Below are 129,832 nucleotides of genomic sequence, written 5' to 3'. Positions count from 1 at the left end.
GCAGTTCACAGGACCTCACCTTATTTGGTGTATCTGTATTCCTACCTCAGCACTGCCTGCCTCAGAAGGATGAACTAAATCTACAGTATCAGAACAGCAATTTAACAGTTGTTAATCAGTATGTGGTAGAGCTGAAGTCTTTTTTTTTTCCCCTCCCACTTGAATAATGAATTTTGTTTATAAGATTTGCAGAATTGGGTCCTTAGCTTAAAGTCAACACATACTGCAAGCAGACAAACCATGTCAACTTTTTCTAGCCCCAGTTATGTCCCTGGTCCATGCATGGGCAAGAGACTAACCACTATGTGGATAAGACTGCCCTGAGAACAAACTCTTGCATGTAAAGTAAATGATGTCCAAAGACAGACTTAGTTACCCAGAGAATAACAGATTTCAACTGAAAATAAAACTGAAGTTCAGGGCTATATCTGAAATGTGAGATAATGGACATGAAACTGTATTCTGTCATACATGTCAATACAGGTAATTTCTGAAGCAAAAATTCTGTACTTTTAAGAATGAGGAAAACTTTCCGATAGTACTATGCATACACTTCTTTAAAGGGATGTACCCTACCTCACTAGACAGCAAAGAAATAGTTACGTATTTTGGCTGTTCAAGTTTACGCCTGCCCAATCTTACAAGCTTTCCTTTAATGCCTTTGAATAATGAATATTTGTATTGCACTACTGAGGAAAAAATAACAATTACCTTATTTGGAGGATAACACTCACAGACTTTGAGTACTCCTTATGAAAATCCAAGACACAAAGTATTCAGGTTGGTAAAAGGGTAACAGGAAACATAAAAATTATCTTGATGTACCACTGTGCTATTCCTGAGGGCAGTACAGAAATGACTTAACTTAGCCACCATCCCATTCATTACAGACTGGTGGAGGAGTCTCTAGCCCATCTAGACTAGCAGGTCAGAATTTGCTCAGACAAAATAAAACCTGAAGGTAAAACAAACAATAAAAAGCCACATAACTATTACAGACATTTACATGAAATGATAAACAATCCATATTCAATATTAGCATGATGCACCTATCTAAAACACCCCCAGTGAGTTCAACAAAGCATTCAGTAACTTTCTGCTATTTGCTACCTGCATACAGTAAATCCAAGACATGGCTTAGATTAAAAAAATAAATAATCAACTATGAAAAGGCTGTTAGAAAAACAACCATTTTATAGAAGCTTTCAGTAAATATCCTGGCAAAAAGATACAGGCTGATTGAATCACAGTCCTTCATTCCCTTACATGAGGCTGGCTTTCTGCTACCAAGCTAAGAGAAATACACAGGGCTGCCCAGTTGCTCATAGACTTGGGTGGCTTTTTACAGGCTACTTTCTTTACATAGGAAAATCCATGCATGGCACAGTTGAGAGGTGCTTTAAACTAACAAATCACCTCCGAAAAACAAATTCATGTCATTTAAAAAAAGCAAGTAATTCTCATGCATAAATAAATATGTATACAAATGTCATGACACTCTTCTAAAGCCACCCTGTACAAATCCAGTTAAAGAAAGAGCACATTATGTAAGAGATGCTTTTCACAGAGACACTGTAACCTATGCAGAAATATCAAAATGTATAGACACAAGCAAAGTTGAACACTTAATATTAAATTAACCTCTGAATGAATACAGGAGATTGCACAATTCCTTCTAACTATACTACTAATAATTCACTTGGGGAGGGGGAGGGAAAGAAATCCCCAAAAGTCACTCTATCAGTAAATATCTGCTAAAATACCAAAAGCAAAACCAATATCACAACCACTGAATCCTATAAAACCTGGTCTATATAAGACCTTAAACCAAACACTCTAATTTTCATACATGGTATTTTCAGGCTGGGTTAGGGAATTTGATGCACAGGTGATACACATTTCAACCTGAAAGGCTATGACTCAACATAAACACAGACTCTGCACCGAGCAGGACTACAAGGAGGAACCCACATAAGAACCCCAGCACAAAGCACTAAACTTAACTAGTACCACCTTAATGATGGGTAAATTCTTTCTTGGGCTTTTTAGACCAGACTAAGTCTCACAGGCTTTTTGGAAACAGCATCGTGTCTCATTCTTCTAAATGAAAAATAGTGAGTAGAAAGATAACGTTAATCAAACTCTGACAATAAAATAGCCAGCCTTAAAAAAAAACCCAGTATATACTCTACCAAAGGCATATTAGTAAAGCAGGGGAAAAGGCTGCAAATTTAATCTATCCCACTGCCAAGTCATGGACTAGGCTGAAAACACACACTGATGGGAGTGGATCCTCAACACAGGCTTGAACTGCATTAATCAAGTTTAAACCACAGTAAAAGTAGAAGGAAAGAGAGAGAGAGACCCTTAAGGTTTGGGGTTTTTTCTCTAGGAAAACAAACTGACTAGAAGTGGTCACATTGAGAATAAGAACAGTTAGCTTACAGCACAAGTGGTTCTGGCCAGGTGTACCACTACATGCATTTTCTTAATAGCCTCAGTAGTACTTGCAGCTCCTAGATCTGAGCCCTGTGAAGAAGCCCAGGCCATTGATCAAATACGTACCTACACAAAGCAGTTCTGATTTATAAGCTCTCTGGTTATACCTGAAGATTAAAGAGTACCATTTACAATCCAATTCACCAGGAAGTTTCAGATTGTTATTTTCTAGAAAAGGAAAGGTAACCAGAAAAATTCCAAACAGTTTGGTCTAAGTCCTAATACACTGTATTTGAAACCACTATTTCACTTAGAAGGCTAATAACTTTGGTCCTGGCTTCAATATCAAAACCCACCAGCAAAATCTCAAAATCCCTACAGATTCAGCACTCAAAAGAAGCCAAGAGCTTGTTTATGACCCCCAAACTCTGAAACAAACAGCTTCACATTTTCCTCAAGAGCACCTTTATGATCTGGCATCCATATTCCTCTTTCAGCCAAATTCGCACACACAAATCATTCGTTCTCACACACTTTCAGTCACAACTCTGCAGAAACAGAATACATATAAATTGCTATCCAGAAACATCTTTAAGCCATCACATCTGATAACTACAGAACACCAGGACTCTACAAAAGAATTACTCTGGAAGGACAAATGCTGAACAAACCAATTAAAGGTTTCACAGACGTATCTCCTACAACATACTTAAAAGGATTCTGGATGAATGTGTTAACTGCAGTTACACATGACATGATGCCATTTATACTTCTAGACTGACAGCAGCCTATTAATGCTTGCAAGTCTCAGCCAATAGACATGAAAAGGAAAAAAACCAACAAAACTGCCTCCTGCACAGTAGAATAGTCTTCCTGATCTTGCCTGTTACGAAAGTTTTCCTCTTTCTGATGCAACATCAGCTTTAACTATACACTGTAAAGAACATCAGTTCAAAACGGGTGTTTGATGGATCCCACAATTGAGAACAAATCCTCTTCCAGACACAGTTGTGTCAAGAGGTTAACTTAGCCCATCCCTAGTTCCTCATTCTCCACTCACTGCTGTTACCACCCACATCAACATGACAGCTGAGAAAAAAAACACTCTCCAATTTATTTGAGGCTTTATCAGCCAAGCCAGCTTAAAATAGTTTGCTATAGCTCTTTGTTAATCTAGGTCATGTTGATGGAAAGGTACAGTTCCAGAAAAGCTCAGGGAAATTTAAGTCTGAGCTACTACGGTCTCACTTCCCACCTCCTATCTCATTCACTTCAACAGGAAGTCCCATTCCCACCCCCTGACCTGGATGATCAGCCAGTTCAGAAGTATGATCCAGCCAAAATCCAACGAAACAAAAAAGCAATTCATTACCAGTCTGATGAACTCCCTGACTTTACTTAACTCACAGCCACAAAGGCTTCCTTGCCAGCAGGGAAAGATGCAGTCAAGAAGGAGGCAGGACCACCACAGCCCCAGTTTAAGCTGCCAAGCTTCTTGACAAGCTTAGGCAAAACTAAAATAGAGCTGCTTCAGAAAAGAGAGGCCACAGCCTCCTCCTATGCAAGCAATAACATTTGCATAGCCATGAAGTCAGCCAGTTCAGGCAGTTGATCCAACCGAAGCTCAACATTTTTCTGCACCACCAGTTTGCAGCTGGATCAGCAAAGAAAGACTAACATGGAAAAATAGCTCCTTTTGGTGAAATCATCGCCAGAGAAATCAAAGCTGCTTTGATGATAATGCAATAACATGACTGTAGAGGACGTGTTAAGTCTTAGCCTAATCAAGTTTATGCTGCAGAAAAAGAAAAGCAACATACTCTAGTGTCATTTACTAAAATTTGAGATCCCTGGACTGAACAAGTAATCTTTAACTCTAACATACGTTCACTGATGAATATAAACTCCAAAAGCAAGACTAAAAGGCCATGATTTCACATTAGTTTAAACCAAGATTGCTCAATATGCTGGCAAAATAAAGAATATAAATAACTTTTGACCCCTCCCCCACAAAAAAATAACAAGGCCAGTAGAGTGTCAGATGAGTGCATTAAGTAGGATAGGACCCCAAAGTCAGCAATTACACCACCTTAGGCTGCCATTTGAATCCCTTACCTGAGAGGTTCTGTAAAACATCTTTTCTAGAGTGCAGAAGATATAATTTCTATAGCATTACAGCAATTTTCTTTGTCGTAATGTTATGCAGCTCCACCAACATTACTAGTGGAATAAAAACAGTGATAGATAGAATTCAAGAATCCTGTATGGCGCTGTTACAAGTTCTTACAAACACACAGTAAAAAATCTACTCAAATATGTCTTGCTGATAGCCCCTATTCCTGGGGAAGCAAGCACTTTTGCAAGGATTTTCACCGTGAGTTCAGAAAGTTTTAATCCCACCATGCTCATTATGGTAGGAAAGAAAGGTACTTACAGATGTTGGAAAGGTACCAAGCAGCTGTATCAAACTACAAAATGTAATACCTTGAAGTCTTGCAAATTTTAAGAGCCCAGCATAGCTTGTTGGGTTTTTTTCTTCCTAAACACATAATGCTGTCAGCTACTAATACAAAATCAGAGGGTTTCACAACGCCAGAGTGAGAAGATAAAAAAACTCGTCTACTCTGCCTAGTTTACATGCACGTTCAGTCTCCACACGTTTAAGAGAAGTAATAAATGCAGGAAAGTAATTCCCAGGCTGAAAAATAAATTTTCTGCTAATAAGGATTTAAATAGCTGATTTGAATTGCATTTCATATGTACACTTCCAGAAAAAAATTCTTTGATGTGTTATGTTTAGAGTTCTGTAAATCAAGAGTTTTCACCGAGTCTTAAAACCAACACCTTACTCAATTACAGACTGAGAAGAGTTTACTGTAGGATAACTCAGGTTATCAAAAGAGTTTACGAATCACAGGCAAGGATGAACACATCTCAAATTCATTTTTTTTGGACTTCATTCACATTATTTTTTATTTCTTCTGGAAGATTTCTGCTAAGGGAAAAAAAGCTGTGTTTCCACAGAGAATTGCCAAGAGATGAAGAAATGGAAAACACACACTGATGAGCAGAGAAACAATACTGTTTCTCTATGGTAACTATTAACTTCTCCATAATCATAAAGACCGTTTTAGCAGTAACCATAGATCAATAAGTCAAATAGAACTGATGAGTCAGAAATCCATTTAAATATTTACACTTTTTGCTACAAGCCATACCTAGAGTTATATTGTAGCCAAACAGAATGACTGTGCCTTCCATTTTACCCACTCTCCTCACTCAGGAGCAGGTCTGGAGAGGCAGGCAGATTAAAAAAACAACAAACATTACCACAATAAGGCAAAGCAAAACCCCTTAAACGGTACAATCATTGGTAACAGTTCTAAGTATCTCCCACTCCGGACAGCTGAATTAAGAAACCTTGACAACAACCTTGAAAACACTGTTGGCACACAGAAATCAACTCAAAAGCTCCCTTATAATTTCATAAACCATTAATGAGTAGGTTACATAAACGTACTGGATGGAAGGAGTTGCAGACCGGAGCTGCTGCAAGACATTAACTCCCCTCCGAGGGATGCATCATTTCATTCTTGAAGACTCTTCATCTCCGTGAGTGCAATAAAAGGAGTTAAGCGCATTCCAAACAGAAGCTGCCTTTTAACCCTTCATTACCAACTGAAAACCGAGCGAGACGACGCTGGGGCGGCCCGCGCTCACCCGGGCACACCGCAGCCCCCCGCCTCGCACGCTGTTGCTCATCAATCCCCCCTGCGTGCCGCAGGACGAGCTGAGCCCGGCCGTCTGTTCCTTTGTGCAGCCTGGCGGGCTGCTGCACACGCAGAAAGGGACCGGCCAAGCCACGAACCGGGTGAAAAGCGACGCGTTTGGCTGCTGACGGGGGCCCTTTTCCTTGCAGCTCCCGCTGCGAGACTGGGTCGTCAGCGCCCCCGCCTCGGCGCCTCGTCCCGACACCTCCCAAACTTCACAGCGCCCCAGCCCCGGCGGAGACAAGGCGGAGGACTTCGGGGAAGCCCAAACTTCCCGGAGCCCCGACTCGCCCCCGCGGCCGCACGCAGGGGCGGCAGGCGATACAAAGCGCCGCGCACGGCGACAGGCAGCCCGGGAGCGGCCGCGCTGGAGGGATCCTCTGACGGAAACCTGGCCGGGATTCAAGGCCTAAGAGAGACCGCAGGCACAGGCAGCCCCAGGAGAGAGAGACCAGGAAGCGGCAGCGCCCCGGGGGTCGCTCCCCCGGGCCTGAGGCTCGGTGCTCCCCGCAGGGCCTTGCCCCCCGCCCCCGGCAGGCTCCACCTGCGACCGGGCCCCCGCCCCAGCCCAGGGATCGCGCCGGGGCCCACCCCACTGGCCCCCCTCCCCCGGGGCGGAGACCGGAGGGCGCCCCCGCCTCTCCCCCAGCCCCCGCACACACTTCCCCGGGGCACCACCGCCCCCCCCCACCGCCCCCCGCCTCAGGCGTCCCCCGCCCCTCCGCGCCCGGACTCCCCCTCACCCCGCGGGGCTCGCACGACCCCGCCACACCCGCCCACCTCCGGCCCCCCTGCCGCGGCGAAGGCTCTAGCCTGGCCTAGCCTAGCTTAACCTAGCCCGGCTCGGCCCGGCCGCGCTCACCTGCTGCCCGCAGCCTCCTCCCTCCAGCGCCTCCTCAGCCGCCCCTCGCCACCGAGCAGCGCCGCCGCCGCCGCCGCTTCCCCCCCGCCCCCCCGCAACTGCTCCCGCCCCCGCCACGCCCATCCCGGCGGCCCATTGGCCACCCTCCCCGCCGCCCGGCCTTTGGATTGCTGCGAGGAGCTGCTCGTCAAAGCCCCGACCCCGCCTCTCTCCGCCCACGGGTCCCGAGTGTTTTATTCACGCCGGGGTTTTGGCTCTTTTGCTTCCGCTCCCGATTGGCTGAAGCAGTGGGAGCAGAGTGCCAGGATAGGTTGTCAGAGGTGCCAGCTCCGGCAACGGGCCCGCCTCCCTACTCGGGTTAGGCTGCGTTGGCGCGGCGAAGAGTTGGGTTGCGCGGTGGGAAGGCGGGCGGCTGTTACCTGGGCCGCGGCCGCTGGCCCTCCCTGAGGGGTCAGGGCAGAAACTCGCCCGTCGCCCGGCTCCCGGGGCCCCTCGGCCGCCATCCCGCTGACGCGCTAAGTGGGGACATGCCTTCCACAGAGCGGTTCGCCGCCAGCCTCCGGCTTGACTCTGCCGTGGGTCTGGTCCCCTCACAGCAGCGAGGCAGCTTCTGGGCAGGCGAGGCCGCAGGGCAGAGCCCCCTGCCCTGGAGGTTCCCTTCTCCGAAGCTCTGGAGCGCGGGGCGCTGGGTAGTCGGGCTCCTTGGGTGTGAAATCGGGCCCCAGGGCACCGCTGGCCGTGAGGGAGAGCTCAGGGGCAGGCACCTGCCCAAAACCTGTCACTGGCACTGCCGCTGTGGGGACATTCCCCCAGGCGGGGAGACTCCCTGGCAGCTCCTGGAGAGCCCCTCGCAGGAGAGGAGCTGCCCTGGTGTGGGCTGGTGTGTGGTGGTGTGGGTGGCATGAGGAGGCAGCTGAGGAGGATGGCTCCTACGGGCCCAGCTGTGGGGCCCAGTGACATCTTGGTTTCCCCACAATAAACCACATGTGGTAACTGACACCTTCCCCAGGGGCTGCAGTGAAATGTGCTGCTAATGCCAGCTCTCCAGAAATTGCACATGTAATGTCCTCCCTCAGCTACAGGCCAGGTTTGCAGGGAAAATGCAAGCAGGCTCCTCTCTGTCGCTTAACCTCCATGGCTGGGACCTTCTAAGATCCAAAATGTTCTCACGTTTCTTGTTTTCAGCCCAAGAAACACAAAGGTGCTTCCATTTGCAAAGCAGAGGCAGTACCAGGTGCTGAATTCAGCAGGGGTGCTACGCTTCAAAGGGAAGTTACCCAGGGGAATCCTCTGCGCGCAGCACCCATGTGACTGTGCATACGGGGCTTGGCCTGAACGCATTATCCAGAATGCATATTTCCAACAGCTGTCTCCTCTCACCAGACTTTCAAGCAGCTACTTCATCCAAAATGCAAGCCAGAACTGTTCCCAGAACATTCAGCTGGAAAAAAAAACAAAACCAAAAACGCAAACCCTTAGGAAATTGAAATGCAAAGATTACACGAGGTTTCTCTGCATCATTATCTTCTCCCTGCATGTACCATCCTCCTTATTCTTCTTTGTTTCTGAATCAAGCAAAGAGGCACAGCCACAAAAAACATGGGCCTTAATGTTAACTGGCAAACATCCAGAAAATAAAGCAACTGAAATCAGTGGGAATTTCAAAATACTGCGTGCAAAAATCGTTTCCCAGGTTCACATAGGAGGTGCTTGGGCAGAAGTATGAGCATGGCACTGACTCTGAGTTTCAGGCTGATGCCCTGACCCCCAAATCATCTCCTGTTCACAAATTAAACTAAGAAGAAGATACCATGGGGTTTTTTTCCTTACATCTTTTTGCATATCCCTCTGCTTGGAAAGCAAAACCAAAGCAGAAAGCTGCCTTCCCTCTCACAGTTGCTTCTCAATTACTTTCAGACTGCTGCTCTCAGCCAGCAGCACAACACAGTGATGTTTGAGCCAAACATGTTCCAAAATGACTAGACAGACAAGACATTTCTACCAGTCCCAAGTTTTCTGCTGATTTTATGAAAACATTCCTGACCTGGCATAGCTCTTAAAATACTGTATTCCCAGTAGCCTTGGTGTAACTCTTAATCTTATTCAGATTCTCTGGATTTCTGACAAAAAATTTTGCAAAACGTGGTGCCCTAAACCTTAATTTCTAAGGAACAATTCCTGGTTTATAATATGCTCTACTTCCAAATGGAAAGTATTTGAGGGCTAGCAAGGAAAAGGTCAGGACACACTATTGTAAATAAAGTTCTAATGTATGCTTCAGCTATGTATAACTTTTACAAATATTTCTTAGGTAATTAAATTGATTTGTTGCCATTACTGCTGCTCTGCTTGGCTGCTAACTTGGCCTCACCATATAGTCACTGGTGACCAAAGGGAAAGGGGGATGTGGTGGGAAAGGAAAAGAAGATGACCCTAGAGATCACCTAGCTGGACAAGCTGAGCATCTAGCATGGCGAACTGCACATCCACAGGGCTGTGCTGTGGGTCTGGGTCACGTTCTGTGCAGCCAATCTTCCCACAGTTTCCATGTAAGGGGAAAAATTAGTTCTCCAGGGCCTTATACTGGAAGTAAAGCTTCAAGGTGCTTTAATCCTCATGGACAACAAAGAATTGGGAGAAACTTCATAGCATTCCTAAGAAATCCAACCCAATTTCCTCCTTTCCACCTTTTCTTGGAGACTGAGAACAGGGCTCTGTGGGTAATATGCAGGATTAACGGCCATGGGTGTTCTGTTCCTGTCATGCCCACTTACTCCTGTCAGCAGTGCCTTTCTAACCAAGATCCTTCCTGTCTCAGCAGGATGGCGGGATACTACGCTATTCCCTAAGGACCTGAGAGTGTATTACACACACACTCCTGATAATGCAAACTCATTATCCTCATTGCAGATACCTGGAGGCTTAACAGTGTTCTCCCCTACTGGCTATCTAAAACAATGTCAGTGATTAAATCTCCCTTCTCTAATCACACCATAATAATATCCCTTCTAGGAACAAGCCATACTAGTATAAACACTACAACACAAGCATTTTTATGCTGCTGTAACTGTGCTTACCCAAGAGGAATTCCATCTTTTTGACAATACAGGCAAAACAGTGGGAGTTCGTGTGCGTGGATGAGCACTGAAAATGTTCAAAATTACTTCCAGAAGGTGCCATATTGTCTAGTAGTGATACAAATCTACTACGGGAAGCAAATCAGCAAATACCACACAGGCTTTCTCCTATCATGCTCTGAGCAGACCTGAACAATATGCTTGCTAAACCAAGACATCCTGTTTGCCTGATATTTCCATCTTGGTAGTGCTGCATCAGAGATGAGCAAGCAGTTTCAGAGTACTTCAGAGAACTTCAGTATAGGCAACTTTTATAGGAAATAAAAAGGTCTTTTGCAAGGCTCCTGAAAAGAAGAAACAAGAAGGAAATGTTGAATGGTGATGCTATATGTTAGCACAGCTAGGTGTTCATTTTGAAATAGTGGGCATAAATATATTTAATAAGCAAAGCTATGCAGTTGCCATCATTAATACAGAAAGGATGCAAATAGCAAGAATGCTTTAAAATCTTTCTTCCATGGAAAAGCATCACGCAAACAGCTTGTCAAGAGCCATGGGCTGTGCAGAGCAGAAGAATATTCTCTAGCACAAGACACACATACTTCTTAGGGAACCATGTTTTACAGCTTGACTATACCTTCTATCTCAACTGTCTAGATATGGTTAATCCTACAGGGCAAATACTTAATTCAGGTTCTCTTTGCTTCCATTTTAGAATGGGGATTTCCCCCACATGGCCATTTACTTCTCCTGCTGAAACGCAAGGAGACTGGAGCCTTGGAGTCTGCAGCTTTGTGTTTAGTCACTGCCTACAGAGTCACTGCAGATGGTATCTGCTCAATGTTACCAAATGCTAGATGTGTCTATTAAGAGCACAAAACCCCTCGTAAAAGTATTTCAAAATGCTTTCAAAGTACGCATGCCTCTTCAAGGGGGTGAGTAAGTTCAGTCAAGGGTCCTACTCAAACACATTCTGTAAATTCAGCTTTAACTTATGAAGTATGTATTTTAGTGTCATACAGGACAAAAGAAAATGTCTGTGCTTCCAAATCCCTCCAAAAAGATAATTGCATAGGGAGGACTGGATCTTGTAATTATTATTTTTATAAATTTGTTTCAGTTGGACTGTTCCATGGCAGGGAAGGCTTCTTTTCTCAGTGGGGCTCTGTGTACAAGATAACCAGGATTAAAGACCACAACCATTCAGTGAATAAGAAAATCCCTCAGAAGAGAGAAACAGCTGGAGAGAAGCCAAAATCTCTGCCAAGAGATGCTTCAGTGAGTGAGTGTATTCACTCTGATTAGGAGGGGCAGAGGATGGCTCTTGAGAAACAGTTCCTGAATTAGCTTTCAGTCTTGTTATCTGGCAGTGAACTTTATAGCTTTCACAACGAGGAGTAGGCTTCACAATCCAGCCCAGTGTCCTTCCAGCGATGACATACTGGATGTCACTAGACTGTAGGAGAAAGACTGTCAGCTAAGGCAACCTGTTAACAAAGGGTTGAAATGTTCTTTTTCCTTACTGTGTATTGCTTTTGGCTCAAGAACAAAACTGACAGTGCAAAAGGAAGGTTGCCAGCAAAGTAATAAAGAGGAAAGGGATTAAACCGAGTTTAACTTTCTAAAAGTGACTGGTTTACATTAATGGTTTGCCAGGAACACAGAGAAAGTACTGGGCAGTTTGCATGGTGGTGAACAACTGAGTATCCAATACGCAGATAATCGCAAAGGATTTTGCCCTTTCCATTCATTAGTGAAGACTGCTTGTAGCTTTGCAGGATCAGGCCTTACCCAAACTGCTCCTTAAACTTGAGATTTCCATTATTTGAACAGGGAACAGCAGAAGGTTAAAATATCAAATGAACCCTACATCTCTTTGAGGTGCCATTTACTTCTTTCTTTTGAAGTCACTTGTGGCTCTTTAATAAGTTGTACTCACCGCATTTTATATGTCCTCTTAAATAAAACACGTGTGGCTTTTGGCAATGCAGCTTATATGCTCATAAAATCTGAGTAACTGTGCTAAATTCTAATTAAGAAATTTAATTGAGCCTCCAGTTGCTACTCTGCCTATGTAAGCAGCAGCTGGGGACCACCTAATCATTCAGAGATCTGTGCTACTTATTTAAAGAACTGTACATGACACTGTTCTTTCTTTACAACAAATTCCCTTGAAATATTGGACAATGAATGAAAACAGCGTGTGTAGGCCTTGTGGCTATTCCTAGACAACCATCTGAGTACTCTGTAACTGATACTGAAGCTCTCTCTTTTTGCCTTAGGTCAAAACCCTTTCTTGAGTGGTGCAGAAAAATAGAAACATTCTTCATTCTTGAAAGCATTTACTATTAGAGAGGCTAAATTGTCAAAAGAAACATTTTTTTGTTATAGAGATTTCACTGCAATTATTTTCCACTGTGTTCTTCACTCTGAGACTTTGTTACACATCAAAAAAAGAAAAAAAAATTATCCAGTGTCAATCATCTGTCTATTGGTGGTAGAAAGTGACATCCATATGAAGATCAGAAAATGAGACTTTGAGTTTGCCGTACTGGTAAATATCCAGAATAGCTTTGCTGCAGTCATTACAGATATTCTGATGTAACTCAGGTCAGGCTCTGTGTACAGTGGCCAGCTTCCTCTGAGAAAGATCAGTTGCACTCCAGTAAATTAAACAGTAACACAAATAACAGCCCAGACACCCAGATTTTTCAAAGGTCTTACCCCTCCCAAGCCTATTTAGCCACGCTTATGTATAATTAAAGCATACAATAGCCTAACTGCTACCATATTTCAAAGCGCCTGCATCTCGGTTTTGTTAAGGGCCCAGTTCCGTTGAAACGGTTTCAGCTGATAAGATTATTCTGGTAAGCAGGGTTTAACCTTGGGAAAACAAAGAATGGATTAAAATAGAGAGTTCACCCTTCCCTTCTCTTCCAGTCTGCACATGCACGCACAGGCTACTTGCACTTCCCTCTTTTTAAACCCCATCCACACCAATCATCTTGCCAGAATGTCATACCCCTTCCACGCGTTTCCCACCGCAGAGCGCTGATCGGCCTCTGCCACCTGCTGGCAAAGCCAAAAACGTTCAAGACGTTAAATCGGAGGCTAAAGCGTTGCCTACGCACGTCTAAAATCGGCTCCTTTAGCTAAAAACCATCACGGTACAAACAGGACAATTTGCTGGTGCTGTTGCATTTCCCACAGCTTTGGCTGCAAAGCCTGTGCCGCCAGAAGTCTGTCAGGAAAATACCTCCAAAATGAAAATAGTTGTTACTACATACATACAAAATAGGTCTTGCCTGCTTATAGCACAGTGACAGGATGTGAGGCTGATAATGTGTTTTTAAGGCAATCAAAAAACCTTAAACTTCTATGATATCTGCATCTGTTCCAGAATTAAGACTGAACAGCTGAACTCATCCTCATTAGGCCTAATGATTTCTGCTCCTGAATGCTGGTAAAAACTGACATGTAGGTCTGGGTTGAAACCTTGGCAATGGCAAAGTTAAAAGAGGTGAAAATCTGCTTTTCAGTGTCGTGTCTTAGGCGCGGTATGCAAAGTGCCCCCCCCCCCCCCGCCCCCCCCAATGCATCTGCATAGGCCTGGTGCGTGTTAGCTGCTTATTTAACATACTGCATGAAGCCGACAGACGTTGGTGAGAGGCTAGTAACACCCGCGTGAACCAGGGCACACCTGGGTAATTGCTCCAGTTAAATGCTTTAGACCCACAGCAGTCTCCAGAGATTAAATTCTCATGCAAAATCCATTCCCATGAATTACGAGAGTCCATCAGAGATTCTTCTCACAGGAGTATTGCATAGTGAATTTCTCGTACTGAAGCTTGGTTTTGATCAGAAAAAGCATCAACACAGCCTGGCAATACAAACCCCTGAAGTTTTTCATGTGTGCCGTCAAGCTGTCTTGCTGGTCTGTCCTCCTACCCTCCGGCAAAGCTTCCTCTGGGAAGGACACTGTCCTTCTGAGAAGCTTCAGGCTTAGGAGAGAGATGGAGAGAGAATAAAGGTCTGCCCCGGTTATTAGGCTGTTAGTGGATTTGGCAAAAAACACCCGTGCTACAGGCCAGGCCTGCCTCTTGTTTTGGGGCTCGTTTGCAAGGATGTGGCCTTTGACCTGGCAAGGAAGAGGGGTGGCACAGCAGCGCTGCCTCCGTCCGGCCTGGAATTCTCTTCCTTGCACAAGAGAACCTTACGAAATAGGTTTTACCTCATCTCGCCTCACTAGGCTGCAGAGCCGTTGCGCGCTGCCCAGCAGCACGCCCGCGGGGGGCGGCTCTGAACGGACCCTCTCTGCACGTGCCGAGCGCCCTTCCAGCAGGAAGCTTTCCGGGCGGGGAACGGAGCCGCGCACATCAGTTCCTAGCGGAACCGCCTCGCCTGTACTTTTTCGTGGCGCGGGAAGGAAATAAGCCCGGCCCGTTTTAATCGCACATGGTGGCAAAATGTAAGACTTTCTGTCTTATACGGCGTCACAGCTACACACGCAGAACTCCCTTCCGCGGGCAGACGCGCGGGGCCCGTCTCCACGGAAATCCCGCGTCCGGGACGCTCCCGGGCGCACCCGCACGCACAGGCCCCGGCGGAAGCGGGGCGGCGCGAGCGGCCATGGCGGCGGGCGGCGCGGAGGAGCTGCGGCGGCGGCTGGGGCGGCTCTCGGCGCTCTCGGTGTACCGGCGGGTGGCGGGCGCCGGGCGGCTGGAGCGGCGCGGCCGCGGGAAGCCGCCGCCCGCGGGCGGCAGGCGGGCCAAGGCGCGGCCGAGGCGCGGCGAGGCGGGAGGCAGCGGCCCGCAGCCGGAGCCTCCGCCACCGCCGCAGCCACAGCCGCCGCCGAGCGCTGCCGCGCCCCCCAGCCAGGCGGAGGCGGAGGCAGAGCCGGCCAAGGCGGCGGGCGGCGGACCTGAAGCGAAGCGGAGGCGCGGCCCCGCGGCGAGCGGCTGCGGCCCGCGGCCCACGGGGGAGGGCGGCGTGGTGGGGCTGCTGCGGCGGCTGGGGCGGCTGGAGGACAGCCGGCAGCGGGCGGGCGAGCTGTTCCGCTGGCTGGTGGCCCCGGTGGCGCCGGCAGAGTTCCTGGGGCGGCACTGGGAGCAGGCGCCGCTGCTGGTGCGGCGGGGCGACCCCGGCTACTACACGGGGCTCTTCTCCACGGCCGAGTTCGACGCCGCCCTGCGAAGCGGCCGGGTGCACTTTGGGACCCACCTGGACGTGACCAGCTATGCCGACGGCGTGCGGGAGACGCACAACCCGGCCGGCCCGGCCCTGCCTGCCGTCGTCTGGGACTTCTACCAGAACGGCTGCTCCCTGCGGCTCCTCAGCCCCCAGGCCTTCTCCTCCACTGTCTGGCAGTTCCTCTCCATCCTGCAGGAGCACTTCGGCAGCATGGCGGGGGCCAACACGTACCTGACGCCGCCGGGGACACAGGGCTTTGCACCCCACTACGATGACATCGAGGCCTTTGTGCTGCAGCTGGAGGGGAAGAAGCACTGGCGTGTCTACAGCCCCCGGAAAGATGCCGAGGTGCTGCCTCGCTTCTCCAGCACAAACTTGACGCAGGCTGAGCTCGGCAAGCCCGTGCTGGAGACTGTGCTGGAGGCTGGGGACATGCTGTACTTCCCTCGTGGCTTTATCCACCAGGGTGACTGTCTCCCTGATGCACACTCGCTCCACATCACTGTGTCCTCCTACCAGAGGAACACCTGGGGGGACCTCCTGGAGAAGCTCCTCCCAGCTGCTCTGCAGATGGCTCTGGAAGAGGACGTGGAGTACCGGCAAGGGCTTCCCATGGACTACCTGGGCTACATGGGGGTTGCCAACTCAGATGTAGCTGACGCTCGCCGAACTGCCTTTATGGAGAAGGTGCAGAGCCTGATAAAGAAACTCGTGGACTATGCACCCATTGATGCAGCTGTGGATCAGAGAGCCAAGTCATTTCTTCATGACTCTCTCCCGCCGGTGCTTACGCAAAGTGAAAAGGTGCAGAGTGTGTACGGCTTCCCAGCCCGGTGGCAAGATGGAGGCCCCTGCAATGTTGATATACTTATAACAAAAGATACAGAAGTACGTCTCCTCCGCCATGGCATCATTAGATTGTGTAATGAAGAAGCAGGTGTGATGCTATATTATACGACAGAAAACTCAAGAGTGTATCACAAGGAAGAACCAAAGTTCCTCGAGCTAGATCCAGAGTATACAGATAGTATTGAATTTCTCCTGTCTTCCTATCCAAACCATGTCAGCGTGGATACCCTTCCATGTGAAACCTTGGAGGACAAGATTTCTCTAGCCACGCTCCTGTTTGAGAAGGGCATTCTGACTACAAAGAAACCTCTGGTGCAAGTGTAACTTTTATTTTTTAACAAAATAAACATACATTTGTTCTAGGAAGTGTTCTGTCTTATTCTCACCTTACACCTGTCAGGTGTGAATCAGCAGTCTGGATCACACTGCGTCTTCTAGGGGCAGAAGCACTTCGGCATGGGTGGAGAAATCAAATGTTCTGATTACAACAGGTGTCACTCTAGAAGCAATACTGCATGGCTGAGTGGCTAGAGAAGGGAAGTGCATAATTTGTTATTTTTTCCTTTCACCAACCATATTACTACACGCTAAGTAACTTCAGGAAGTTAGTGAACTTTTTTTGCAGTTTGTAATGTGTTTATAGTGTTTTAAAGCAGCCTACCCTACTACAAGAAGTACTCTCATTACTTGCAGGCAAATCCGCTGATGGTCACCATTCTGTGTGCCTGTGCTGTGGCACACTGTACATGCAGTGTGGCCCTCAGGTCTGTGCTCTGTTGCAAAGATCCCTGGGCCACGTGAAAAGCTTGGCCAACTCTTCCTAGAAGTGGAGCCCACATGCAGCTCCCACTCAGTGCCAGCGATTATGCCACATGCGTGGCTCTGCCTTTACTGAACAGTGCTGCAAGATTTTCTCATGTGAACATGAGCTACTGCATTTGAAATGCTCTGTCTCCTCTTTTTCATTCTGCTAATTTCAAGCTGTCTTAGTGATAGAATAACGTTCCCCACTAGTCTTACCACAGAAGCCCCTAGCAAGGAAATTGCTGGTCCTTTCAAGGCAAATGGGGCACTCTTAATATGGGAGTTTTCAGGCTGGGTGCAAAAAGTTTCGTATTGGGACCTAACAAGTTACATGAATACATGCCTGGCTGTGTGGGCAGTTCCCGTAAATACTGACAAGCATCAGATACACTTTTGTGCAATACTGTTTTATCATTGCAGTCAGCAGGTGACAAATATTCTGTCTTTAAAGCCTCCTGAAGCCATACCCACAAGGAGCGGGCTGTGTTATCCTGTGCTCCTCTGAGCTGCTGGGTCATCAGGGTTTTGCAAGATGGTACCAACACACACTCTTAAATTGTTTAGGATTCAAGTGCACACTATATCCTCCAAAGCCCCATACTTGCACCAGCCAGTGCACCAGCCTTCCTTTTCCGCTTCTGCCTGTATGCTTTTGATAAATCTTGGGCTGTGTAAAACTGCACATCACAAGAGCGTGCTGAGGTGCACCTGGGGCGGGGGAGGGGGGGGGGGGGGCTTTGTTTTGTGAATCAATAGTGGCTGGACAGAAATGCTATTGCCACATACATCCTCTGACCCCTCTGTCTGCTTATCCTCACCAGAGGATCAATGGTCCTCATCCCGCCTTTCATGCCGCTGGCAAATAGCTCGTGCTTCAGTGGTGTGCTTCCTGGGCTGTTCCATGTGCCCACCTTGCAAGAAGTGGCACCTGCACCACAGCTGCCTGTGCCACAAGCACTTGCAATGCATTTGGCTGCATAAAGGGCAGCTGTATGGCAGGCACCTGCACCACAGCTTGCTGCATCAGTAGCTCACGCAGCTCCTTCTGCGCTGGCTGTAAGCACTGCCACGTCGTTTCAAGCATGTTAATCATATTAGTAACAAAAGACAGCACAAATTCTTAGCTTTTCCTTTCCCTGGCCCCTCTTTTCTAAGACAGCATAATACTTAAGCTGGTCTGGGGCATTCTGATAATTCCTCCTTAGTTTCTAAATCTACTGGGGAAACTGCCTGGGCTAAACACCTTGCAAATACTGCTCTTGGATTTGTGTGGGGCCAGCCAGGCACAGAGTTTCTCTTGTTCTTTCTCCAGAAAGGCATTTCTTACTGAGACCTGCTGACTGCACCAAATGTTCTGCACTAGGAGGTGCTGATACATTATGGTCTTGGTAAGAAAGGCACTCACATTCTGTAAGGAATCATTAAAAATGCTATGTATTAGAGCTAACAGTCTAAGAAGAGAATAGTATAGTGTATTGGCTCTGGCTGAGCCCCACAGCAGCCCTCCCAGTGCTGTGCTTGTACTGGTAGCCAGAAGGGTGCTGCTAACACACCGGTGTTTGGCTGCTGCTGAGCAGCGCTCGCACAGCACCAAGGCTGGCTCTCCAACATCCCCCCATCACCAGCAGGCTGGGGGTGGGCAGGGTCTTGGGAGGGGACAGAGCCAGGACAGCTGACCCAAACTGACCCAAGGGATATTCCATACCATACGACGTCTGCTCAGATACAAAAGCCAATGGAAAGGAGGAGGAAGCATTTGTTACTTATATTTGTCTTGTGGATCAACTGCTATACACACACAGAAGCCCTGCTTCCTGGGAAGTGGCCGAACGTTGCCAGCTGATGGGAAGTGGAGAATAACATCTTTTGTTTTTCCTTTGCTTTGGTGCACACAAATTTTGCTGTTGCTTCATTAAACTGTCTTTATCTAGACTCACAAGTTTGGGGTTTTTTCCATCTTATTTTCTCCCTCCCTGTTCTGCTGAGGAGGGGCGAGAGAGAGCAGCTTGGTGGGCACCTGGCATCCAGCCAAGGTCAACCCACCACACACAGGTAATCTTACATGCCTTTAGATGCTGGGAATCCTGAGCAGTGTAGCATGTAACAGGAATCCAACCCACATACATCACACCATGCAGATATGGTCCATAGCAGACAATCTTACCTTTTGGTCTTTCAAGGTATTGTAAGATATTTATATAAGGAAACAGCTCTATTTATCATGTCTACTGTCAAACATAAACAATGTTCACATGAAACATCTTGCTGCACGGTTTGATATAGGCAAGGCCATACAGGTAGTACAATCACAGGCACTGGGTGGGAGTGCCTGTGGGCTCCTCTTCCTGTAAGGAAGAGCTGGCAGTGTTCCTCCTGTGGCCTCTCAAGAAGTAGAAGCTCCAGAGGGTTGATGACCAGCCCATGTTGCTCCATCACAGCACGTGCACAAGCTGTGATAGCCTTGAGCCTATTGATAATGTGTATGCTTGTGAGAGCCCTCGTTAAATGTTCTGATGTCACACTTTATCACTGGTGATCTGGTACTGGAGAGGAAAATGTGTTCAGACAACTGGCATCGCAATCTTCTCTATACTTCTTACATATAGAAGATCTCCCTGGGATATATTCAACAGGAAAACAGAGGAGGCTTTCATCACTCCCACAGCTGCCCTTTGTTTCCCGTTTCCCTGCTCTAGAGATGGCATTTCCATGCGACCTAAAGCAGTTCAGTCAGAAATGGGCTTCCAAAATGACCTCATGGTGGTGAAGAGATTTGCAGAATGTGAGTGGAACTGTGAAGCTGCCATGCCCACAACAGGAAATTCCTGGAATTTCAGCTTAAACCTCCTCATCCAAAGGCTAGCTATAACTATTCTCAGAGTTTACTGTTGATATTCCTTTACTGGGAGGAAATGGGAAAAGTGCAAGAATACACTTGTATTATAGTCTATCTATGGGTAAAACAGTTCTGCTCCTCTAAGCGATCATACATTATCTGCCACAGGGCACTTCCTCTGCGCAGTTTTCCTGTCATCACATCTTGGACCTCACCCCTCATGATAACCCTACACAACAATCTGATCAATGGTCTGAGGATGGCTGCCAGAAGGAAAGGCACAGCTGATGCATCAGACTCAGTCCTTGACCAGTCTGTCTGTCAGAAACCTGGGTGTACCCTTGGTACTCCTACAGCTGAGTACTAGTACTTAGATCTCCTAGTGTCTGGATTCATCCTATTCACCACACATAGGTGATCTCCAGTATACTTTTTTGAGCACCCAAACTGTTGTTGTTAATTCCCTACATACATGAATTCGGCAAAGGGGCAACCCTTTCCAAAGGAGGCCTGCGGCTTTGCCGAGCTTGGGAGAGAAGTCTGGGTATGGGGCTGCACCTGTACCTTCCCCTGGGTCCATTCCTGCAAAGATAATAACCAACAGGCCTGAAGGCAGATTGCTCCCAAGAACCTGCCCTGTGTTTGCACATGCCATTTGGAAACTGCCCCCATGGCAGATGGATGAGGTCTTTGTCTTCTGTGCCTTGGGTTTGTCTCCCCCTCAGAAATACGTGCTCTGACTGGAGCCACCTTCTTTTTAACCACAATGCCTTGGTCATCCTGCAAGCTCCTCTGTCTGATTTATATTCAGTACAATCTTCTTTCAGAAGAACGCAGTATCCTTTTTGCTTTGGAATAATGGAGAAAAAATGGGATCAGAATTCCTTGAATTAATTAGCTGAGCTTTCATGGGAGCAGGGCATTTTTCTTTGGACCACATGAGGTGAAATCACTTTATGATTTCATATGAGGGAGTATGGATGCCAGACTGCACATATAAAGCCCAGATAAGAAAGCACATGACACTTACAGAGGGAGAGAAAAAGCAATTTTCTTGGACAAGGAAAATCTCTGGGGAGTCTACCCAGTGCCTCTGACTACTTGGTATTACAAAACGGGACCATGTAAGGGTTCCCTCACATGTCTCCAAGCAGTGCAGAAACAAAAATGTAGCTACAGGGAGCAGATCCACCATTTTTTCCAAGAGGAGCTGTGCAGGACAGGAGAGCTATGAGAAAGCAGGGCTTTATTTGCTGTCATAATCAGCCCCTCTGGGGCTTTTACAGCATCTTTTTGAAGCATACAAGGACTACTGGCTTCACAACAGCCACATGGGGCAGGGAGAGAGGGGAAGGGAGCCGGCAGTCCTACCCCTGCCAGCGCAAGAGGAGGAGGAGGCAGCTCTCCATGACAGGCTGCCCAGGCACAGGAGCCAGGACATACGACTTAAATACAATCATGATGCAGTTGAGTGGATCACAGGAGCAGCAGCAGATTGCTCCCATCTTTCGTTGCTGAGCACGGCTGTGGTCATAGCAGACAAGGTTTCTCTTGTCTAGCATTTCCACATCACTCATCCCCAATGGTGGTCCTGACCATTGACCCCTTGCCTGCTGCCCACAGCCCCTGCCCTCTTCTCACAGAAGCCATCCTTATAGCTCCCCACTACCAAAACTTTTCCACGCTAGCTCTGAATAGTTTTACTTTTCTCCTGCAACTGGTGCTCAAATGCTGTCAGTGTGTTTGCTGTGTCTTGGCTGTTGTCATAGCACTAGGGAACGTTTTTCATGGGAGTGGAAGAAATTTGTGCGTAGGAGGTGCTTGGCACTTGTCCAGAAGAAAAACCGATCATTGCCATTGCCTTCTCCATAGTGTTTTGCAAACTCCCGGCGCTACGCAGTATCCCTCTCCAGGAACCAGCTGTCGTGTTTCTCAGCTCAGTACTGATGGGGATTTCCTCCTGTCCTCCAGGTGAAGGGACCAGGGGTTGGCCTGCTCGGTTGCTCCAAAGGTGCTGATCTGTGTCTCGCCATGGCCGCCTTCCTGAAGAACATCACGGCCGTTGTTTCCCTCAACGGCCCTGTGGCCGTTACAATTTACCCTCTCTGTTACAAGGATAAAACCATCCCCGCTTTGCCCATCGATGAACAACAGGTCAAAATCATTGACTCCAATCTTCTTGATTATTCCGACATCCCTGCTGATGCCTTCCAAGCCCCTGGCAACCAAAGCCTGATCCCACTAGAGAAAACTGAGGCACAGTTACTGTTCATTGTTGGGCAAGATGACCATGTTGTTAAAAGTGAGTATTACGCTACTGAAGCCTGCAAGCTTTTGCAGGCTCAAGGGAAGGAAAATTTTCAGATTCTCTCCTACCCTGGAACAGGGCACTGCTTTGACCCTCCCTTTTTCCCTTTGTACTCCATAGGAAGCCATCCCATTTTTCACAAGCGGGCAGTCCTGGGTGGGGAGCTCAGGGCTTATTCTAAAGCTCAGGCTCATTCTTGGCCACGGATCCAGGCTTTTTTCAACAGGTATTTAAATGACAACTAATGTGCAAGAAAGACGCAGCTCTTAATGACCTAACCTGGCAGATGCTTTCAGGCTTGCCAGGTCAAAACTTGTTCACAGTTGCACCAGTACAACTGCAGTATCTTCCACCGCTTTGCACATCTGTAACTCAGAAAAGAGCTGCGTTTGCCTTTTCTGGTTTTCCCTGAACTTGCTTGGGTAAGTGTCAAGAAAAGGAATGGCAAACAGGTTTGCATTAGCCATTGATAAAACTGGTCACGTGCAAAATGCACAGTTACATTTCTTAGGTGGCTTCTATTCTTCCAAATGCCTGGCAGTACTTCACATATCACTGTGGTCTCTACATGCATACCTCATCCTCAGCTTTAAAGCAATCTACTGTAAAGCAACGCCTCTCAAATGCTGATTTTGGACCAGGGTTTTCACCACTCTTGTGGTGAAAGCCTCATCGTAAACGGAAATGTCTCTGATCTCTGTGCTGCTGGAAGTGTGCAGGAATGGATGTTACAGCCAGGATGCTGGGGTGACTCCGGTTAAGCCTCAGGAAGGGTTGCTGGCCCTCTGTGCCACCTCTCTGTCCTCTCCTCAGAGGAAGTGCTCTGGCTCGTCGATACTTCTGGCCCCAAGATGTCACGCAAAAAGCCATTCTGCTAAATGTACAGCCATTGTGATCTTCTCCCACATGATGTGGAACTTTTTCAGCTTTGTTATTAGGGTGAGAATTGTAATAAAGAGACTGAGATTTGAAAGCCATGGAGTCATTTGCCAGGCTTGGGTTAGAAGCAGGGATCTTTGCATCTTGAACACTCTCACCTCAGGGTGGAGCAGGGGGCCTATGGGTGGAAGGCCCTGAGGACCTCCTGCCCCACCTTGGCAGAACAGCCACACTCACCCCAGCACACTGGCATGTGATGAACTGCCACCAGCATCCCTGTTTTGTCCCCCTCTAGCGTGCCAGTAGCCATCAACCTTTTGGTTTCTGGAGACTTTCCACCTCCCTTGTGAATGCCAGCTCCCCCCACCCTGCTGAAGCAGCTGTCCTGGGTGTCCCCAGGCTGTGGGTGTCCTCCTGGCCAGCCTGGAACTCTGGGACAGAACTTAGAGCTGTCAGCTGCCTCTCAGCCCTGTCCTGTTTTCTGCACCTGGGTGTCCTCACTGTGGCACCACAGCCTTTCCCTGCCTGGCAGGTTTTGTAATGGATGGTATCCGCATGCTGGCTGATGCCTGCGGGCCTGCCCTAGCGTGGGTAAAGCACTCTATCTGGGCATGGGCAAGAAGAGCAGGTGACAGAGCAGGAGAGATGGGGTGACAGGAGCCTTGGGGCAGGCTGTGGTCATGCCAGCTGCTGTCATCTGGTAACAGGTGCAAGACTGCAAGTCCCAGGGGATGCCAGGAGAGCGGCGCTAGGATCATGGGGTTGTCTCTGCCCTGAGATGCTCCGCGGCCACAGCCCCCTGCACCCACACTAGCACAGGGCCACACCAGCCCCTTTGGAAAGTCCCCACCAGTAAGGTGGGCTCCCATCCCATATGAGCTTCTGCAGAACATCTTTCCTCGGGGGGGTAGGTGGGGCCTGGGCCCTGAATGAGCTCCCTTTGTGCCCTGTCTCGCTGGCTTGGAGCCCCCCAGAGGCTGAGCACGAGATCCCCCTGGGACGACTCCTAGCAGTTCCTGCTGCTGCAGAACATCTCTCTCCACATGCATTGGCATGGGACAGGAGCTGGGACAGAGGGGAGTGGAAAGGAGCTCTGTGCCAGAGCCTGCCATGCTGCCTTACCCCTGTCCCCGTGCCGGCAGCTGGTCACACATGACAACGCCCTGCTGGGTTCAGGATCATGTCACAGGGGTGGCCTTTCTCGGGGTAGCAGCCCACACTGGTGGCAGGAGCAAGCTGCCAAAATGCTGCCAGGCTGTGGTGCCAATTGCCTGCAAGTCTGCAGGCAGCACAGCTGTAGCCTTTTCCAAAGGGAGCCTGGAGCCTGACCGAGTTCAGGAGGTGAAAGACAAGAGCCTGTGAGAGAAGCCCAGGGCGGAGAGCTGCACCTGCACCTGGCCTGGGTCCAGTCCTGCAAAGTAACCAGCAGGCCTGGTTCGGAGAACTGCCCCCGCAGCAGATAAGCACGCTGCCTGTCAGCAAGTGTCTGCGCAGAGCTGCCACCCTTCACAGATACCCCACAGTGCCACGCTGCCAGCTGTGCCGATCCCGCCCTGCCGTGGGTGCTGACAGGGCTGCAGCAACGACTCCAGGCAGCCTGGATGTCTCCCAGCATGGTGCGGGCCCACACAGCTCCTGCCGCAATTCCCCTCCCCTCGCCTGTGTGTGGGAGGCAGGAAGCAGCATTTGAAGACGAAGCCTCAGCCTGAATGCAGACACAGTGAAGGCAGCAACCAGGGGCCATGTGGCACGTCGCCGCCCGCTCCCTGTCCCGGGCCAGCTCCCGCGCCTGGCAGAAGCAGCTGCCCCGGCCCAGCCCCGCGCCCGCAGCCCCGCAGCACCGCGGCCCTGCATGGACGCCCGGGATGGCCTCCGCCCGCAGCCTCTCCGCCATGGCCCCCGCCATCCGCCTCTCGCCCGCCGCCCGCAGCCTCTTCGACGAGCCGCTGGCCATCGCCGTGCAGGGCCTGGGCCCGCGGCAGCAGGTCACGCTGCGGGCGTCCTTGCGGGACGAGGCGGGTGAGCTCTTCCAGGCCCGCGCCCGCTACCAGGCGGGGGACGACGGGGAGCTGGACCTGGCCCGCTGCCCCGCGCTGCCGGGCGGCAGCTTCTCCGGCCTGGAGCCCATGGGGCTGCTCTGGGCTTTGCAGCCCCAGAAGCCTTTCCGGTATATGCTGAAGAAGGATGTGCAGAGCCCCTTCGTCGTGCAGCTGGAGGTGTTCGAGGGCCACGGGGAGCCCCCCGGGCGGCTCCTGGCGCAGGCACAGCATGAGCGGGCGTTCCTGCGGGATGGCGTGCGGAGAGTCCCGGTGCGAGAGGGGAGGATCCGGGCGACGCTTTTCGTGCCCCCCGGTGAGTACTGGCTGCAGCCATCCTGTTTTCCCTAAACCAATGTTCTGTCAGTGCAAACTGTTCCATGACTTCTGTAAAGAGGAGTCTGTGAAAGCCCCTGTCCTTGCCTCCCTGCCTCCCTCCCCGTACCACCAACCAACCTGACCTGATTGTTCCCAATTCACCTGCCCGTGCGGGCACCAGGACATGGTTGCAGAAGCAGGCAGAATAACCCTTCTTGCCCGGAGCTTGAGATTACAAATGTGGAGAAAAGCACAGCAAGTGCGGAGTGAGTGTGCCTGCAGGGCCACTGGAGATGAGAAGCTGCAGAAGAAAGTGGTGGAGAGGGGCTCTGTGCCAGTCCTTGACAGTCCTCCTCACTGAGAGGGTCTGGGGGATCCTCCCTCTCCCCCCAGCACAGTAACAAGTAACTATATGGTGACCATGGTCCACCATGTTGGGGGTCCTCTGGGCATCATCAATTCATGAAAGGGGGAAGAGGGGGGACTCAAGAACACTTACAGGGATGAAACCTTTCCAGCAGGAAAAGGCAGTCATTTAATTGCTCTGCAAAAGGTGCAAGTACCTTTCTGAGGTGTAAGAGTTGCCCAAGACAATCCCAGGCTGCAGCATCTTCTCGGCACCTACACGGAGATTTCGCTGCCAGAGTCCATGGTGACGAGGGCTGAGGTTCAGCATCCCAAGAGCAGCAAGGTCAGGGCTCCCTCGCTTGCCTCACCTCTATGCCTACCTGCTGACTGGGAGACAGAAGCAGCCAGCTGCATACATTTTGTATCTAAAATGTCCTGCTTTCCCTGAGATGAGGCACTTACAGTAAGCTAAATATTGCTGCGTTTCCCCCGTGTCCCCTGACCCGCTCCTTTTGTGTGTGTTTTAAAATGATAGGCCCTTGCTGTACTCCCTGGTGCTTTGAATTGTTTCCTAGGCACAGGACAGAAGGCATTCATTCTCATCCTGCTCTCACCACAGCTGATGGTCAGCTTAGAAAAGACTGTAGGCTTGCTCTGTAGTCAGTATTTCTGCTACACGGAGAGATGTTTTGCCACCATGATTTCACCACACTCAAATTGTCCTGCACTGAGATACCCCCATTGTGATTTTCTGTTCTTGGGAGTGCTCTCTTACAGTACATCTCCACATGTGGATTCAGGAGCTGGATACTCTGAAACAAACAACCTAAGGCCATGTAAACTCTACAGCTCAAAGGGCTTTTGCTATAGTACTGTCCCACATCCCCTGTGCACCACCGCAGCCTTATTCACTGTTACCACCTTTTCTGTGCATGTTCAGTGCAAGCCCACAGAGACCTGTGACACTCAGCTGAGCCATGGGCCACAGATAACTGCACTCCTGGCCTCTGAGGTACACAGCCACTGCTCTGAATGCTCACCTTCTATGGAGAGCCAGTAGATGTGCTGTTGCATGCATGCTGACAGTGGCAAAAGGAAGAGCACAGTATCATTGTGGATGGTAAGGCTCTCCTTGTCCCAGGGTAGAGGGTGAGCAGATGCTATGCGCTTCATTCTCCTCCATGACCCCCAGCAGCATGTTCCCACCTTCCACAGGATGCACAGGCCACCATGGTGGAGGGTGTGAGACCATGGCAGGAGACATCCCTGAAGAGTGGGAGGCATGAGCACACTCAGGCCTGTGGCTCTCCTGAAGCCAAGAGCAGGGGTAAGCTGGGTGGGCATCCACTCCTCAACATGGCCAGGGGCACCTTCTTTGGCCTGGGGCCTGTGGAGCTTCCCTGGACCCTGTGGTCCCAAACCCCACCAGGCTGTAGGAATGCAACATGCAGAACACCCTCTATCCTTGCACTGGGTGGACAGGAGCAGGATTTTCACAGGATGAGGAAAAGAGGATCCTGAGGCAAGAAGGGGAGATCCAAACAACGATCTTCCAATCACCCAGTGAGATACCCATGGCATCCTACGCCGAATTTGATACTGATCACAGTCAGAGACATGATTCCCAAAGATGAAGTGCTGGCTGGGTGGATCCCACTTTTCAAGGGATCCCAAACATTCAAAAGACACAATACAAACACAAATGCTTACCGTTTCTAGTTTAATAATATTACATCTATCAAATCATGATATCTTGAGGATTTTTACAGTGCCAGGTAAAGTGGGCATTGTTACAGGGCTGCTTACAGGGAGAAGAGAAGCTGGGACAAGACACCTTCTCCGAACAGTCCCTGCCTGTTGGCCCTAAGGACAAATAGAAATACTGCCAATACTTAAAACAAATAAGGGTTTGCACCTTACCTAAGATGTTCTGCTCCTCAGCTTTTTTTATCTCTGCAAGACACTCTAGGGTTTTTTTCAGCTGCTGACACCACACAGCTGAGTGATTAATCATGTCCTTTCCCCAAAAGATGCCTTTCTGCAGTTCCTGTTGTGTACCTGGTTTGGTGCTTTCTAAACCAGAAAAACATTTAAATGAGTAATTTCAGGCAATACTGCTCTTCATCTTGTTTGCTCCAGGAGAAGATGCCTTTCCAGGGGTCATTGACATACATGGACTTGGAGGAGGTCTTTTTGAGCAGAGAGCCAGCCTGCTGGCCAATCATGGGTTTGCCACACTGGCTCTGGCTTATTATCAATATGAGGACCTGCCCCAGCAGCCAACTGAACTCCACCTGGAATATTTTGAAGAGGCAGTGAACTATATGCTGCAGCACCCACAGGTAGGAGCACCCTCCCTGTCCCTCTGGGTTCCCCTGGGAGTGCTTCTTCTGTAAAGTGCCTGTCACTTTGCCTGAGTTAGCGCTGGAGGAAGCTGCTGAAATACTCACCTGGCTCCAACTGCCAGGAATTTGGGTGCCTGAGCTCTAGGAAAGAGGAAGGGTCAAGCACATATGCACTAGAAAAGCAGAAGATGGGTACCATTCATGTACCATTATCTGGAGTGACAGAGATGGTGTCTGAGACATAACAAGGTAGTGAGGTTGTGGAAGAGAGAGACATGCATTTTTCAAAGCAGCATTCATGAATTGTCACCACATGCCCCCATATGAACCCTTAGTCTAAATAATACAAAGTAAAAAAAAATTGCTGGTATCTAGCTGTGGTGGATTGATCTTGGCTAGCTGTCAGATACCCACCAAGCTGCCCTCTCACTCCCCTTCATCAACAGGAGAGGTAGAGAAATTAAGATAAAAAATCTCATGGGTCAAGGTAAGGACAGGGAGAAAACTCACCAATTATCATCACGGGCAAAACAGACTGACTTAGGGAAGATTAATTTCATTTATTGCCAGTAAATAACAGAGTAGCATAATGAGAAATAACAACAAAACTAAAACCACCTTCTGTTCCCCATCCTGTCCCTCCTCCATCTCTGGGCAGCAGTGGGTCTGTTTTGGAGCTGGCTGAAACTGCCTCTGTCCAACATGGGGGCAACCCCTGCCCTCTTCTCACAGAAGCCATCCTTATAGCTCCCCACTACCAAAACTTTTCCACGCTAGCTCTGAATAGTTTTACTTTTCTCCTGCAACTGGTGCTCAAATGCTGTCAGTGTGTTTGCTGTGTCTTGGCTGTTGTCATAGCACTAGGGAACGTTTTTCATGGGAGTGGAAGAAATTTGTGCGTAGGAGGTGCTTGGCACTTGTCCAGAAGAAAAACCGATCATTGCCATTGCCTTCTCCATGGTGTTTTGCAAACTCCCGGCGCTACGCAGTGTCCCTCTCCAGGAACCAGCTGTCGTGTTTCTCAGCTCAGTACTGATGGGGATTTCCTCCTGTCCTCCAGGTGAAGGGACCAGGGGTTGGCCTGCTCGGTTGCTCCAAAGGTGCTGATCTGTGTCTCGCCATGGCCGCCTTCCTGAAGAACATCACGGCCGTTGTTTCCCTCAACGGCCCTGTGGCCGTTACGATTTACCCTCTCTGTTACAAGGATAAAACCATCCCCGCTTTGCCCATCGATGAACAACAGGTCAAAATCATTGACTCCAATCTTCTTGATTATTCCGACATCCCTGCTGATGCCTTCCAAGCCCCTGGCAACCAAAGCCTGATCCCACTAGAGAAAACTGAGGCACAGTTACTGTTCATTGTTGGGCAAGATGACCATGTTGTTAAAAGTGAGTATTACGCTACTGAAGCCTGCAAGCTTTTGCAGGCTCAAGGGAAGGAAAATTTTCAGATTCTCTCCTACCCTGGAACAGGGCACTGCTTTGACCCTCCCTTTTTCCCTTTGTACTCCATAGGAAGCCATCCCATTTTTCACAAGCGGGCAGTCCTGGGTGGGGAGCTCAGGGCTTATTCTAAAGCTCAGGCTCATTCTTGGCCACGGATCCAGGCTTTTTTCAACAGGTATTTAAATGACAACTAATGTGCAAGAAAGACGCAGCTCTTAATGACCTAACCTGGCAGATGCTTTCAGGCTTGCCAGGTCAAAACTTGTTCACAGTTGCACCCGTACAACTGCAGTATCTTCCACCGCTTTGCACATCTGTAACTCAGAAAAGAGCTGCGTTTGCCTTTTCTGGTTTTCCCTGAACTTGCTTGGGTAAGTGTCAAGAAAAGGAATGGCAAACAGGTTTGCATTAGCCATTGATAAAACTGGTCACGTGCAAAATGCACAGTTACATTTCTTAGGTGGCTTCTATTCTTCCAAATGCCTGGCAGTACTTCACATATCACTGTGGTCTCTACATGCATACCTCATCCTCAGCTTTAAAGCAATCTACTGTAAAGCAACGCCTCTCAAATGCTGATTTTGGACCAGGGTTTTCACCACTCTTGTGGTGAAAGCCTCATCGTAAACGGAAATGTCTCTGATCTCTGTGCTGCTGGAAGTGTGCAGGAATGGATGTTACAGCCAGGATGCTGGGGTGACTCCGGTTAAGCCTCAGGAAGGGTTGCTGGCCCTCTGTGCCACCTCTCTGTCCTCTCCTCAGAGGAAGTGCTCTGGCTCGTCGATACTTCTGGCCCCAAGATGTCACGCAAAAAGCCATTCTGCTAAATGTACAGCCATTGTGATCTTCTCCCACATGATGTGGAACTTTTTCAGCTTTGTTATTAGGGTGAGAATTGTAATAAAGAGACTGAGATTTGAAAGCCATGGAGTCATTTGCCGGGCTTGGGTTAGAAGCAGGGATCTTTGCATCTTGAACACTCTCACCTCAGGGTGGAACTTGTACCAGCTTGGGAACAGGGGCTGCCCAGGTGGTGCGAGGATACTAGAGAAGACTAACACACAGTTCCCTTACCTTCACCCTTCCATTGCTCTTGGGGCACCAAGCCTCCTGGGCCCCTTCCCTTAGCATCTGATCCAACATATGGTCAAGGTGGTGCTCAAATCTAGCACCGCAAGGCAACGAGTGTTGCTCTCAACACCATAAATTGCCACACATTTAGAGCTGGGTGCCAGACGACATGCCCTAATGCAAGATGACAAAGCATCTCACCTGTTCAGGAGAGACGGAGAGACAGAGCAATCTCCAGGTGGGACAGAAGACTACTGAGGCTCTGCCCAATACTTTTAAACACTTAGTATTTGAAAATAGGACAATGCTGAGGATTCCCTCAGATGTTTCCACTTATTTCACACCACTAAGTCAGGCATGTGAAGCTCTGAGCAAGAGACATCTCTACCTGCATCTCCCAGGAAGATTTGGTGTGCCTGAGGAAGCGACTCTGCCTTTGCAATTCCCTTTAGAGCAAAAGATCCAGCTCTGGGTAAGACAGACAGAATGGCCTTAGTAAAGCCTTGTGCAACCCATTAGTGGGAGAACCAGATGTTTCTTAACCTGCTTAAAGAATCTGTGACAGCACCCCTCCCTCATGCCTCCCACACCCCGTACCACCCTCCCAATCCATCCGTCTGGGCAGGTGCCAGGGCTGGGCAGAGCCTGATGGAGACATAACCTGCCTTGCCCAGGCCTTGGGGCAACCAGCGCGGAGGAAGAGGCTGCAAGAAGACATGTAGCAGTGCTGGGCTGGCGCTGGGTTGGCTTCTCCCCACCGTGGCTGGGGCTGGGGCTGGCTCCGGCCCCTCGGCTGGGCGGCACAGCACGGCACGGCCCTGCATGCAGGGCTGCTGCTGGCGGGCTGGGAGCCCTGCCTGCCTGGGCCACCATGGTGTCGTGGTGTAACCTTGGCCAGCAGCAAAGCACCATGCAGCCGCTTGCTCACCCCCCCCCCCCCAACCCAGAGGGATGGGGAGGAGAATCGGAAGGGGATGTAAAACTCAGGGGTTGAGATAAGAACAGTTGAACAGGTAAAGCAAAAGCCGCGCACGCAGAGCAGCAAAGCAAAGCAAGGAATTCATTCACCACTTCCCATGGGCAGGCAGGTGTTCGGCCACCCCCGGGGAAGCCGGGCTGTGCCATGTGTAATGGTTACTTAGGAAGACAAATGCCATAATGCCAGATGTCCCCCCCTTCCTTCTTCTTCCCCCAGTTCATATACTCAGCATGATGCCGTATGGAATATCCCTGTGGCTAGCTTGGGCCACCTGTCCTGGCTGTGTCCCCTCCCAATCTCCTCCGACCCTCCAGCTCTCTCACTGGCAGGGCCCGAGAAACTGGAAAGTCCTTGATTTAGCATAAACATCACCCAGCAACAGCTAAAGACATCAGTGTGCTATCAACCCTGTTCTCACATCAGAGCCAAAACACAGCACTGTACTAACGACTAAGAAGAAAATTAACTCTGTCCCTGCTGAAAGCAGGACACCTGTCCCTGCGCGGGCAGCTGCGCACCGCCCTTCCCTGTCCTGGCAGCGAACCTGACCGCGATGCTGCCCGGCGGCACCTCTGCCCGCCCTGCCCCGCACGTCGACCACTGCAACCGCCTGGCGCTGGGGAGCCCGGGGGGACACCGAGGAGGAGCCCCCGGGCGCTGGGCAGGTCTCAGGCCACGCAGCCCGTAGCCGGGATCCCCCGCAGCCGGGGCGGGGGAGGAGGCGGGCGGGCAGGCGGGGCGAGGGAGGTGCCGTCTTGCTCCTGACAGGCCCTTTGAACCCGCCCCAGAGTCGGAAGCGTCCCGCGGCCATGTGGCACGTCGCCGCCCGCTCCCTGTCCCGGGCCAGCTCCCGCGCCTGGCAGAAGCAGCTGCCCCGGCCCAGCCCCGCGCCCGCAGCCCCGCAGCGCCGCGGCCCTGCATGGACGCCCGGGATGGTCTCCGCCCGCAGCCTCTCCGCCATGGCCCCCGCCATCCGCCTCTCGCCCGCCGCCCGCAGCCTCTTCGACGAGCCGCTGGCCATCGCTGTGCAGGGCCTGGGCCCGCGGCAGCAGGTCACGCTGCGGGCATCCTTGCGGGACGAGGCGGGTGAGCTCTTCCAGGCCCGCGCCCGCTACCAGGCGGGGGACGACGGGGAGCTGGACCTGGCCCGCTGCCCCGCGCTGCCGGGCGGCAGCTTCTCCGGCCTGGAGCCCATGGGGCTGCTCTGGGCTTTGCAGCCCCAGAAGCCCTTCAGGCGCCTGATGAAGAAGGATGTGCAGAGCCCCTTCGTCGTGCAGCTGGAGGTGTTCGAGGGCCACGGGGAGCCCCCCGGGCGGCTCCTGGCGCAGGCACAGCATGAGCGGGCGTTCCTGCGGGATGGCGTGCGGAGAGTCCCGGTGCGAGAGGGGAGGGTCCGGGCGACGCTTTTCGTGCCCCCCGGTGAGTACCAGCCGTGCGGGCTCCTTCCCTGGCGGGTGCTGCCTCCCCCCAGCCGGGGCCAGGCTGCCTCTAGATGCCCCTTGAGCCTGGCACCAGGCCGAGGACGAGCGGGGCTGGACCATGCCAGCCGCATGGGCCCTCCAAGGAGCGGCCTCATAAGCCCGGCTGGCTGCGATCTGCTGGCCACATGCCTCATGCAGCACGAGGCATTGATCACAGCACCCTTTTTGTTTTCAGATGCCGTGGGAGGTGGTGTCAGCTGGTCTGCAAGGTACCTTTCCCCTACCTGGCTGTTTTCCAGGGAACGCAGCTTGTAATTCTTTGAGTCAGTTGAAGGTTGCTTTCCAAAAGCCTAGTCCTAAGCCTGCTGCTTCTCTTCCCATCCCAGCCTCTCCGCACATGCAGAACTTGGCAATGCCATAGTAGCTGCAGCCCAAGCTGCCTTTTACTGCTGCATTTATTCCCATTTCTTACCCATTTGTGAGCAAAAGACCAAGTAAAGCGTCAGATAGTATTTTTGTCAGAAAATAATCATTGAGAGGGTCTGTGAGGTTTTCAGATTGCCTGAGAAATGCTGTGTTGTTCTCCCAGCAGCTGTCCAGACTTCTGCTAGTGGTCTGTAGGAAGCCTCATCTCTTGCCTTGGCTGAGTGGTCTGTAGCAGCCACACCACCACCACATTCCACCTTCCCTTCCCCCTGTGATCCAGAGACTTTCACCAGGCTTGTCTCTGGAACCCATGTACTCGGGGAGCTCCTCTGTGTAGCATGTGCCTTCCCCGCTCCCCTTTCTTCCCTGTCTGTCCCTGGTAACTCCTCCACATTAGTGCCAAAATCATGTGCTGTCCCAGCAGGTTGTGCTGGACCCAGTGTTGTAGCCTTGTGCCTGGAGGTGAATTTCCAGTTGTTCTGGTTTGTTGCCCAGTTCTGTGTGTTAGTCTGCAGGCACCTGAGGGAAGCCTCAACCTCCCTTCTGAGCGGGAATGTGAGTGGCTCTCTTGGTCTCCTCCTCTCAGTACTGCAAGTCTGCAGCAATCCCTGCATGAGGACTTCAGTCCCTGTCTCCTGATGAACCTCATGTAGTAAAGCTTCCCCCACCAGGTAGCAAGGCTGGTTGCAAATACTTTCTTCTCTTAATCCCAGAAAAAATGGCTGTAGTACATCTACACTGAAACTGAGAGGCTGGAACCATCAGAAGATGAGAGTTTTTGGATCAGTCTTCTGAGAAATGCACAGGAAAGAAGCCTTCTGGGTATTTTTGAAGCAGAGCTCGATACCTTTGCAGTGAATTTGCTATTTGCATGAATTTGGGCTAGTTGTGACTGTCAAGGGATCCCAACCCCTTCCAGCCATGTGTTCTCTGATGTCATCCAAAACATCAGCAGGCCTGCTATTTTGTGCTGTCTTGTTTAATCTTGAAGTAATGTAGCCATTTACTGAAAACTGGCACAGTAATTTAGGACCCTTAGAGTACAATTCTGCTGCTTTATGATTTTTTTTCTTTTAAAAAGACACATTCTGAGGCCTATGAGGGGATTGAGTGCACCTTCAGTAAATTTGCAGGTGACACCGAGCTGGGGGGAGTGTTGAGCTGCTGGAGGGCAGGCAGGCTCTGCAGGGGCATCCGGGCAGGCTGGACCCGTGGGCCGAGGCCGGTTGTACCAGGTTCAACAAGGCTCAGTGCCGGGTCCCGCACGTGGGTCACAGCAGCCCCACACAGCGCTACGGGCTGGGGGCAGAGCGGCTGGAAAGTGCCTGGGGGAAAAGGGCCTGGGGGTGCTGGCTGACGGCCGGCTGAACGTGGGCCAGCAGTGTGCCCAGGTGGCCAAGAACCCAACAGCATCCTGGCTTGTGTCCAAAGCAGTGTGGCCAGCAGGGCAAGGGGAGTGATTGTCCCCCTGTACTGGGCACTGGTGGGGCTGCACCTCGAACACTGTGTTGAGTTTTGGGCCCCTCACGGCAAGAGGGACATTGAGGTGGTGGAGCGTGTCCAGAGAAGGGCAACGGAGCTGGTGAAGGGTCTGGAGCACAAGTCTTATGAGGAGCAGCTGAGGGAACTGGGGTTGTTTAGCCTGGAGAAAAGGGGGCTCAGGCAGGACCTTATCACTCTCTGCAACTACCTGAAAGGAGGCTGTAGGCAGGTGGGGTCAGTCTCTTCTCCCAAATAACAAGTGACAGGACAAGAGGAAATGGCCTCCAGCTGCACCAGGGGAGGTTTACATTGGATATTAGGAAAAATTTCTTCACTGAAAATGTGGTCAAGCATTGGAACAGGCTGTCTAGGGAGGTGGTGGAATCACCATCCCTGGAGGTGTTAAAAAAATGCATAGATGTGGCACTTAGGGTCATGGTTTAGTGGTGGACTTGGCAGTCCTGGGCTAACAGTTGCACTTGATGATCTTCAAAGTCTTTTCCAACCTAAATGATTCTATGATTCTATGAATTTGGAATGCAAATTAAAGATTGTGGGTTAATGTGTTTTGTTATGTGGTCTCTTGCAGGAAATGGTCCCTTTCCGGGAATTATTGACTTGTATGGAATTGGAGGAGGACTCCTTGAATACAGGGCATGCCTGCTGGCCAACTATGGCTTTTCTGTGCTGGCTCTGGCTTTCTACGACTATGAAGATCTCCCTAAAGAGGCGAAGGAATTCCACCTAGAATATTTTGAAGAAGCCATAAACTATATGTTACAACACAGCCAGGTTGGTTTCTTCATTGACACTCTCACTACAGGGAACTCTCATTAGTCAGGTCCTGTCAGACTGCAGATGAGGCGGAGCTGCTGTACTTAAAATAGCATCTCCATTCAAGTTGGCTGTAATTAACTGGGTTTGTATCTTTAACTCACTCTCATTACAATGGTTCTCTGGCAGATTATTCCAGTTCTTCCTTTTGAACTGTCCAGGTGACACAGTGATGCATAGGTCACGTACTGGTAATTTCTATAACACTGGTAACTAGTGTTACAGCTAGGGTTGTAACCCTCGTTGCAACCTCTAGTTCCCTGGAGGTTTATTGGACTTCCAGCAGGACTTTTAGGTTTATGCTTTGTAGAATGTCCTTCAGAACTAAATGCCCTTTTCAGCCATGGAGCACTTGATAACCTTCTGTGAGCCAGGTCTCAAGGAAGTCCACCAGTACATGTTTGTTTCTGTGTATTGTATAAGCTGTTAAAATCACTCCAAATGGTAATATTTGGTGAGCGTGTGTTTTAGTATATAGTTGTGAACTTGGGGTTCCTTCTAAGTTGATACCTCTTGGAAGAGAACCCTGCTTGGTCCTGCATCTCCTTCCAAGTATCTGTGCATGACAATAACTAGAATTACACAAGGCAACACTTGGTTTCTCTGGAGAACTCAGATACCTTCGTCAGCCTCAGAAAGATGAGTAGCTGTTTAAAGGTCTCAGTTGGTTTTCAGTTGCCCTAACCCCAACTGCTCATGCCACCTCTTTGCCCAAAAAACCCTGAAAATTGCTTCCCCTCTGCCTTTTTTTTCCCTCGAGAGCAGTACCGTAGCCTTCCGTGAACACCTCTGCTGATACCCTCACCGTGCTTTTAACATGTTGCAAAGTTTCAGCCATATGTTCTCATTTGTCCCTTTTCATGCTTCAGAGTCAGTGGGTTTGGAGCCTATTACACTCATGATAAGGTACAAAAGGTATTAAATTCTGATGCCGTCTCAGGCGCCTGTTTACCCCTGAGGGTCTTTTGGAGCAGCTGTGATATTAGCTAACCTTCCAACATCCGTAGAGGATTTCAGCACCCTGTAAGATCATTTAGCTTTCCTGTTCTAGTTAATTTGCCTGTGTAAAAGAAAAGGAGGGTAACCTATTCTAGATTGACTCCAGGGGACTGTACAATTCACTTAGAAAAATGGGTTTAATAGGTTATTTTTTAAAGATACATTTTAACGAGTAAGGTACCTCAGAATATTTCCTTCACACTGTGAGTTAGACACCAAGCATACTAGAGGAACAGGAGAGCAGCTGATAGGGAGTCCACTGCCTCATGTTAGCTTATTAGTAGGCGAATCAAACACAGTGGTTGAATATAAGAAATACATTATCATAACTGATGACAGTTTCATAGCCATTGTTGACTTGGAGCATTTGTAGAAGAGGCCTTCCCTGCCCCTTCCCTCTTCTTCCCCAAACTGCCTTATAAGCAAAGTGAATCAGGGACCGTGCATCTGCATGCTTTTTGCAAGCACAGCTGTACCCTCTGCATATGCTTCAGCACCAGGCCTTGTAGCTTTATTAGGATGATGCTGCAGTCTCAGCAGGGCTTATGATCATAAATCAAGCACAGAAGAGTGCCTCAGGGTCCCTTGGGTGTGGGCCCTGCACACAGGTCCTTAGATCCTGTACCTGGGGTCTAGATTCAGGGCAGACCCTGCTGCAAACATGGCAACATTTTAAAGAAGCCGTTTGCCATTGTTCATTGCTTGTGGTTTCTCTTCTCTCTCCTCCAGGTTAAAGGTCCAGGGATTGGGTTGCTTGGATTCTCAAAGGGGGGTGATCTGTGCGTCTCCATGGCCTCCTTCCTAAAGGGCATCACAGCCACCGCCCTGATCAATGGCTCGGTGGCAAATGTGGGCACAGTGCTCCGCTACAAGGACATCACCATTCCACCCCTTGGTGTCAATGCAAAACGCATCAAGGTCAACGAGTCTGGGATTGCTGATATTATTGATGTACTGAACAACCCACTAGAAGGGCCTGACTGCCAAAGCTTTATCCCTCTGGAGAAGGCAGAGTGTCGCTTCTTGTTCATTGTTGGCCAAGATGATCACAACTGGAAAAGCGAATTCTTTGCAGTTGAGGGGAGCAAACGTTTGCAAGCTCACGGAAAGGAAAAGCCTGAGATAGTCTGTTATCCTGGAGCAGGGCACTACATCGAACCCCCGTTTTTTCCCGATGTGTGCAGCCTCAATGCACCTGCTAGTTGGCAGGCCTGTGCTGTGGGGAGGGGAGCCCAAGGCACACTGCGATGCACAGATAGATGCTTGGCAGCAGATCCAAGCTTTCTTCCGCAAACACCTCGCGGGCAAGCCATCTGGAACATCTAGTAAGCTGTGATCTGAGTTAGGTTACTTTACAGATGAAGATGCTGGTGTTTCAGGTTTGTTTTGTTAAATGGCTCTGTTGAGAGCAAAGAACGACAGCAAATTAGCTGTTGGGTTTCTTGGAGAATGACAGTGGGTGAGAGCATGAGTGCTGCTTCCTTTAACACCCTCCTCTGACCTTGGTTAGAGGTCTTGGCCTCCTGTTGTCTGGTAGTATGGGATCACAAGCTGTGGAAAAATGGTGGTGGTAAGGCTGGGTCTGCTTTGAATGTGAATTTAAGTAGAAGGTAACTCATCCAAGCTGAGAACTGTGACGAAAATTTGCTTTGGCTTTCTCAGAGGAAACACGCTCTGTGCCGTTGCCCTTACCAGAGCTAGCTTCATGTTCTAGTTTTTCTGGAAGCAGTTTGTTTTCTCTTCCTGCCTCCAGTGATTTTTCTGTTGTGTGTGCTTCCCTCTCCTTTGTTGTGCCTTCCTCTTCTCCCACGTCACTGAAATGCATCTGCCTTAACACTTCATATCTAATATTTCACTTACCAAAAGCAGCAACGCTGTGCCTGCATCCTCAGATCACACACACACACACACGCTTCCCCCCCATTTACAGACAACGGCCCGTAGCCCGACGCGGCATTCGGGGCACATGCAATAGAAATGAGAGGTTTGTACCGTTTTGGGAAGCTGGTGAGCACGGAGACAGCGGCGCCGGAGCCCTCGGCAGCGTGCGGGGACTGCTCGCGGGCATCCCCTCAGCGGGGCGGGCTGTCCCGGGGCGGGCCCGCAGCTCTGCCGCGGCCGCTCCTCCCGGCCTCCGCGCTCCCTTAACGCGCCCACCGCTGCCTGCGCCGAAGTGCTGCTGGGGACAGCGCGGCTGCGAAGGTGCCCAGGCGGGCGGCAGCGGCCGCGGGGCTCCCGCCTTCACCGGCTGGGCCCCCCGGGGGCGGGGGCTGCGGGCCGGGCTCTGCCCCCCCGCCTGGGCATTGTCGGTCATGTTTGGCACCCGCCTACGAGCCTGAAAGAAAAAGCGCTGAATATTGCTCGTGGGGTGCTGGTGAGTTTGCACTATTGTATAAAAAATAAGTTATTAGCACGGCAGTGCCTGACGCAGCCGGGCCGGGCGGGTGTAGGCTGAGGCGCCGTTCGTGTTTGTTGTGAATTCCGTGAGTGCGTTGGCGCGTTTTGCACTCGCTGTTATTTTATTAACGGATTAAAATGAAACGTTAACCGAGGGCTGGTGGCGCCTGGTGATTGGTGGTTTGGGGAAGGCTGGGGGGCGGGAGGGGGCGGGCACGGCGCCGGTGGGGGCGGCTTTCCCGCTCCGGCCCTGCGCCGCCGCAGTTGCTGCCGCCATCGCGCCGTGGGGCGGGGGGTCCGCGGGCTCCGCACTCGAGCGAGGCCGCCTGCAGGGGCGGCGGCCGCGCTGCCGTTACTGCGGTTGGCGCCGCCGCTCTCGCCCACCTGCCGCCGCCATGTGGAGAGCGGTGGCCGCCGCCTCGGCCCCGGCGCGGGCCCTGCTCCGCGCCCCGCGGCGGGCCGTAAGCGTGGCCGTGTCCCCCGCCGCCGGCCTGGCGGACGAGCGGGTGGAGACGCGGGTGACGGGGCTGGGCCCGGGGCAGCCGGTGACCCTGCGGGCGCTGGCGGCCGATGAGCGCGGCTGCCTCTTCCAGTCGTGTGCTCACTACCGGGCGGACGGCCGCGGCGAGCTGCACCTCAGCACGGACGCCTCGCACGGCGGGGACTACACTGGCGTGGAGCCCATGGGGCTCTTCTGGAGCCTCGCCCCCGCCGGCATGGAGAGGCCGTACCAGCGGCTGGTTCCCCGCAGCACCGGCACCCCGATGAAGGTGGAGATGTCGGTCCACCGGGGCCACAGCCTGCCCGGCGCCATCCCCGGGCCGGTGGTGGCCAAGGCCGACGTGGAGAGGTGGTTCACGGTCCCCGGCGTGCGGAGGATCCGGCTGAAGGAGGGAGGCGTGAGGGGCTCCCTGTTCCTGCCGCCGGGTGAGTGCCCGGCCGGGGACCCCCAGCTTCTCCGGCCTCCCCTAAAAGAAACCCGAAGGGTATCACCCGGGAGACCCGCGTCCCGCCACCGGTCGGAACGCGGCCCTGCGGGCAGGCGGCCGGTGCCTTTTGCCTTGAAAACTTAGGGAGACGCTCCCAAAGGCGTGCGGGGACGCGGCCCCGCCGCCCGCTCCTCACCGGGCAGGCACGGGCAGGTGGCGCTTGTGACAGGCACGAGCCAAATGCGAACTGGGCCTCTGGAGTTCGCCGTGTCGCTGCTCGCAGCGTACGGTTTTTCGGCAGGTTTGATGTTTGCTCTGGACTATCTGAACCTGTAACGTTCAGCAAAGCTGATACGCTCCATCGTGGGAGCCTGCTGTGCTGTCTCCCAAGGGCTTTACTGAGAGTAGAATTGAATCGAAAAGGCTTTTTTCTTCGGTGTGAAACACATGCCAGTAAGCAGAACAGCAGAAGAGATTCTAGAAAATACACTAGAGTATTGCAGCTCTGTTACGCCAGGGCTGAAGCTGAGTTAATAGCTGAGTTATTTCAGTTGTTCTGTGGTAGAAAATCAAGAGATTTCTGAGCAAGTTCTACCTGTTCTGCTTGTGGGATGGCTGTGCTTTATGAGGTGTGATATTCTGGTGGACTGCTGGTGTTGGAAAACGAAACCTTATACTGATAATGGTGTTTGTACACTTGAGATGTGATCTAAACTTGTATTTGCCTGAGGGTTGTGCTACTAGAACTGCCCTCTGTATTACCTCTAAATTTATAATGACTTGGTTCAGCAAATCTTCTAAGTACTGCTACAGTTATTAGGGATTGAAGTATTTTCAGTGGATTATTTTCAAACCAATAATCTTTTACCCATTTAGATACGACTCCAAAGTCCACTGAAGAAAAAAACAACAACAGAGACTGAACTTTGAATTTTGGATCAAATGTTTAGTCAGCATGCTGGATTTTCCATCACCAAGATGTGGTTGTTTTGATCTATCCTGCCTTAGAGGTAGAGCTGGATTTCTGTTGAGCTCAGTGGGAATCCAGAAATCGGCAAGATGGAACTGCATTTTTCCCTTTAGAAAGTCTGGTGGTGTAGTAGCGTGGAAGAGTCTGGAATCGTTGCTGAAATGATACTGGCATCCTTCTTAATGAAGGATGCAGTTACAGCAGTACTACCATACCTTTCTTCACTTCAGGGATGGAAAAATATTAATGTTATAAAGACAGGAATCTTGAACGTGAACTGTTCTTAGTGAAAGTGAGATTACATGAGTGGGTTTATGCTGTAATTTTAATATAAGAGATTTCTCAATTTGGGCATGAGTTACTAGTGTGGGGTTTTGTTTGTTTTTAAGCAGTAGTGAAGTTGTCTAGCCCATTTTAGTCTGCTCTTTAGTGAGCTATGCAGAAACTGTATACTTGGGCATGTGTAGGCAACTCGGGAAGACAGTCCAGGATCATTGTGCAAGTTAAAGGTTGTCTTCCTGAAAGAGAAGCACATTCCTTCTGACTGTGTAGAGCTTTCCAGGTAGGGGTGATAAATGAATACTTTTCTTCTAGCTATCTAGACTGACTGTTGTTAACTAAAAGTTACTGTTGATCATGGTATGATAAATTTATCCAGACATAGCTTCTCGCAGACCTGAAAGAAAAATAACCCAAAAGCAAGGTTCAGTGCTTTTCTGACTTCCTAATGCTTGTATGGCGGGAGGTTTCCACTGTCTAGCATGACTTGTCCAAAACTTCCTTTTCTCAAGCACCTTGAAATGCCAGAGGTCTTTCCTTTATTGCATAAAGGTAATATCAGAGAGTTAATGTGCTCTTGCACTTTCTGCTGAGATAGTTGTAGTAAGCTGGATCAGAGTACATCAGTGGTGACATCAGGTGGCCAGGAATAAAAAAAGTAAAAAAAAGACATTGTCTGCCTGGGGTCTTTATAGTTCCAAGGGGTTGTATCCTTAGCCTTTTAACCCAAGATCTGCTGGCATGGCATACAGTGATACCACAACACAACCTTTGGCTGCAAAACCATGCTCATTTAAAATTGTGGTGCTGATTGTTTCTGTAGTTTTGTGGGACTGACTGTACACATGTATATGCATGTTATCTATATATCAGTCACGCACACAACCACACCCATACAGCTCTCAGTTTTACCCTCTCTTCACATCTGCAGTAGCAGTTCTTCTGCCAGGTGTTACAGTGCTGATGTTGAGACAGCCTGTAAGTCCACCTGATTTCATCTAGCAATGGGTGTCTGCTGTGCTTTGTTCAATACACCTCACTTCAGAGTTTGCGTAACTTACAGGCTGAGCCCTCTTGCCTCATTAGTAATGAGCTTGCACTTTGCTAATTAAGGTATGACTTTGTGGGAAAACAGATGATTTAGAGTATGACTGTTCTGAGGGCAGGAGATTAAGACCATTAACCAAACAAACCAAGTTTAACCATTCACATATTTTTACAGTAAGGTAAGGACCTGTTCTTAGTTTGAAATAGCTAAAGTGGGATACAGCACTCTAATCTCTGCTGTGCAAATGGAAAAGTAATGAGAAAACGTTTTAAGCCTTCTGTATTTTCTTAATCACTCTTCACCAGATAGTTTTTAGTGTCCTGTTTGATAACTTGTCCTCTGTACCTCTTCTTTTTAATACAGGGGATGGCCCCTTTCCAGGAGTGATTGACATGTATGGCGATGAAGGAGGTTTGATTGAATTTAGATCCAGTCTTCTGGCTACCCATGGTTTTGCTGCTCTTTCTCTGCCGTATTTTGACTTTGAAGATCTGCCCAAGGTCATGAAAGAATTCAAACTTGAGTACTTTGAGGAGGCAGCTAGATTCCTACAGCGTCACCCGAAGGTGAGTGTAATGAGACATCTCTCAGGACGAGGGAGGATTCGACAGTCATGCCCAAGTGGTGGTGGTGATTTATTTTTTTTAGTATTGGGTTCTGCTGGGCAGGCTTAGGCCCAATAATGGAAAAAGTGTAGGTCCTGCATAGGTGGCTACACATATGACTGCGAAGAGTGAATTTCTTCTAGCACAAGTTGTCTGTTAAATAAACTCATGCTGGAAACTGCAAGATTCCTGATCATTCAAACAGCGAAGTGCTGGAATATCCTCTGAACAGGAGCAGTGGTGATAAAGATAGGTTTTTTAAAATGATAGCAATTAGTTTAAGAGAGGATTATACAAAACTGCTTAATAAGCAGCAAAGGAATGAATGTGATGACTTGGGATGTTGCTTTCAGTTTTATCTTCCAGGCTAGAAAAGGACAAGACTAAGTATAAGTACTACTTTTCTAATCCTTCATATGTTACTTGTGAGGATACTTTATTTGCCTGAGACGTATATAGCAATAGACTGTGCTTGAATTTCTGCTACCTATTTTGGGAAAAAAGAGAAAATATTTGCATCAACATAAGCATCAGGGACTAGGTGAGATCCAAGTGATGGTGCATCTTGTGCCTGTTTGTATTATTTTTGTGGGCTTTGACTGCTCATGGTGTCTCTGAAAAATAAGACACTTAAACAGAGGGGGGAGCCTGGGTCCAGGCTGTAGCTTTCCAACAGGTCACATCAATAATTAACCTAACTTTTTTTAATAACACAACTCCAAAGGCATTTAATGGCTAATCCCATTATAATGCATACTTCCTTTATTCCTTTCTTTCTCTCTTCCCCACCCTCTATTTCATCTGAAGGTGAAGGGCCCAGGAGTTGGAGTGATTGGGACTGGGAAAGGGGCAGAATTAGCACTCTCCATGATCACTTTCCTGCCAGAAGTAGTGGCTGCTGTCTGTATCTCCGGCTGTAGTTCAAACACAGTTGCAGACCTCCATTATGGTGAGATGACTCTGCCTGGGCTGCGTTTTGATATGAGTAAGGTCAGTGTTTCAGACGCTGGTGTATTTGACATTTTTGAAGCTCTGGATGACCCAACAAATCCTGCTAATTCTCCTTGCACAATCCCCATTGAAAAAGCAGAAGGTCACTTTCTCTTAGTGGTAGGGGAAGATGATCGTGTGTGGAAGAGCTCCTTATATGCTGAGCTGGCAATTGGGCGTCTACGCCAGCATGGGAAAGAAAACTTTGAACTCCTGAGTTACCCAGGAGCAGGTCACCGAATTGATCCTCCTTCTACTCCATTTTGTCAAGTAGCTATGGATCGTGTTCTGGGGGTGCCTGTCCTGGGGGGTGGAGAGAGCAAAGCACATTCCCATGCACAGGAACACTCCTGGGGAAAGATTCAGGAGTTTTTACACTTGCATTTGGGATGAACGTTTAAGTACCTGCAAGCTGTTGCAGAGCTGCAGAGGACTGAGCTTGAGCCACCAAAATGACCAGTGAATTGGAGGGACTGACTGAGAAAAGCTTTGAAATATGGAATAGCCAAATGACTACTTAGCTACAAGCATAAATCCAAAAGGAAAGTGATTTAATTGGACTGGCCTAAGTTATTTTAGCTAGGTACACAGAGAAGTGGAACAATAAGTAGGCTGCATTATAGCACAAATTTGGCAGCCTGAGTTGGTGATGGTATCAAGAAACAAGTATCTGAAGAGAGTAGTAGGTACTTTCTCACTTGCAGTATTTCCGACTTCGAGAATTTAATAGTTAGCTGCACCCTCAGCAATGGCAGACTGCATCGCACCTGGGGAATGATGGCAACCCATGGATGATAAATTTTGACAACAGAACAATGAATGATTCTGGCTTTGGGTCTTAAGTTACCTTAGCCCAGAATGCTGATTTACAGCCATAAGCACTTTGGAAATGTTTTCTATTTACTTGAAGCCGACAATATCCATTTGTTATGAGGCTTATATACCTTGACCTTAGGTAGTGGTCTTCTGGTGACACAGTCTGTTTCCAACAAAAAAATACCTGTAGAGTGGGAAAATTAAGAATAATTTTCCTGTCATCCAGGGAAAGTGGCAGCACTAGCACTGTCTTGTATTAAGAATGTAATCATCTATTCCTATAATGTCTTAAGATTGGCATTTGGCACTCGGTGGTATAAAATTCTGTTGGATAGGTTAAAGAATGGTTAAATGCAGTTATGCAATGTGCAAGTCTTACTTCTCTCTTAGTTGCTTGTTTTAAACTAATAACACCTACTGTTAAGTTAGGGATTAATTACTTGCGGAACTCTTCAGTAATGATGTCAGTGGATGCTGACAGCTGTTCTTAGGAAAGAAGCACACTTGAGAGACAGAAAACCTAGCCAGGAGGAGATTAAGACTGACTGTAAAAAGCTGTCACCTTATGGCAATGATTAAGTTAGAATTGTAATACTTAAAAAAACCCAAACAAACAAACAAAAAACCCAAAACAAACCCAGCAACCTCCCAGTTCCTCCCCCCCCCCCCCCCCCCCCCCCCCCCAATTCAAAACCTAAAAACCCCCACCAAAACTAAACCAACCTAGGGTATCTTTTCCATGACTGCCTGAGATTGTGGTGGGTTTTTGTAATCCTAATTAACTTTTGGCTAGTGCCTTATTTTTGCCTGCCATCTAGGTAGAAAGAAACTTCTTCCCAAATGAGCTGATCTCTTGAGGTCTTGCTGGAGTGGTGCCAGTGCTGAAGGCCTGTTTAAAAAGGCCCTCCATCAATACAGTTTCTCCTTCCAAGGTCGTTTTGTCAGATCAGTTTTGAGAGCTGCCCAGAAAGATACAAAATCTTCCTTTATGTTACTCAGTTTTGCATTGCTCTCAGGGATCTTTTCTCTCCAGTTAACTGTCATTATGCTGCTGCTCAGGTCTCATTAGCTTTCTGCAACTCTTATTACTCCTTATCATTTGATTGAAGTCACATGTTCTTCACATGCCATCACTGCCAATTGAACAATTTATCCATCCACTCCTTACCAGAGAAGCTCCATCTTGCTCACTCCATTCAAAATGTCTTTATGCCTAGTCTCTCTAAACTCCCTCACTAGTTGAAGAGGCTTTTGCAGTCATATCTGGTACTTGAACTTCCACTAAAACCAGCAGCCCCGTAAGTCCAGGACCACAGCCTGCTGTGATGCACATGTTGGTGTCACCCGTGCTTAGTACACTGCCTTTTTTCCAAACTCACTCCAAGTTGCAATTGCAGAGGAAAGGGTTATCTGAAGGCTTCCGTTTGTTCAGTCTGCCTTGTCGTGTGCATCTTCAGTAGCTGGAGCTGTGTAACTGTGGTAGAGCAGTGCCTCCCCTAACCCTTTTTGTTACCCTCCCAGTACTGATAGCTGTGTCTCCACACTGCAGTCCTACCTCGGCATATCGACTGCCATGCAAGAGTGCAAGGTGGAGGTTCAGGAAGTAGGTGCTGAGTTGTAAGTAAAACAAAAATGAGGTAGTTTAAAAGTCCTCAGACAATTTCTAAAGCACAAGCCTTCAGAATAATTCATTGTTGTATGTCGTCAGATATATGCAAATTGAAAGAGAAGTAAACCACTTCATTAAAAAGCAAGCCTGTCTGTTTGATGTTATGGTTTTGTTTCTGAATAGTTCATTTGTTTGGAAAGCTGAATGGCATTTTTTAAACAAAGAAAGGAGAAAAAATAAAGAAAAAGTAATTTTACTGTGAAGATCCTTTTGTGGACAGGTCAGGGTATTCCTGGACAAAATAATTCACAGAAGGGTCTGTAAGAGAGCAGCCAACTTTTGCACTAGTATTCTGCGTATTTATAATGGTACTTGGAGACCAAAGACAGATCACAGACAACGTAGCTATTTTCTGAAGTATACAGTGAACTGAGTGCCTGATGATGGCCTTAGTTCAAGCGACATCATTCCTATCGTTCTGCATTCCTTACCTGGCAAAACTGCCATAGCATTCCAGTGAGACAGTTGCTTGGGTGGTGGGATTGGCTTCTCTTGCTGCACCTGGGGCAGGCTTGGGCCTGAGGCACAGCCGACGCTGCGGTTCCCAACCCGAGGGGACCGCGCAGCCCGCGGAGCTCTGAGGGGGCGCCCCGGGGTGCCTCACCGGGCCCTTCCCGCCCCGGCGGCCGCAGCGCTGGGTGCCGGCGCCGTTTGTCATCTGCACGTTGCTGTAACTTTTTTTCACCGACTGGTGTCAATAAAAGGCGTTTGATAAAGCTGGGGAGGCGGGCGGCTCGTTTTTCACCGTCAGGAGCGCGGGCGGGAGGCGGCCGCCACCAGGGAGCGCCTGGCGGGGGGACCGCGCCCCCACCCCTGCGCCACGTCCCACAATGCGCCGCGGAGCGCCCCCTACGTGACTTCCGGGATGGGGCTTGCCCTGTGGGCGCGCATCTCTATGACCGCCAGGTGCGGCTGCCTTCGTGCTCGGCCCCCCTGCCGCGACGTGTTGGTGGCGCTGCGCATGCGCGGGAGGCGGCCGTGCCATAGCAACCGGAGCGTTAACGGTAGCAACGGCAATGGTGGGTCCTGCAGTGCCGGCGCGGGCGCCGGGCGGGGAGGGCGCTGGGCCTGCGGGGGCGGCGGCCGGCGTGGCGCCAGCTGGGGACGCCCGCGGTTTGGGGAGACCCTCAGCCGGGGCGTCCCCGGGACCTGGCGGCCGCGGCCGCGGGGGGGACGGGACGGGGCGGCTGGGGCCTGCTCCGGGACGGGACGGCTGGCGCCGCTCCCGTGGTGCGGCGAGGTGGAAGGTGCCGGGCCGCGTGTGCGCGGCGTCCCCTCAGGGCCGCCCCGCCCCGGTGCTGCGAGCGGCGGCGCGGGGCCGGTGCCGCCGCCCGAGCTCCGCCGGCCGGGCCGGTGCCCAGCAGCCCGGGCAGGAGGCGGCCCGGGGCTCGGCGTGGCGCCTGCGGCCGCGGCCCGGGAAGGGAGTTTCGGGCGGGGGGGTGGCGGCAGCGGGCGGCGGGGGTGCTGTCGTCTGAAACACGCGGTACAGGGGCTGGAGGCAGCGGTATCTGCGGTTACTGCAGCGATTAGCTTGGTACCTGCTGCTGTGCAGTTCTCATTTGCTCTATTTAACGTGTAAATAAATGTTTGCAAATGAAGGCAAAGTGTCACTGTTCTGCTTTTTCTTGCGGGTCTGAATTTTGTAAATATTCTGTGTCTGATATCCATGTCTTTGGGAGGAAGAATACTTCTTCTGTAACAACTTTTATATGCACGGGGATGGGTTTTTTTCCCCTTAAGGTGTTACAGTTCTTGTTCCCGCCATGTTGATGGTGACTCTTCAGGGTGGCAGTTTCAGCTGTTGATCCCTTGCTGTTATGAACATTTTAAGCAGTATGATTTTGTTTAATCTAACTACCTGTAGGAGACTGTTCAATGTGGAGGTAGAGGAACTCTGAAAATAGGCTTCTCAGAGGGAGGTTGGCCAAAGGTGCTATGATTTATCCACAGAAATTTAAAGTGTACTTCAAGGAAAACAATATCCATGATATGTGTTCTCCAGACAACCCACTATGCTGATTTTCCTATTTCCACCAAATTGGGTATTATGATGGGAGAGACAAGTCAGCAGAGGTCAGGGAAGAAGCTGCTCCTTGTGCTCACATGGATCCCTAGCTTTAAAGTCCAGTCTGGTTTTAGGGATGTGTTTGGAACAGAAGCAGGCATTGGTCATATAAATCCATTTCTGTCTTCAACATGAGTGATCAAGATCACGTACCTGAATGCCGTAATGATTGCTTACCGTAATTATGAAAAATGCAACAAAGTTTCTGGCCAAAAAACCTGATTAACTGGAAGCCGCCTGTTTTAGCTGGCACACTGGTAGCTGTTAGTTAGGTTTCATGCGGCTGTTGAAGTGGGAACTAGGGGTGTGATCTTCTGAGCAGGAGGAGGTCACATGGGTGTTTATCTGCAGCAGACACCAAGGAGATACTGCTGTAGTACAAGCTTGCCAGGTCGTCTACAATGGGACCTAGAGCTAGCTATCCCATGGTATAGCAGGATTAAAATGAACGCCCGTCAGTGAGCAGAAGCAGGTGGAACATCTGAGGATGCTAAGTGATGTATGTCTAAAGCAAGGTATATATTGATGTCTGTGCATGTATGCTGAGACTCCTTGGTATTGCTGGGTCTTAGACTGTTGCTGGGTGTTCAGTGGCTGTGGCCATTCATTTACATGCAGCTGCCTCAACTGTTGTCGTTTACCGTTGAGTCCAGAGTTTCCAGTGGTCTAGAGTAAAGTATCCAACCCTAAAGCTCTGTGACCAGCGTGATTGCCTGTAAGATTTTGGGTGGAAGTTGTCTGTTGGTTTTAACTTTTAAAATCTGATTGCCCAAAAGGCTGCTTCTATCCACATGTCATAGTGCTACACATAGAGCAATAGAGATGGCCAGAGTCCTCCTGTTTTTGTGGAAAGGAGGCTGTTGATCAGTTTTTGTGAAAGATTGGTCTCTGAAACCTTTTTAATCCGAAAGACATCTTGGAATGTGTTTATGTTTAGGATATATTGGTTTCTTTATATGCTACTGTTTTGGATATCATTGTGGAGTTTTGATAAGACTCTGATGTGGGGCAGAAAAGATGGAGTCAATGACAATAGAGAGTTGGTCAGTAAGTCAGTCCTTAAAAAGCCATGTACAGTAGCTCTCAGATTTTTCCTAACAGAATAATACATGTTTTCACATCGCATGATGTGATTCAACATGAAACAATTGGAGAAAAACAAACAATCCAGCTTGCTCCTGAGTTTTGGCAAGACGTACCTTATTTTCCTCAGTGAATCTTAAGAGGCTGTATCATTCTGTCTGCTCACAGACTTGCTTTCAGACGGGAAAATGCTAATGCACAATAATAGAAAGTGTGGAGTTTTAAGAGCATTAGACCACATTTTTCAGTGCAGTAACAAGAATTCTTAAGTCTTTGAATTGAATTTCACCATCACAGCTAACAAGCAACATCCTAAACCCATGCTCTAGACAGGGCAGAAGGTAAGATCAGGAAGGTAATACTCTCACGTGAAGCCCATTTTGTTGCTTCTGAAAGTGCTGCTGAGTACCCCAGAAAATAAAATTACAGGACACTGAGGAGTTCCAGGTTCTTAGACTCAGCTGGAGGAGGATAATACATAGGAAAGTGGTAGAAGGGTGTAGACAAGCAGGATAGGGAGACAGAAGCGAGAAGAGATAGGTTTGCAGTGAACAAGCCAACTACAAGTTTGCAATGAGTACTCATTTAAATTTTTTTCATTTTTAGGCAAAAGCAACAACTATCAAAGAAGCTCTAGCCAAGTGGGTAAGTACTAGAACAGTATGTAGCTGCTTTGCAGTACTCCATGGCATGGTGTTTGACTGTATTCAGCTGAATTTGTTTTTCAAACATTGTAAGAAATATGTTTGCTTGAAACATGTGCTATAAAAAGCTTCACAAAGTTAAATTATCATTATCATTATTGTTACATTCTGTTGGACTTTCTGTGTGTTCTTTAAATTGATATGGCTGGTAAAGATGAGTCTTTTACTCTCCTGCCTTGTTCTGCTGAATATGCACTGATGGAAGGCCTGAGGCTATGAAGAGATGTAAAGTTGGGGATGTCTTATGTTCTAATTATGCTCTGTTCATTTCACCTGAGTTTAGTCCTGCCCACAGAATAAATAAGTATGAAATTCTCACTGTACTGAAGTTGGTGAAACTTCTGCTGTTGCCTTTTAACATATTGTGCCCCATATTGTGCAAAGCTTAACTTGGAATGAGTTTCATGCTCATTTTTCTTCCCAAAGTACTGTGTTAATACAGGCAGTCATTTAGGGTGGTGCCTGACCTGGTCTTGGAGCCTTCTAGAAAGCTGTTTGTTGGCAAGGATGTGGGCGTAATTTCAAATGATCATATAGGATGCTGTGGGGTCAGGTTCACACTCCAGTAAAACCAGTGAGAATCTTTCCCCAGTCTCAGTGAACTTTAGATTAGGGCCCAGATGTGCTATTTAGTATACACGCACTCTCCTGCTAATTCTGGCTAGCTGCTAGAGCAAGAGTCTATAGATGTTTTGGTCTCTAGAAAATCTGGATGTGAGGCAGTGTGGGCGTGTACAGTTAAAAGCCAGAAGATCTGTACCATCAGCTCGAGGTACTGGTCTGTAATTGAAGACTACTTCCTTTTTGAATTTTATCATTGTTTAGTACCTTCAGTGTTTCAGTTTCTTTTCAGTTATGTTGGTATATCCCACAAACCTCACTCCTGCTCTCCCAATAAGAACTAGAATGCAATAACTTGCGGACATTGGCAGTGCCAGAGATGTGAACTGAATGTTAAAAAATTTTGCTTTTGCTCCCTCAATCTTTCAGCCCTCCAAAACCTCAACTCCATGTTTCCTATTAAAAATTTATTTTCCATTTGCTCCTGTCACATGTGTCTTAGAGATAATAGACCTGTGTCAGTGAGTTTCCATTAATGTTAGACATGAGGCGCTGAATTTGCTTTTCTGTTCATGTTATTGGGGGTGGGTCTAAATCTTCCTTTTGCTACTTGTAAAATTGGATCCAGAGTGGTGTTGCATTCTGGATGTTTTTCTTCCCTTTGGCATAAGGGTTTACCTGTGCCCTACAGTCAGGGTGACATTAGTTAAAGCAACTTTAATTTAGCAAACACTTAACCTGTTCTTAAAAAAGTGTCTCTTCTACCTGTGGTTTCTCTGTGGCTTATTGTGGTTGTTCAGCTGACCTTTCTTCCAGAAGTGCACAGCAATTGGGATGACTTTTCTTCCCGAAAGCGCTCACTGCTGGCCACAGTCTGTGCTGAAAGGCCTCTCCCTTTCATGTGTTTAAGAAAAAATGTATTTTTATTTGGTGGTATGAACTGATAGATTATAAACTGAGTATAAATGCGAATATATATATAGTTTTGTTCTTGGAAAATAAAATTAAAGTTTCACATTTATATAGTGACTTAGTTTGAACACATTCACGGTATTTAGCAAAACATCTGACATGCTTATTTTCTAAATCACTAAGTATGAATAAAAATATTATCACACTGTATTTGGACAGAAACTGAAATATAAGTATATGCACAAAGCAACATGCTTTTTTTTTAAATTAGATTAAGTTGCCTGAAGTATTTTGGGTACATAAGAGAAAATGATGTTATCAAAACTGGGTCTTGTGCTGTGGTGTTCTTAATGACTTCTGGGATGCAATTAATTTCATTACAAAGTAGCCATATAAACCAGGCCAGACCTCAGCTATCTCACTTTCCAGTAGCTGCATAAAAACGGGGGAGAAAACAAGAGTCCTTGTTTTGAAAGCGCCAAGTATATTTCTCCTTTGTTAATGGACCTCCAGTACTCCCACTGAACGCTGAGAGAACTGACAAGTGCTCCCTTTGTGCTGTTGGTGAAGTAGCTGTCAAAACCGGTGGCAGTACAGATACTTGTGCCAAGTGTTTAGTCAATAATTACCATTGTTTCAGAATTTTAAAAGATTTAATAGATCATATTTTTTAATGTAAATATTAAACCCAAATGCTGAAGTTGTGGATGTTTTTCTAAAGCTCTGAGCTTTATGAAGTAACCTAGAAAATTACCAGCCTGGGTCATAAGTAGGAAATGTGTCTTTTGCTGTACTCTCTAAATGCGGTGAAATCTTTCCCCACTCTTTTTTAATGGCTAATGAGATTTATTTTTTTATATTCTTAACTCTGTGAATCTGTTGAGGTTCTCCCCCAAAACACACTCGCGTGTGTTCAGTTTATGTTGTGAGTTAGACTTGAGTTCTGAGTTTTCTGGGTCAAGTGGGAAGGTGATTTTTTTTTTTTGTCAGAGCTTTTAAGAATCTGCTTCTGCTACAGGTTGGCCCTAGCTGAGGCTCCTGTATGTCAGTCTCCATGGCAGTACCTTTATTCAGAATTTTAAACCTCTGTCTATTCTCCATTACTTTACAGCAGAGGGCCCCTTAATTAAATTGCTCAAGTGTAACACAACTTTTAAAAAAATCATATGTAATGTATAAATCCATTTGATATCTTGAAAATAAGCTAGCCTTCCCCTCTTTATGCTGTGCCAGCAGGAATCTTGATAAACAGCATTCAAAATGCTTTCTCTGTTCAGTAATATGTTTTAGTAGTATATTGGAATTACTTCTATAGTAATTACTTTTATAGTACGTTTTTAGTATAGTAATTTTTAGTAACTGCATGTAGCAGTGAGCATGTTCTTCACCTTCTCTTTTCTTTAGGAAGAAAAAAATGGCCAGAAGGCTTCAGAGGCAAAGGAGGTGAAACTGTATGGTCAGATTCCTCCTGTAGAGAGGATGGATGAATCTCTCTCCACACTTGTTAACTGCGAGTAAGTTCAGTTAAAAACTATCTGGAAACCAAATAGTCTCTTCTCTTTGTATTAATATTCAGTGTTTCTGCTGTCCCCTGTGAAAATATGTATTTACTCTGTTTAAGTGTGGCCTTCAAAGCAGCGGCTTTCTCTTCTTTTTTGTCAGCTGAGCTTCTCTTTCCACACACAGTTCCTCTTTTTAATTCAAAGATCCCTGTCACTTAACTGATAAGGTCTCAGGATAAATTCTGTATTTATATTTGTCCCCAACAGAAAAAAATTTATACTCTTTATCACTATATAATTACAGGTCCATGTTTGGAGTTTATCAGCTAAATGGCACATTTATGATCCATTCTAAAATTTATGGGGAAAAAAAAAAAAAAAGAGAGAGAGACTTAAGCAGGATTTCCAGAAAGAGATTAGAGACATTTCAAAAATAAACGTCCATGCATTTGAAAAAGTTTTAGGCATAAAAAGATAAACCAGTATGTCATGTTACTTACATGTTACCTAGCTTCTGGGAAGGTATGTAAAGTTACAGCATTGATGATTTGAGGATATTTTGAGTCTGTTTACACATCCATTTAGTTTGCCATCCTAATGAGAGAAGAACAGACAACTATTTCTAACGCAATGGTATTTGGATGTGGAACTCTTTTGATACAGTGATCCCCTGTATACTGTGAATTGATTATTCTTGCTTTTAAAGGAAACTATCGCTGTCTACAAACTGCATTGAAAGAATCGCCAACTTGAACAGCCTAAGTAAGTGACAAGCCAGTGATCAATTATGTTTGTTTTCTAGTTGTTTGGATAGGATGTATACCATAATGCATTATATGTGTTCAGCTTTACACCTATTATTACCCTTTTAAATTCCTTCCTCTTAGAAAATAACAAGTGACCTTTAAAATTATTAGTCGTACTGGGATATTAAAGTGCATTAAAATGTATCCCTGCATTAGCCTTGGCAGTTGTCTCACTCTGCAAGTTTAACAAAAGAAAAAAAAAAACAACCCAAAATCCATCGAAAAGGCAGCTATGAACACTCCAGTGGGCCTAGTTGTGGTATTCAACACCTAATCAGTTCTGGAGTAATTTATTGACCAATTTTCACACTCATGATGGAGATAGTCTGCAGTTCAAGAACTCTGTAATTGTGGTATTGGTTGGAGTGAGGTTGGGGTGTTGTAGACCTGGGCGGAAAAATGTCATTCCATTTTGCAGAGGATTAGAAATACTTGGTTCGGTTTTGTTTGTACTTACAAGAGGTGTGCCATTTATCTAGAAATGGAACTGAACTTTTATTTTTTGGGCAGCTGTCTATAAACCTTGAAACTCATTGGGTTACTGACTTTGGGACAGAATTCTTACTGGTCTGTCCTCAATAATTTAAATCTGTGGCATGAGGCTGGCAAAGAGCTGCAGGTTTTGGGCTGGAGCTTCCACACTTTTCTGTCCCCATTAAATTGCCGGGTGGACAGACAAGGAACCTGGAATCCCATCCTCTCCAGCTACACACCAATGTGGCTGTCAAGGAGCTTGATAAATTAATTTGTTTTCATAATATGCTCAGACTTCAATAAATTTGCATATCATAATCAGGGAAAAAATATTCTGGTAGTCTTTCCAAACTACTGTAGTATTTTTTGCTCATGGTAAAGTTACTCAAATGGAAATAATTAGGCAGTTATATATAAAAGCTAAACAATGGCTTTTTTTAGTGGGACAAAACATTAAAAGCTTTTAAAGCATCTTACATATTTATATTAATAAAATGTAAAATCAAAACATCCAGTCTATACCAAGTATATGATCCTAAAGCCAGACAAACTGGAACTATGTGCTCTGCCTCTTAAAGGTACAGAATATGAGGAACTCATTGTCTCTGTTGGCTTCTGAGAAAGAGAAAGAAAGCAGTGCTTACAGCTATGAAAACCAAGCCACTAATTATTAGATACTCGCTTTTGCTTATTGCGGAGAGGAAGCTGAGAAATCTTTTTAAGCATCTACACTCTCTTCAGACTGAAAAGATTACTGTTAATTTATATACCTGCTACTGCAGTTATGGCGAGTAGATTATTTTGTGTAAAAGATCACACCCCTGTATCTGTAAATGTGAGGAAGATGTCTTAGATGACAGCAACAAGTGTCAGTTTTGTGGTTTAGAGAGTGTAAATGTTCCATGGGGGAGATCTATTCCTTTAAAATACAGAATATCTCAGAACAAGAGTAACAAAAAGCAGTAACAGCAGTTAGAAACAATTTTAAGGCACGGCTTTTTAAGCAACTGTCATTTTTGTATTTGTAAGCATCCTTTCATTTCTTAAAAATTTCAAAAGTTAGTGGAAACTTATAATTTATAAATGCGAGTGTCATGGTTTAACCCCAGGTGGCAAGTAAGTACCACGCAGCCGCTCGCTTATACCCCACCCCACTGCAGTGGGATGGGGAGGATGATTGGGAAGGGATGTAGAACTCGAAGGTTGAGATAAGAGCAATTTAATAATTGAAATAAAATAAAACCAATAATAATGATTATCATGAGAAGGACAGAGATGGGGAGAGGAATGAAATCCAAAGGGAAGGCTTACCAGCTACTGACTGATGGCCAGCCAGTCCCCAAGCAGTGATCAGCAGGCCCCAGGCATCCCACCTCACCCCCCCCTCCAGTTTACATACTGAGCATGACGTTCTATGGTATGGAATATCCCTTTGGCTCGTTCGGGTCAGCTGTCCTGGCTGTGGTCTCTACCAATTTCTTGTGCCCCTCCAGCCCTCTGGCTGGCAGGGCCTAAGAAACTGAAAGGTCCTTGACTCAGTATAAACATTACTTAGTGACAACTGAAAACATCTGTTGTCAACATTACTCTCACACCAAATCCAAAACACAGCGCTGCACCAGATTTTAAGAAGAAAACGAACTCTATTCCAGCCAGAACCAGGGCAGTGAGTTACGGAGACACTAGCTGGCTAGACCAAAAGGACATCTCCCAGCACTTCTCCCCTGTGGATGAGGATCCTTAGGGATAATCTGGAGAACAGCAGCAGCAGTAGACTTCAGATTTACTGATTATGATTCTTGAATCCTCATCTGTAGCAATCTCTAGCCACTACATGTGCAGTCTGTGGAGTATCTGTTGCTACTTGGCTGGAATTTTCACTGGTTTTGCCATTAATTGTTGTACCTTGTATTTTTGATGATTACACATAAAAGAGTGAAACAAGATCATTAGGTATTTAATCCTTAATGCAGTTAAGAAGAAGCATTAAAGCATTCATGAGTGGTATAGATCCAAAGTTAACGCAACTGCATGCTGCAACTCAGTTTGCTTATTTACACCTGCAAGAAAGCTTGTGTGAAAAATGAAAATCAGTCATGCAAAGAGACTGCTGTTTTGTGATAGCTTTGTGTTACACTCGTATTACACTAAACCCCATGAAGAACAGCTCACTTGGAAAGGCGTTTTGTCTGGGTGCTGGACTAAGTTTCAATTACTCTCATCAGATTTCTGAAAGGCAGCTTTATATGCTGACGCCATTATAGAAATCCAATCTGCTGCCTTAAGATAAGATGGGAGCAACTTTTGCCTGGAAAAGAAGGGGTATGAACTATGTAAGGTCAAAATTAGCAAGTTAGCAGTTAGAGTTCAGGTGCAAGGTGAAATAATATTTCTAATTCAATATTTATCTGGACTGAATTTCAACTAGGTAACCTACACATGAGCGGCTTGGCATTCATGGGCATGTTTCTGAGCTGTTCACTGCCTTCATTCCTGATGATCTGTGTAGGTCAGGAGGTTTTGTTTCTGTGAAGTCATTCTTTTCTTAATAAAGTCTGTTCAGAGTGCAGCTTGCTTGTAACTAGAATATGGTGTTTTACGTGACTTACAGCATATTCTTATATTGAACACCACCCCCCCACCCCCCCCACCCCCCCCCATATATTAACAAGAAACTTTCTTTTATCTATTACAGAAAATTTGAGGATTTTGTCTTTGGGAAGAAATAACATAAAGAACTTGAATGGATTGGTATGCACTTCTTAGTATCAATTCTTTGCTAACAAAGTGGAGTGCTGTCTAGAATGTGGGATAATTGCCCTATGTTCATAAAAGTCTTTGCTGAATTTACATTATTGCCTAACCATTTATTTTCTCCTTTCACTACGATCTGTTCACCCTCTTACACATTGCTTCTGAATTTTCAGACAGTCCTTCTATTTTTTTCGTTTAAGCACTCTTCACATTGTGAGATTCTTCAGGGCTGTTTTACTACATAAAAGGATTTCAGAGAGAGATTTTGTTGTCTTTGACAAAGATGAGCAGAACTTTTATCTGAAAACTGCTGTCTGTAAAGCCCTTTAACTTCTACTGGCTTTGCATGAAAATAAATCCTGCAGACTTTTTGTACGAGGAATTTTCTACCTGAAGATACTTAGGCTATGCTTCTTTACTACAAATACTGGCAGTCCTATGAACGCACATTTCATGAAAGTCTGTTCTTTTTCTGTTAACTACCACCTGGAGCAGTATGGCTTCAGGGGAGAAGGTGGTGGCAGGACCAAGTCTGCTAGGCGGGGGAAAATTTGTTGAGGAAAAAATGGGGTCAGTGTTGTTACGTTTGAATTAAGGGCAGAACTTTTTTTCAGTCACTTTTTTTTTTTAATGAATATAGAAATTCTTCTCTTCCTCAAGAGATACTGTGTGTTTCTCCAGAATGTTTCTCTTCAAAGCTATTCCCACCTTCAGGGATGCCACATCTCTTAAGTGTGAAATGCAGTCAGTGTGTAATGGCTGGTTTACAAACCCTCTATTTTGAGAGAATTATGAAAGCACCTTCTGGCCAACAAGTACAAACATACGTGCACCTGAAATGAGTCATTCCCTCCTATTGTATAAAATGCCTTCTAAAGTAGTTGTTGAATTGCATTCACTTTTATGTATACTTGCAGTGCACAAGCAGCCAAATTTGTCTCCTCTGCCCCTATGCCTTAAGAACAACTACTCCAGCCAGCTATTCCTTGTCTTATTCTAATATTGTGGTTTCTGTCCTCCTAAATACATTTCAGATCCTTTCCTCTTAATTTCTGTGAGTATTTGCCATGTATAATTAGGGACCTGCTTAAAAAGAAATGAGGATCAATATACCTCAGTATTTTCTCACGCGATGTGACCCACAAGGGGGTGAAGAGAGAATCTGAAGAATAAGGAAGCTGTACTTTTGCTTACCTGAGTAGTCCTGTCATTTTCCAGGAGGCAGTTGCAGATACTTTAGAGGAGCTGTGGATCTCATATAACTTCATTGAGAAACTGAGGGGTATCCGTGTAATGAAGAAGCTGAAGGTTCTTTATATGTCAAATAATTTGGTGAAAGACTGGGGTAAGCCATGCCTCTCTGTTCTGTAACTTCTCTTGTAGTATGGTGAATGCATGAGTTAAGTCACCAAGTAAAAAGTAGTTCTGTGTGTTACAGGGCTGTAAGTCTCACTGATAAGCCTGCAGACGTGCAGAATCCCTAAATAGCCACTCATGCAAGAGAGTAAAAATAATTAGAATATTGAATTTAACTTCTGAGCCTTATTGGAGTTTGTTCTTTGAATCATCTTTCTCAGGCTTCTTTTAAAACGCATACCTGTCTTTAACTTGATACCAGTTCAAGCCCAAGCAATCCCTATCCTGTTGTATCCCATGCCATTTATGTTTGCACTGCGTTTGAAAGGAGTGTGTGGTGCAGATGTACTTTCCGTGTTCCACAATCTGGTTGGTGTTCTTACCTTTGTGGTTGCAGCAGAGTTTGTGAGACTGGCAGAGCTGCCATTACTAGAGGATCTGGTGTTTGTAGGCAATCCACTGCAAGAGAAATACGCCTCTGATCAGAAGAACAATTGGATTGAAGAAGCAACCAAACGGGTACCCAAGCTGAAAAAGCTGGATGGTGAGTTTGGGGCATGAGGCAATTTGTGTGTTAACAGCTTAATATAAAGACAACCACAGGGAAGTGAATCATAACCTTGGAAATTCATCTGCGTGCCCATGTAATTAGTATTCCTCCCTCCTCTCTTTGGAAGTAGTTATGCAGATCCTGGCTGCAGGATCTTCCGAGTGTTTGATGGATTTTTGAGTGTTAAATCCAAGTGGTCTTGCAGCCTACAGGTGGTCTTCACTCTTGAAGTTACCCAGGCAAATAGCTTTAGCATGTAACTAATAGGGAACAGAAAGATTTAGCATTAAGTAAGTTAACAAGGCTTTCATCTGCCAAGCTGAATCACAGTTTTCTCACCAAATTTGATTTAGTTTTCCCAACAAAAGAGGGTGACGTGGGGGAGCGGGGATAGACAGGGATATGCTCTTTTGCTTCGGTTGCAAGGACGTGTTTTAGGAACTCCATGCAAATTTCCTGAGTGCCCGTATCCCCCTCTTGTCACTGCAGTAAGCCTCAATTTGTGTGCTGTCCTCTCCTTTTCAAGTCACTGATGTGAAAATATATTAAAGCATGTCCTGATTAGTGACTGAAAGTGAGATAATTTTTAAATATATTTTTAAATATGTTGATTTCTGTTAATGGAAATGTTAGCTGTTTACTGTTATCCCCTGTTTACTAAAGTGGTGAAGAAGAGAGCAGGACTGGTAACACTCGTAGTCAGAGTAGCATCAGGGAAAGTACAAGTGTAGGGATGGCGACAAGAGGACAGCTTCATTACAGGGAGCAGTAGCTGGGAAATCGAAGCCAGATCAGCTGAAGTAGTACGCATTACTAGGAAGTGGAAGCCTGGTGAGAGAAGTGTATTGCTCTGAAGGATGGCCTGCAGTGGTCCATTTATTGTTGTAGTAAGAAACGTTTTTAGAGTAAAACCAAACTGGGATAGGGCAAATATATGGGTAAAGAGTAACCTTGTTAGTGTAAGGTTAGACCCTTAGTTCCTGAAGCATTTTTGCACCCTGGAGCAATAGACAGCTCTGAATTAGGCAGGTACATTTCCTATGCAACGTAGAAAGAGAGGATGATATTTAAGAATGGAAACCACAAAAGGTAGAACGTTGAGCAAAAAAGATGTGAGAAACACTGTAGCTGGCCATAAGGTTGCCTGTTGCAGTGCCCCAGGGTCCTGTTACGCTTATGTATTGTATGTGAAATGGCTAATACAGGGGCCTCAAAATTATTGAGATGGTTGAAGATGTTCTGAACAAAAATAAGCACCGAAGGTCTCTTTCAGCAGGTACGCATCCCTTTTCTGTTAGTTCCTGTGCCAGGAACCCTGCTCAGCGGTTAGGTGCCTAAAGCACAACACAAACCAGGCTCTGGTGGGTTTATTTTCCTTTTCCTACCTGTGAAAAAAGAAACACAGCACCCCAATCTTACAGTAAACGAAGGACTCTCGCCACAAAGGCTCACCATAGTCCTAGTCTGCCTCAAGCTGAGCAAAGCATCAGCGTGACCCAGCTCCCGATACGCAGGTGGCAGCACAGGTGAATGGACATACACCTTCATGACCTGCTGTTCTTGTACTAGTTATTTAGGCGTGTATTTGATTGTGCCATTTCAGCATGCTGTGAGCTTACCTGTACTACTGGGTTTTGCTACTGTGGGGAAAATTTATGACTTGATAAATCTCTTTTGACTATTGCATTTCAGCTTATTTTAAGAACAAATTACCATGAGGTGGCATGAACCCTGCAGACTGCCATGATCTGAGGTGTCTTTGCTCAACATGGCTGTTAAAAAGAGATATTATTTAAGTACCCGAGGGGTGGGTATAGACTATGACACTACTGCACAATGCCTCTCTATTCCATGACATCCAAGTTATCCCTAAAATGTGACCATACAGCTTCTCAGATCCACATTGATATAATTGTATTTTGTAGTCTGGAACTACTACTACAAGGAGGTATCCTGTACTAAAACTTGGTCATGTATGTTGTGGAAACAGCAGCACAAAGTAGGGGCCCAACAAGGGTGATGTGCTAGTTGGTCATTAGCAATTGAACTGATGTGGTGTGTCTCCCAGAGACCAAGGCAGGCTGATATTTGCAGGTCCTGCTTTAGTACCTTTTTTTATTCCCTATTACTTAAGAAGTTGGGAAAACATCCAACAGAAGATGTCATCAGTTGAAGGCTTTTCCGGTTAAGAAAGTTCAAGTATGCAGAGGTTTATGTCAGTTAGAAGCAGTGGCAGGAAATACAACTCCTTCTGCCAGTCCAGCTCTTTCCAACAGTCCAGATGAGCTTTCAGGTGTATCAGTATTAACTATTGTCTTTGCATAATCTGTTCCTAAACCTCTTCAGATTTTTTTTCTCTCTTTTTTCCTTCTAGGTATTCTAGTTATTAAACAAGAAGAAGATGAAGAAGGAGCAAACTGATGACACTTTCTTGTTGGGTATTTAATTATTTAAGTAACTCCAGATAGCTGGGCATATAGAACTTTTATATGAAATGTTTGTTTTGAAGAAAATCTTTGGGCAATTTTTAAAAGACCAGCTTATCTGCAGAGTCTCACCCAAAGAGTTAGTTACCAAAATTTGGGCACTCCAATTTTGTCAAGCTTATGACACCTTCTGTAGAGACTAGTGGAGCCAAGTCTATCTGTTGTTTGGCTAGCAAGAGATCTTCACCTAAACTAATACATAGCTATTTTTAATCCCTGATTAATGGTGCTTGTTGTTCGCTCTTGGGTTCTAATAGAACCATTTTAGCTCGTTAGGTGCAGCTGGCCAACGTTGTCATTGGAGATGCTGAGGCCAGAAGAACAATGTTGTGGTTTAGAGACACATTGCAGGTTTGTTGTGTTTAATTTTTGTCATGTGAATCCCTCAGTATTTTAAATATGCGAGTTTGCCTTTTCATCCCCTTAACTGTTACGCCAAACAAGCCCAGTAGTTGTGGACCTACGCACAAAAAAGGTATTGGTCTGATGATAACTTGTTACCGGCCTTAAGTTTCGAATTGGGCTTCTCACAGTGGAACTCGACTGCATCGCTTAGAAGGCCAAGTATAACTTATATATTTATTTATTTTAAAGAGGCAATGGGAATTTGCATGGTTTCAGTGAGACTAAAATACCTGCTAGCTTTTTCTTTTTTTTGTCTTTTACTAAGAAGTTATTTCAGATTGGAATATGTGGCCTATTAGCCTACAGCTGGTTCCTAGTCTTGGTTTGGATCACTGGTGGACATAATCCTTCTCAGCTCTGGAATCTCCCTATAACTAAGTAGGCCGATACTAACACAGAAACAAACAATGAACGGAAAACCTGGGCTTGAGGACAGAAAATTGTGGCCTTGATGAAAGCACAGACGAAGCAGTGAGAGGAAGTGTATGTAGTTAGTGAGGAAGGTGAGATGAGATGGAAAGTGGGCATTGGGAATAAAAGTATTGAAGATGTACCAAGTGTGCTATATTGCAGGGTAAGCAGTTTTAGAAAAGCTTCCTGATATAACAGGTAACTACTTTTAGTGGAAAGCATTAAACAATGATGAAAACATACATGATTGCACTGTTGGATGCCAACAGTGTGTTTTTCTTTTCTTCAGAGAATAGATCAATATTCTCTGTCACTGGAGTAGATTTTTCTGCAGCTCATTTTTGGTTTTTTACAAGCTTTTCTTCTAATTCATAGTACCATCTTTTCTTAAATTAAAATGGCAACAACCTGCCAGGCATAGAAGGAATGGAGGCAGAACACCATTCTTAATTGTTTGTGAAGGTGTGGCAGGAGTTGAAATCTTGGAAGTCATGGTCAGAGATAAAAAGGTAGAATTGGTCCAGGCAACAGTGGTATTGATCTCAAGCTCCAGACAGAAGTGTAGTACAAGATATTCTCTCTCTGATGAACTTCTAAGTGAAGAGCGTGAAGTAGATTACAAGACAATCACAGTCTAGTTTCTATGATTCTTAGAGGCATTCCAATGTAAACTGGCGATTGCTGATACAGCTTGAATTTGATTTAGATCTGTTATTTAAAACAAGGTCAAGAGTGCAATGGCAAGAACTGTGGACATTCTTCACCTAGCACAAACTATTTCCAGACATTTCCATTTCTGTTCTCTTGACCAGAAAGCAGTTTCTTAGTTAACAAGCTCACTGGCTTGTTCTTGCAGACAACTTTATATTCATATGTAATTTCTTTTAGAATTACTCCCCTAGCTTTAGCGTGAGTAAAGGCACCGCTGACCAAGCAGCACAGCGGCACGGAGGGTACATATACAGTCAACAGCCATTTCACACCGGCTTCTTTTAAACCTAAGCCATTCCGTTCACTTGCAGCCAACCGCTTTGGCAAAGTGATGTGCTTTGGCAGCACACTCAGCCCCTGCTGCCCCCAGCTCCTCGGGTGGGTCACGGGGGTTGGCCTGTGCCCTTGACGACTGTAACTGAAGTGTGGTTAACGTGAACCAGAGCCAGAGGGGAGCGAAACTTGACCTGTGAATACTGCCAACAAATGGAAATGCCGAATCCATCTCCATGTTTAGAGACGTTTTCAGAACAGACCATGCAGTGCTCGTGTGCTAGTGCTTGGCCACAAAGAAAAGCGTTTGAACCCCTGTAGCTGGTCCCTCCTAGCACATCATCTACAAGTGTGGTACGTGTGGCTACGTTAGCACCTCAAATGGAACGCAACGGGAGAGAAAGTGAGCAACCAGCACAGTCCAATGCCAAGAAATCCTGCTGATTGATGAATATATAAGTATGGTCCAAGTCTGTACGTTTCTGAAGGTCATGTTTGATACAGCAAATACTCTATGCTTTGGCTATATTTTGAGAGCAGAATAGAAACTTAAGTGTACTGACTGCCTGGTGATGGCTGGAATGAAACTGCTCCCGTGAGAGGACGTGAGGGGTAAGAGCAGTTTCTGGCTCCTGTAAGTGACCAGTACAGGCTGTACCTGTGGGAATTGGTCCAAGAACTGTTGCAGTTGTCAGCAGAGCTGTGTGTATTGTGGGGCCCACTGTCATCAGCTCTTTTCACAGATTAACAGCACAAATTCACTAAGGTTTTTTTTGGGGGGGCTGTATTATAGTTACCACCAAAAAAAAAAGAAAAAAAATCAATATTGAAGGAACGGAGCAACCAGTCTCAGCACAATTGTAACAGCAGTAAGGGCACTTACAAGATTTCCCTCGCCTTTCACCCTTCATGCTGTGATAAATTAGCATAAAGTTAAAAACCTTTCAGATAAAAACTGTATGTCAAATCTCAATGAATCAATACAGTAAGAAAAGAATAAACTCTGGCTCTCATCTGTCAGGAGATGCTCAAAGCTGGGTGGAATATTCAGCTTCATGTTGCTTCGCCTGATGAATCATGATTAGTCTCAAGAACAAATCAACCTCCCCTGAACTTCTTTTCCTCCAAAATAAGTAAAGTTTTCCTAAATTTTAAAATTTGCACTTTAAAATTAAGCACTGGATGTGGTGGAAGACATAGGTGGCAGAATTAAAGCAGCTGATCTGCGTATCGATGGTGCTACGCCACGTCACGTATAAGCTAAAAGCAAAGCTCGGCCTGCACGCCCATAGCGAGGGGCCGAGTAAAATGCGGAAAGGCTTGTCTTTCTGTGTGCCTCTTTGCCCTTCCCTATCACGCTGCATCCGATAAAGCAGTAAGCACATTATTATTCATGGATGAAAAGAGCACCCATGTAAAACTTGCAAGCCATATAGAATTTTGCTTTTCCCAGTGAAATATGAAGGATTAGCATCCACTTTATTCCTTAGAGAAATATCCTAAAATTAAATTAGTGATAGGAAATAGCTAGGTCTTTTACTTGCCTGTTAGCACACTGACCTCTTTTCAAAGAGCTGATATATGCAGTGATTATATTGAGAATTGCTGGAAAAATGTGAGAAGAGACCTGAGAACCAGCAGATGACTCAGGTTACACTAGAAGTAGACTCATCTAGAAAAACCTTCAAGCAAGAGAGCACTTTTAACATCCTCTTTGGCTATCTTTTGTATACAGTAATTTTGTAGCATGGCCAAGCTGTTAAGTCTGCTGTGTTTAAATTATTTAGGCCTATGTTTATAAATGTTATTCTGTGAAACTTGTTTAAAAATAATATAATGTTATTTTATACAAACGTCTGGCGTGTTGTGTAATGAAATAGTTCAGCTTGTGGAGAGTGTTCAGAAATTAAATTTTGTTCTCATTAAACTTTCCTAGCTGCTCAGGGAGCAATGTATTTATAGTATGATAGTATGTAAATGCTGTTTCCTTATTGCCTCTGAAAATAACCTAGACTTTAAAAATGCTGATATATTGTGATTGTTGTCATCTGATACATAAATATTTTTCAATCTTTTAAGACACTGGTTGTCACACTTTGTTCTTAGGTCCTAAAAGAAAAGTCTACTACTGCTATATGAGGGGAAAAAAACCCTCAAGTTAAATAAATGGCTAGTCTTTCTTCAGTACAAAATTACAATTCACTTGGAATTTCAGTTAACAGCAATATTCTGTCAGTTCCATTAAACCCAAACAACGGAAGGTTAACTGATTAATAAGACAGTGTTACTGAAATGTAATTTCAAAACTCCAGTATCAAGAAAAAGCTTTATACCCCAGAGTCCACAGCAACCAGTCTCAATAACGACAACAATAGCATCCTGCAACATGCATGGCTTCACAGTTTTGGCACAAAATAGTCAAATCTTAGCACTTTTGCCAGTTGGCTTTGACAGGGAGGTAAATACATTATTTAAAGCCCCAAGTAAAGTCCTGCTCTGCTATCTGAACCGAAAGCTTTGGTGCTCCCCGTCTCTTTTGCCCACCAAGCAAAATATGACTTTTCCAAATGCTATTGCTGACCAACGGCCACAGGAGTAAATTAAACCAAGGGTTTCTAGACCAAGCTGAAAAAAAAAAAAAAAAAAGCTTTTTAATGGCTTCAGCCGAGTCTTTCTCCTGCCAGCTTTACCAAGAATACTGAAATTAAAATTTGCCAGCATAAATTAACAACTAAAACCAGAACAGGTGTGCTGCCATAGGTTGAAACCTAGCGGGAGGCCAGTCAGACACAGGGACCTGTTTCTGCCATCTGCTTTATGCAGTGAAACATTTGCAGCTTTTAAAGACTTCATGCCCACAGGTGTGAGAAACACCTCTGTAGCTTAGTTAACTAAAAACCAGTTAACTACCAAAGCAGAAGGAACCTTTGTTTTGAGGCTGGATGGAAGCAAATTAATATTGAAAATTAACAGCAAGAGATCCAGCTGCTGTCAGAGGAAGTGAGATTAACACTGTATAAAAATGTTTAAAAAAACCCTTAATTCAGCTAAGTGCCTTTAAGGCGGTATTGACTAAAACTTTTTTAAACTCTACCATTGAAAAATACAATGCAATATGATCTACAATTGAAGTAATTGTTTCTACAACCAGCAGATTCAACTACTAAACAGCAGGAAAACATTAACTCTTTTTTCCAGCAGCTCTGGATTTACTTCAGTCTCTATTTTCTGTCCCAGCCACAGCCATCCAGGAATTCAGACTGGATACAGGCCTCTCATGTACCAAGTTACTCCATGCTGCCTTTGCCCACTTGGCTTTGCAGTTGTTTCAGGTAGTGTCAGAATCCCGCTGGCCTTACTTACTACTTACGGCACGGCAGGCCTAGAACTATTCCCCACAAATTTCTAACACGCTATCAAGGTCGTTGCTGGCATCCTGGGAAGGTGCTCGGGACACCCCCTCAACACTCCTGTAAAGCAACAGGAGCTGCATCTGCCAGTTATTTTCTTGGACATAAGACACACTGCAGGCTGCTGTCTTCGGGGGGAAGTTTACGTTGAGAAATGGCCTCGAGGATTGCTGTGGGAAACACAGAGGTGGGTGTGATGAGAGCAGACTAGCTACAAGGACTTGTAACCACTTCCCTTGCATGAATGCACCACAGTCACTATCGGCCTGAGCCCCCCAACCACCCCCTCGTACCATTGAAAAACTCGGCTATGAAACTACTTTTTAAACCTCATTTAATAAAAGGGTTTTTAGATAGATAGAGGATATTAAGTAAATAAGTTACATAGTACATTACAATCACATCAGCAAGATTTCCTTTAGTGTATTAATATTTTATAAAAAAGCACACAAAAAATAAATTCAGTCCAGTCTATCACAACTGTACAGCAACAGGTAAATATATTTATATATGTACATTTTAAACATGTAACAGTCTTTTAAAAGGTGCCCTAGGCAGCAAACACGCAAAAGGAAGTGTCTGCTCACTTGTTAAAATAAAAGTAATATACTTTATTATAAAGCATTTATACAGTAATTACAAAGGCTGACTGCTCCTGTACAGTACACCAAAGCTTTGCTACAAATTTAAAAACAGAACATAAGAAGAATGAACACAAAAAAGTTGATATCAAATCTGAACTAAAAGGGGAAAAATACATGTGGAGAAGCTGCAGGAAACTTTTAAAATATACAATTACATTTCTATAAAAATATATGTTGTCTTTAATCTGGAGAAGTTAAGGTTTTTTCAGGCTCAGCTGTCAGCGGAATCCTAGTCTTGGAAAGAAAAATCCTTAGACAGCTGGGGATTCAACATCTGTGTCTTTCTAACATTTGACACGGGAGAGAATGAGGGCAAGGAAAGCAGCTGAATCCAAGTGACAAATTTACAGAGAAACTCACCCCCCCCCCAGACAAAAATCAAACATCATTTGTAGACACTGCTTCTCTGTCTCTTTAAAGCTTTATAAACTTTCAGACATACATCAGAAGATAGAACAGGGAGAAAAGGAAGTCTGTGGGAAAATGTGTTTTAGAATAAGGTTTCTGGCAGAGGTAATCATTGGACTAAAAGTGCCGTTGTATGAAAGCAGACAAGACTTCTATGGCTATAGTCCTCCCTGCTCCCATTTCTTTTAAAATAGGATATGTATATATATATATATATATATATGTATATATGAACTTTCTAGTCCGCTGCCTGAAAGAGAATTAAGAAGTGTATAATCACTGAGAGCGAGAAAGCTCACTCTGCATGGTTTAGGAAACACCTTTTAATTGAATGTTGATTTTAATCTAAGCTTGTTGCAATGCGAAGTGACCAAAAGCCTCAGTTTGATAAATTAGAGGGTATTTATAGCTAATTTGGACGTCACATTACACGTCCAGTACGGGATTAATAGATGAGTTACCTTTAAGCTTTAGAAAGTCTCTCTTTGACCTGCCTTTAAACAGCTATACGCCTACCTGGTCCTAGCTAGCAAAACGCCAAGGTCCTGCACAGCTGACTGAAATTCGGCAGGCCTTCGACTTACAGAGTTGAGTTCTCTCAGATACTGTTACCTGTCTCAGTAAATGGAAAAACATCAAATAAATTAAAATGCAGAGTTGTTCTTGCAGCTAGACTGCAAAACACCTGTAGCTATATCAGATATGCATCAGAAGTGCATGCATGTTATCTAGCAATTATATTCACACGCAGTCTTACAAAACTGAGATGCTGTTCCATGCAGATCACAAACCTGAAAGACTGAATCTATCCGTAAAGGGCAGACAACACAGGCAGAAGGATGCAAACAGGGCAAAAGATGATCCGTCGCTGCATCTCCGCAATGCCCAATGCTGCCATCAAGACTCAAACAGGTAATGGTTTTGAAGTACAGCCACCTGACTGCTTGGGTATATGGCCACCTGAAGCCTGATCTCACACTGTGAAAGGCAAATCTATTAGGATGCATTTACACAATTGCAGTCTGTATGTATTTGTTCCTATAGCAAAGAGATGCTTTGTTCAAACTCAGCTTAATGACTGAGCATACACTGCCTTTTTTCTAAATTAACAGCAAGCCCCTTTACTAAATGTAATCAATAAATAGGCCTTTAAATGATGGAAAATGAGCATAGGGTTTTAAAATGGACAAATCAACAGGACAGAGACAAGAATTTTATATCATAGACAAGATTTAAAAATCATAATTGGAACAACACAGCCTTAAATTAACACTGTGCTGCAGTAAAGACCCACTCAAGTTACTTTTTCTCCGGCTAAGAAAAGTAAAAGATTTCATTGCAGATTAGACAAATTCCATTCAAATGCTTTGTCCTCAGCAACTGGGGGTTGGTTGGTTGGTTTGTTTTAAAACCATTCTCTGCCAGCTTTTGCTAGTAGGCAGGATCTAATTCAGATGTAGATGAATTCCAAACTCCTACTATAAGCAAGCGGGCAGCAGATTTGGTGGTGTTTGTTTTTGAACAAGACACTAGGGAGCATGTTTACTTATTACCATGACAGAAGAGAGCTCTTCTGGTGGCTACTAGCAATATGTAAACACGCTCAGAAAGATTTCCATTTGATGCCACTTGCTTGGAACATTTACCTGATTTTGGTCAGCCATGCTCACCCACAGCTGTCTGAGGTTATCCTCAGAAAAAGCCCTTTTCCAATTTTCTTCCAGTGACAGACCTCACAGTATCAAATTTTCCTGTTTTCTTCTACTGCAGCAGGGTGGGAGAGAAACAACCAGTACTAGATTCAGTGTGTAACAGACACACTATTTTTGGACAACTAAAGAAAACACCTTATTTGTTCTTATCAGCACCTCAATAACTTATTGTTGATGAGAGGAAAAATTACTCTCATATCAATTTCCTGTAATAGGGAGAATCAGTGAAAGACCTGGTCTTTGGAAGATTGTGATAGTGCTTGCATTCAAGCATCATCATATCTGAAAGAAGATTAAATTGATACTTAAAGCAATCCCATGATTTGCTCCCTAAATATTTGTACTTCATTTCATCTGATCAGTTGTCACCATAATTTGCTATGCCATATCTAAAACTACTTCAAGCTTGACGACTTGAGGGCCATGACTAAATGTTTGCTCATTATCACACAGGCATACTTCCAGATACTAAAAGTACTAGAGTAAATGCAGGTAGATACAGAGAGCAGAAGAGTAAAAGGCAGAGAAGTGTCCCGATTTTCCGCCCATGAGGAGAATGGTACATTTCAGTGCACGCATCTCTGCAGATTTGCCTTACAAACACACATAAGTTCTTCTACTTATTTTCTAGCTAGAACTACACCGGCTAGTCCGTACTGTCCCTCGCTTTTTTCCTAAGCATCTGCTCCTGACCACTGTCAGAAACAAGACCGGGAGCTAGACAGGGCTTTGGTTTGCCCAGTATGGACAGTCTTCGTGTTTTCCTAAGGGGTCATACACTGTTTGATTTTGCACTGTTTTAGCAAGGATAGTAAAGGCATTTTCCTAAGACAGTTTGTTTAATGTTATTTTAGTTCTCAAGTTTAATCAGATCTCCCCTCCAATCTAAAAAAAAAAGTAAAAAAAATAAATCTTCCATTTTTTCTGTGTTTCTTGCTGTGTGCCAGTTCAACCTCCATCTCCATTTTGTATGTGTTTCTAGGCCTTCCCAGTTTCTGTTAAGTACCTGCACGCTGTTCTGCTGCTGCAACACGCTATTCCAGGCAAAGGCATTCATTCCGACAATATAACAATAACTACGTTACTTTAAGTCCTTTTTAGATACACTCACAAGCCCTGCTTGTTTCTGAACTTGTTGCCCTGTAGTTCTCAAGATCTGGAAACTACTGGTAGTTTCCCATAAACATACTTCAGAACTTTAAATGAATCATTGCTTTTTACTGGAATTAACCCCAGCACAAGCCAAGCACAAGGTCTAGCTGCCGCACCTACTGTCTGCCCTAGCACAGTGTGCTAAAGCTTCTCTTCTCTCTAAAGGCCCTAGGATAATGGCAGACAAGCGTCCTCTCCAATTTACAAATGCAAAAAGCTAACAATCAACACTGAAACTCTTAACAGGAAGACTGATTTGCTGAAGCTGCTTCTTAAAGATTTGTAGCTTTTAGTTCTTCGCAGTTTTTGAATGATTTTAACAGTTCATGACATGCCATCTGCTTCCACAGCCTAGTTAGTCAACCAGACCTGTGCATGTAGGGACATGGAACAGTCATCCAAATGCTGAAAGGAAACCTAATTTTGTTAGGAATGAAAAATACACCCTTGGCAGAAAATTGAACACTTAAAAGGCAAAAGTGTCAACATGGAAAGAAGTGCAGTCCTTAATGATACTCCTACTTGTTTTGTAAAAGTAGTAACTGTTTCTGCTATCAAGAAAAAGGATTCTATGCAAAGGCATATATATGTCAAAGCAAACATGGTACAATACACAGCCTCCCAGACTTGGAGGGTGAAGCAATCATGGCTGCATAAAACCACAGGGCAGGAAAAGATTGCCAGATGGCACACTGGAGTTAAAGCCACTTTCCATAGTCAACCTGGAATTTATCTAGCAGCATGAAGGGTCAAGATTATTTTTTTTAAAAAAAAAATAAAATAAAAATCAGCCGGTCAGGAACACTGTAGTTCATGTCCAGCAGCCCCCCTAGGATCCCTGCTCGGGAATGCAGGAGCAGTTGACTCCTGCAGCACGGCCGCAGTGGCGCAGTGCCCACGCAATCTGACGCAGCGCTGGCACTCTGAGGCTGGGGTGGCTGGGGGCTCAGCGCTGTGCTAAGCGCTGGCTAGAGGGAGGGAGCTGAGCCAGGACTGACCAGCTATGAAGCACAAGGAAGTGATCCGTTTCCTTGCGTTTTTACAAAATAATGATACATGTGGGCTATAAAGATGTACAGAACGTTCCTGTGCAAATCTAACATTTATGTCACCTGGACTACTTCTTTGTAACTCTCCTTCACCAGCAGGCTTTTGGTGGCTAGACTTTTTGGGCTGTTAGCATGTGTCAGTTCTGAAGGAAGAATCGGCCTTTCAGCGGAGAGCAAGGCTCACAGCAGGACAACCCCGCGGGCAGTGCTGTCCAGCCACTGGTGTGGAAACAAGTGATGAGCTTCTCCTGTGTGTATGTACTGTCTGACAGGAGGTGTTTGGGAAATGAGGGCCCCACCACACAGGCTCCTGGTGATGGGAATTTCAAGGAATAAATGAGGGCTACCACAAGACAGAAATGGGCACGTTGAGAGGTAAAAGCCATGTAAAAGCCATTCACAGAGGGATCACTGCTGGAGACGAGAGTCCATTCCTCCCATCTCAGAGGTGCACACAATCCAGCGCACACGGTGGTCCTGGTTCATTTTCGCTAAACCAGCTTGCTCCCATTTATGCAAAGTCAAAACCAGCAGTTTTCATTTCAAATTGCACTTGTAAAGCCCAGACTACTTTCCATTGAGTCAATCAAAGGCAGACTATTTTGTTTTCCAAGATGAGACAACCCACAAGCTCTGTGGCTACTCTAATCCCACAGGATTTTTTTTATATCCACTGCTGCATTCTTAATGGCATAAGAGAAACCACCTCAAGCTTCTTTTTGAAAAATAAAACTTCCTCTCAAAAGGAAGAAGAGTGTCTTGCTCATCCCGCTTCTCATGTTTGTGAAGCAGAGGCCAAAAGCGCACACCATCTTTCCACAAAACTTGTTGGCTGCCTGAGTAAGTACTCAGAAAGGAAGGCAGGAAAGTGTAACAGGAAGGAGAACTTGCTGAGAAAGGAAACATCTAGAAATCACCAGTGTCACAGTAACTGGATACACTTAGCTCAGAGCAGAGCATAATTTTCTCACTTTTGTCTGGAAACTTTTATATTCAAGAGTCCTGTTATCACAATTCCTGTGTCAAGCACAAAAAGAAAGGTCTGACTGACCTGAGAGAGAACTTACTTCCACTGCAGGTGACACTGTTCCGTTATGTACGTCAGGTATCATTATAAATAGAATAGAAACCCCTTATTTGTTTTAAAAAAAAAAAAAAAAGCCAAGTTGAATCAAATCTTTTCATCCACCATTCCGGCTTGGTCAGTACTGGCAAGGTGAAGTGGAACACGTAGCATGAGGAAACAGCAGCACTGAAACTGAGACCTGATGTTCAGGTAAGAAAAGTGCAAGCAAAAAAGAGGGAGACCACCAAGAGGGAGGTTGGGTCCAGCCTCGCTACTCCCTCCACTTCTGGTCTGCTGCTATATTTCTTCATCTGAGCTCTCGCTGCTGCTTCCACTGCTGCTGCTCCCGCTGTCACTGCTCTCTTCCTGCCGGGCCCGACTGTGGGCTGCTGCTGCTGCCGCTGCTTCTTTCTCTTGCTGCTTCAGTGCAGCTGCCTTCTTCTCCTGCTCCGCGTGGCTTTTCATGTGAGCACTGCGGCTCTTCACCTTGTAGAACACCCTGAGGAAGCACGCACGTACGTTAGCATTGGTCTCTCCTACAGCCTCCTTCATTAATTCTCCAAAAGAGCTTCTGCTGCTGCAGCCTCAAGTTTCTGACCTTCAGCACAGGAACTCACTTTGGCATTGCAATAGAGCATCTACAGCAAACACTCCTTCTGACTCGGCACTGCCAGCGCTAGGTGGAATACCAGCGGGGATCCTGAGCACCCTCAAACCACTCTGTTTCTTAATGTGGCCATTTCCTCTTACCTCTCATTCAGCTCTTCAGTTTTCTAAATTCAGATGGGCAGCACGGGTACCCGAAATACACATGTGCTGCTTAACACAACAGGGCCCTGGTTTTTAGGAATTCCCCCTATGCTGCAAAAATACAACAAACGTGGAGGTGAACAATGGCCAAATGCCACTACTCCTGAGCCTTGTCCACACAGCTAGAAACGCTTGAGCTTTTACCTCCTGACTTTGCACTTCTATGACCTATCCCTCCATCTTTCACCAGTAACTATTTGGCTTTTGCACCAAATGCCATGAGAAAAGTTTAGACAACGTTAAGAACCCTTGTCTGCTTCTCCTTTGTCAGTAGCCAGGATCAAATCCTAGCTGCCCGACTTCTCACAGCGCTGCCCAATGCCACATGCTGTCTGAGGGTACCTTGGCAGGGCCAGCTAAGTCCCAGCCCCAGCAGGAATCTGTCAGCACTCCTGGTGATGCACCTAGACAGGGTTTTCATTTCCTTGCCATGCCCTAGTTTGGTGCCTTTTTTAAATAAAGGGATAACCCTGGTATTACGAGAGACACTGTTGTTTGAAGAGTAAGCAATTTATGGAATCAGAATCATTTAGGTTGGAAAAGACCTTTAAGATAAGAGTCCAGCTGTTAACCCAGGACTGCCAAGAACACCACTAAACCATATCCCTAAGTGGGAACTGAATTTTCTTAACATTTATGAATCTGTTGGCAACAAAGCTACAAGAACAACTAGAACCATGTGAGGAAATACAAGTATATTTTACAGTCACAAAAGACTGGTGCAAGTTTAACCAGATGTAATATCTGCTGCCATATCAATGGTAGCGTCTTGTATTTCTACACCACTGTTCATTAGAAAGTCCTAATGTTCTTAATATGTGATCTAGCAAATATATAGAAATTACTCATCACAAAAATGTAAGCATTACAGAGGGGCAATATAGCAGCTGTTTGAGAGTGCAGCTTAACACCACATACTGCACACAGCTGAAATGCAGGTAGCGTCTCATTCCATTTGAGAAAAAACAGTCAGCAGCAGCAGGTAATTATCCAAGTAGTAGTATCTTAATATCAATTATGTAAAAATTCCTAATCTGCAAGTATGAGTAGGGTAATAAGTCATTAAAATTATGGCAAATGTCTCTGGCCTAAATAGACAGAAGGAAAGCTCATTTGAGAATACACTTCCACAGGAGATGGCCTACTGCAGTTCTGTGACTATTGCTGGAAGCGGAGTTGCTCTTACCTGCCGCATTTTTTACATGGAAATGTGTTTTCTGTGTTCTGAGTTTTACTGGTAGCATCTGATTTTATCTTCTGTTTCCGCCGCCTCCTCTGCACTGGAGCAATAATGGGTTTTCGAGGCTTCACTGTTGTCTCCCTTGGCTTCCTTCCAATTCTGCCTGTGACAATTGCCTCTTGACTGCTCATATTTGCATCGCTGGCCTTTGGAGAGAGGGGACAGTTAAGGCAAACTGAACTTAAACCCACCATCAGAAGGAAAACAATGGCTGAGCTCCTGTGCTTCGTTTATTTAATTTAATGAGGAAGTCTTCAGGATATTTCTCATCATGATCCTATGCATGCACCAACCACAAAGAATTATATTGGGTTTTTTTCCCTTACTCATCCCAGTTCTCCCACCACAGCACACAGTTTGGTTGCTAGTAATACTCTAAGCTACCGCAGCCCAGTCTTGGCTCTGGGAGAAGTTAGAGGTGGAAACTTTTTCTGTATGGAACTCTGCACCTGGTATTTTCTAAACTAGCTGCAGAGTGCAGGTGGCATAGAAAGCACAACACGCACAATGCAGCACTTACTATTGTTACTGCTACTTACTATTAAACCATCTTGTAGTGTCTGTTCATCTTTGAGAGGAACTGTGCTCTTCTTTCTGTTATCCAACCCTTCCTCTGCCTCCTCTTCTTCCTCCTCTTCCTCCACATGCCCCTGTTCTTCACTGTAAATGTCCCGTCTGGGAGGAAGAACACGTGCAAACCTATGGGAACTCTTCACCAGAAGATAAAAGAACTGTTAATTTTGGTTTCTGTCAGTAAATGTCATTACAAGACACAGGGCATAAGCTTCTGAGTCTAGACTCTTCCACACTGGCCAGACCATTTCTGCTTTTGATTTTACCAGCAAATGAGACAACACACAAAACCAGACTTCACACCATAGCCCAAAAGAGGTGAGAAAAATTTAGAAAATTACCTTGATGTCAACTTCAGCTTCATCTTTCATAGATTTCTCATTAGCACCATCAATGTCCCCAAAGATTAAGGTCCCATTCCGACCAATTTTCACTTGTTTCTTGTATGTGTAGTAGAATTCCACACACTGAGCCACTGTTTTTGTTTTTATCTAGTGTTTAAAAAACAAAGTCCGACAGAATAGATGATTTCAAGAAGGCCTATAAATAATTACTAAAGGTGCAATAAATACACTTTATATTTTTCTTTTCTCAGTAGGCTCCATTCCACCACAACTGCTGTTAGAGCTGCCTTTTCTGCGTCATATTCACCTGCATGCCCCATCCCACAGCCCATCCCCTACTGCCACTGTTATTCACTGGTCACTACAGGACCAACTTCCCAAAGAGAAGCTGGTCAACGTAAAGGTGACAGAACCTGGCACTTCATAAGCTTAGCCTCCAAAATGTTCCATTTGAGCTGTCAGGCTTGAGAGAAGCCTTTCAGTTTTATGGGGGAGCTTTATTTTCCAGCAGCACTTCAGAAGATCAGACCAGAATACCAATCCAAAAATGGAAAGTAAGTTTTGCAGCTCTTTCCCGTTTTGGACACATGCATTTCATACACAAACAGTGGTAGAAAATTATCAGTACAGACCTGTGACCATCTACATATTCTCTATCATTGATTTTCCTGAAGTTTTGGAATATATTCTTAGCTTCTGGGCTTTTGCAACTTGAATGCCTTTTGGGAATTTATTCAGTAAACATGTACGCAGCTTTTGGGTTTGCACTCTCCTTCAGTGATTTCCCCAGCACTGAAGTGTCATACCTCGTGAAAATAGGTGGGAGGGATCATTTTTACTGTCATTGTCACAGAAAACTGGAAAGAGATCCTAAAAGAGGCATCATTCACATACCCTTCTTTGGTCCTTTTCATTACTAGCAAGGATGTGTTTCTATTTAGTTTTATAAGCAAGCCATTTAAGCTGTACTGGAACACAACCAACGCTCTAAATACACCCTGTAGAAGTGATACCTGCAGCATGGACTACTGGAAGTAATGCCGGAAGTACAAGGGTTAAGTAAACAACAACAGCAAAACAAACACACTATTGTTCTAGCTTTCTAGTGAGATTTTATGCTGTGCTGGATGATAAAACTTACCCGAAATCTTTTGAGTGCAGGAGTTAATACCACAGTTTCATAAAAATTAAGATTGAACTCCCTGTATTAAATGCTGAACAAATACATAAGAATGTATCCTAGCTGTCATTAAAAAACACAAAAGTAACTTACAAGCTTTTGGACCAAGAAAAAGTCTTTCTTGTAGATTGCAATGCCTTTGTTGAAAAGTTTTTTTTCAGCAACTTTCCACTTGTCTGATCCTATAGGAAAAAAAAAATCGTAACAGAAGCCCTTGAAATTTGAAATGTTTAGTCTTCTATGTACTTTTTTTTTTATGTTTGCCTTAAATAAGACAAATAACGCACACACAAGGGTGCAGTCTCTCATCATACCTAATCCAGCATAACTGTAAACTGCTGTTAATGCCTCCCCTACCGCTCCACTTCAGCCTGCCTCTCATCACTTTGTGTTAGATCCATTACTCATCCCCACCGGTTAACTCAATTCAGCTTGCAAAAACCAGTCAATTAGATAAATTAAGATGTTTTCCAAAAAAACAGCAAGGTAAATAGACAGACACACTTTCTGGTGGCCAGTCATAGGATTTTATACAAGGGAAATGGTGTGGCAGGAAAACAGCATCTTCCCCTTCAGCAGCAATCCACTGTACTCGAAGATTTATTACATCTCAAATATTCCTACTGTCCTAGCACCCTTCCCTCTAATAACACACACATTTTGGAATCTCCTCCTGTCTTATAGATACTACTCAAGTACTATTTCTCAACGATTATAGTAGGAGCGTGCAATAATGAAGAAATGTAATTTCTATAGTTTGTCGCACAGCTAGTAGATGTCTCTCCACCACCTTACATCAAGTCTTTCAGGTGGCTAGGGCCACTCTAAATCACCGAAGTTAATGTTACATGACTAGCTATTTTCTAATTAGGTACAAGGCAAAACAAAGGCCGTTTATGGCACTTGAGATTTTGCAGAAACGTTGACAGACGTCAAAAGTTGGCTGAGGTTTCTACAGCAAACTCTTGAAAACTCCTCCCATGAAACTTCCTCTTTAACTCCACCCTGGAAATTCATGCCAGAGAGCCTGTGGTTCTGAGGTTACCACAGCCTTTCTTGTATGTACTAGCTATCTTTCTGCATTCTCTGTGGCTTGATGTAAGAGATCATATTCCCTTTTCCCCATGAAGAAAATCAGAACACACACATGCAAATTCACACATGCACATGTTCTGAGAGGTGCAGTGTTTTTTACATTAGAAGTGTCGTAATTTGCACAGGCAAAATTCCTGGCAGACCATCATTTGACTTATCAGGGAGAACAGCGGTCTTTTCATCTTACTTTAATGTTACAGTGTTTCTCAAAAGAACAGAAAAGAATAGAAAGATTCCTTTATGATAGACAGGCAACACAGTTATTCTGGTTAACAAACCTGTGTAGTGATAATCTGCCAAAGGGTGGGTAGGTGATCGTACTGGCCTCTTCAATAGCAGTTTGGTCAAAGCTCCCTAAGATAAACATAAAAGAATTAATTTAGTGTTTGGGGTATCCAAAACAAAGATCAGACAATTGTTAATCCTCTCCTTTCTGGCAAGCTAACTGAAAAGAACGGTAGCACAGTTTAACATCTGGGACAATTTTAAACATCACATTCTCAACTATCCACCGAGTCTTACAGGTGAGTGGTAAGCTCCCAGCACCCCTTCATGTCTCTGAATTGCCACTTTCCAATGCAACCACCACAGCACTGGGAGAGAGTTAATTCCATAGAGACCATGCAGCAATTTCCTCTCATTTACTGAAGGCTAAAGTTACATACTCATATCCAAAACCACTGCCCTAAATGATGTCTGTCGTAAACATTCAAGTCATTGTGATCTTACCTCATTTAACTAAGCAGTATTTCAAAATAAACAGGGCACTCACATGACTGAAAGATTCCACACCAAAAAAAAAAAAAAAAACAAACCACCCTCTCAAGCTGCTTTTTACTTTGCATTGAAATTGGAAGCACTTTCAAAGTTAGCAGGAAGGAAAGAATGGAGTCATGCTTCCATCAGCAATTTACATCACCCTAACAGTGAGCTCCTGCAGCCAGGGGCTACCTTGCGCCTCCCCAATGCCAGCAACAGCATTTGCAATGGTGGCTGGTTCGGGGAACTTACCTAGCAGAAACCTAACACATACGCACAAAAGTTACTTTTTATTTGTTCTCTTCTCCAATGTAGGTCAATACAGTCTCACAATTGTCAGTGCCGGCACACCACAGGGGACACGAAACAAGCAGCCAGGCAAAAAGGTGCGGGATACTCCTGACCACAGGGCTGATTTATGCCAAGTCAAATCACTCACAGAACTAAAAAAGGATGACAACCCTGTGCCGTACGCTATGCTCTGCTCTTTCATGTTACCTCCCCAGGGGTGTCAAAGAGCATTCACAAAAGTGTATCAAGTCTTACAGTACTGATGTAAAATTAGCAGCACAGCCATTCTATAAACATGCACAGAGAAAGTGCTTCCAAAAACTAAGAGGAGCAAGACACTGCGTTTAGTCTCAATTTCAGCTCCAGCTTCTTATTTTTCCTTCCAATGGTCATCTTCCCAGGAAGACAACACTTAAGATTCATTTAGCAGTCTCAGCTTGCTCATCCTGGTAGACTACCAGTCTGTTGGTTAAAAAGCCAAACATGTCAAAGTTGGAAATGTGCAACACAGTAATTGAACATGGCACTGTACATGAGGCAGAACCCACTTTAGGAACATCCAAAAGACACTAAACAGTGGGAGCCATGTGCATAGGAGGGAGTTTGCAAGGTTCTCCACTCAGGAATGACAGGTTACCTGGCCTTCATTAACATCTTTGACCACATCAAGGTGAAAAGCTGGGAAGACTCACCAGAACGCTTCCCTTTGCTTCATGTAAGAAATGCAATGCCAGCTCCTGGTTGGTTCCAGCCCCAGGAAAAATGCTTGAACAGGCAGCAGCTAGCAGGTTTTCCACTATTTCCACAAAGGTACCAAACAAATTCAGATAAGATTAAAATGGATTTTCCTACAGGCTTTGCAACATTAATTAGCTCTTTTGAAGCAGGACTAGGCATAACAGCAAGTAAAACTCTCAGAAGTTGAACGTCCTTGCAAAGTTATCTGGGTCAAATTTGAACACAAGAACTGATTAGACCACAAGGTCATACAGCATTACTCTGCACGCAGCACTTTTTATACAGGGAGTTTTCTGCAAATCTCCTCCCTCCTGTAACGTCTTCCCATCTCCCTTCACCTCAGAAATTTCCCAAATTCCCCCTTATACTGTGAATTTCCATTTCACAACACACTTTTTTCCTCTCTCTCATCAGAAAGATTTCTTCCAAGCCTGCCTACTTCCTCTTCCCTTCAGGATTTACACATGCCACAACCCCTGTGCACCAAGAGCTCCCCAAGTCTGCTACTAGCCGCTTCCTTGTCCTTATTTCCATCTATAACTTGATTTCTCAAAAATGCTATTATGTGTAGAACACCCCTTGAAAATACAGGAATTGAATGCATATGGCATTCAAATGTTAGCAAAAGACAAGGAAGCTTCACTGAGCAAATGCTGCTCTCTGCCTGACTAGTAACATATGGTCCCATTTTATCTCAATTAATAGAATTCTATCTCACACACACACATACACCCCGCCCCATCAGACACAACCTGAGTTTTACTCCTAAGACTGTTTTCAAGACCACTCGAACTTAGTATCTCTGAGCTACCAGTTAAGTAATAAGTTACACATACAGTAGATATGTGGTTTCCCCTACTACAACTGTGACAATTCAGTCCTGTTTACCAGCCTTCCACATTCTTACCATTCTTTTGGGTGACTTTGTTGGTTTCCAGGTCACCCCATGGCTGCCACACCAGCTCTGCTTTATGTTCATCAGCTGCTGCCAGAGACCTGTCTCGGAGCGATGGGATTTCTGCCTGAAAGCGAATTCCTACATTTATTCGCCTACAGAAAACGTAAAAAGTAACGGTCAGGCCCCCTTTACAATACCCAGGCAGTCTCCATCTCTGCTAGAAGCGCTAATTGTGAAGAAACTGAAATGCAGCAAGCTCTTGCATATAGCATGAACAGCTTTCAGGCGTTGTAGGTTACATCAATAAGTATGACTCAAAAGGTGAGAGGTTTTACATTCATTTACCAGTTTCCATTGTCTTATCAACAACAGCTGAAATTGGATTTAAATTAGGATCCCCTAATAACCGCTCAAAGGTCAAAACCTGAGGGGAAACAAAAAATATCTGTCCAAGAAGAGGTTCCCCTGGATAAGTGTGAAATTAACCAACAACTAAGAGATCAATTAAGCCATTTTCAAAACAGATTTAAACACCACCAGATGTGCTTATTTCCATGAATGGGCTCAGTCTAGAAGGGATCTGCAAAGGTGACAAAAGAATAATCTGGGTTCATTCACCATTGAAAATTTCCTCAGGACAGCCTGCTGTCAAAAGTGCATAGAACAGCTTCAAACAGGACGGTAAAAATGGAAAAAGGGTGAGAAAAAAATATATTGGCAGCAAACGCTCCATTCGATTTTTAAAATACAAGCCATTTTGAAAGAAAAAGTAAAAAAATCTAGTATTTCTCTGGGGAGAGTTTGAGTTAAACATCTCCAATGTTACAGGATACACTGCCAAGTCAGAGCAGGTTCCTGCCTGCACAGTCAGCAATGCAGAGCCGTGTGGGCGGTTTTATGCCATATGGGTGTTTCCATGCCATGCATCTCCACGTTTAGGTTTCGCAAGAGTTCACTAACCTAAGTATAAGAATGAATTGGAATTATCTTGTTGTAGTTCCACAGCACCGAACTTGAGCTGATAACACTCCCAGAGGGTCTGCAAGGGCTGTGCAGAGACATTTGCTACTCTGCTTACGTTTAACAGGACTGGCGCCAAGCCTAAGCTTACAACTTCAGCTTCAGTATCTCCAAACTCTGTTCCCTGGTGCTGCTGGGTCCGCATATGACTGAGCTTTCCCAGCATACAGCCAGCTAAAAAAGACTAATGAGGCTTATTAGCTCAGGTCACACACACTGTATGCAGCGAGTTGTAGTGCTTTCAGACCGAGCTAGCCCACGAGGGAGCAAAGTCATGTTCACAGTTATGCCGCAGCTAATAACCACATGGATAATCTGCAATCAGGCCAGTTAATGTGAGAGCTAACTACATTTTTCCATACTGCATTTTGGCCTTCCTCTAAAGGAGCATTATTTCCCTACTCTGAAACAAACATACAGCATACAAAGAAGTGTTTGTATACAACAAAACAGGACATATTCCCCTTTAGCTGACAAACAGTATTTCAGCCCAGAGACAGATGGGCACTAACAGAGAGCAGTTAGTATCACCAGAATTACAAGGTGCGTTTGCCCATATAAATTTTATCTACCTTATTGAATAATTTTTATGAAGACAATTTATATTTTGAGTCACTGATAGGAACTGCTTTAATGTTTCTAATAGATACATCAACTGTACAGGGAGCAGCTCGAAGGTTTAGGAGGAAGAAAGGAAGCGCATTTACTACCAGGCTAAGAATCTACTGGGTACTTACGGTTCAATGCTGACTGGGGTGGCTTCCCCCACTACTGTAAGAACAGGAGGGGTAACTTCTGAACTATCTGCAAGGAAAAGAAAGAACTGCTCAGACAGCTCATCTTCACATTTGAGATACACTCTTCACACAGCTTGTAAATCTAATCCTTTTTTGAGAGCTGGATAGCTATGTAGCTATACACTAAGGGAGTTTAAGATAACCAAGAACATACCTTCCAGTCACCATCTACATCTCAGTAATAACTATTTACTGCCCCTTGGTTCAAGATAATGACAATCTATTACAGAGAAACTGGCTTTTCCATTCCTAAGAACGTCAGTAGGGGGTGTTGCAGATTACTTGGAAATGCATCTTGACATGTATGCCCAGATGGAAGCAATATCGCATTTCCCCCATCCTAGCTCCCCAGACTATGATGGAGTTGTCCCATTTCCACATAACCACACTTCCTAAAGTCATGATCTTCCTCCTATCACTCCACAGCTCCTAATCATAAATTAACCACGAAAGGAAGCATAAAGCGGAACTTACTTGATCTAAGAAGAGTTCTGTGAGCACTTTTAGGAGTCATGGGAGGTGGAACTGAATGACCACTTGAAGAGAGGATAGCATTAAAATATAGCCCAGATCCTTCTCTCACAGGACTGAGAATTGGCGGAGGAGTGTAAGGAGGTAGCTCAAAGTTCCTATCCGAAGGATGATCTGCCAGACGGACAGGCGACCTTAAGTGGCTCTGATATGGAGTAATGTTAGAATAAACAGGTGGTGCAATAAAGGTGCCAGCTTTTGGTGGTATGAAGAGGGGCTCAGGCCTTGGCCGCTGCTTTGGTTTCCGGGCAAAGCCCTCTGCTTCATCCTTTGGAACAGCATCTTCATGCTATTAGAAAAAAATTACATACTTAATTTCATTTAAAAATCTCAGGAAATTTGAAAAACTTGAGTGAGATTAAAACATCCCTTTGTGGCAGCTCAAAATCTGGACAGGACAGTCAGAGGGTGTCTCAACAATTAGCACAAAGGGAATGAGGGAGGAAGAAGATGGGGAATGGAATGGCCACAGGAACTATTAGGTAGCAACACTAGCTCTGAGTGCTTATGAGTTATATTTTACAAGAACTACACATATGTCCAGTTCAGCCTTTGGTTGGAAAGAGAATGACCTCACGGTAGCTTTAAAAAAAGGACATAAAAGTGTAGCAGAAACCTGGTACAGAGACAAGGTGACACCAAACAGCAATAAGAGAACAGAAGACAATATTGTCTTAGATGGTCAAGAAATTAAATGCCTAAGAAACTGCCTCAGATGCCTGTAATTTCTTTCTTATCTGAACATTCTATTGTACTCCTGAATACAAAAGACAAAAAAAACCCTGAAAAGCAAAACCTGACTCAACAGCATCCCACTGAAGGGGAACACTCAAGTTGCTGACCTTCAGAACCTCAGTAATAGATTTCAATTGCTTGAGAATAAATCTTCACTTTGTATTTTATTCATATACAGAGATATGTGCACTACTCAGAGTTTATTTATTATTATCTGTGTATGTCTGGAGAAAGCTGTCTTTACTTGGACAGCAATTTATTCTAGTGTTATTGACCATCTGACTTTATTCACTATTTAGTAGTGGGGCAATGCTTTGTTGTACTAGCATTAGCTATAGGTCATGAAAAGCCAGTGATACCCACATATATGGCAATATTATGATGAAAACAATTCACAGTACCCAGACTACATCCATTCCAAGTTCAAGCCCTGATATTCAATAGAAGAGCTAATGGATAAAAACTATGTTATTAAATCTAACAGATTTGGTTCACCCTTGATTTCTTAGTCTATCCATACCTGATTTGAGGTTTCCATGTTAGTATTACGATTAGATCGCCTCCGAGTGACTATCACAGAAGGCTTGCGTTCACAAGGAGCTCGATCGTTTGTTTGGCCTCTCTGGAGTTTTCCATCCTCAGACTTTTCCTTTCCAAGGCTCTGCAAGTCAATTTTTCTCACTGGCACAGACACAGGAATGATAAGAGGCACAAGGCTGTTATCTTCCCGGGCTCTTTTGGGAGCTGGTGAAGAACTGGCAAATTCCACAACACTTTTTGCAGCTGTAGGTCCTGGAGCCATGTGCATAGTCTTCTTCTCTTCTGAAGTATCCAGTTCCTGAGAAGACAAATAGATTCCTTAGAAGTCCTGTAGTACTTACATAATAAATCAGAGAATATCTCACCTTCGGTGTATATCAAGTTTCTCAATGCAATTTCCAAGCTGAAATGGGTTTGAAAAAGTCTTACTGGAGGAAAAAAAAGCATACTTCACAAAAGCGTTACCAAGATTTCTTAGGATTACTTTAGGACTGACTGAAGTCTCAACTGCTAGAATCTTTGTATAAATCACTCTTCAGTATCACTTCACTACCTAGGGTTTGACATATTATTCTCCAGATAATTTTTTTGTGCCCTGCCATATAACTTCCAACAAATGTTCTTTAGTTTTAGTAACGATCAAAAGCTGCAGGTTATTAATTTCAAAGATTGGACCTCCATTCCAGGAAAGACCAAACCATGATAATCTTAATTAAATCTCTCATACAAAAAAACAGAGCTAGCTTTTTTGCTGCATTTTTTCCAATATACACAACAGAAGCAACTTTCCTTATTATAACTGGAGCCTTTCAGGTTTGTTGTCTAACCAGGCTTGAGCCTGAAGGACTTTTGCTCAGCAGAATCAACAAGGCCTAACTGCAAGTGTGCACTTCTTGCAAAGACAGCTTCCGTGTCTCTGCTTTCTTTTACTCATGGAAACTCTAGAAAATTGAGCTCCAAGGAGATGGGAACGGAGGGCGAGTTACTGAATAAACACATGGGTACTGTAATACCAAATGGTTTCAGGCACTGTCACATCAGTGAGTTCTAGTCCCTCAAATGACTATCCACATATTCATTCCGCTCTCAATTCAAAAGCAGTTGCCAGCTCACTTAGAAGCCAGATGTTAAACTTTTAAAAACACCTTTCTTCAGGGATGTAAAAAGTCTTCTTCAGGTCTTATGAAGTGCAATCTAGAAGCTGTAGAAGATGCTCCTTTTGGTGTTTCAGAACTTCTCTCCTGACGCTCTGTTTCGAAAGACTTTGGATAGGATTAAGTATGTAAACTCATCCTCTGTCAGAGCCACAATCTACTGAGGAATCTACCTGAACATCTGTGTTTTGTAGGTGGAAACTAAGGCATGCCATCTCTCAGGTATGACAAGAGCCTCCAAGCTAGACTTCCAAAATTTTGAGGATATTTACCAAAGTCCTCAAAAAGAACCTATTGTGTGCCATTAAGAATACCTAATCCTGATTAAAAAGCTAGCCTAAGCAGGTTCCATCCTCAGGATGCAGACACATCCCTAGTCATTTCACTGTGGTCATAGATCAAGAAAGCTGGTTTTACTGATGAGCGAGAGAACACACTCCAGCTGGCCCTCAAAGAGCCAACCCATGATAGCTAGAAGGACATGAGACTCAAGTCCCACTTTGATACTATATTTATATTGAGGGAAGCAAAACTGTATTGTCACAAGATGCGTCAGAGCCTGGAGTTAAGTGCTCTGGCCTCTCTCCGAGACTCCTGGTAACTTTTATTACTTTCATAAGTAAACAGGTCCACTCTGAAACACTAAGCCTTCAAGAAAAAGCTATGTGCTAAGCTCGAGCAAATAAAATCAATCACACTAAGAAGATTTAGGACTGCCTCCTTCCAAGACCTTTTATTAGACTAAGGCTAAGTGTGCACTGAAAGGTTTGTCCTGGAAGCGATACTTCAGTTTAGAAGTCTGACTGCTTCTTCACAGAGACTGGAGATACCTGCCCTCACCACACACAATGATGGAACACACAACTGAAGACTCACAATTGTCATCAGCTGCTCCAGATTGCACTGCAGAAGGCATGAATGAGCTCTCGAGGACCTCCCTTCACTCCAGGTTGGTGACATGCACCTGTATTTCCCCATGAGACTATCAGTTTTGTGTTTGGAGGGCATTCATCATGCTGACAGATATGTCACTACACACCACTACCTCTAGATAGTAAGGGGCTCTTGCAAATTTTTGTAGCTTCCCTCCACTACTTCAGGAAAGAGACTAACAAGGATGCCTTTCCCAACATATAAACAGGTGATGGAAACCAATACCAACTTCGACTAGTTGTGCCCATACCTGAAAAAGCAGCTCACATACGGCTTATGCTGACATACATGGGCCTCCGTTCATCAGGGAAATTTATCCTGTTATCACCTTCATTACTGAAGCCTAGTTAAACATCTGGGAAAGCTTTGGGATCACCTTCTGGCGGTAAGATCCATAGTCAATAGTTTTGCACCACTGCTCAGAGCAGTGCATTCATACTACATCTAGATCGCTGCCAAGAAAAGTCTTGGGTTTAATCAGGTTACTTTTTTCCCTCCTGACGTAGCTGTTACTAGTGCAAGCACTGTGGCATACTTTCTGGGTATCTGGGAGGCTAACAGCAATCAAACACGTAATGACAATACAAATACATGAACGAGCACCAATTCTGACCAATCTACAAACCTCGGATATGTCCTGTGTGCTACACAGATCTCTGTAGGTCAAGAGACATGAACTAATTTCCTGACCACAAGGAGGAAATTATGACAGCTAGTCACACAAAATATATCACATTTCTCTGGATGAATGATCAGTTAACCATGTTCCTTTTATTTTCAAGATTAGGAGGTAACCAGCAAGGACTCTCCTTCCTTGATGATGGGAGAGAAATTCAAGAAAAATGAGGAAGGAGGAGACCTGAATAGTTGTAAAGACAGAGAGAAGGCACCACTGAGGACTTAATATAAGCAATCGAGACACTCTTAAAGATGCTCTGGTCTACACCAGGGCTTTTCTGGTCATGAAAGATCACACATACCTAAGGTTTACCAAGAGAGGACACAACTGATTTTGGAATTAAGCTATTTGCTCCAGATCCCTAAATAGTTTGCTTACCTCTGAGCATAATCAAACAGTTAAGAGAAAGAAGTCACTGAACAAGTGACAGGACTTTCATTTGTAGAACTGCTAGGGGATTTTCAGCTAACTCAGCATTTCTGTTGCTGAATTTAAAGCAGGAGGGCTGCTGGATAACTCCAGTAAGTACAACTTGTTGCACTTCCACTTAGACTCTTGCATAAATATTGAAGGATGAACTAGTGATCAAGAGTCCTCCAGAACACCCACAGAAACCCATCAGTCTTTTTGGCATTGATCCTTTCTATCCTTCAAGCAGTTTCTAAAAAAATTTAGAATTCACAGACAAAACTCAATTGCAATAGCTGGAAGAGCTGTTCCAAGGTCACTGCTGTGATCAGACAAGAAACCCCACCACCCTTCTAGAAGTACCTGCCTGTACAGTGCTTTCTGCCATCATTCTGCATCACCTTGCTAACAGTAAAGGCAGCTTCTCTTTGCAGTCAAACTGAAGCTTGTCCATGGAGGAGGTAAGTTCAGAACTGCAATTTCTTTTTTTCTTTTGTCTGCAGCTAGTGCCTTGTCCTGTGCCAGGGGAAAGAGCCCAGGTAATTAAAACCTCTGCCAACCTTCCATGAAGGAATATTTAAATCCAGGCAACCTTAAGACTACCATTTCAGATCTGAGATAAGTTTTCTGCACTGTTAAAGAAAACAAATTACACTGCCTTTTTGCATACAACAGTTACATGTGAAATGAAACCATAAAACAAAGAGTTGAGAATTTGCTATGGCCTGTAAGCAGCAGTAAGCTTCCACCTCCCGAAAAAGGCAGGCACAGTAAGATGGGCAGTTGTGGTGCAAAGCATCAGTTGTGACACTACCTGTAGAGACAACTACTGCTGTTGAAAATAATGTTTTGTATAAGGTACACACACCTACGTTGCAATGTTAAACCATCTGGTTCAAATTATGAACACATCTTCTTTCATCACTAATTTAATCCTATGGCCTTCTTACAAGCTTTCCACATAACTTCCGCTAGAGAACTTTCTAGGTTTTTTATAACAGAAAGACACTGGTAAGAGAAGCAGACCACTCTCCTCTGCTAAACATGTTTCATTTTTCTCCCTCACGTGATATCCAACCCCTTGAAAGATGTAAAATCCATCAGATCTCAGGTAAGAGCTTTAACATCTTTCAAAACCTCATCCTGAAAGCCTGAAGAGATCTAAACATAAAGAGGAGTTCTGCTAGAGCCATCATAGAAGCAAACAAGCTGCTTGCATAACTGCAAAGAACAAAAGAGCATCTGTCAAAACACTTTTCTGATGGGTCTTTACATTACAAATCAAGCTGCAAACAGGCATGCCTGCAAACGGCCAGTTTCTTGCTTCACCTCTCAGGGCCTTTTCCTAGATGATTTATTAGCTTTTTCTTGCCACTGTGTTGGTGATCAGACTAGAATGTGAATCATAGACCTTCCTGCAATAAAACCATACAATGGCTGGGAGAGTACGATCAAATAGCTCACGTTGCTAACTACTACTCATTTTTTATCAAATCTGCTTGTTCAACTGGAATTAGAGCAAAAAAAAATTGAAGACAGCGCCAACAGTCACTGGTTGCTGTCTGCTGTACAAGAGATGGAGCAGGCTATGGATAGTTGCCTCATTGTTTATTAGTTCAGTTCTTTCACTCAAATAACCCATCCATCTAAGGAAGGGATGAGAAAAAAATGGCCACAGACAGACTAGGAAAAAAAAATTACGACAAGGGAAACAGAGGGAATAAAATTACCTTCCCTTTGTTGTCTAACTGGACAGCAACTCAGGTGGGGAAACCGTAGGCAAAAGTAGCTCATGCTCTAACACCTGTATTTCAACAGCCTCTAGCAACAAGGCTTCTGAAGAAAAGTGTATCTTTACTTTTCATGAGACACACTCAATGAAAGATTACTCAAACCACAACTGAAAGAAAACCTTAAGAAAAGCCCTCAAGAAATCCTCACCCAACTGCAAAAATCTCACCACTTGCCTCCCCTAGGCTAATTAATATTGAACGTTGTCATCTGGCCATATGGAACACATACTGTTCAGTTTAGATTGACGGGACACCAAAAGGATAAAAGTAGCCAACTACCTAATCAGCCAACCCTAATTTCTACCCCATCAAGCCCTACAGAACATCTACAGGCAGACTTTGTCCTCAGGTTACCAATCTCTTTAACATTTGCTGCAGGTCATTCCCAGAAACAGGATACCTGATCAACCTTTGTTATGTTTGGTACAAGTTCTTCATGTAAGTGAGGCTTCCTCAGGCTTTTAATATTTGGGAAATACTGAACATGTAACTTACGTAATTTTTAGATAGCACAGTTTAGAAACACCTCAATGGCTAAAACTGAGAAACCAGCAGGTGAGCAGTAGTCTTTTAATATAAAAGAAGGATAATGTTACATTGGTAAAAAGACACCAAGTGAACCGCTTATACTTGTCTCTAAATTCCTGATCAGTTTAAGGCTTAAGCTGCAAATGTCCATACTTTGAAGCCCTGAGCTAAAATCACATTCAGTATTAGTGAAATAAAACTGTCCTTAGGTGGTTTCACTGCACTAGGAGGTGTCTGTTCTCCCGCATTTATGAATTACAGAAGCTGAATTTACATGCCACCACTCCAGAGCTGCCCTTGCACCACTACAAAAGTTCTTGCATCAAGATACCATCCTATCCTGCATATGTCCATAGGTTCACTTCATTTCAGCCCTATTTTGTCATCCAAAACATACTGGTAAGGATGTATACCTTACCTTTACATTTTGAAGAGAAGCCAGCTCAACAGCTTTTTGGGCCAAAGTTAACAAATTGGCTTCTTGGGAAACACGCCGTCTCCGCCGTGTACTCTGGATTACACCACCTCTGACACCCTGAAAATCATTAGTTCTCTGAGTGGTTTCTTCAGCTGCTGCTGCCTGTTTCTCCCCATCTCTACCATTCTGGCCTGTGGCTTCCCTGCCTGTTTCCATCTGGCACAGCTCACTGTTGACCAGGACATCCTTCTGGCCCAGATCTATTCTCTTGGGGTGTGAATAGCTACTTTTGTTGTGGGCCAGTGATTCAGGTGGCTGCTGTAATGGAACTTCTTGCTGATGTGTTTGCCAGTGATGCAGAAATAAATTGCTAGGTTGTTCTTCTGTCTGCTTGGAAGCCAGCACTTCTCCTGTAGATGTCAGCAGGACACCTTCTTTGGAGAGTCTCCGTGACCTTCTTGGAAAGGGAATCTGGGTCTGAGGTAGCACCGTCGGTTGGTTCTGCTCTGTTAGAGCCTTGAATAGCTCCTGGTTCCTCTCCGTTTGCTGAAACTGGTGTGCCATCATGTGATGCTGAGGTGCTGCTGCTGCCACATGAGGCTGTGCTATGGAAGTTGTTTGCTGCAGACCAAAGGCTTGTGTGGCAGCCTGTTGCTGCTGCTGCTGTTGAGGATAAAAATTTTCAAACAGTTGTAGCTGGGGAAGAGCTTGCTGTTTCTGTTGGGCGGTAAATGCTGGACTGGAAGAAGCTGGAGCTTCTTGAAAGACATGTAATAATTCAGGAAGACCCTGCTTTTGGCCTTGGTGACCAAATGCTAGTTGGAAAGACTGTAACGGCAGACTTTGATTCTGCTGCTGCTGCTTCTGCATCTGATGAAAAGAATTCATCTGAGCTTGCTGCCTAACCAGGGCTTGCTGTTCCAGCTGAGCCTTCTGGGACATCATCTGCTGGACAGCATCTCCATACAAGTCAAGCTGTGACACAAACACTCCTTTCTCTTGATTTCTTTTAAGGGCTTCTGGGTGGCCATAGAAGCCTGGGGCACCAGCATTGGAGTGGGGCCCTTTTGGGTTGCCCGCAAAAACCATACTGTGGTTCCACATCGAAGGTGGAGACTGCCAGTGGCTGTCACCCCTCTCTGGCAACCGGTTTCCCATTAGTGAATTCTGCCATTTGACAGCTGTTACCGTCTGGGACATCATCATTGATTCTCCCCTATCTTGATTGTAAACAGAGTTCATCAAAGCAACATTGTTGGGGGCACTTGTTAATCCTCCTGCATGAGACATCTCCATAGTTTGGGAGACAGGTATATTCCCTCCATGACCATAGAACTGTCCTTCCTTAAGCTGCTGCTGTGGTTCTTTTGATGACACATTTATTTCCTGGTCATTAAAATAGGCAATTCGTTTTCCAGTCCTTTTGCTTGAAGACTTTTGCTGAGCTTGAAGATTCATGGTTCAGTTTATTCTCCCAGCTGCACGCACTGTATTTACAATCCACCCATCCCTGAGGCTGGGGGAGGAAAGGCACGGAAGTTTCTCTTTTCCATTCAGTTCTAGTAATAAAGGGCAGGAAAGAAGTCCAGATGAAAGTGCATCCACTTCCTTTTTCTTTGTGTGCTTCTCTCACTTCTTTTCACTCTTACCCTTTGTGGTTCAGAAGTCAGTAGGGTCCACTCAGTTACAGGTCCTGAAACAGAGAAGCAACTGCAATGATTCATCAAAAGATATAACTGGTATACAAACTCTCACGCGATAAGCAACAATGCATATGTCTGTCCCATTTCCCATGGAAACAAAGATCAGGATAACATGTGTAAGAAATAATAGAACTGACCTGCTAGAAGCATGTAAAACAAAACAACTTAGTTTACAAAACAGATATCACACTGTATTTGCATGATGCAACTCCCAACTGCACGCAGACTTCTGACTAATCACTCGAGCTCATCCCGAAGGTTTTTCTTTTGAACTCCCTCTCATCTGGCCAATTACTTCTATGGCTTCCTGTAGCCAGAATAATCTGTTTTTAATCTGAACTCAAAAACACAACACAAAAAAAAACGCTCGTGACTTGCCAATAAAAGAAAAATAACGTCTCAGGCCGCATTTCCCAAAGACATTTAAAACACACACATGTACATGATAGCTGCAGCCAAACACGTAGCAAGATGCTGAATTCAGTGTTGTGAAGGAAAGGATCAGGCAGCAGCAGCCCATCGTTCACACCCCTTAACCCAAACATTACAGTTCCTTTCCAATTAAGAACTGCCACCAAGCATCCAAGCACTGAAGACAGGGCCTGTTCAACCTGTTGCCCTCTCAGATGCTTTCTTCAACAGCTGAAAACAACTGCTCCTGCTCAGGTCACACTCATGGAAAAGTAGTGCAGGCAGATTGTTACAGCTGCTCCAGGGCACCAGCAAATATCTGTTAGTGTAAAGCTACAAACATAATAGGAGAAAGCCTTTCCAGAACAGGCAATCTAGGACAACTCTACCCTACTCTTCCACAGAAAAAGTTATCCACAAACTTAGGCTTTAAAAGCCTAGTTTGCAGGATTAAAGCCTAATGTATTAACACATACACCATTGTTTCTATTAGGACCTAAAACCTTTTAAAAAGTTTAAGAATTTACATGAATTTAAAAGTAAACTAATGTGTAATAACTTGAGTTTTAGTAGAAGTCCCTATTACTATGCTCTCTTCCACTTCAAACCACACTGCCAATGTATTTCAGAAAGATTTTAGTAAATTGTTAAACACCTACTTTTATTGCTATAAAACCAAATTTCTCTTGAGCGAAGCAGGTAAGATTAACACACACATTCCCTCCAATAAAACCTGCAAGTCACTTCTCTCTCTCTATAAAATGAAAAATAATAAAACAAAAGCATTACAGCACACTGAAGTCCTGTAACCTGTAACCTCCTCTGAATGGATTTGGCTACAGTGCGGATTTTAATACCGAGGTGGGGTTGGGAGCATGAGGAGGAGGAAAAGACAAAGAATTCAAATTAACTTACGCAACTTCCACCTCAGAGGCCAGGTTTGGCTTCAGTGCTACTGGAACCATGGGCCTGTGTTTCAGAGCGAAAGTGACTCACTTCCTCAGGCTGTTACATAGCTGTTCCCCCCACACTCCCTCCCCTCTTCGTCTTGGCTAGAAATTGTGGACCTCTGCCACCCCGTATCACAAGGGCCTCACTCCTGTGAGCACAATGTTTCAGCTCATTTTCCAGTCCTCTCTCAACAGGATGAAAATAACTCTAGAAGAAATTATGGACACGTGAGATGGAAAATTCTCCCTAAACTGCAACTAGTACACAAATAAGGATGTCATAAAGTAAGTTTTTCCTATTTCAAAACTTCACTAGAAGAGGAAAAAACATCCTACAGCAGTAAACTAGGTCCCTGGTAGCAAAAACATAGAGGTGGAAAGGTTGCTATGTGCCTTTCAGAAGTATTAATGTTATATATGTGGCAGTGCTGTAAAAATCAAGGAGAGAGTAACAGAGATAACAGCTAAACCACAATAACTGAAGTATATACTGCTAACAGTGGTTTCTGACACTAGCTTACCTTCTGAAATCATCACAAGCTACTTTTCTCTCCAAACCAGACCATCTTGTAACAGTTTTCCTTCTACTGATGCTTCTGTGCTTTTGTATTCATCAGTCACATGATTCTGATGAAAACAATGCAAATTTTTCTTGTATATCAGAAGACATTAACACTAGATCAAATATAAACCTGCCAGACAACTTTTAGCAGCTCTGCTGTAGATATTCTACACTGTGAGGAAGATCACAACAATAACTGCCCAAAAGCTGGGATACAATTCCAGGAGTCCTTGTTTTCAACCCTTGTAAATGACCAAACCAACCAACCAAAACAAAACACCACCAAACCAAACAAACACCCCAAACAGCTCATGCTGTTCTTAATAGTGGTGGCTGAGATTTGCAACTACCACACACACAAGTATCCAGAACACCTTTAGAAAGGGGGCTCTCAGGTTAGCAAGAACACATTGCATTGGTACAGCTCTCCGAACCTCCACTTGGGCTTTGGCTCTGTTTTTTCCATTACTACATAAGAAGCCAGAAGCATTGCAAAGCCTAACTCAAACCAGTTTAGAACTGCACCTATCTAGGAAAGAGATATAACAAAAGTATTAAGATGCAAAGTTTTCCTAAAAAAAAAAGTTCAGAGACAAACTAGAGGAGGGAAAGGAATGTGCGTTCCACAAAGGGAGTCCTATAATAAACACTATGTATCTCTTACGGAAGTTATCTTCATACTTAAGACTGTAGTGACTGAGAACAACTGAAGTTGCAGCCACACAAAAAACAGGATAGTGAAACCACCATCACCAGGGAGGAAAGAGATTTAAGATACTTTGATCAAAACATGCTTACTGAACATCTCCGTTCTCCAAACTGCATGCAAAAATAAATGAATCCTAACTAAGAGATCTCAAAAAAAAAAAAAAAGGGGGGGGGGGGGAAGGGGGATTTGGTGCATCCAGTATTAGGTGGTAAAATAACACATCACAAAATTAGCTTTTTAGAATTTCTTTCTATATGGAAAAATTTCAGGGAAATGTCTTGCAGGTCATCCTAATAATAATAGTCCATAGTTTAAGCTGAAGCGATAAATGCTCAAGCTGCAGCATGACTGTGCTCCAGGAAAGCTCACACTTGGCTGCTTCACTGGCTGAGCACTGCTGGCTTTATGACTAAGCAGGCTTCCCTCCCTGAGGTTGAGAGATGAGCTCACATTATCATCATCCCAGCCAATTACTAGCTTTGGTGGATTTTTTTGGTTGGGTTTTTTTTTTGTGTTTGGTGTTTTTTTTTTTTAACTTTAATTTCAGCACAAGAGTCAGCCTGCAGTAGTACAGTAAAATGGCAACACGCTTCCAGGCTTAAGTGTGCTTTGGAACAGTACACCCCTGACCACTTCTTACCTTTGCATAAAGCACAGAGCCAGTTCTGATACCGTATTCCCAGAAGATACTGTGTCTTGCCTCCAAATATACTGAAGTGTTAATGATACCTTGCATTGCTTTTACACTGCACAGAGAAAAAGCAGAACCTAACATCAGTATATTCTGTTTTAGTAACTCTTAAGATTTCTCACGCAATATGATCAGTTATTTTCACTTCCAGGAACTTTTGGCATGCAAAAACATCTCTCAAAACTTCCTTTGGATGAATATGAATTATATGTCACCTCCTTTAATATTGTAAATACTTTCAGATTTCTAAGAAATTTTTCATGTTGCAAGGCTTTCTCTTCTAGACCGAAAAAGAATGTAAAATTAGAGACACATATACCCAATGGGCACTTATGCAGTATTTTCTGAAATGAAAAAAAAAAAATTAAGTAACCTACGGCACCTTACTGAGAGAAGATGGAGTTAGCACTTTTAGCTAAAACTTCTCCAGCATATCTGCGCTACAGCATTAAAGAAAGTCATAAACTCATACAAAACACCACATTGGCTAGATTTAGGCAGTCTCCTGAAAGACTTACTTCAGTATACAACAGAACTAAGGAGGGGTCTTCTGCCTGCATTCAGGGTGCTGTTCTCAAATTAAGAAAGTCCTTCAAAAGCAGAGAGATCTGAGGAGTGCAGGGCACTCACAGGCACTCACTAGGCTGGTACCAGCCCTAAGCACCCATTAGCAGATTTTATTCAACCCAAAGTAAGTTCTACAGAATTGTTTGGATGCCCCTATCTGTTGCAACCATCTTGTCCCTGTTTATCATTAGCCTGGAATTAGCCTGGAGAGTTTGCTATAAAACCTTTTTAAGGTGGGGGGTGGGGGGTGGGGGTGTGTGTTGGGTTTTTTTTCTGTTTGTTTTTTAATTAAAGTTAAAAGGTTATTTGATTTTGAGAACAAAAACACTCAGTTGCAACCATTTAATTTTAAATCCCTTTATGTCCATTTAAAACCTTTTGCCTGTGTATTTAATAACCGCCTACCACTATTCCATCTCTTTATATATTCTCTTCACTACGTATGAGCATATTTGTATAATTTCACACAGCTAGTTCATAACCTCACACACTGTAGTAACCTTAAACTCTACTCTTCAGCCCACCTGTTGAGGGCTGTGCTGTCCTGTGCTTTGCTGAGTTCATTTGCTACACCACCTATATTTGGCACGATAAGCAAGTTAAAATTTTGCACACTCCTAATCTTCTTTGAGATCATTTGTACACAATTCTCTCCAATAGAATGCTGCAGAAATTACTCTGGAAAGACTGATTTATTCTCTAACCCTGGCAAAGTTAAGGATGTGGAAAATAGTAACAAGTGGTCACAGACCATCTCCTATTTCACCACTTTACTCTTAGCTCCTAAATACTTCCATTTTAGGGTTTTTTTTTCCAAGTTAAAAATGAAGTTTTCCTGTGTTCTACCTAATGTATATTCTCAGCCCCAGCTGCAACAATGCTGTCACAGTTCCTTGCAGGAAATCTGTCAACTCAGAGTAATAAGAACACTTTCTTTCTAAATCCTCCTGCTGCCAGCAACTCAAATCACTGATCTCCCCTATAAGAAGCACGATCACTTTTAATGATGATGAACAGAAAATGTAAGAAATGTTCTTGGTTAAGTCAAACACAGCAAGCTATTTGGTGTCCTTCTGAGACAGAGCAATTGAGCCTTCTTCTCCAAATTGCTCATTATTATGGTCAAATCCCACGTCAGGTAAAGAATCATGACACACATTTTACTGCTGAGGAACAAAAATAGAGGAATTAACTCACTTCTAAGATCACACAACAAACCAAGTCAAAAATCAAGAGCAGAATATAGGATACTAGCTACCAGTTTCCCTCCAGTCCTGCAAGAAAACATGGGCTTAAATCCTGCATGCAAAAGATAAAAATTGGGTGAACTATTTACATGTGCACAGAAAGGGCAAAGAAAATTTAATTCATTCAGTGCAATAGCAGGGCAGAGGTAGTTCAACAGAGTAGGTCTTGTTTCTGGCTTTTGTGATATTTTTTTTTTTAAATGACTGGAGACTTACAGGGCATCACAAACAAGAAACTTGCTCCAGCTAACAGAAATTTGTCCCTATGAAATCACCACCACCACCTATTGCAACAGTCTTGAGCAAGAACCAAGAAAGCAATGAAAACATGGGACAGTTTTTGTGTTTGGTACAAGATTTGCAAAGCTTACTGCACAGCTTATCCATATCCTATGCTTAGCTGGCTATATATGAAAACAACTTCAGTCTCTCCCTCAAAAGGCTCTCCCGCACACTGTCACATTTTTTTCCAGACAGTTAGCTACATCAAAATTCCTGCAGATTATCTGCAACCTCCCACTCACCACCTTCAGATACCTTGAACAGCAAGAATAACAGCACAGCTTTCCTACATACTGCACTGGGAGGGAACAAGAGAAAACAGAACACAGACCGTGTTAGTGAATTCTCTACAGCAATGCACAGCAATCTACCTTCTGAAGACAAACAAAGAAAAGCTCAAAACAACTGAGCAGCACCATATTGTCCAAGAAAGCCAAAAACACAAATGAAGGATGAAGTTTTTATGTTTCTGTCACATTATTCCAAATGGTGTGGCATTCTCCAGATATCTAGAAAGCCTGTCTCTACAGCAATAGGTGTATTTTTCCAGGAATCTAGCACCACAGAAGAGCAGCAACTGAAGCCCAAAGAGAACAAGCAAAACCAACCCAGTGAACAGTCTCTACTTTAAAAGCCCATTGCAAAAGAACATAAGCAGGTTAACAATTACACCACCACCACCACCCACACCTCCAAGTAAAAAACTCATCTAGGGAACTGTATCAGACCATAGTCCTAGAATCAATACAGTCTACGAAATGGGGAAGGCTTACTTGTTTGCGAAACGTTGCATAGCAAAAAAGGAACTCTACAGCATGCCCATATTAGGGGCAAAGAGATCAAAGGAAAGCGGCTTCACAGGCAGACAGACAACAACAAAAGGGGAAACAAAGCATCCAGGAGGCTTGACAACTTCCACTGTTGGAAAGTGCCTGACCAAATCAGTAGCACACATCCAAGATGTTTATGGCCCACCCAGGTTTTCATGTGATGAGCCCATTCTCACTGCAGAGAAAGCTGAAGCTGTGATTGACTTCAAGGGCACCTCTGCCCTGGGGACAGCATAGTTCAAATTACCTTGCTACCACTTTCACTTTCCCATTTTCAGAGGCTGGGAATTGATAAAGCTGTATTAAACCACTGTACTAATCAGAGATTCAAAAGTGAAATCCATTGGCTGTCTGACTGAAGCAGGGAAGACTGGTCATGCTGAAGGACTATGTGCCAGCAAAATCAGGTAGCTTGTATTGCACCATTAGATGTGACTACTGCTCCAATCTAGACCATTCCTGACGTTCAGCATCACAGCTTAATGGTTAATAACATAGAGCAAGCAAAATAACACAAAATGTATAATTAACATATTGTTTGGAGGAAATACACATACCCAAGAAGAAAATATTAACTATGCCTCGTGAACTAATCAAACCAATAATAATAATAAATAAAAATCCTACTTAAGTAAAATATTTTCATCTATTACAATAAGGGATGTAATAATGGAAAGGCAGTGTAAATGTGTTCTCACAGATGTTATTTAATTAGGCAGCTTCCTTTTCTGTTTGAATGGTCTTAAAACTCACCTAAGCACGCATTCTGGTTATATTTTGACCTACTATTTACAGTTGTGGACATGGTTTTATTTATCACTTATCACCACAGTTTTCCATATTCCATCTAAACACTCAGATGCATTCTAGTAGGCAGAACGTTTAGAGAAGGATTTTTGGTTTTTGAATTATGGTGTCTGAAGCACCACAGATGCGCCTCAAAAGGAAGTCTGCAGTAAACACTTCCGAGAGAGAGGAGTTGTGTATTTTCAAGGAATAGTCCAAAAATAACCTGTATTTCGGGTTGTCTTCCTCAGTTCAAGTGTAAACTCAGTACAGGTATTAGAGGTTCACTTTTCAAAACACATCTGGGATGGTCCACATAATTTTGTTTTAAAGGGATGAGGAAGGCACAGAAATTTTTTACAATGAAAACATCCATTAAGCACTGATTAGTCTTGTCCTTACAACAAATGGGACAGGCAAAATTGGCACAGATGAGGAAGAAAGACTATTAAGAAATGTGGTGGGTTGACCTTGGCTGGACACCAGGTGCCCACCAAGCTGCTCTATCACTCCCCTCCTCAGCAGAACAGGGAGGGGAGAAAACCAGATGGAAAAAAAAAATAATTGTGGGTCAAGATAAAGGCAGTTTAATGAAGCAACAGCAAATTTTGTGCATGTGGAAGTGAACAAAAACCAAACGTTGTTATTCTTTACTTCCCATCAGCTGGCGATGTTCAGCCACTTCCTGGGAAGGACAGCTTCAGTACACGTAGAAGACAAACAACATAAATAATGAATGTCACCGGCCTGCCGCTGCTGCCCCCCCCTCCCCCCTTGGCTTTTGTATCTGAGCAGATGTCATATGGTATGGAATATCCCTTGGGTCAGTTTGGGTCAGCTGTCCTGGCTCTGTCCCCTCCCAAGACCCTGCCCACCCCCAGCCTGCTGGTGATGGGGGGATGTTGGAGAGCCAGCCTCGGTGCTGTGCGAGCGCTGCTCAGCAGAAGCCAAACACCGGTGTGTTAGCAGCACCCTTCTGGCTACCAGTACAAGCACAGCACTGGGAGGGCTGCTGTGGGGCTCAGCCAGAGCCAGGATAAAATTCTGGTCTGCTTTTTGTAACTTAGCAGATTATTAAACAAACAACAAAAGGGGAAAAATAACCCACCCCGATATATTTTTTAATGAAACTGATGTTGTTTCTCCCAGCTACTGGAAAGGTACTATAGCAAATGCAAGTTAGATCCTCAATTTACCTTCAAGCAAAACTTTGAATGGTGTAATTGGAACTTTGCACAAACCTCATCTCATGAAAACAAAAAATTCATCATTTGCACCAGACCCATCTTTCATCTTTCACAGCAACAACATGCAGTTCTTAGAGAAAACTATGAGAAAGAGACAATTACATAAACTGGACCTTTGTAAATAAATATGCAGGAAAGCCCGTCTTTACAAATGGCTTTGCAACACAGTGCAGGCTTACCCTTTAATAAAATACATACATGGTGCATTTCTTAAATTAATGTTATAAACTGTACTGAAGTTAGGAATATTAGTTATTATAATCTGTCATCATGATAAACACCATGATCTGAAGAGGCTTGGGCAGCCCTAGACTGCAGAAGGAACACAGCTGTGAATGAGTATGAAATGTTGCTTTGAGGCTTTGTAAAGTTACATTAACATACTATTCTTTCCCACTGGAAATGGGTTAATAGTTCTTCCCACTGTAAGCACTTGATAGTTATTTTAAGCTTTTTTGTTTGGAGCTGTCAGGGAAGGCAGTTGCTAGCAACAAAGAGACCAACACTCCAATATGCAGGAATCACAGCAGGCGCCAAAGTCAGAATGGCAAAGAGCAGGCCAAAATCTTCTCCCTGCCCTCACATTCACATAGCTGACATAGCCACATTGTGTCCTTTCGCTCCAAATGCCCCTACAGCCACAAACACACTAGCTGCAGAACCACGATACACCCCAGAGACAGAACAAATCTCTGCGATTTAGCCCTGAGAAGAAAACACATCTGAGCACTGAGTTGCAACAGGAAAGATTGCTGCAGGTTCAGTTGTTTCCATCTTGACCTCTCCAGCACTCCATCACAAACAAGACATAAAAATAGGTGTCCAGTGTATGAATACCATAGCCTGAGCTCTTCACAGATTCCTTCAAGGCTTTGCAAGAGTAACAGCCTACAAATAAGGGAAGAAAAAGGGGAAAGTTCATCGAGGTGAGAATACTCTCCATTCCCAGAAGTTTCTTCACGGGAGACAAAAATGCACTCAATACTCTGACCATAGCTCTCGGCAGAGATGCTCTTGACGCCATGAAGGAGGATAATCACTCACCCAAATCTGACTGGAGAATAGCTGGGACTAAAAGCCCAAGCAGAACCTCAGAGAATGTGGGATCAATTTCCAGTTCTGCTACAAACATGCATCTTAAGCAAGCCACTTCAGATCAGTTAATAAAATGAGAATACCACCTGAAAACCAATACACTAATACTCAAAGTATTTTGAGATCATAAAAGTCTCTTATCTTTAACACTAACAGGCTACATGGGGATTCTTTCACAAAGACCTTAGAAGTCTGACTTGAGACATGATGCAACAGGGCAGTGATAACCAAAGAAGAGGGAGCAGTCCAAAAAATGAAGGGAAAAGGTCACACAAATAATAACATAGTTGTTCTTTTGTCATATGCCTCTTTCTGCCTCACCTGACCCAGAAATATCTTTTTTGGTTTTCAGCAGTTATCTAAGATGAAGTGGCGCTGATCTTGATTTGCCCACATCCACACACAGCCAGCCAGATGCCAGTATTGACTGGGCTCATAATTATAAAACTACTCAAGTAGTCAGTCTTTAACAGCACTGACAGGACTTTAGTTCAGATTTCTAAAATTATGTCTTTTAAGTAGTCTTGCGGTCACTGTTGAATATAAAAAGGTCTTTTTATTGTGCTGGTCTGCTGCAAGGTACAGTAACCTCTCGGCCATGACTGGGGCTATCGGGCATTACAACACAGCTAAGCAAATGCACACTAGTGAATACTAGGGGTAGAAACACTAGAAGACATGGGCAAGCACAGTCACCACACAGTGGAAACCAGCAAGGTTTAAAGAATCCAGGGGCCCAGAGAGCACTCTGATTTCTTAATCTTTCGTTAGAGGAATCAGAACACTCTCCAGGCCCTTGGATTCAGAGGTCCCTGCCAGTTACCTGCCAGACGCCTGCCCGATCTCCTCCTTTTATCCATAGGGATCTCAGCAGAGGAAAGAAAGAGCAGATGGTTGGCACCAATACTGGATCAAATACAAGGCAAGCCTCTTCTATTTCTGTAGTGACTTATTTGTATCTGTACTAACATTAAAAAGCATTTCCACAATTGGACATAAGCGACACCAGCCTCATATGTACTCAGAGCAAAGTCAGAAACTTCCTAAAGATTCAGCTCAACAAGTCTACCTGAAGCAAACCACCCATCCTGCACTCTATAACTAGAAAGGAAAAATGTCATTCAGTAACAGCATGTGGAAAAGTGCCCTCTATTAAGCACGCTTACAAAGCTATTTTAAATTGAGCAAAACACTTTCAATTATTCTCAGGAGAACACAAAATCAAGGTCACAATGATCAAGTTCAGTATTACGGGAAAAGTTAAAGCTCACACATTAATCCACCTGCACATGGAATTCTGTGAGCATTAAGCAGATCAGAAGCATAACATGATTTTACATTCCCTCCTGCATTTATACAGTTTGCTCTGTGAGTCCTGGAACAATATAAATACATTTTATCAGAAGTAATAACATTTTTGAGTCAATAATCGCACATTACACTTTGAATAGCTGTATTTCCTAAAGATACAAACCATGTAATGGCTATTAACAGAAACAGTAAGTCCCTCTCAATTGTAAAAAATAAGGCAATAAATAATTGGAAAGTCACACAGCAGCTTACTAGAAAAGCCAGTAAAAGGATCAGTGCTAAACACCTGACCATCTCCAAAAGAAATTGCTAAGCATTAAAAAAAAAAAAAAAATCCTTTACATAATACAGTTTTCACTCTCAGAATAAAAGGCTAATGGACTAGTTATCCCTTCAGGTGTATGGGTTGCATCAACCTGATCCTCTCATACCAAAGAAAAAGAAATTCTGAGATTGATACTCCTTCAGAATCCATAACGTATCTAGTGAATTCTAAAGGATCTTTCCATGCCAGCTGGATCTCTTATTTCAAACAGTTTACTAGTTCAGCTTATATCCCACAGCTTCTGATGACTTTACTATTTTCAACAAATCTCCAAACAATGAGAATGAACATCCAGTCTCTCATCAGCAAGCTGACATTCATTACACAGTCCTCCCCCATTTGGGAGAGATCTACGAATCAACCAAGGCAGAAAAATATTCTACTAGTTGCTATCCTGAAGACAAATTTTGTTTGGGGAAAGTAATTGAAGGAACTTGCCCACAAACAAAGTTGATGTTATTGGAATACTTAACATTTAGGTAACCATTTGCAACAGTTAAAGCAATACATTAACACCAAATCATCCAACCACATAACATGTGTCGTGTGCAACATTCTGTATTTTTAATAGGCAAACAATGAGAGACAAAGCAGCCTGTTTTGCACTAAAGAGTGAATGGGTAGCCAACAAGAGATTATTCTTCTGGAATTCCTTGATCTCAGTTTTGTCCACTGTTCACTCATTCATATTGTGTAGATACAGACTGCATTTGCAAGATGTCAGGTAAAGCATCTTCATTTTGAACAGATACACTAAAATTCAGAAACTGGTATAGAACACTACTTAAAATACCTTGCAGAACTTCCCCCCCAAAGCTATTCTGATATAAAAATCATAACGTATTCTAAAACACACCCAGTATCTGTAGAAGAGCTCTAACATTAAATTGTATATGGCAGTATTATACTAGAGATCTCTAACCAGTACTCTACAGATGCAGCATTCTACAATACCTTTGTACGGCCCAGGAGCTCTGCCTGTACTGTGGGCTAAAGGGAAGGGCTCTTCCACTTGCATGAATTGTACTGGTTGGAGCTGTGTTTTGGTGTTTCCTTTTTTAAAAATGACATTAGCCAGCTGACCACAGCTTCATTTCTTGCACCGTAGTACAGAAACTGAATTATAGCAAGTTCTGTTTAACACAGTTGCATGGCTTCATAATCACAGCATAACAAACAGCACTATATACTCTTTCATGTACTTAGTCTGGCAACGCCTCTTTAAGGGAGGGAACTACTATTACTCGCTTTTATTGAAGGGGACTAAGTCAGAGAAAGAAACGATTAAGTGATTTGCCTGAAGAGGTCTGCGACGGATCAGGGAACCCAACTCAGTCTCAAGCTAGTGCCGTACCCTTTCAAATCATCTTTAGTCTCTTACTCAGTTTGAAATCCCATCCTAAGGATGGCTAAAGTGCAAATGAAACCACCCTGAAACATTTGTCCCTATTTCAGCAGGCCCATGAGACTGTATGCCATGCATAATAAACAACTCCAAATAAGCATATGGCAGTCAACGCAGATTCATTGTGGATCTGAAAATATTCTTCTAGTTTTTATAAGAGTTGCCACCTATGAGGCATATATGCATAATGATACACTAGCCTTGGCTGCAGCAGTGTCCAGGGGGGACACAGAGCAATTCAGGAATACTAGGCAGACCTATTCAGGTGTAAACATGACATGATTAGTAATTTTGTCTAGGGATTAGGTAACAATGCTGAAGAACCTCATCAAATCCCTTCCCTGTATGCGATTACAAATTCAAATTAAGAAAGAAAGGGAGGAATATACTAAATTATAGCTGTAAGTAGATTGGCTTCGATAAGTATTTTCATCTGTTTACATCTCTTAGAATCGCCATAAGCAAAAAAGCATACTTTGGAATCAGAGAATAAAAAAAGGAAAGGGAGCTCTTAAGTCCTGTTAGACAGTGCTTTTAGCAATTACCATGACATATATATTCCTCCCATCTTTGCAACCTCCTTCCCAACAACCACTCCAAGGGAAAAGAATTTTTGTTCTTTTCTCACAACCACAACATCTGAGGCACCACAAGTAAGAAAGAGTTTTCAAGCCCACAAGAAACGGATGCATTGGGAGTTGCACATGTTCAGAGCCCGCCCAGCCAGGAACAAGCTTCCACCCCTTGAACCCTCTAACTGAATATTCTGTTTAACCCTGTCTCTGGCCAAGTTAAGAGCAAAACTTGTACTGATTTTTAGCAGGAACGTGGCAGACACAGCAGCAGCTGGTCTGTAGGAACAAGGACTCTTTCAGCAGACCATGGAAGGGGCTCTGCCACTACCACCACTGGCCTTTCTGAGGCCCCACCGGCGGGCAGACACTGTGGTCCCGCCCCAGTGTCCCAAACATCACATTTCTGTCATTTAAGGGAAAAAAAGGGGAAGAGAGGGGGAGAACCATCACACATTTGGTTGTGAAATATAATGAAATGTCATGGAAAAATAAAACAGGGGTCAGAGTTTTTAAATTCAGAGATTAAATCTCAAGTCTTGTTTTTCCCCTTTCCATAAAAAGCTATGTATTTATAGCAACTGCTTTATTAAAAAAAAAAAGCCTTGAGAGTTATGCATGAGGATGCATGAGAAATGCTAAGGCACAGTATTACTTAGAACGAACAAGTACTAATTTGCACATAACTGTGATGAAATTCACCTATTACAGTAGATTAAGTTGTTAAGTCAATTCCGCTGCTAAATCTCCCACCACTTGCATTTGTGGCTTTGTTCTTTCCCTTACTCTAAAACTTGAACACTCAGCACAAAAGGCTCCCCTGCAGACAAAATTTGTCAAATCAGAGTCACAGAAGTACTGTCAGAGCCACGAAACTGAACAAAAAAGCAGAAGAAAATTCACACTCGTTGCTACCTCTGCATAAGACCATCAGGAAAAAAAGTTCAGATTAAAAAATGGCTTCTACACATAACGCAGTTCCTGCACATGGCAGGCTAGGTTTGTACTGTAGCCACTTCTAAACTTACGGCTTTGCTTAAGGTTTTCACATTCTTCAGGTATCTTCAGCTCACTTTATGCAAGATGCGTGACCCCGATTTTGGCATAAAGCTTCACAGCAGCATCTACAAAGAGACAGGGATTCCCCCAGCTGCAGTTTCAGAGGCCTAATGCTGAAGAATTTATCACTTTCAATTTTAGATTGAGGTCAAATACAATGGTTGGTTTCCATTCATGTTGCAACATGTAGGAAGCCAACATGTGAGAAAAAGGTGATACGACAAAAAAAACTAGCAGGAAGAAGATAACATCTCCCTTCTGAAACCATAAGTGTATCAGTCCCTGCAGATGCCCCTCCTCTTGTACCTACATTCCCAGTACATTTTCTAGCACATGATGCCTTCCAAGTTAAATGTACTTGGTTCCCAAAGATATCATGGCAGGACAAACTGTTTGAAGAGACATGAGCCACCCATCCAGTGAAGCAACTATAATAAGTTCTTAGTGTTTTGTTTGGGTTTTTTTAATAGCTTCTCACAATTGGTAATTCCTTTACTATAATTTTTTGATTTCTACCTTTATCTGAAAGTAACAGGTCAGGTTTGGACATAAAAAAGCTACAACTAATAAACAGAAGTTGTTTACCATTTTAGTTACTACTTCTCAGCTCCCTTCCTTGAAGAAATAAAAGGTTTTCCCAAATGTTTCAGTTAATATATATTTTTTAATTTTATGCACAGATATTTGCATAGTGAAGAGGGATTAACCCTTCTTTTTTTTGGATATGGAAAGAATATTGTGTGCCAAATTTCTCAGTATCACTAGAGGAACTGCTTATAGTTTGAAAGATTGTTAATTCTCAAACACCAACTGAAAAAATTCATGCACATACCTCCCCCTAACATTCAGTAGACACTGGATTTAAAGGTTCAGGGTTTTAACAGCAGCAGTTGCTCAAGTCCCAGTATCACTTCACTAGCTCTCTAGTCAAATTCTAAAATAAGCAGATCTGCCACTCTAATTTTAAAAAAGGAGATTGCTTACCACAGTCCAACTTTTCAAGCTTTTTATACCTTAAACAAGTAAAATGACACTTCTTTGAATAAACAGTTTAAAATAAAGTCCACAGCAATAAAGATACTTTGCTTGCCTAGCTGCAATAGTAAAAATTTCCTCAGTCGAGTATGGATGTGTTCTCTTGCTGTTCATTGTGGAGAACTAACTCTTCAGTAACAAAATCCACTCACTGTGCGTTTCTTGCAATTCTGTGTACTTACCACAGTCTTGACTATCAAGAACGACTTTCGCTGTTTCTCTAAACTAGCCTAGGACTAATTTCCACAACCATTCTGAGGAGGAATGAGGGAAGATGTACACTTGTAAACGGTTAACACTCTCCCCGCTGCCCTCCAAGCAAATTGCACACACAAGCCAAAAGGCAAGGGAAATAATTAACCTTCCAGCTCCCAAATTGGAAGCTTCAATTCCCTGAAGTAGCTTCATGCACAAAATCAACATGTGGAAAGAATAATCAGTGGTGACCAGTTTGCTGAGAGTTGTGGAAAACCAGCCTGTGGAACACAACGAGGGCTTGCCAGAGATCTGCTGCAGTCTCTTCCGCCACACAGACCTCAGTGAACGTGCACCACAGGAGCAGCACCATGTCCTTTCCAGGCATTCTGGAAAACCTCAGTGTTTAAAAGCAATCACAGACCACCTCCTCCTCCTCCCTCCCATGCTAAAGCTTAAAAACTTTTTTTCCTTTTTTTTTTTTTTTTTTTTAAAGAAAAAAAAAGACAGCCATACAATTGCAAACATACGCACTAACTTAAAGCCACTTTGTAGTCTTTAGGGCCATGTGACAAAGTTGCATGCCTTAAGGCCTCCTCTGGATACTGGCACCATTTCTGTCAGGAGATACAATCCATTTATTTTAAGACACAGAGGGTGTTGTTTAAATCTACAAGTTTGCTTTCAGTTTGAAGCTGCCTTTTTAAAGCAAAACCCCATCAGTAACAACTGCCTCTTCATTAAAGTACCTTAGTATTTGAAGATGAAGTGATGAACATCCTGGAATGATCTTATACCAGATCCACTATTTCAGTGTCATAATTCCCTCCTGAAGAAGCAGCAGCTGTCGTAAGTGCTGTTTGCATATAATTTTAGCTCTGTACTTTGGTCTACTTAGTATCAAATATTTTAGGAAGTGTATCTGTAATTACTAAATATCTTTCAAATTTGTATTCTTTAAAAAAATAAAAACGAACACAACTTATTTTTCTACCTAAAATGAAATCTGTATGTTGGAACTTGCAAGACACTGGGTTTCCCCCTGGCAGGGGAAGGCTCTCCTCCCCTACTCTCTGAGCATACTGACATCCAGTATGTTAGTACCTCTGGCACATACACCTCTGTTATCCAGGTCCACTCACACTGCTGTAGAACTGCTCACAGACACTTTTGTAGGCATCTGGGGAACAATAAGTTTTAATACACATTTGCTGTTGCAGCTCATGGCCTGTACCTCCCTAGCTTCTTTAGTTTTTCAAACTCCCTGAAGTGCCAACCTCATTCGCACTAGGCAGGAGTAGTCCTCCAACTGCTGCTGCAAGAAGCTACTGTAAGGACAATTTCCATTTATAACTCTACTAAAAAAGTTTTTTCCTCTTGTTGAGGCAAAGACTGGCCTCAGTATGATTACAATCCATCTGTGCATATATCTGGTAGAAAAGTTATTTCCTCTTACAGAGGGATATACTTATTTAGCTGTAGTACAGCTGCTCCAAAGCCACTTGGAGTCTAAAAGCATGCTTTTCTGATGTTGCATTTCCCAATGAAATGCATCAGCTGCTGAGCAAGAACCCAAGTGACAGCCTGAAGAAACAGTATCTCTGAAAGGGTTTAAGTCCACCCTGCAGCTGAGCTCACTGGTCTCAAGAGTCATGAAGCTCAGGCTGTCCTCAAAACCAGACACCTGGCAGCTTCCCCCGCCCTCGCAGGCAGCCTGGCATGCCATGCCCTGTGGCTGCAGTGACATCCAGTCCCCACCCCATTATTTTAAGGACCCCCAGGCCCAGCCAGGCAGTAAACACCCCTGCAAAGACCGATGAAGCACTACACATTTGCAGCACAACCATGGAGTCCCGTACCCTCTTTAGCAGTGCACATAAAGGCATCCCAGAATACATTAATTTCATTTAGGTCTTAGGTGAGGATTTTTAATTATTCTTTTTTAATATACAGCCCCTTCTGTTGTTTATACTACTTGTTCTGCATTTCCATGAGCAACGAACATACATGGCTTCTTTTTCAACTTCTGCATTAGAAGGAAATCGAGCTCCCTTAAATGATAAATTAGATTAAAAAGAGCCTTGATACATCACAGTTGTTCATACTTCACTAGAAAAGAAGGGGTTTCTTTTGAATAGTAAAAAAAAAATAATTATACACTGCTACCCATAATCCCCAAGAAAAACCCTAAAACAAAGTATCTCTCAGCTGTTTTAATCCTTAACTCCCAAAAGATGCAATCCTTTCCATGAAATTAAGGCCATAACATATTTGCAGCTTGGTCCCTGGTCAAAAACGTGTTCTCCCTTACACTAGCATCCAATTTATATTTGGATATTTTGTTTGGCAAGAAGAGCAAATGAATGCTATTTGTAAAGCACATTTTGTTTGAAGTCACAACACTATGCAACTCCTGTGATCACTGATCAGCTGTATTCTATCTTGGCTATATATTATACGTATATAGTTATGTGTACATGCATACATTTACATGACTACATCCACTGCAGATAAGAACCAATTTAAATGAAAGGAATTCTTCAGAAGTAGTTTACTTAAATAATTTTTTTCTTAAAATGATGCTTTATCTCCACAAACAAACAAGCACTACACAAACAATTTGATTCAATTATGAAGGCTTCAACGTATCAATAACAACTTTGCAGTCATGAAGGAAACACTCCCTTGTTTAAATTTTTAAATAAACCCCATTATTTTGCTTTCAAGAAGTTATTACAAAAGAGATGTGTCAAGGACTTGAGTTTTCTCACCTCCAAAAATTCAATTTGTTTGAGAACCTTCTCAGTATCAAGAAACTATTAAGCAACATGAAACTACTACTACATATTTTTAAATATATTTTTTTTCAGAGAATTTCTGATGGTATAACAGTACAACACATTTAAAGCAAAAAGAAAACCAACTTTCTTCTAGAATAAACTCCCCACTTACTCCATGCCTTGTAACAGCTCTCCAAACCAGGACTTGTAGTAGTAGCTACAAGGAACCCAGTACAAGAAAGCTTTCTTGTTCTTACTCTCTTACACACTACGCTAAGCGGTAATAGTTTTGTGCAAATCAGTCAGGTGCAGAAAACATAATAGGAAGGGCAAAGTTTCTGTAAGACTTGGCAGTTGTTACTGTCAGTTTTTGATCCTGTTTGCTGGGTCTACCTCTAGCTACACAGTGCAAAAGCAGTATCAGTGTCAAGCAAAAATACAGCTGTGCTTTTGTACATAAATACAACTTCCCTCAGCTCCCTATTTGTTTCAGAATCCTGTATTACCTGTGTGCAAAACAGCTGTCTTCTCTGTGTAGTAGCATTTGTGCCCCAGACCAATTCTGAATCCAAGCCATAGCTATTCCCAATGAAGCGTATAACATTATAAAGGGTTACAAACAAGCTACCACCAAATGTTTTTTCCCCTTTTTCAAACAAGAAAACTCCATATGCTTCAAACCTGTTGTATAATGCATTTAAGCAATTTCATGCTGACGTAGTATTAGATCTTAATTAAAATATATCAACACCATACAAAAATGTTCAGTGGGAAAGCAAGGGGCTAAAACCTCCATTATAGCTGCCACAAAGAAATAATAGCAAGTAACTTGAGAAAATATTCACTAAGTTTCCTGCATTCAAAGTCATTACACGTTTCCCCTTCAGGCAGGGTCACTATGTCCTGCCAATTCATGAGCTCCCAAAAATAAACTAGTTGAGTAACTAAAGATGTCAATAGATTTTCACATTCCCTCCGTGCATCCAAACTGTACAGCTCAGATGGTTACTTGTAAACAGCCAGGCACCCTACATGTAATCTAGAGCACTTTCCCAAGCAAACTCTGTCACTTACAGTAACTGAGTTATAGCTGTCACTAAACACAAAGTATCCTTCCACCTCCAAACTGTACTTTACTCTCATAGATCAGGTCACTCAGAAATAGCTGTCATCTTAAAATACTTTTTAGCACACAGCAAAACTGAGGAATTCTGTTCATCCTCACAATAAAAAACATAATAGAGCAGCTGACAGATGAATAGACCTGGCAAAAATGTCCCGAAACCATGCTCCAAGGGAGAAAGTTGATTAACCGCTTTGGTTTCCTCCACCTTTGACCTTTTCAATAACACTGTCAAAGCTGCCCAACTGAGAAACAGTGAAGTATGAAATAGCTCTCCATAAGAGCCAGACTGATATCACCTAAGCCACAGAGATCATAATTTTGTTCACTGATGACCTCATTTAAAGCAAAGTAACCTGGCTAGGGAAACTCTACTCAATCTGCTCCACACAGAAACTGGTGCCTCATTTCTAATGTGCAGTCCAGAAGCCTCAGTTCCATATCTCAGATCTGTAGAACAAACATAAAGGGATTAAGCATCTCGCAGAGAACCAAAAGTCAGACTTGCAACCAGGATATCCAGGAAAAAGCCAGTCAAAAGGGCCCATAAAGGATGCATCATAGGAGCAAATATGTATCTTCATCTGAACAAAAAAGTTGCTATTCCACCTAAGGCCTAAGTGCCTCTATCTGGTGGACTGGAGGTCCACAGTGGGTCCACAGACTCTTTCTGAACAACAAAGCTAGCTCCTTCCTAAACAACGGTAGGTGTGAGAGAGCATGACCTGTACAAAGCAAGCTGACAAAACACACACCCAGCCACCCAGATGCAGATTCAGACTCTCTTGTGTCAGCCTTCCCCTAATGGACATGATCCCCATCAAGCAGCTCCCTTGGATGGAGCAGCATCTCCATTCCCACTCTTGACCTTGTATGCTTCTTGTTAGGTCAGAGTATAGTTCTGTAGCCTTTGTTGAGGGTAATATCATCAACACAGATGATAACAAGGCACAAACAATCTAAGTTGTAAATTTACATTACAATGTGAATTAAAGCAGTGAGATTGCAAGAAAGGGAGAAGGTTGGACAGTTTTGTTGTATGTCTTACGTCACCAGAAAACACTTCCTCCCTGTACAGTATTTTTTTTATCTTTTCTTTCAAGTCTGTCTGTCTTTGGTCTTAGTTGTCCCACAATTGTCTACCAGTTTGTAAATCTAAGTGTGAACTCACATATTAGATGCAGGAAACTCCATGACTGGAAAATCTAATGGTCCTCTGGGTCAGGGCAATGAGCAAGACTTCCTCTAAGTTCTAGGTACCTGCTTCTTGCTACTGAGCATTTTAATTTCAGTATAAGCAGCCTGTTGTGACTACTTATGAATAAAAGGCTCAATGAAATGATAAATAGAAACACTTCCCCCAACCCCCCAAATAGTAACACCAGTTAACTTCGGAGGTGGAACACCAAAAGCACTCCAGGCTAATAGAAGAGGTGAAGAGCAAGATTTTACTTAAGATTTTTAAAGGCTAAACAAAGACTTCTTGGTAAGAGTATGGATGTAGTTTCTTAAACATTTTAACCCAACTAATACATTAGAAAGCTCCCCTTAAATTCAATTTCTAGGCGGTATTCTTGAAACAGACCTCCGTAAGAGCTGCTGGTACAGATCCAGTCACAGCATTACAACCTCCACTAACAGATCAGACCCGCAAATTTGCTTGACAAAAGGGACATCTACAGCTCACTTAGAACTTTAAGGTCTACATGTAGCCTGCACCTTGTTACATATTACTCAAACTAAAATGGTAAACCCGTGCAGTTTTTATGTTATGAGCCTGCATATTGGCTCAGAATATGAAAGAGTAAAACTGCAGACTTATCTATACCATGTAGCCTGAGAATTACAAAGCAGGTGCAGTCTTTTCTCTTAACACTCACCATGTGAAGAGCAGAAGCAAACAATCATAAGCAGATCTGAATTATTCTCAAAAGTCTCTTAAGTAGATTTCTATTCAAATTTTTTACAAGAGACTATAGAAAACTGAATTATTTTTTTTTGTTTCTTAAGAAATTATATTTCTATATTAGACACCAAAGACCTGCTGCAAACATCAGTGACATCTCTGCTGAGTAACGTGTGAACCAGCTCAAATACTGGGGTTTCTTGTTTGCTTTTTGTCATGCAGTCCTTGAAACATTTTATTACTGTACTAGATGGCCTGAAGCGTTTACAACCTGAGATCCTGATCCAAGTATAGTTTAAATACCAGTACCTTCCATGAAGGAAGCATTAAAAGCTTCTAAATCAAAGTGTTTTCCTACCTTGGTGCTTTTTTATTTTGTGTGTGCATAAGAAGGATTTTTTGGTTTGGGGCTGTCTTTTAAAAACAGGAAGTTTTGCCCTTTCATAGAAAACTCATTCAGTAAATAGTAAATTACAAACATCAACAGTAACTTCACAGTATTGTAACAACAGAATATTGCTGGTCAGGATTGGAAAAGATTATTGATTGACATTTACCACCACAGGGGAAAAAAAAAAACACAAAACACTTCTGTTTTAAAACAGTAAAAGCCAATTCAACATCACCCAAATATATAGTCAGCATAAAAGAAGCAGCATCTTGCCAACATGGCTGTTTTAATATCAGCTCTGTCCCTTTAACTAAGTATCAAGCAATTGTTGATGTTGATAAGTATTTGGGCCACTGCCTTGGGTCTCATACTTCCCTAATGATACTTCTGATAAAGGTGTCTTATGGAGAAATCCATAAGTTTGCTAAAAAAGCAGCAGTGCAACCTGAAGTGCTGTAAAAGGTCTCCAACCTCGCTCTGTCGCCTCCAAGTTGGAGAGATGCTTTGCTTCTTTATGACCAGCCTGCTCAAGTTCCTTTTGTCTCCTGGGCTTTGCACTTTAGCAGATATATGCTTCTGCCATTCTCAGACAAATAAACAAAAACCTGCATCTTTGCATAGATGTGTGCACAGGCAGGCTACTTCGTTTTAAAATGCCAGGAGAGATTACCTGAATGAGGAAACTGAATCTTCCAGTGTGCAATTTGTATCAATAGTAATTATTATTATTTAAGAGCATTTCCAGATGTAGAGAAAAACTTAGAAATCAAGTATTCAAATTTGCATTTTATTTCTTTTGCTAAGAAAGTCCTCTGATTTTAATTTCCTCTGTAAAGGTAAGGTAACTAGGTTTATTTATATTGCAAATTAAAAACTTCAGATAGGCTTTGTTCATTTTTTTAAGGAAAAAATACCAGCATTGACTGCAATGAAGCTTCTTGCAAGGTAGCCCATTATTCACCATTAACAAGCATAAAACCAGAGTACAGTACCATGTGTAACAAATTTCTGAGGTTTTTGATACCTCAGTACTTCAAATGTTTATAAATTAATTTTAATTTTGAGTCTGAGATGCAAAAAATAAGAGTTTAAGGAGTTCTACATTCTTTGCATAGTCTTCGGCAATAGAAAAGCATTTTCATTTCAGATCAATTTTTTCTACAGAAAAAGTTATACTACATTTTCTATACAAAGTGGTAACAGCAAAATAAGCCAGCTAGTACCATAACTAAAATATTTCACTTTTGCCAAATAAAGAGGACTATAAAACAAACAAACCCCAACAAAAACAAGGAGTCAAAGTAGTTCTTATACTGCCATAGGAAAGAGGAAACGTCTTAAATATATTTTGCATTCTTGCATGTATTTAGAAAATCATGGTAACAAAGACCACTTCAATACTGAAATTATATCAGAAAAAAATGAAGCCCATAATCAAACACAACATTTAGCACAATTCTTTACTTGCAATAACATCCTTTAAGTAAAAAAGACTTTCTGAATCTCGAAAGAGGGCAATTTTTACTTAATACTAAGACTTTTAATACTAAGAACGCTCAATGGTAAAGTAATACTTTTTCATTCCTAGCTTTCATTTATAGTATATTTACTTTCCCCCGGCATCTCAACATCCCTTAAAACACCTTCATTTAAACAAATACTGATGTAGAAAGACTACATGATTTACTTACGATATATACTTGAAAAAAATACTTACATTTTCTAAGAATGTGCAAATATTATAGCTTTCCAAGTAAAATACATATAAAGTTATAATCTTAATTCAATCTAATGAAGATTATATTATAAATATTCCCAATATTTAGCATGTCTCATACAGGATAACATCTAGAGTTTGTCAAAAAAGATTCTAAGAATACAATTCAATACAGATTTTTTCTAAGTAATGAAATCAAACTAAACCATAGGGGCAGTAAGTTTTCCCTGCCAGTTTCACATACACAAGTATTTGGCATCCTAAGTTGTCATCATTGGAATCTCCTAAAGCAATCAGAATGCCTTACAGCTGTGATGGATGCTCTCTCCTCTCACCAGGAATTTGGCAGTGCTGGGATTTCATTCTCAAATGGTATAAAACCAATTCAAGATAGAAAAATACTTCTCCATCCAAGTGTAGTCATTTCCCACAAACACAGCAAATTCTCCTTTCAGGAAGTGCTTGAAAGAATGAACAATACATTATGCAGGAAGAAATAAACCCTGAAAATAAGATAATTTAATGGCAAATAGTCCAATAGAATCCCAACAGTATTTTTAACATATGGCACTTTGTCTTACTTTTCTTCTGAATGTGTCTAAAGGTGACTATTCAGGATCAAAAATCTGAACAGTTAAGAATATTACTCAATGCCAGACTAGTTGACTTGCATTACTAAAAAACTCTAAATAATAATGTAATTTATGACAAATTACTGCGAGACTGATGCAGGAGTTTATAAGGAGATGCTCAAAGAATCTTAAGTGTACACAGACACAGCAGATACGGCTGCACCTAAACACAAATGATTAAGCCACATCTGAAATCATGCAACATCCTCAAACAACCTGGGATCCAAACAGGACTGCAATTTTACCCTATGAACTATACCATAACATAACAACTTGAAATTATTCAGACTCCTGGAACTAGTTTCAGCTTTAGACTTCATCACAATGCACACTGCAGACAAGGTGACAAGCATTTCAGCAATCCTTCTGCCCCACAAAAGGTAGCTTCAGAGAACAGATTCTACTTTACCCATGCTGAAGGGATGCAGCCAGTCTGGTAGCTGGAAATCAACCATCTAAAACTGTACCACAACTAGACCACAAAGCCAAACCAGTATTTCAAAAAGTCTTCTTAGTTAAGAATAAAGATAAAGAAAAGAACAATCCTTGCAGCCACAATTCACGTTTTGGTCACTATAGCTCTAGAAATACCAAAAGCAACATTATTAAAAACAATCAACTAAGATAAAACCCAAAATTCAGCAATATTCAAGCTTGAAATAATAGTACAAACAATCAAAACTTTTTAAAAGTTTTATAAAATATAAACAAAAATTCACAAGCAGTACTCTAACACCACAAGAAAAAAAACAAACATTTGTTCTCAGGGAAACAGAGTTTAAAATGAGAAACTTAAGGGTATATAACAGAATAGTGTTTGTGTACATATAAATATACATGCACATTTAATTTGTCTTCCCAAAATAAATGAGAAGAGGATACACCAAGATACATTACAGTGTAACCTCTCCTATCAGTAAGCTATGATGGGGAAAGCCAAGCATCTGAGAACCAATTTTCAAGTGAGAATATAATATACAGTAAAGAAGAAACAAAATGTGAATACTGACTTGATTCCACTTCCTATCTCTTTACATCCCAATATTGACCATGTAATGAATCAATAACATATTCAGTAAGAAAGATAACAGAATTGTTTCTCAGTTTACTAGTTTGGTCATTCATAACATTTAACTTGTTTCAATCTTTACCAATACTTATTATACAAAACCTTAAAACTGATTTTCAAAAACTAAAGACTAAAAATGAAAGCATTATTCCATGTGTTGCTGTAGGCCTTTAAACAACAACAAAAAAGAAAAAAACAAACCACTGAACGCTTTGCCACCCCTCCAAATCTAGCTTTTCCCAGTTAACTTCTTTATCAACACCAGCTGTAGATGCAACAAGAGGCATTCATGTAATTTACTTGTACATAAAAAAAAAATAATAATTCATTTCTAAGATGTAAATTTCAAAGCATATCGGTACATCTTCCATAGTACATATAGACTAATAAATGGTATTAATACAGGTCTGCTAATCAGGTGGCTGTCAGTTGCACCAAATGTGGTAAAAAGCACCAACACAGCCAGAAAAGCAAGGAATTAATTACCAAGATTTATCTCTACATCCCCATTACATCATTTGCTCCTGAATACCTGAATGTTGGCTGCATTCAGAATGCATACACTCACATTTTTTCCCTGGCTTGAAGAGCATAGCTTTTTATTGTAACATTCTGTGTTATTTTTCAGTTGGTGGAGCTGATCAGCAGAGCACTCAAGAAGGGGTACAGTTGGAGACCATTCAGAGTCAGAAGTTATGCAAAACGTTGTGAAGTGTTTATTGAGCAGCCTCATGCTGGAAACACATGCCATTTGTGCACTGGGAGCTGCTGTAGCTGCCAAGGAGCTTCCACATGGAATGCAAGTTGCTGGTATGCAGCTACAAAAATTTAAATTATTACTTGAGCAACCACCTCCTTCAAGGGCCTACGTATCACACAAGCATTTCTTGGTTTGAATGCTCAAATCACACTAAAGGGAACATGTGATTCAAAGCACGGACAACTCCTGCTGACAGATAGCTCTGTGCCACACTTCCAATTGCTAGGGGAGGTCCTAACGATGATATTTCCTTGAATTAGCAGTACATCCCTCCTATTTACAAATTGCTCAGTGACAAGTCTTCCATTTGGAGCTGACTCATGAGCCTCGGCTTGCCTGTGCCAGAATTCGCTAGCTTTTTGGACACGTGTTGCAAAACCTCACTGCACGAACTCCAGCCTCCCCTACCCCCCGGCCCCACCCCTCACCCCATTTCACATGATACTCAGAAAAGTGGGGGTTTTGATTCGCTAGCTTTTTGGACACGTGTTGCAAAACCTCACTGCACGAACTCCAGCCTCCCCTACCCCCCGGCCCCACCCCTCACCCCATTTCACATGATACTCAGAAAAGTGGGGGTTTTGTCCCTTTATGGGAAACATAACTAACTGCACTGGAGACAATAAGCATATTTACTACATTTCATTTTAGCGTAAACTGTAAGTTACTGCAACCAGTACTAAGATTTTATGCAATGCCTCAGAAAATGAAGAAAAAAAAATCTGTTTTTTTTTATAAAAAAAAAGGTGAAACGACAAAAAAAAAATAATCAGCTCTTATCCCTAATACAAGTCCCTTCAACATCCTCATTCCATGATTTGATCAATAGATTAAAAAAGCAGCTGCTAAATGTTTACCTGAGCTCAAGGGAAAATTAGGTACATCTCCTGAGTAGAAACTCCTCAAGAATTGCTAAGCATATAGAATACATATCCACCTTTGGAAACAGGATCACGGGCTAGACAGACTACCATCCTTATTCATGGCAATCACTCCTGTCTTATTACATGCCGGAACACACCCCTCCACACAAACTGCTTGCTACCACCATCACCCAGGTAGCCATTTCCAAAGAAAGGCTACAGGTCCTGCATCAGTGGCAACTTAAGGGATTGCCTGGCACAGCTTGGCAGAATAGTGTCATGGGAGGGATGCCAGGCTTGAAAATACCTCCTGCAGTTCTGCAGCTACCACTTATGTCACTTATGGATGACAATAAAAGTGAAAATGCAAAAGCATAAATTAACATCTGGAATGATTACGTAGGCTCCCAAAATGCTTGTTCCGTGCTACAGCCCTCAGCATTTCATATCACCTACTACTCTCATGCACCTGGAAGGGTTAAAGGCCAGCACAGCTACACCTCCCTTTGCCAACATGTACACAAATGTGTATCTATGACTAATTCCACTGAGCACCACAGGACAACTCATGGACATTGAAGTTACCTACTCCTTTGTATACAAGCCCAAAGAATCCTGACCTAAAACGTTTTCCCCCACCAGGTAGGCTGTGAAAAGCAAAATACTTACCTTAAGTAATAGTTACGTTGTATCACTACCACAAATGAGTCAAGGCATCTTTAAGCAGTTTCTATTTTCACCCAGAAGTAATTTTGACATTAAAACACCCAGTATAACATAGATTGTCAAGCCAATCAAGACATTAAGAACAATCCAAAGAAAAAGCTACAAATAAAACATTGTAGTAATGCACAGATGAAACGTAACTTGACTTATTTTGTGTTAAAACAAAACGCTCCTATAAACTTCCAGGATTATCATGAAAGTCTGTCAAGTGATAGGCCTAGTACAGTGGTTAATCAGCCACTTGCTAACAAAACTGTAACAACCCCCTCATCCCCCCCCCCCCAAAAAAAAAAACCAAATGTAAACTTCAGCACATCACTATGTTCTTCATTAACAAAGCTACGTATATTTTACATGAAGCATTTAGCTGACAACCTGAGGGGACTACCAGTAATAAGATGATCTGTGTGTATTCAACTAAAATATGTTCCAGTTGAACACCAAGAAATTTTAAAGCAGCTTTTCATTTTCTCATTACTTTCCATCACAGTGCTCAAAACACTTTCTAAGCCTTCACAGAATTTATTAAGACATCAGCAATGATGGTTAACACTTTTCCAGAAAATTTTCACTAATCTTAGGTCGATTTCTAAGTCCAGATCTGAAATCTTTTGGATTTGATACTTCATGAATTTCAAGTACTTCCAAACTGATAAAATTACAGGTAACCAACATCTCTGAAAAACAAATCTTAGAGTTGCATCCACAAGAACTTCGGCATAATTTTGATAGTCTTTCAAAGTCTTAGTTGAAATTTCAACTTGCTAATACAGTGTCTGTGGCTCAATGCCTTGTCCTGTCTCTCAGCCAGTGCTGCCTGCAAGATCACCGAGCACGATGCAACTCTTCAACTAAAGTTGAAACAGCATGTTCAAAATTTATGTCCAGTCCAGCACTCCTGTCAACCTCTAATTTTTTGTGGCCTGACACATAAGCTTTTCCAGTTCTCTCCATTTCCAAGAAAGCTAGCTGAACTGCAGCTGCTAGAAACAAACCGGTGTTTCTCCCACACAAGAACGTAGACCAGTGCAAGAACTGCACTAAACCTGCAGGACTGTTAGCAAGCCTGCCTGATTTTCACCTGCTGCATAATCACTTTAGAAACATGAACCTCAGTTACAACGAGCTTTCAGTTTCTTCCGTGATTTCAGGGACTACTGGTGGCGTTTCTTTTCTGCTGACTATTTCAGGTCTGCGACTTCTACTACCAGCCTCGTTCCACTTCTCCTCCTCCCCCCCCCCCCCCTTTCGGTAAAGTCGAAGAGAAATGGGGCAGTTCAATGCAGAATGCATTCTCTTTTTAGCATTTGCAATGCAAAACTAGGTTTTGTTCGGTACAGAAGTCTTGCACAATAGCCTGTGTATACGTATTCAGTCCAACAATGCTGTCCTATGCAATCATTCTGTAATTACACACAGTCATAAAGCTGCTGCTCTTGCTGCCTGGAACTGCAGTCTCGCCCTCTAAACAACCTAATATCAGTCTCCGCATTAGGACATTTCTTTTCTCTCTTCCCCTCCCGTAACTGCTTACTCCAGTACAGATGGCCTTTACACTGCGCTCAAAACACGTAGTCGGGAGGAAATCAAATTATTGTAAAAATGAAACTGTTTTAAAGAGAATGCCAAGTAAATCTCCGTTGAGCAAAGAGAATATTTCTCTGATTCTGCAGGCTGCAACCACATAAGACTTTACAGACCATAAATAAATCCTGCTTCTGCCTGTTTAAGAAAAAAAAAACCGAAAACCAACCACACACACCAGCAACTTAAGTATTATATAAGACTCTCACATACGTGCGTGGGTGTATTGTCAGCTTCTACTGGTAAACTGCAAAGAATCAGTCCTTTGCAGTTGCTGCCAGAGAAAGAGCTGTACATTTGAGAGCACGGGATTTTTCAGAAATTATCAAATAGATTTCTCCCCACCCCATCCCCCTTCCACTGCGTAAATCCCAGCAAAGAAACCCAACCCTTGCAAGCCGAGCCCCGCCGCACGGCGTGCTCGCCACAGGCCGCGGCACACACGGAGTTACCCCGCTCCGGCACGCAGCGAGCACCGAGAAAAGCACACACACACCCCCAGCCCACCCCCCAAAATACCGTCCGCGGGCAGCTCACCCGGGCGCGGACACAGCCTCGCCGCCGCGGCAGCCCAGCGGCAGCCAGGGGGCCCGCCGGAGCCGTGAGGCGGCAGGCAGCGGCGAGCAGCCCCCTGCAGCAGCGCCGCGACCCCGGCCCCGCGGGGCTGCTCGGCCCAGGCGCGGAGCCGCTCAGCCCCGCCACCTCCACAGGTGCCTCTCCTCCTCATCCTGCACCCAGCGCCCACAAACAAAGCACATACCACAGACACACAGCGAAGACAAAAAAAAAAAAAAACCAAACCAAAAAAAAAAAACCGCCCCAGGAAAGACACCCCTTCTCCAAAATGGCAGGAAAACGGAAGCAAATCGTGCGGAAAAAGAAAAAAAGATAAACCCGCGGAAAAGAGGAGAGGGAAGAAAACGTGCTTGCTCACCTGCGAGGCGAGGCAGGGCCGCCGCGGCCGGGCACCTGCGGGGGGACGCGGAGCGGCAGTTCGCAAATGCGTGGGGGTGGGGTGGGGGTGCTAAAGAAGGAGGAGAAAAAAAAACCCAAAACCCCAAACTTTGTTTCTTTCTCTCCGGGACTCAGGGAAAGCGTCACTTCCTAGTGCGGTAAGCGGGGAGGCTCCCGGGCCCGGGCTCCTCAACTCCTCCTCCCGCCTCCCTCCTCCAGCCCCCCCGCAGCGCCGCCAGCAGCCCCGCCGAGCTCAGCCTCGCCTCCTGGCACCGCCTGGCTCCCCTGCCCTTCCACAGATCTCGGCATGACCTTCTGTGCTCGGCGGTGGCTGCAGTTTGCAGGGAAGGAGGGGAAATCCCCGACGAGTAAGGGGCGGGGAGAGAGTTTGCGACGCTGATTTGGAAGCCAAGCCCTGCAAAATACTGCCATGTTCAACACCTGGCAAAACTCGCCGCTCTGATGACCCGAGTCCAGTACCAGCCTCTCCAGCGCGATCAGGCCTTGTGGCCTTTCTTTCTAAGGAAAAACAAAGAGCTTTTTGGCTTTTAGGAACCACTCGAACCCGAGGAAAACGTGGGTTTTGTTTCCCCCTTTTGGCCCCTTTTTTCACAGCTTTTTCTGAAGAAAAAGTGAAAAAACAGGGAAGGGGAAAAGGATTTGTATTAGGTACACAAATCCTCAGGTCGTCTCTATACTGTTGGCTGTTTTACCAAACACCTGAAATTTACTTTCAGAAGAAAGCTTAAATCTGCTTTCACAAGAACACATACTGCTGAGGTTCCTAAAAATGTTCCGCTTGCCTGCTGGAATATGGCTTCCTGTTGCCTTGGTCTGAGAGTAAAAAACAGAGCGTTCTGGCAAATGCAGGCACGCTACTTAAGGCAGGAAATAAAGAAGTTGCTTCTTCACTGCTCCCCCTGTAGACTGCTCTGATACTCGAGTTTGTTCACAACCAACGAAACTTGCAGAATATGAAATAACATTAAGACAGCATTCACAGATTAGACACTCGTTCAGTGAAACATGCTAAGCAACACGAAAATGCCAAACATTTTTCCCCGACGTGCACGCTGCCACGTGTTTACCTTCATCCAGCCTTAGATCATCCAGTGCACAGCAGCGCAACTTTTTTTTCAGACCAGCAGGGCAATTTCCCTTCTAGCATGTATTGCTTTATAGAGTGAAATACAAAAGTAATTTCTGCACTGCTCGCTCTAGTTTGCATTTCTTACATGACAGTTCCTGGCTCCTATGCAGAACTTTTTACCAGGGAGGCTCAAGTTGTGTGGAAACAGCAGCCCAGGGAAGTGACTTACCCATGACTACAGAACGTATCTGATGCATAACCAGGTTTCTCTGATGAGTCCCAGGTCAGTAGTCTAATTACCACACCCAATCTTTTCCTGTCACAGTGCAGAGAATAATAAAGACACATGGAGGTGAAAAGCAAAATAGTAGCCACAGGTACTACTGGTAACGTTTTTCTTCTTTCACAACCAAAGGTATCATTTGATACAACACTGTCTCAATAGGACATTCAAGGAAAACTCTTCTACACTACCATTAGTACATTTGCTTTTCTAAACTCCTGAATAGACTGGAGCAATAGGTCAATAACTATTTAAATCAATACAGAAATAATATTCACAGCTGTTCATAAATTAGCTACTATGTAAAGCAAACTTAAATAACCGAACATATAATGACTAAAACTGAAGTCAAAGGTATGCAACCCATTAGTTTAATTTGCCCTAATAAAGGCTGAAAAGACAGATTTCATAAACTGGAATTATTTCCTCCTCTGTTATAAAATGTTAGACAACTACTGCCTCCCAATGAAGCACATCAGATATCGATAAGATTGAAACTGCTTATCTCAACTTTCATTGGGGAAAACAACCAACCAACCACCAATCCACCGCTCTTCTATGACTGTAAATCATGTTGTAACACCAAAGCATAGCTCCTCCTTCCAGCCAGAACAAATGCACGTTGTACCTCACATGCGTGTTTTCAGTTTGGGAAGCAAAATTATGAGCAGTGTCTCGTGTTTCACAACACATAATCACGTAAGAGCAGCAGACAATGGCAGAAACATCATCATCTGGCTACAGAAGCTAACACTGCACAGACCGGGGATTATGCTTTCTACCCTTGTCTAGGACACATGTTAACATTGTTGGGTTTTGATAGTTGCCTCCTAAATAATATATAAGCTAGATAGGAGTCCTTCTTTACTGAGCCAAAGACAACATAGTAACCACAAGGACGAAGTTGAAACACACTGTAAGATGCAAAATCTACAGGAAAGGATGGCACCTCTTCCTAAACATACCAAATGGGATAAGAACAAAACCAGGCAAGCATGTAGGTACACCAGCCAGCTGATAGATCTGAAACAGAAGCAGCACACTTCAAACACATCATGGCATGAGGCATGTTTATAGAGCTGTATGCTACTGTTTATCTTACTGAGCCATAAACAGTTTTATGAAGTGTTTTGTAAAGATTTTGCCACTACACGCTCTTCAGTTTTTTCTCTGTTCCTCACGTTATGCAGTCCTTATATCTCCTCCAAAACCAGCTACCATAATTTTCCTCCTTGCAGTAGCAGCTTTTGCTATTTTTTTTTCTTCTCCTTTTCTCAGCATATGCTGAGACTGCATGCAGGCTGTACTTCCTTTAGTTTTACAGTAACAAAATTTAATACGCATATATTCCCTGTTACGTTGTTATTTTATTACTGCACTGAAGGAGACTGGAAGATTTCCTAGCTATCACCATATAAAAATCTTAGGTTTCTTTGGCTTGTACAGACACATCATGTGATGTAACAACATCGACTCATATCATTAATAAACTGGAGTGCACTGAGTCAGAATCTGGATTAAAGACCATGTTTTGCATACTTACATTTGCACAGCTGGGAGATAGGCTCAGTAGGTGGCACTTTTCACCAAGTCAGGGTAGAACAAACACCCCGTCCTCTTTCTGGTCCCCAGGAGCTGAACTAGTGCTCCAGTATTACAGGAGACAATATGGAGCTATTACTTTTCCCTGAAATTAAGTATAAAATGAAGGTCTTAATCGCTATCGCTAGTAAGAAAATAATTATGCTCTTTGTAATAGAAGTTTCAGATTCCAATAAGCCTAAAACTTCCATCTCAGAAGATAAGCTAGAGAATCAACTGACAGGAACCATGTGAAGTTCAGCACAGACTAAAGCGAAGCCCGGCACTTTGGCTGAACTAACCTTTTGCCATTTCACAGGCTGGGACTGACATACCACTCGGAACCACTGGATAAGATCTGGGAGGTCCTGGTGAACAGTGGGGTAAACACCAGCCAGCAGTGAAGGTTAACAGCATCCTGAGCTGTATAAAGATAAGCGCAGCTAGGTAAAGGGAAATAACTATTCCTCCTTACTACTCATTTGTTATCTGTGTCTGGAATACTGTGTCCAGTTTTGGGTATCCGAGTACAAGAAAGAAGTTGATAAACTTTAGTCAACAGAAAGCCAAAATGGTCAGAGGCTTGAACACATGTTCTCTGCAAAGACAGGCTAAGGGAAGCTGGGCTTCTCTAGTGTGGAAAGGAGAACAGGCAGCAGAGACTTAATGCCAGCCTTCCAGTAGCTACAAGGCTAGATCTTTACCTACAAGCAAAGGCAAAGCCAGGCTCTTTATTGAAGTGCACAGGGGGAGAAAGACAACGATCATAAATTGAAGCAAAGCTGTTCCAACCAGCTAGCGAGGACAGTGAAGCAATGCAACAGGTTGCCACAAGAGGCTGTGGAATTTCCTTTCTTGGAAGTTTCCCATAGCTGCCAAAGAAAGCCCTGAGCAACATGGTCTGATTTCAGTGTTGACCCCGCTTTGAGCGGGTTGAACTGGTGACCTCCCAAAATCCCCTCCAACCTGAGTGATTCTATAATTCAAGAAGCAAATCCCTACATCTCACATAAAAGGAGGATTAATTAAATGACAGGAAAATAGTTTGAAAAAATCTTATAGGAAATACAAGTTGTTTGTATGTTTCAGGTTGGTTGGGCTTTAGTGTTGAGGCTGTGAATTTAGACCATCAGCATAAATACAAAGATAGTCAGCATTTTTCAGCTGCATTATTGCAGGAGAAAATGCTTATAAGAATGCTTTTATTTCTTTTTATACAAGATTAATTATTCCTTACTACAGAGAAATTTCAGTTTCCCCAGTAACTACGTCTATCTCCCATCTTTGCCAGAATTAAAATGAAACACTCAAGCTGTTACATTTGAAATATTATTTTAGTGTAACTACTCTTGGGAAATTTGATGCAGTCAGAATGTTTGGAAAGAAACGGTTTGCCTTTCTTAGAAGGGTTTGCAAAAAAACCCAAACTTGCACATTTATTTTACTCTTCATATCTGAGTTTAAAACAGAACACTGAGTTTGCTTTACTAACTTGAGCAAGATTCAGCTTCTTTGATCAACTGTTTTATTTATAGAGCGTGTGTGTGTAAATACACATGTATACACACATAGAAGAAGTATCATGAACTGGCTCCCTGAGAACCCGGATGAGACCCTGTTATATGAGGTAAAGGGAGGGACACTGTGGTGGTTTAGAGGAGAAACCGCATGTTAAAAAAAAAAAAAAGAAAAAGTTACTCACATTGATTAAACACTACTGAAAGAAGATTAGACACCATTGTGAGAAAGACACTGTAAGAATCTATGAAGTACCAATGTATGTGGCATGCTGAAAACCAGGACTGCTGAAACTTTCCTCCTAATTTTACTAGGTTGTGCAGCCTTAAACACACTTTGCAGTCCTTTCTGCGTTTACTATCACTTTTCCCAGAATCCCACATTCTTTGTTTTCCAAACAATAGTCTGGGGTAACATTATTCATTGTTTACAATTGAAAAAAAAAAACAAACGTGGAGAAGCTAAGCAGTGAGCTAAAGGCCACATGGAGGTTCAATAGCTGAGCTTTGGTTAGCAAATTTTTTTAATCAAAATTTATCAATTTTTTATCAAAATTTATGATAAAAATCAATTTGATGAGCAAGTTACATCATTTTGATTTTCATGTCTGGACTCCAGAAGTATTTTGGCAGTCCTCCAAGCTGCCTTCCAATGCCAACTTGTGTCTACCTCAACTAGCTGTCTGTTTATCTCCATGATCTCTGAACATTCCTTAATTCTGTCATAAGTTACATAGCATGTTCAATAATATAGAAAAATAATTCAGTTCCTCTCTGTATGTTTATCGGTAAAAATCTCATTATGGAATTTTCCCTTTTTCCCTCCACTTCTGCTGGTTTGTTGTGGTTTTTTTTTTTTATAGTGAAAACTTGGTAAATTTTTTTTTTCTTGCCAATAGGAACCTTAAAAAGCCTCATGCTCAAAGTACACTGTACAACTACAGCTATTTTGCAATATCTACATAGGGTATAAAATGCAATTTTAAAGCATAGCCCTAGCTAGGATGTGGTATTCCAAGGCAGGAATGCTTTCCAAGTATGGATGTGGTTATATTATTGTTGTCCACTGAGCATTTGAATTACCAGAAATACACTAACAACACTCAAGAGAAACACATACCTTCATGGCTGCCACAAGACTGCTAGCCTGAAGAATATCGGAAGCAGCAATTCTAACAGGCAGTCACGATGTCTTTTATCAACCCATCTCAATATATTTTGCACGTACTCTTAAACCCTCCCCTTTCTACAAACTAAGCAGGATCTTTCCTCCCTTGCAAATGCATGCTCCTCCCTTATTTCCTACTCTGCTCCTGCAGTCTTCTTTAGCTCCTCGAAGCCACAGTGGACTGAGAAAGCAAAGAAAACAAGCTGGAGGATGCTAATGTAACCAGGACCTACAGCAGAACAAACACAGGAATACACATGGTCTATGAAGGCACCAACTGAAGAGGTATTCAAATAGCAAGCAAGAACACTTGCTGTAGCATTATATATCTGATGGATTTACCACAGCCTCTGCTTACAGGTATTTATAAATTAGTTTCTTTGCTCTCTCCTCACATGTACGAAAGAGGCATCCTCCAGTATCACTACTGCCTCAAGCAATACAAAAGCAATCATTATCCTGGCCTCAGCAAGATCTCCTCCCCACAAGAAATGCTCTGATTATGCTTATGGTGCCATTTTAAGAAACAGCAGAAATCAGTCATGCTCAAGGCAGGGAGTATCAAATCCACTGTCTACCAGTAATCACTGTGGAATCATGACATTGGGCTTTATAGATCAAAGTACATCAGAGAAAAGATGGAGATAACTTACCACTTCTAGAGTCTCTGAGGAATGGGAAGTGCAGGAAATTTGCACATGAAAAATGCAGGGGGAAAAGCAGCCCAATTAAAAAACAAAACAAAACAAAAATCACCTACAGACAACCCTCAAACCTCCTGTTCCCATGAACCAACTATGAAAGTTAGGAAGAAGTTATCAAGTTATGGGATCATCATTCTTAACATCCGCATTACTAAGAAAACAAATGTTACTACTGTTCAATATCAGGTGACTAAAACAGTTGGTGGGTTTTTTCCTCCTTTTGTAAAAGATTAGTGGAAGTTTTTGAAAGGTGCAGATTGGCTAAGGAGAAGAAGACATTACCAGAGGATCAAAGCAACACAGAGGACAAAAAAAGAGGACTTCCCAACAACAAACACTGTCACAATTCACTATGAAAGATTATTTCATAATTTGCAGGGCGAAGCTTTGCTGCACAGGAGGCACACAGAAATATTGATGGGGAAATTCAAAATGAGATAATGGACTTAAACAGGAGCATATTTTCTGAGACCATTGTTTGTAAAAATTACAACCTCTCTCCTATTGCATGCACTTCAGTCTGAGAGTCATCATCTGTGGTCTGAATATCACCAGCAGACCCTCAACCACGATTCTCCCAGTCTGTTCCAGCGAACAGCATCTTGTGTTTGTTTCTCTGACATCCAAACAACATCCTGTCATGGCATTTCAGCTTCCAAAAAGTAGTGGTGGGAACTGTGAGAAAAGACTAATTATAGAAATTATGTAACAAGTTCACTTGGACAGCTCCTTGATTTGTAGACCTGATCTCTCAAATTAGTCATGTACTGATAATAAAATTAATAATTAAAATATACATGTTTGCCAGCACTATGATATAGCCTTTTTATTCCTGCTATTTAGCATTCAACATTCTATTTTAAATTAACACAATTTGCAGTGTTTGCAAAGCCAGTACCCACTAAGTGACTTAGAGGATTATCCTGTTAGTGCTATCTTGTATGGCCCACCGAAGAAAGCCACACAAAGAACTAGGCAAGAAAGGCATCCAAACAAGATCTCATTTCCTCCATAGATGTACAAATGATCTCCCCAAAATGCCCTTAGAGACTGTCATTTAGATAGTCTCATGTACTGCTTAGAAACAGCAGAAAGCCTCTTCACTGCCAGCCAGCGATGCTTGGTAAAGCACAGTATGCCAATTAGGATCTGAAGCAGGTTTTGCTTAGTTGCATCAGACCTTCCAGTTACCAATTGTTGATCAGCCTCTAAAAGACAACCCTTACCATTACACTGCAGTTGCTTAGCTGAGAGTCAACACAGTTGCATCTAAGTTTCACATGTCCAATAAAATACTTGATCATCCATAATAATAAGAGCAAGCACAGCATCCTAGAACACAGTCACCGACACCATTAATACATTCCAGGCCAGTTGTGCTTACCAATCCTGCTTCTTTTCCTTAGAGGAAACAGGTGAAAGTCTTTATAAATTCTCATCTCCAGGCCAGTGGAACACAACAGCTGATTTGCTAACATCAAAGTTGTTAATAATTGACTGATAATAACCAAGTGCTGTAAATTTCCAGAATGGAATGTCTAAATGCTGAATAGATGAGAAGCATTCTACTAACATCCAGCAGCTCTGAAACAAGCGCTGCACAGAGCTCCAAAAATATAC

The 129,832-nt window shown here is 43.9% G+C and overlaps 7 protein-coding genes and 2 long non-coding RNA genes across 28 annotated transcripts in view; 5 read left to right on the top strand and 4 right to left on the bottom strand.

Moving 5' to 3' along the window:
- NUMB (NUMB endocytic adaptor protein) overlaps positions 1–7,155 on the bottom strand; it is a 96,113-nt gene extending 88,958 nt beyond the window's left edge. For 8 of the 9 annotated variants that reach the window (XM_037396045.1, XM_037396052.1, XM_037396048.1 and 5 more), the window contains exon 1: positions 7,072–7,155. The gene's annotated coding sequence lies outside the window, so the exon portion shown is untranslated. Of the gene's footprint in view, positions 1–5,959; positions 6,088–7,071 lie in introns of those variants that run through there. The other variant, XM_037396047.1, reaches the window with a different exon arrangement.
- A 5,351-nt stretch (positions 7,156–12,506) lies between these two features.
- On the bottom strand, positions 12,507–14,148 carry LOC119151761. Its single transcript, XR_005105538.1, has 2 exons — positions 13,849–14,148; positions 12,507–12,789 (listed from the first exon to the last, which is right to left on the bottom strand). It is a non-coding gene; the product is annotated as an uncharacterized LOC119151761 (long non-coding RNA).
- A 417-nt stretch (positions 14,149–14,565) lies between these two features.
- Positions 14,566–16,553, top strand: RIOX1 (ribosomal oxygenase 1). Its single transcript, XM_037396057.1, has one exon. The coding sequence runs from the start codon at positions 14,604–14,606 to the stop codon at positions 16,509–16,511; it is 1,908 nt and encodes a 635-aa protein (XP_037251954.1). The 5' UTR covers positions 14,566–14,603; the 3' UTR covers positions 16,512–16,553.
- A 5,221-nt stretch (positions 16,554–21,774) lies between these two features.
- On the top strand, positions 21,775–23,108 carry LOC119150889 (putative acyl-coenzyme A thioesterase 6; the record flags this gene model as incomplete). The annotated part of the gene is made up of 1 exon (XM_037393995.1): positions 21,775–23,108. A coding segment is annotated over one exon (606 nt), but the record flags the coding sequence as incomplete, so codon positions are not given.
- A 1,516-nt stretch (positions 23,109–24,624) lies between these two features.
- LOC119151474 (acyl-coenzyme A thioesterase 5-like) lies at positions 24,625–30,431 on the top strand. Its single transcript, XM_037395429.1, has 3 exons — positions 24,625–25,366; positions 27,856–28,058; positions 29,122–30,431. Exons 1-3 carry the CDS (start codon positions 24,757–24,759, stop codon positions 29,701–29,703), a joined length of 1,395 nt encoding a protein of 464 aa, XP_037251326.1. The 5' UTR covers positions 24,625–24,756; the 3' UTR covers positions 29,704–30,431.
- A 1,899-nt stretch (positions 30,432–32,330) lies between these two features.
- Positions 32,331–39,273, top strand: LOC119151472 (acyl-coenzyme A thioesterase 1-like). Its single transcript, XM_037395428.1, is given in 4 exon segments — positions 32,331–32,978; positions 35,478–35,680; positions 37,451–37,885; positions 37,887–39,273. Coding segments are annotated over 4 exon segments (1,419 nt in total). The 5' UTR covers positions 32,331–32,368; the 3' UTR covers positions 38,058–39,273.
- On the top strand, positions 35,608–65,555 carry LOC119151471 (dynein light chain 1, axonemal-like). Of its 10 annotated transcripts, XM_037395421.1 has the most exons (11): positions 39,382–40,045; positions 42,708–42,910; positions 43,757–43,939; positions 50,179–50,217; positions 53,154–53,263; positions 53,958–54,013; positions 57,227–57,282; positions 58,504–58,630; positions 59,039–59,185; positions 61,566–61,629; positions 63,516–65,555. In XM_037395421.1, the coding sequence occupies exons 1-10, from the start codon at positions 39,514–39,516 to the stop codon at positions 61,610–61,612; spliced, it is 1,500 nt and encodes a 499-aa protein (XP_037251318.1). In that variant the 5' UTR covers positions 39,382–39,513; the 3' UTR covers positions 61,613–61,629; positions 63,516–65,555. The 10 variants fall into 10 exon arrangements, 8 of the variants coding, with proteins under 8 accessions (XP_037251323.1, XP_037251322.1, XP_037251318.1 ...); XM_037395426.1 differs by lacking the exon at positions 39,382–40,045 and adding an exon at positions 35,608–35,680 and having other exon boundaries at positions 61,566–65,555; XM_037395425.1 differs by lacking the exon at positions 39,382–40,045 and adding an exon at positions 38,993–39,095 and having other exon boundaries at positions 61,566–65,555.
- Positions 40,973–47,163, bottom strand: LOC119151475. Its single transcript, XR_005105428.1, has 2 exons — positions 46,622–47,163; positions 40,973–41,693 (listed from the first exon to the last, which is right to left on the bottom strand). It is a non-coding gene; the product is annotated as an uncharacterized LOC119151475 (long non-coding RNA).
- A 1,649-nt stretch (positions 65,556–67,204) lies between the features above and the next one.
- MIDEAS (mitotic deacetylase associated SANT domain protein) lies at positions 67,205–122,183 on the bottom strand. 3 transcript variants are annotated; one of them, XM_037395417.1, is made up of 14 exons: positions 121,850–122,182; positions 95,358–95,463; positions 90,383–92,075; positions 84,450–84,767; positions 83,138–83,483; positions 82,604–82,670; positions 80,856–80,998; positions 79,903–80,006; positions 78,439–78,514; positions 77,159–77,247; positions 75,883–76,032; positions 75,508–75,678; positions 74,915–75,114; positions 67,205–73,417 (listed from the first exon to the last, which is right to left on the bottom strand). In XM_037395417.1, the coding sequence occupies exons 3-14, from the start codon at positions 91,838–91,840 to the stop codon at positions 73,216–73,218; spliced, it is 3,324 nt and encodes a 1,107-aa protein (XP_037251314.1). In that variant the 5' UTR covers positions 91,841–92,075; positions 95,358–95,463; positions 121,850–122,182; the 3' UTR covers positions 67,205–73,215. The 3 variants fall into 3 exon arrangements, with proteins under 3 accessions (XP_037251314.1, XP_037251313.1, XP_037251315.1); XM_037395416.1 differs by lacking the exon at positions 95,358–95,463; XM_037395418.1 differs by lacking the exons at positions 67,205–73,417; positions 95,358–95,463 and having other exon boundaries at positions 74,911–75,114; positions 121,850–122,183.
- Between the last annotated feature and the right edge of the window lie 7,649 nt (positions 122,184–129,832).

Source organism: Falco rusticolus, chromosome 7, assembly GCF_015220075.1.
Source record: "Falco rusticolus isolate bFalRus1 chromosome 7, bFalRus1.pri, whole genome shotgun sequence".
In the NCBI taxonomy this organism is placed as follows: domain Eukaryota; kingdom Metazoa; phylum Chordata; class Aves; order Falconiformes; family Falconidae; genus Falco; species Falco rusticolus.
This window is presented reverse-complemented; position numbering and strand designations above follow the sequence as displayed.

Excerpts from the sequence above, each read along its gene's own strand:
- RIOX1 (XM_037396057.1), top strand. The coding sequence starts at position 14,604 with ATGGTGGCAAAATGTAAGACTTTCTGTCTTATACGGCGTCACAGCTAC.
- LOC119151474 (XM_037395429.1), top strand. The coding sequence starts at position 24,757 with ATGTGGCACGTCGCCGCCCGCTCCCTGTCCCGGGCCAGCTCCCGCGCC. Across the intron at positions 25,367-27,855 it reads GACGCTTTTCGTGCCCCCCG|GAGAAGATGCCTTTCCAGGG; the intron begins GTGAGTACTGGC and ends TGTTTGCTCCAG. Across the intron at positions 28,059-29,121 it reads ATATGCTGCAGCACCCACAG|GTGAAGGGACCAGGGGTTGG; the intron begins GTAGGAGCACCC and ends CCTGTCCTCCAG.
- LOC119151471 (XM_037395421.1), top strand. The coding sequence starts at position 39,514 with ATGTGGAGAGCGGTGGCCGCCGCCTCGGCCCCGGCGCGGGCCCTGCTC. Across the intron at positions 54,014-57,226 it reads CGCCAACTTGAACAGCCTAA|AAAATTTGAGGATTTTGTCT; the intron begins GTAAGTGACAAG and ends TATCTATTACAG. Across the intron at positions 57,283-58,503 it reads TAAAGAACTTGAATGGATTG|GAGGCAGTTGCAGATACTTT; the intron begins GTATGCACTTCT and ends GTCATTTTCCAG.
- MIDEAS (XM_037395417.1), bottom strand. The coding sequence starts at position 91,840 with ATGAATCTTCAAGCTCAGCAAAAGTCTTCAAGCAAAAGGACTGGAAAA. Across the intron at positions 82,671-83,137 it reads CAGAACTCTTCTTAGATCAA|ATAGTTCAGAAGTTACCCCT; the intron begins GTAAGTTCCGCT and ends TTTTCCTTGCAG. Across the intron at positions 80,007-80,855 it reads CAAAGTCACCCAAAAGAATG|TGGAAAACCTGCTAGCTGCT; the intron begins GTAAGAATGTGG and ends TTGTGGAAATAG.